Source organism: Carcharhinus amblyrhynchos, chromosome 18 (assembly GCF_965287045.1).
Source record: "Carcharhinus amblyrhynchos chromosome 18, sCarAmb.v2.hapA, whole genome shotgun sequence".
NCBI classification, from domain to species: Eukaryota; Metazoa; Chordata; class Chondrichthyes; order Carcharhiniformes; family Carcharhinidae; genus Carcharhinus; species Carcharhinus amblyrhynchos.
This window is the reverse complement of record NC_137341.1, coordinates 43,188,525-43,296,797: the sequence shown is the minus strand read 5'-3', so window position 1 is coordinate 43,296,797 and position 108,273 is coordinate 43,188,525. Positions and strand designations below refer to the sequence as shown.

General features: G+C 44.1%; 1 protein-coding gene across 2 annotated transcripts; it reads right to left on the bottom strand.

Moving 5' to 3' along the window:
* Window positions 1–12,922: 12,922 nt before the first annotated feature.
* Window positions 12,923–108,071, bottom strand: gtf3c1 (general transcription factor IIIC subunit 1). Of its 2 annotated transcripts, XM_080206913.1 has the most exons (37): window positions 107,849–108,071; window positions 99,609–99,818; window positions 98,058–98,234; window positions 97,827–97,970; window positions 93,821–93,917; window positions 92,162–92,285; window positions 88,330–88,479; window positions 84,181–84,296; window positions 80,952–81,375; window positions 78,303–78,511; window positions 76,704–76,843; window positions 74,408–74,561; window positions 74,086–74,189; window positions 72,426–72,610; window positions 70,874–71,227; window positions 68,469–68,614; window positions 67,064–67,161; window positions 64,898–64,994; window positions 61,795–61,972; window positions 56,377–56,524; window positions 55,638–55,773; window positions 52,591–52,669; window positions 51,551–51,733; window positions 50,323–50,483; window positions 49,149–49,291; window positions 45,018–45,099; window positions 42,734–42,846; window positions 41,055–41,117; window positions 39,194–39,287; window positions 36,024–36,196; window positions 32,962–33,246; window positions 31,159–31,406; window positions 29,275–29,561; window positions 26,437–27,325; window positions 21,093–21,153; window positions 18,286–18,478; window positions 12,923–13,478 (listed from the first exon to the last, which is right to left on the bottom strand). In XM_080206913.1, exons 1-37 carry the CDS (start codon window positions 108,067–108,069, stop codon window positions 13,269–13,271), a joined length of 6,876 nt encoding a protein of 2,291 aa, XP_080063039.1. In that variant the 5' UTR covers window positions 108,070–108,071; the 3' UTR covers window positions 12,923–13,268. The 2 variants fall into 2 exon arrangements, with proteins under 2 accessions (XP_080063039.1, XP_080063040.1); XM_080206914.1 differs by lacking the exon at window positions 98,058–98,234.
* Between the last annotated feature and the right edge of the window lie 202 nt (window positions 108,072–108,273).

The following is a 108,273-nucleotide window of genomic DNA, read 5'->3' as shown; positions in this document are numbered from 1 at the left end:
TTTGACTTTAACCTAGGTGTTGTGAGACTTCTTACTGTGCTCACCCCAGTCCAATGCCGGCATCTCCACATCATGGCTACCATTGACACCGCAAACTGCCGGCTCAGAGATAGAGAGAATCTCCAAGAGGATTGTGCATACAGACATCAAGTTTCTACAAAGATGCAAGAAAGCAGACAAGATACCAAAATGACTACAGATCACGAACCCACTGAGGTCAACCTATAACACAGACTATGGTGAGAGGCTTTGCTATCATACCTCTCTCATGCTCCTCAACTATCTCATACACCATCTATACAGCAAATGCCGCAATCTAGAGTCCATGCTCTCAACTTGCGTTCAGGACACAGGCCAGCTGAGAAATACTGCCAAGTAGATGAGACAATGGAACTATGCCACCTACATACATACCAAGGACAGGAAACTTGAGAAACTTGGCATCACCACCAGCAGCAACCAAGCCACAGCAGAAAACAGTACCTTTGCAGGGAAGTTCCATTGTCAACTTGAAAAACTACACACTTCAACCAGACAAAATCGAAGTTCTCAGTTGAGGGCTCAATTTCTGACCCACCACCAAAGCAGACCCCATCAGTCTCACAGCAGACACAGAGAAATTCAGTCAGGAGAATGAGGCTGCGGGAGTTCTTCCACAAAGCCCAAGAGGCCAACAGCAAACCCAAGGAGACAGCCAATGAACCGGAACAGAGGGATCCGCAGTACATCAACCAAAGGAAGGCAGACCTCCAGAAGGCTGCTGCCCTTGACTCGACATGTATGTCCAAGCCTTCAGGAGGTGTGTCAATGCCAGATTCATCAGCCGCATCACAAGACAGCCCCAAACATCACCCAAGCACAACGCAACGCCATCCGCACTCTGAAGACCAACCACAAGATTGTCGTCAAACCAGCAAAGGAGGGGCCACTGTCATACTGAACAGAGCGGATTACTACAAAGAAGTGTACTGACAACTGAACAACAGGGAATACTACAGACAGTTACTCATAGATCTGACCAAAGAACACACCCGTCAACTCAACACTCTGATCAAGACCTTTGACCCAGACCTTCAGAGCACCCTCCATGCTCTCATGCCACGTAACCCTCTACAGCCTCCCGAAGATACACAAGGCCAACACATCCGGCCGTCCCATTGTATCAGGCAATGGGACCCTGTGTGAGAACCTCTCAACCTACATCGAGGGGATCCTGTAACTCATTGTACAAGGAACCCCCAGCTTCTGTCATGACACTACCGACTTCTTACAGAAACTCAACACACATGGAGCACTTGAACCAGGAGCATTCCTCATCACAATCAATGTCTCGGCACTCTACACCAGTGTCCCCCATGGTGATGGCATTGCTGCAACTGCCTCAGTACTCAATGCCGACAAATGCCAATCTCCAGATGCAATTTTACAACTCATCTGCTTCATCCTGGACTACAAGTGCTTCACTTTCAACAAGTTTTTCATCCAGAGACATGGAACAGCCATGGGGTCCAAATTTGCACTTCAATATGCCAACACCTTCATGCACAGGTTCAAACAAGACATCTTCATCACACAGGACCTTCAACCAATGCTATACACTAGATACATCGATGACATTTTCTTCCTTTGGACTTACAGCAGTCACTGAAACAGCTATATGGTGACATCAACAAGTTCCATTCCACCATCAGACTCATCATGGACTACTCCAGAATCGCTTGCATTCTTGGACACACTGATCTCCATTAAGGACGGTCACCTCAGCACTTCACTGTACCGCAAGCCCACGGATAGCCTCACGATGCTCCGATTCTCCAGCTTCCACCCTAAACACAGGATTCTGTGTTCTATGGGCTGTTCCCTGGGACACACACCAAAACAAACATCAACTGGGGCTGGAAGATCATCAACTCAGTGAAAAATGCTCCTTGGTCTGCCTGAAACTTGCTGGTCTAAAGAGCTGTCCTCAATCTAGTGTTGTAGACATTCCAAGGTCCAGGATTAGGTGCTGAGGGATGGACTAAAGCCCAGGGCAGCTGCCACAGAGACACAATGGAGAAAGGTCTCAGTTGAAGGCCTTTCAGACTTAATAAACCAGGGGCTGTGAAATATGTAAGCCACCTCAGGCTGTACATTGAACATGGAATGTATATTGTGAATATCTGGACTATGGAAATTGTAGCGAGGCTCCTCAGAGTGGAATTTGCTTCATAGAAATCATAGAAACCCTACACTACAGAAAGAGGCCATTCGGCCCATCAAGTCTGCGTCGACCACAATCCCACCCAGGTATTACCCTCATAGCCCTGCATATTTACTCACTAATCCCTCTAACCTACGCATCTCAGGACACTAAGGGCAATTTTAGCATAGCCAATCAACCTAACCCGCACATCTTTGGACTGTGGGAAGAAACCAGAGCAGCCAGAGGAAACCCTCGCAGACACAGGGAGAATGTGCTAACTCCACCAGTGACCCAAGCCGGGAATCGAACCCAGGTCCCTGGAGCTGTGAAGCAGCAGTGCTAACCACTGTGCTACCCATGAGCCGTTCATGCAGACAAGTTGAAGTTTATTGCACTCTCTGCAATTTTTAAATTGAAATGCTTTGCCGTCAGGCTGTGTGTCTGACATGCAATGTGTATTTAAATATTAAGAGTATTACAATTGTACGGAAGACTGGATAGAGGCAAGTCAAATCTCATTGCACTTCCTATAATTTTCAAGTTGAGATGGGTTGTCATATACTTTTACAAATTTTATCAATAAAATATATTTTTTGGGGGAAAAAAAACTTCAATTCCGTGGTTTGATTTGGGCAGCACAGTGGCACAATGGTTAGCACTGCTGCCTCATGGCACCAGGGACCCGGGTTCAATTCTGGCTTCAGGTGACTCCAACGCCAGCACATCCACATCACATCCACTTCAGGTGACTATGCAGGGTTTGCACATTCTCCCCATGTCTGCGTGGGTTTCCTCCGGCTGCTCTGGTTTCCTCCTACAGTCCAAAGATGCGCGGGTTAGGTAGATTGGCCATGCTAAATTGCCCCAAGGTGTGTTGGGTAGTGAGATTAGCAGGGTAAATATGTAGGTTATGGGGATAGGGGCTGGGTGGGATTGTGGTTGGTGCGGCTCAATGGGCTGAATGGCCTCTTTCTGCACTGTAGGATTCTATGATTCTATTTAACCGAATCATGAGTCTGCACAAAAAATATGGGCACAATTTCACCTCAGTCAGATGGGCATAGCACAATTTTGAAGCTGATTGTACCCTCCATTGAAACGATGCACTTCTGATACCTTACAGTTCAGCAACTAAATGGACTCCTGATACCTTACAGTCTCAACTAGAAGGTGATGTTGCCACATTCCTGATGGCCATACGGTGCTCTCCCCTTTGAAGGGGCAGGCTGATTGGTGATGACTTTAACTTGAGGGTCACCACATCAGGTTGAGAAAGCAGGTACCTTCCTGAATAACCTCAGCCGGTACAGGAATTGAACCCACACTGCTGAATCACAAACAAGCCATCTAGCTAAGTGAGCTAAACACCTCAACTAAACTGGTGACTGCACCAGTTTAAACAGCCCCAAGTACCAGTGCAACTGACTCTCAGCTGTTCATATTGTTACTAGTAAGGGTGATGTGTGTGGGTGTTAAACGTATCAAAAATCTTGAGCGAAGTATCTGTTAGCTTCCAGACTTGGTGTGTGTGCCATTGTCTACTGAGTGAGGGTAGATGATGCAACATCATTGATGTAGGAAGGAAATGCATTACTGTAGCATCTTCTGCAACCCAAGGACAACCCCAAAGTGCCTCCCAACCAACCAAGTATTTTTGAAATGTAGGCTGAGTTTGCAATTAGGAAACACAGCAACCGATTGGTGCACAGCAAGATCCCATAGCCAGCAATGAGATGAATGATCCAGATAAACCAGTAAGATTCGTGAATGGACAAATATTGGCCAGGAACACTTCAGAGGATTTGCCTGCTTCCTGTTGACATGGTCCCCGCAGGTATTGTATGCCCAGCTGAGGGAGAGACAGCTCAACTTTTCATTCAGAAGACAACATAGGGCAGCACTCTCTCAGAACTGCATTGGATTGTCAGTCCAGATTATTTTTGGCCAAAATCTCTGGACTTGAATCCACTTAAATGGGCAGCACATTGGCATAGTGGTTAGGTCTGCGGCCTCACAACTCCAGGGACCTGGGTTCAATTCCCGACTTGGGTCACTGTCTGTGTGGAGTTTGCACATTCTCGTGTCTGCATGGGTTTCTTCTGGATAATCCGGTTTCCTCCCATGTCCAAAAGATGTGCTGGTTAGGTGCACTGGCCATGCTAAACGCTCCTTCAGCGTACCTGAACAGGTGCCAGCCTGTGACGACTAGGAGATTTTCACAGTAACTTCATTGCAGTGTTAATGTAAGCCTACTTGTGATTAATAAACAAACTTTACTTTCAAGACCCTCTGGCTCCAGGACATGTGAATACTATTGTTATGATCCAGGCCAGAAATTCCAAGGTGTTTTACAAAACCAGCCTGGATCATAAGTTTTACATTTGATTTTGGCATCAGGCCAAGCATAAGATGTTTCACTCCAGATACGATTCAAGTGACCCACTAGGAAGCTTTTATCAAAGTTTTTTTTGAAGAACACAGTTAAACTACAAAAAGAAAAAAATCAGCACAACTTGCACCAAATACAAGAGAATAACCATTATATTATATGAACCTCAACACCTAAGTACACTGTTCCAAATCAAACAATACCCACATACACCCTATTCTAGGCTTGGCACAGAAAGCAAGTATGCTCACGTGATGCTGGATTTTGCAGCTTTGTAACACCTGCTGTGAATTAATCCTTTGGAAGTTGGAATACAGCTGAGGCTTCCCAATCCTGGAACTTTTAACAGATCTTGAGAGAGACAGACAGACATACTGTTTGCCTCTAGCATCTAGTTAGCAACCCACAGCAGAATTTTCAACTCCAGGGGACAGAGAAAGAAAAAAATTGCTTTCAGGCTGCAGTCCAAACTGACAAAAATGACCTTGGATTCTTCCTGTGAAGGAAAAGCCTGTCCACGCAGGTGTCGCCTGGCCTGTCAATCATTTACGAATCAAACCCGAGGCAGCAATTCCAAAAGATCATTAAACTCAAGGGCACTGCATTAGGCCAAATTAAAAATAAGCTTCAATTATCCTGCTTCAGCAACAATATGTATTGGGGTGGCACGGTGGCACAGTGGTTAGTGCCTCACAATGCCAGGGATCCATGTTCTATTCCAGGCCTCGGGTCACTGCCTGTGCGGAGTCTGCACATTCTCCCCGTGTCTGTTTGGGTTTCCTCCGGGTGATCCACAGTCCAAAGATGTGTGGGTTGGGGCCATGGTAAATTGACCCTAGTTTCGGGGGATTAACAGGGTAAATATATGGGGTTGCAGGGTGGGATTGTTGTTGGTGCAGGTTCGATGGGCCAAATAGCCTTCTTCTGTAGGGATTTTATGATCATTTGACCTGTCAATCACTCGCAGTCAAATCCCAGGCAGCAATCCCAAATGACCATAAAATCCCAGGACACTGCATTAGGCCAAATTAAAAATAAACTTCAATTATCCTGCTTCAGTAACAATAAAAGATATCGGTTATGGGCAGCATGACATCAAAAACAAAAAAATCCCAGGCCTGCTTGAAAAAAACCCTACAGAGAATAAGACTAAAATAAATTTCTAAAAGGCACAGTATCGTCACACTACCCATTGAGATACAGAATGTCCTCAAACACAAAGCATGGTGAGGTTAGATATTTTTAGTGGTGACCTGAATAACAACTGATGGGAAATATTTGTGCAGTAAGTTAATGCAATTCCAAACACATTTCAAGATGCTGAACTGCGGTCTATGCTTATAAATATTTTCCTGACTGGATAATATTTGGCTGGTGTTCCGTATGTTTGTTGTTGCAGCAAAGTCAATGTTGATGCTACATTCTGGAGAGTGTTCAAAGCTGTAACTGTGGAGTTAATCCCCATACTCATTACAGAGCAGCATCTCCCACTCAAACCCTTTGTTCTGCAGTGGGATACAACCGATCTGTATCCGTCCCACTGAGAATTTGTGCTGCATTCTATATTTCAAACATTTATTCAGCATTAAGATAGGGTGACAGGCGAGTGCCATCACTAAAGAAAGGTCTGGAAACTTGGCCACACAATGTCTGTGTCTCAGGCACTGCACAGGTCCAGGGGACCATCCAGACCAGGAATGTAACACCCAGTCTATTGGGATTTTTAAATTGAGGATTAGACCTCAAACATTTGATTAGACATCGAAGGGTTCAGACATCAATGGGATTAAGCGTAAGAGTGACATTGAGGGTGAGTGAGGGAGTGAGAGTGAGGGGATTGTGGGAGTGAGAGTGAAAGGAGTGATGGGAGTGAGAGTGAGGGAGTGAGAGTGAGGGGAGAGCGAGGGGAGTGAAAGGAGTGAGAGTGAGGGGAGTGTGAGGGAGAGTGAGAGGAGTGAAAGTGAAGGGAGTGAGGGGGGGAGGGAGAGTGAGAGTGAAAATGGGGGGAGTGAGGATATTGGGACTATGACGGATAGCACAAGAAGCCAGAGTTCTCAGGGTTTGAATTGACATTTCCAACAGGAGGGTTCATTGCACTCTGCCTCCAGCCAGGCAGCCTCTAGTGAACTTCCCTCAGCGGAGTCGCTGTTAACGACCAGTGCAATTTCTCCCCCTGCCACTCTCCGGAGAGGATATCCCCTTTTATCAGGAGCCTCATACATGAGATTGGTAACTGTCAGCAGCCCCTTTCAGGGATCAGCACTCTGGCGGTGTTAAGCCAGGAGCAGGATTAGAGAATGAGGGGGGGCGGGGGGGACCCTGCTCCCTTACAGTCAGTCATTCCAAAATGACATTTCATGTCCCAAATAAAGTTCCATCCTTTAATTAATGCGAGAAGACTCTACAGTAAATTCAACAAACAGAGATACAACTCCGCGACAAAGAGGCATCAGTGTGTCACTAAGGAAAGAAATTGGTCGGATGTGAAATTGACGCAGGACAAGGAGGCAATGCTCAGATCCCCAGAGCTTTCCTGCATTCTCCCTCTGCAGATCAGACGGGTTACCTGGTGAAACTTTCGAACTATTTTTTGTTTTAATTCTTTTGTTTGAACCCAAAAGGTTTAAACTGGGGGGCGGAGGGGAATCAAGGGCGTGGCTGGGACTCCTGATTTAACTAGGCGGTGCTTAGTGTTGGGATTGGGAAAACCACATTAATGAGGCAAACGACGGAAATATGGGAGGAATTTCATCGACAGCTCGCATGGTGGTGGGGGGGGAAGATGCTACTTACTGCTCTGCGTCTCAGTCCTCGCCTTGCCCAGTGCTGAATGCAAACTCCAGAGGGAAGGTCTGACCCTGGGCGTTGTGTGATTCCGTGCAGCTTTCACCAGAGGATGAATCCACCACCAATGATGACGGACTCCTGGGTGCCCAGTCTCTTAGCGCTGTCACTTGGTGAGTGAGGCACTGCCAATTCAACTCCGAGCCCCACTGCCAATGTGTACAGTGCTGGCCAGAGAACGTTCTCGAAGCATGCTCAGTTTATCAGAAAATGAACTGCAGCTTTCTCCAAAAAAAATCAGCAACAAACATATCAAGCAGGGAAACATTTTGGTTTATTTCTTAGTGTCACAAGTAGGCTTACATTAATACTGCAATGAAGTTACTGTGATTTTGATTTTTTATTTTGATTTATTGTCACATGTATTTGTATACAGTGAAAAGTATTGTTTCTTGCTATACAAAGCATACCATTCATACAGAAAAGAAAGGAGAGGGTGCAGAATGTCGTGTTACAGTCATAGCTAGGAAGTAGAGAAAGATCAACTTAATGTGAAGGAGGTCCATTCGAAAGTCGGACGGCAGCAGGGAAGAAACTGTTTTTGAGTTGGTTGGTACGTGATCTCAGATTTGTATGTTTTTCCTGACGGAAGATGAAAGAAAGAAGGTCCAGGCTACGTGGGGTCCTTAATTTTGCCGGCTGCTTTGCTGAGGCAGCGGGAAGTGTAGACAGAGTCAATGGATTGGAGGCTGGTTTGAGTGACGGATTGGGCTTCATTCACAACCCTTGGCAGTTTCTTGCAGTCTTGGGCAGAGCAGGAGCCTTACCAAGCTGTGATACAACTCCGCGACAAAGAGGCATCAGTGTGTCACTAAGGAAAGAAATTGGTCGGATGTGAAATTGACGCAGGACAAGGAGGCAATGCTCAGAATGCTTTCTATATGCATACGTAAAAGTTGGTGAGGGTCGTAATGGTCATGCCAAAGTCTTCTGACAAAGTAGAGGTGTTGGTGGGCTTTCTTAATTATAGTGTCGGCACGGAGGGGACCAGGACATCTTACTGGTGATCTGGATATCTGACAGCTTGAAGCTTTCAACCATTTTTGCTTCATCCCTGTTGTTGCAGACAGAGGCATGTTCTCCTCTGTTTCCTTAAATCGATGACAATCTCCTTTGTTTTGTTGACATTGAGGGAGAGATTATTGTTGCTGCACCAGTTCATCAGATTCTCCATCTCATTCCTGTACTGCATTTCGTCATTGTTTGAGCTCCAACCCACTACAGTGCTGTCATCAGCAAACTTGAAAATCAAGTTGAAGGAGAATTCGGCCACACAGTCATAGATGTATAAGGAGTATAGTAAGGTGCTGCGGACATAGCCTTGTGGGGAAGTGGCGTTGAGGACAATTGTTGAGGTGGTGTTGTTGCCAGTCATAACTGAAAATCCCCTAGTCGCCACATTCCAGCATCTGTTTGGGGACACTGAGAATTTAGCATGGCCAATGCACTTAAACCAGCATGTCTTTCATTCTGAGGGGGAAAACCTGGAGCATCCAGAGGAAACCCATGCAGAGATGGGGAAAACATGCAGACTCCACACAGACGGTGGCTCAAACCAGGAATCAAGCCTGGGTCTCTGGTGCTGTGAGGTAGCAGTGCTAACCACTTTGCCACCCAGTGTATCTGCAGATGAAGCACATTTTCACTTTCAAGCTTAATCTTGCAGAAATTCAGTATAGATACGATTATGAGTTTGAAATCTGGCCCTGCAGTTGCTTGGATTACCTTTGCTTTTTGGGGGGAAAAAAACACTTGTACATCAAGAGAAACAGAGATTTTAGGAAGTCCATTCAGCCTGTTGAACTTGCCCTGCCATTCATGGCTGTTCCTCTCGCGCCCATACCCCTTGACACCTTTAAAGTCCAGAAATCATCACCAATTTGCCCCCCAAACTTAAATAAAACCAATTACCTAGGTATAAGTCTTTTGTTTGCAATTGGAGTGTGCCAATCTTAATGGCTGGAATTCTCCGGCCATTCACATCGGTCCTGCCGACAGCTCACCCCTGCCTGTGGGTTTCCCGCTGGCTTGGGGGTGACGTCAATGGGAATTCCCATTGACAGTGGTGAGACCAGAGAATCCCACCACTGGCAATGTGCCATCTCCTGCTGGCAGGAGGCTGGGAAGCCAGGAAAACTCACTCAACATGTAATTGAATGGTAATATGGTCACTATTTCCCAGTGGATCTTTTATTCTGACATTACCAATTAACCCAGCTTCATTACCCAATACTAGATTTAATACTGCTTTATCCTTCATGGGTTCCGCAACATCCTCTCTAAAAAATACTCTACAAACTCATTCTCTAAACTACTCTTGCCAATTTTATTGCCCCAGTCTATATGAAGATTAAAGCCCTCTACAATGATTACATTGCCTTTGTTAAAAGCTCCAATTATTTTTTTGTCTCTTGTACTGCTGAATGGTAAAACTACCTTAAAGGACCTATAAGATACTGTTGCCATTGTTTTCTGATTCTTGCTATTTCTCATTTCCACCCATACTGATTCTATTTCATAATTTTCCAAGGTGAGATCCTTTTTCACCAATGTCCTCATGTCATCCTTTACTATTAGGACTGTCCCTCCTACTTTGCTATTCTGAAATATTCCATTCTAAATTATCTATTTCCTAAACTTGGTCATCATCTAACCACGTCTCTGCAATGATGATTAAATCTAAATCATTTACCTCTATTTGTGCCAGTAATTCATCTATCTTATTGCAGATGCCTTGTGCATTCAGATAAAGAACGCTTAATTTCATTTTTTAATGTCTGTTGTCTACAGTGACCTTATTTGTTGTTGTACCTTTTCTGTTAAACATTCTACCTTCCTGTCTCACTCTGATTGTCTTCACCCATATCATTATAGTGCTCAAGTACCTTGTCCTTTCTCTTTGGATTTCAATTCTCCCTTCACCTGAACCTCACCCATGTCCCCACACATCTCCGTTAATTTAAAGCCTTGCCCACCATCCTATTGTGAGATATCAGTAATTCTTGAATGACATTCTGCTTCTAATTACTTTCTGGACATCATCTCAGGGGAAATTTAAAATAAAAGAAATATTCTTGAACTACATGTTATAACGGCAAAATACTGCGGATGCTGGAATCTGAAACAAAACCAGAAAACTCGGGAAAATTTCAGCAGGTCTGACAGCATCCGTGGAAAGAGAATTGACTCTATTCTCTCGCCACAGATGCTGTCAGACCTGTTGAGATTTTCCAGCATTTTCTGCTCGAGTTATGTAACCTTCGGCAGCTTGTTTCAAATGTTTTTTTTAAGCTATAAAAACTGTAAGATGCATGTGTATAAGAAAGACTTAACATATGGCATCAAGCATGGTATAAAACATATTAGGCAATGGTGACCTATTTCTCTGTGATAGTTGATTGCTCCAGTGGCTTCATCACCAGGTCATTCACGATGGTGCCCATGGTGCCCTCCCTGCCTCTGTCAATCTGGGCGATGGCAGTCCAGACAGTAGGGGCCGGGGACCTGTTTCTTTCCTGGTCCTCCATGACCATCTGCAACCCAGGCAGTAGTTCATACCACATGGTCATTGGCAAAACATGTCTTTTAGCTCTCACTTAATGGTCACTGTTAAAGCAGTTAAAAGAACCATCACGTCATTAAAACAGATTTCATGCAACAACATTTAAAATCTGCTTGCAACTCAAAATGTTACTCTGATTAGCATAATAATCACAATTGTTAGTGGCACATGCTTCTTAAGGAGTTCATGGTTCTGGGAACATCTTTTGACTTGTTTCTTTGCTCTGCAGGAACTTTTTAAGAAAATGTCCCTCGCCACTGCACAAGAAGAATAGGAATTTGCTACCCGGCCGTCACAAGAATAATTAATATTTTGCAGCATAATAGTCATCACAGGAAAAAAATGTTTCTCAATAAAAATCCTAATTTTACACATTCAATCAGCACAAGGGAAGTCGTTAGAAATGATGAACGAAGATACAATCGAAGGACAATTCATTAATATTTTCCTCCTTTTTGCATGAGTGTACGGGGAGGGGGAAGAAATGTCAGTGATTGCAGATGGAAGGTATACTGTGCTGAGCTCGGAGCCAAGCTACCCTAAACAAAACCTCGTGCAGTGTTTCAGGCCAGTTTATGCAATTGGCAAGTACTTATACTAAACCAAAAAATGGTGCACTGGATCCCACACTGACTACCAAGGCATCATCGTTATTCCAGAATGCACCTTCATTTGTCAGTACAGTATGTGCTCAGCTGAATGTACTTGGATGGCTAAACCTACTCAAGGCAACCAGGGTAGCTGTCAAACGACCAACTCCTACATCTGGAATCCCCCTTCACCCATCATGGGCTCGTGGCCAACAATGGCCCACTAACGTTTCAAAGAATAAAGAACAAAAAGTTACAGCACCGGAACAGGCACTTCGGCCCTCCAAGCCTGCACCGATCATGCTGTCTGATTTAACTAAAATCCCCTACTCTTCTGGGGACCATATCCCTTTATTCCCATCCTATTTGTGTACTTGTCAAGACGCCCTTTAAAAGTCACGACCATATCCGCTTCCATTACCTCCCCCAGCAACGAGTTCCAGGCACCCACTACTCTCTCTGTAAAATATCTGCCTCGTACATCTCCTTTAAACCTTGTCCCTCGCACCTTAAACCTACGCCCCTTAGTAGCTGACTCTTCCACCCTGGGGAAAAAGTTTCTGACTATCCACTCTGTCCATGCCTCTCAATCTTGTAGACTACTATCAGGTCTCCCCTCAACCTCTGTTGCTCCAGTGCAGATACATGGATTTGGGCCTGTGTCTGTGGGAGTTTGCGCATTCTCCCTGTGGTTGCGTGGGTTTCCTCCGGGCGCTCCGGTTTCCTCCCACACCCCAAAGATGTGCTCTTAGGCTAATCGGTTTCCACCAAATTGACACTATTTCTTCCCTGAATCTGACTGAGTAGGGTCCCATTCGTAGACATGCAGGGTAGAATAGGTGTAGGGTGATGCGGCGGCGCGGGCTCGTTGGGCCGAAGGGCCTGTTTCCCGTGCTGGGTTGTTCTTTGTTCTTTGTTTAACAAACCAAGCCTCTCAGTTTCAGTTTAATGCACCTTTATTTTCAGATCCCACCATGGCTCTGCACTCCTCTGCCAACTCCTCCAGCCCCACCTATAACACTGAGTACCCTGCCCACTTGGAATGTCTGTCATCCTTCACTCTACCAGGGAAGCTGTACCTTCAGGTATCCAAACCCTACAGCTCTGGAATCCCCTCTTCATCTCTTTCCTTAAAATCGACTTCTACGACCAAAGTTTTGCTCACCTGTTTTAATACCTCAGATAAAAGGTCATCAGTTTGAAATGTTGAACTCTATTTCTCTCCCCTTATAATCTGATAAAGACTTCCAACAGTTTTACTGTCCTCATGTCTTGCTGAACTTGGTGTTAACACTTGGCTCACTTTGGCATATTTTGTTATGTCAAAAGAGCTTTATAATGATGCATGTTGTAGCTCCAGTGATTCTGTCAAAAGCAGCAACTGTTGATTGTAAATACAATCACTAGCTATTTTGCTACAGGGCTGTAATAGCAAGAAACAAGCCATGAATTTTGTGAGGAGCTAAAGTGAATTAATATACCAGACTATCAGAATTTGAGGGTGAGAGACAATTTGAAAAGCATAATCTGTAAGTTTTAGTGGAAAGATTTATTTCTTCACTCCCAGATGCAATCCAGTGCCATTATAAATAGTTCCAGATGGCCACGTAAATTTCTGACATTGTCCACAGGAGAGGTCAGCGCCTGTGGAAAACATCTTTCACGAAAACAATGAAACATAATCCTTGAAGTGTGGTGTTATTGGATCCATTTGTTCCAGTTCGGCTCATACGGAAAGACTTTGCCCAGCCTCAAAACACAGTCTATGGTGGGTTCATAGAAAACAGTAAAACTCTCAGACAATTTGCCACCCTTTACCTCGGACGCGCTGGTGGCAGCGGAGAACAAGGACACGGGCTTGGCTCTGGTTAAGTAACGCTTTCGGATGCAACCGATGGATTCCAGAGCCTGCCAAATGAGAGGAGAGATTCAAAATGAGAAAATCCAACCCGGTGTAAAAATTCAACTTGAATCTCCTGTCAGTAACAGGAAGTAGAAGTATTACAATATGAAACTGAGCAGTGTTGGAAACAGATGAAAACTGTAATCTCACAACATGCTACAAAAACCAGTGGAAATCCAAAACAGATCCTACAATATTCTGTCCATGTGGAGTTTACACATTCTTCCTGTTTCTGAGTAGGTTTCCTCCAGGTGCTCTGGTTCTTCCCATAGTTCGAAAGACATGCCGGTTAGGTGGACTGGCCATGCTAAATTGCTCCTTGGTGTCAAGGGACCAGCTAGAGTAAATGCATGGGGTTAAAGGGATAGAGCCTCTGTGAGATTGTGGTGGATGCAAACTCATGGGCCGAATGGCCTGCTTCTGCACCGTAGGGATTCTATGATTCTCTGTATCAGTGTTCTGGGCTAGGACCTTTGTTGGCTCCAATTAATCAAATAACTAACTGGAACAGATAAGGCACTCAAACAGAAATTGATATACCTTGAAGCAAACCATTTTTTGATTAACACAAAGTGCATTAATTCTTGCTCCTAACTTAAACTTACGTAGTCTGGGGTAATCACATCAATTTTCAGTACAATTAGGCAGCTGTCGTATATACACGGACTCTGTGCTTCTATTAGACCCCCATTTATAAAGTTCTTCTATAAAGTTTATTTATTAGTGTCACAAGTAGGTTTACATTAACACTAAAATGAAGTTACTCTGAAAATCTCCTAGTTGCCACACTCCGACACCTGCTTGGGTACACCGAGTGAGAATTTAGCATGGCCGATATACCTAACCAGCACGTCTTTTAGACTGTGGGAGGAAACCCATACAGACACGGAGAGAATGTGTGAACTCTGCACAGTGACCCAAGCTGAGAATGAGACCTGGGCCCCAGTGGGATAGTGAGTGAACTGTAAACATTAGTGCTGACCATTGTGCCTTGCAGAACTTTAAAAGGAAGTGTAAAACGGCAAGGAGCACAAAGCAGCAAAGAAATGATGATGATATGAAATATCGTCAGAGACTGTCATTTTACCAACTGCTGACTCTGAAAAGGATAATCTGGAAGTAGAAACTTGAGAAGGAAAGTTCTCAGATTTTTCTTCTGCAGTCCTCTATAGCTGCACACTCAATACCACAGGACTGGCTTATGTCTGAAATGCTTCACTCAGGGATGACCACCATAAAAATAATTGGCAGAAAGAGTTATAGGATAATAAATCTATTTTTACACAACCCCTACCCTGCAGAAGTGCAGCTTTTAAGGTCAATGATAGATGGGTTTACCTCCAGACACCAACTCGATCAACTGATTTGTTTCTGAACATTAAATAAACTGATACGTTGAAGATTATTTCCTCGTCTAAACGTTTCTGATTTTAGCCCACCTTTCACATTAATCCAGTTGATTCTGTCAGACAGACATAAAAATCACTAGACAATATTTCCATAACCCAGGCTGTCACCCTCAGTACCCTGGCCAATGTTTGTCTCTCATTCAACATCACAGAAATAGATTGGCCACATCTCCCAATGTCTGGATGGTCAGTGTAGTAGCAAGCCCCTTTAAATAGAATCATAGAATCCCTGCAGTGTATTTACCCTGCCAATCCCTGACACTAGGGTCAATTTAGCATGGTCAAACAACCTAACCCCGCACATCTTGCGAGTGTGGGAAGAAACCGGAGCACCCAGAGGAAACCCACGCAGACATAGGGAGAATGTGCAAACTCCACATGCACAGTCACCCAAGGCCAGAATTGAACCCAGGTCTCTGGCGCTGTGAGGCAGTAGTGCTAACCACTGTACTGCCCTCAAGGGGCAAGGTCTTAGAAGGTCATGTGACTTGATTGACCAATCAGGCTGGAGTATGTGAATTCCAGGGCAGATTCAATCCAGGAGCTGGAGTGGAAGGGAGCATATACTTGACTCTGTATAGTCTGTCACTCCCAACTGGTGGTCACCATATCCTCAAGGATACTACAGTCAGGAACTGGGTCCACCCTAGAAGACATGCTATGGAACCTCTGGGAAGTCCCAAAGCACTGACTCACCCAGGAAGTGTGAACTCCTGATGGATAATTCCTCTGCTTCCCCTAGACCCTTGAAAAAAATCTCCAACTCTGAGTTACAGTCAGAGACTTTGGTCAATTCCAACTTACTCATCTGGACAGTTACCCAGGGCAAGTTTGACAGAAAGTTGAACTCCTGGGTAACTATGACTCCCTGCCACCTCCCCACCCCCCACCAACTAACATCCCTGACCCCTCATTGAATCCCCTCTCTGACCTGATATGATCTCACCACCCCATTCAACTCAACATCCCCCCAACCCAACCCGTCTAGACCCCACCACTGGACTAACCTCCCCCCTCCCCCCCAACCCCCATGACCAACCTATTACTCACCAGCAGATTCCTCCTGACCTGACTCAAATATGACCACCTGACTCCCTCCTATCTGTGGCTACCCCACAGCCCACCTTACCCATTCATCTGGCCACCCTACTCCCTCAAATTACTTACCCTACCCCTTTGTCCAATCCACTCTATCCTTTACACACTTATCCACACTATCCCTTTACCCACTTACTCACCTCATCCCCTTACCCAACCCACACTACCCTCCCCATCCTATCCCTTTACTCACTTACTGTACTCCCTTAATTTCACTCTGGAGCTTTTCAAAGAAGCTTTGGGAAATTTAAATGCCTAATACAGCTGCAAAGATACTCATTGAGGATTCTCTCCACTGCTCCCTCAGAGGATTCTTGCATTTGCATTAGTTCTACCCTCTTGTTCAATCCATTTTATCCCTTTACACACCTACCCACACTATCCCTTTACACACTTACCCACACTAACCCTTTACACACTTACCATACCACTCTACCCCTTTATCTTTCTCATCCTATCCCTTTACCCAACCTACACTACTCTTTACCCACGCTACCCTCCCCACCATATCCCTTTACTCACTTACTGTACCCCTTAACTTCACTCCGTAGCTTTTCAAAGCTTTGTTACATTTTCACTTAAAGAATACAACAGCCAGTGCTGTAAAAATAAAAGTATGTACATGGAAGATTCGCTCCCACGCTCCCTGTGAGGATTCCTGCATTGATGCTGTTCTGCAGGATTCTGCATTGAAGGATTGCCCTGTGAGACTGTGCTATTGATATATCAAAGTTTCTGTAGTGTGTTTAAAAAGTTGGGTTTTTTTCCCCTCAAAGCAGCTGGCATGTCTGGAGGGAATACAGCAAATGCTGGAAAGCAAGATAATTACTCATAATAAATCTGTAGTGTTTACTTAGAATGAAGCTAATTGCTTTTTGTTTATAACTAGAGAGGACCCCTGGGGTTGTTTTTGATTAAAAAAATGGCAGGGCCATGTGGTCAAGCGTGAGGAGTGAAGCTTATAGCAAAAATGTTTTTTTTTTCCTGTGTTCAGTTGCTGACGGAGTTGTTAAACGTCGAAGCCAACAAGCAGCTCTTTCTCTGAAAAGCCTCTCCCTGCAAAGTTTCTCTGGAACCTTCACAGATGTTACCCAAGTCACAGTAAGTATATCTATGATTGCTAACTATATTTAAAGTGTGTTTAAAGTCTGAAAGAGAAATATTGCTCAATTGGAACTGAAATAGTGATAAGTTAGAGATTATAATTGTTTTCTTTCATTTTAAGTATTGTTCAGCCGGTAAAGGTTAATATAAAATTAAAAAATTGATGGGGTCTAATCTGTCTTCATGATGTAACTCGGCCGGGGGGGGGGGGGAGGCGGGGGGTGTCGGGTCAAGCACCCTAACACCTGACAAATCACAGGAAGCCAACTGTGAATTTCCTTTATCTGATCCTGGTTGGAAATGGACCTTGAACAGAAGGTGCAGGCCATTACCCTGTCATTAGTGCATTGCTGTTCATGGCAGCTTGCTGTGCTAAGCCTTACTTCAAAAATATTGAGTTGGCTCTCCAACACTTTCGGATGCAGTAGTTTCAAGAGGTGCTATATAAATGCAAGTCTTCCTTGCTTTTTTTTGCCACTGATACAGCCAACATGGACCACCCTACAGGAAGGTTATCTTTCAACACTCTATTCATGAAAGCATTAGCTCATTTGGCCACAAGTTGCAGAAGAGTGGAACCTGAGAAACAACTGCTAAACTGAGGCTATAAGTTTAAGTTATTTATTTCTTAGTGTTACAAGTAAGCTTACATTAACATTGCATGAAGTTACTGTGAAAATCCCCTAATCACCACACTGCAGTGCCCGTGTGACAGCACTGAGGGAGAATCTAGCATGGCCAATGCACCTAACCAGCACGTCATTTGGAAACCGGAGCACCCAGAGGAAACCCACACTGACACAGGGAGGACATGCAGACTACACACAGACAGTGAACCAAGCTGGGAATCAAACCTAGATCCCTGGAGCTGTGAGGCAACAGTGCTAACCACTGCGCTGCCGTACAAAGCATGTGGATGTAATAATTACAAGCGCTGAGGAACCTCTGTCATCTGTTGTTATCTCAAGACCCACATGGCCCATAATGGAAATTGGAAGATAATAAAAAGCCCATACCTTGTATGGCAATAAAAATAAATCTAGTACGAGTGTCTAACCTCATTTCACATGTCATGGGGTATAAAGCTAATTTAGGACTGGCAGGAGATCAGCAAACCTGGAATGACGTTCTACCAAATAAATCAAGGAGGTGTTTCCACTGCAATTCAAACTATAATACCCGTGTACCCAAAATAACTTACCTGCAATATTTCCTGAATAATGACAGGCTGTAGCACAGCACGGTAATAAGTTAATAGCTTCTGTTCTGTGATCCCCGGTTTTGTCATGATGTGGTACAACATGGCTTCTACCATTCCTTTACATACTGGTTTGTTCAGACTCCCATCAACAATCCTCCAGGGATGGCAGACAAAACTAATTTGCTCACATTCACTAGGGTTCAACAGGAAAAGAAGTTACTCAATTAAAAAGAAAACTTTGTTATAAGGGAATGTAACATGCAGAATAGTTTCTGCAAAGATTATAGTGCAATATGAATGATCAGCTGGTGGCAAGGTGGTGGCACAGTGGTTATGTCACGGGACAAGTAATTCAGATAGCAGGAGCTGGGGACCCATGTTCAAATTCCACTACGGCACCTGGTGAAATTTGGTTCACATTGATGGAAGGAAATCTGACAACCTTACTTGGTCTGGCCTGCATGTTGACTCCAGATCCGCAGCAATGTAGTTGACCCTTAATGCCTTCTGAAATGGATGGGCAATAAGATTAAAAACAAAACTTGTTTTGCCTTACAAGGTTATGGAAAATATGACACTTTTATGGTTAACACCACATCACTGAGAAAGTAGAAGGCCAAATAGGAACAGAGTAGGCTGTTTGGCTTTTTGAGCCTGCTCTGCCATTCAATGGCATCATGGCTGATCTGTGCTTCACAATGAATGCAAAGGGTGAAAATACCTCCATTTCTCAGCACTGATACTGATACAGGACAAGTCAAGTACAATGTCCCAGACATTTTGACCACACAATCAACTTAGCTGGTGAAATTCCAGAGCGAATGACTGAGCCCACTTCACAAGTGCATTTCAAAGCCCAACATGCCACCTTTGCCATCCATCAGTCTGACATCTGTTGGCTAGGGAAATTTTATTCTCCATCAGTAAGTTATCATTTGCTTGGATTTCCTTGGCAGAGATTGGAGAATCTCATGGTGGGACCACCTCCTGGGAGAGTGGAAGTGATTGGCGGGATGTCACCCGAGGACTGGCTTGAGATTCTGAGTAAGAAGTCTCACAACACCAGGTTAAAGTCCAACAGGTTTATTTGTTACAAGCCACTAGCTTTCAGAGTGCTGCTCCTTCATCAGGTGAGTGGGAGTTCTGATCACAAACAGGGCATATAAGGACACAAACTCAATTTACAAAATAATGGTTGGAATGCATGTCTTTGCAGGTAATCAAGTCTTAAAAGATACATACAAATGTGAGTGGAGAGAGGGTTAAGCACAGGTTAAAAAGATGTGTATTGTCTCCAGCCAGAACAGTTAGTGAGATTTTGCAAGCCTAGACAAATCGTGGGATTACATTTAGTGTGACATGAACCCAAGATCCCGGTTGAGACCACCCTCATGTGTGTGGAACTTGGCTATCAGTCTCTGCTCAGCGACTCTGCACTGTCGTGTGTCATGAAGGCCACCCTAGAGAACGCTTACCCAAGGATCAGAGGCCGAATGCTCGTGACTGCTGAAGTGTTCCCCAACAGGAAGAGAACACTCTTTGCCTGGTGATTGTCGAGCGATTGTTCTCACATGAGATGATGGCATCCATGGCGATGATCTGGCATGTCTTGCAGAGGTTGACGTGGCAGGGTTCTGTGGTGCCGTGATCACTGTTCTCCTGAAGGCTGGGTAGTTTGCTGTGGACAATGGTCTGCTTGAGGTTGTGCAGTTGTTTGAAGGCAAAAAGTGGGGGTGTGGGAATGGCCTCGGTGAGATGGCCTTGGCAAGGACAGTGACCACAACACCACACAACCCTGCCACAGCTACCTCTGCAAGACAGGCTGGATCATCGACACAAATGCCATCATCTCATGTGAGAACACCATCCACCAGGTACACAATACATACTCTTGCAACTCGGCCAACGCTGTCTACCTGATACGCTGCAGGCAAGGATGTCCCGAGGCACTGGGGAGACCACGCAGACACTACGACAATGGAACACTGCTCGACAATCACCAGGCAAGAGTGTTCTCTTCCTGTTGGGAACACTTCAGCTGTCACGGGCATTCGGCCTCTAAGCTTCAGGTAACATTCTCCAAGGCAGCCTTCACGACACATGACAGTGCAGAGTCGCCGAGCAGAGACTGATATCCAAGTTCCACACACGAGGACGGTCTCAACCGGGATCCTGGGTTCATGTCACACTATCTGTAACCCCCATGATTTGCTGAGCTTGCAAAATCTCACTAACTGTCCTGTCTGGAGACAATACACATCTCTTTAACCTGTGCTTAACCCTCTCTCCACTCACAGTGGCTGTACCTTTAAGACTTGATTACCCGTAAAGACTTGCATTCCAATTATTTTTTAAATCGAGTTTGTGTCTTTATATGCTCTGTTTGTGAACTGAAATCCCACTCACCTGATGGAGCAGCGAGCACTCCGAAAGCTAGTGGCTCGTGCTACCAAACTTTAACCTGGTGTTGTGAGACTTCTTACTCTGCATGCCCCAGTCCAATGCCGGCATCTCCACTTCATTGAGATTCTGAGGTATGGAAGCAAGACATGGAAGTCTTTGCTCAATGTGTTAGAAATTCCTTCAATCATTACATTTTCCAAAGTTGACAGCCAAAATTACTTTAGATCAGAACTCTGGCTAAACTCTGCCAACCTTGTGCCAATGGTTTTAGGTCTCATCTAAATACAGCACAAGTCAGTTTCATTTTTCCCCACAAGTGCACAAATTCAGATTCCCAATCAAAGGCTTGCCCCCCAGCCCTTTCAATTAACAGGTAAGTATTGTAATAAATGCCAAGCACCTACCTTTCAGATGGGGCTTGCAATATACTTTCTACATTAACATTTTCCCCAACTGTGTCATCTCCTACGGAGAAAGATTAAAGACAATTTAAATTTGAATGCTATGGGCAAAGATAAAAACCCAAATGCGATTTGACATGAAGAAATGCTAAATGCAATTTTGATTCTCTCCATTCCCCAATCTTCATAGTCACTTGGGAGTACAGGACTTAAGTGTTGCTGCAAAAAGAAAGAGATGGGCTGTTGAAGTTTTTTGTCTTGCGCTTATCAGGACAGAATAGCAAGAATACCAAACCTCTTATATTACATAACAGGGTCCTGTTTTAGTTAGCAAGTGAACTCCGATAGATAGAGCTGCTGCAATGGGGATGCACCGGGGACTGTTAATTGCCAAGCTTTGTTTAAATTCAAACTAGACAAGTTGATCCCCATTGGTCAAGATATGGGGAATGAACCTGGAAACGGCTGTCCCACAAGCTTTTGTTTAGGTGAAACAGGCTCAATGCATGGGTATGTTCTATCTTGATGCAGTGCGAGCCACACTCTGAACCCAACTGATAGTTGGGGTGCAGTCAATGCTTTGCCAGTTGCGAACAGCTGAAGGGATACAGCACTTGATATGATCTGCTAGCCATTGGGACAAATGCCCTACAAAATTGGCATCACGCTGGCACTGAAATTCACATACCATATTACTCATTTGTATGGTAGGCAAAATGCTATTTTGGCTTGATGGTTAGCGAAGAATACCACTCCTGCTGCCACTGCATAGTGGCAGCATGAAACAGCTAGCTTCACATGTTGCTTAAATTGTTGAGGCACTTTACCCTTCCAGGCTAATCAGAGAGAGGCTGGTATAAGGATCAGATGTTTTCTATATTTGAGTCTGCAGTTGCATTAGAGTCTTGGGTTCCATTCTGCATCTCAAACGGAGCAGTCAAACAAGCTCCCTTTTCTCAACGTGCTATTTGAGAAATCTGCCAGGTCTCTACTTCTATCTACATGCTGGGATTCGTACAGCTCCACACACTGCAGGATGGGATTTCTCGGCAAACTTACTAAAAGGGCCCTAACCAGTTGATCACCATGCAAACCTAATGCCACTATCCTGAGGGATGCTGGCTAACCCAATCAGCTACAGCTCGATGTATGTCTTGCAAACTGATGAATGAGCCTAAGGCTGTCACTTCCAGTCCTGAAATGTGCTCAGTCCATCTCAGATTACCTTGGATGGGTAAAATTTGAGCACAGATGAAACTCGCTGCATCATCACAACTGGTATTCTCGACTATAAAAGACACTGGGCCAACCACACAAATGAGTATATGGTACAGGAATTTCAGTGCCAATGTGATGCCAGGTATGTAGGCTGTGCATCCCAATGGCTGGTGAATTATATCAGACATGTCCCTTCAGCTGTTTGCAACAGGTGAAGTACTGATGAACCCAACTAGCCTGTGTTTGCAAAACTTAGAAAATAGGGTGAAATTTTCCACCGGTGGAATTTTCCTCTCCTGTTGAAGTCAATGGACTTTTGAATGGTTCGCCAGATTTTCCAACCTCACCCCCACTGTGTCCAACATCAGATGTGGCTCTGCTATTGGACAACACTTAACAGAATCTCTACAGTGCAGAAATACTCCATTTGGCCCGTCGGCACCAACAACAATCCCATCCAGGCCCGATTCCCACATATTTACCCTGCTAATCCCTCTAATCTACACGCCCCAGGGCGCCAAAGGGCAATTTAGCATGCTCAATCCACCTAACCTGCACATCTTTGAACTGTGGGAGGAAACTGGAGCACCTGGAGGAAACCCATGCAGACATGGAGAGAATGTGCAAACTCCACAGAAACAGTGACCCAAGCTCGGGATTGAATCCGGGTCCCTGGCACTGTAAAGCAACAGTGCTAACCACTGTGCCACCGTGCTAAATGTTTTCACTTGTGCTAATTACACTGACAACCAAATTAAGTTTGTCAAGTTTACAATGTAGATCATTTGTGTTTCATAGACAGTGCTTATTTTCACATACAGGGCCCTGTCCTTTGCAAAGAGAATGGATATGTTAATGCATGCTGCATTTTTCAATTAAAGATTTGGAGTGGGGGAATGGGGTCATTGCCCAGTCAACTGGCACATTGACACCTTTCTTACCCCAAATCCCTTGACACCTTTGCAGCCTAAAAATCCATCTCCTTCTCAAATATATTCAGTGACCTCCACAGCCTTCTGTGGTAGAGAGTTTCACAGACTCACAACCCTCTGTGTAAATAGGCTCCTCCTGATCTCAGTCCTAAAGGGCCTGCGCTATATCCTGAGACTGTGACACATTGTTCTAAAACCACAACCAGTAGGAATAACCTGCGTCCAGTCAGAACTTTATACGTTCCAATGAGATCCCCTCTCATTCTTCTAAATTCCAGTGAATATAGGCCCAATTGACCCAATATCTCCTCATATGACAATCCTGCCATTCCAAGTATCAGTTTGGTGAACTGGACTCCCTCTGTGGCAAGTATATTCTTTCTCAGACAAGGAGACCAAAACTGCACACAATACTCCATGTTGGTCTCATCAAAGCCCTGCACAGCTGCAATAAGACATCCTTGCTGTTGTACTCAAGTCCTCTTGCAATGAAGTCCAACATACCATTTGCCTTCCTAACCGCTTAAAGTACCTGCATACTAGCTTTATAGTAACTGGTGTACAAGGACACCAAGGTCCCTTTGAACATCAACATTTCCCAATCTATCAGCATTTAAATAATACTCTTTCAAGGGACTTCATCAAAAGCTTACTGAAAATCCAAACACACTGCATCACTGGTTCACCCTAATTACATCTTTAAAATACTCTAGTAGGTTTGCCAATAATTTGCCATTCATGAATCCATGTTGAATTTGCTAAATCCATTGAAATTTTCTAAGTGTCCTAGCATTTTCCCTACCACTGATGTTATTTGGTCTGTAATTTCCTCCTTCCTTATCTGGCAGTTGATTTTTCCGTGTGCATTCCACATGGCAACACCTCTACCAAATTAAGATTTCACTTGCAATCCAATCAGCACTTCTTCTCATGCAGTATAAATTGTTTCCTTCGAAATTTGGTATTCTTGTTCTACCCTGATAGGTGCAAGACAAAAAGATTCAACAGCATGTTTTTTCCAAACATAACCTTCATAAATTAAATCAGGGCTTGATCTTGATCTTTCCTATCACCAAGAACTAACAAGGAACAAAAAGGAAAAAAAAAATTCAACGATATGTAGTAACGCAGTAGCTTGCTACTTGAGCAAGGAAGGGAAAACAAACAAGAGATCGGTACATTGCCAAACATGCGAAGCAAAAATGGCACTGAGGAAGACTAAGCACGGTGGCACAGTGGTTAGCACTGCTTCCTCATAGTGCCAGGGAGCCAAATTCGATTCCCGACTTGGATGATTGTGTGTGTGTGTGTGTGTGTGTGTGTGTGTGTGGAGTTTGCACATTCTTCCTGTGTCTGTGTGAGTTTCCTTTAAAAGCTGCGGTTTCCCCCCACAGGTTAGGTGGATTGGCCATACTAATTGCACAGGTTATGTGATTAGGGCGGGGGGGAATTGTGCTCTTTTCACTCTTGGGGGGGGTGGGGGGGGAGGCGTCTGTGCAGACTCGATGAGCTGAATGTCCTCTTTGCACTGTAGGAATTCTATGAAGACAGTTACTAGAAACCAATTTACATAGCTCTATGTAGCCAGTTGTAGAGAAAATCTGGCCTTCAGTCTTTGGAATGTGAAAACTAACCAACTAAAATAAACCCAGTGTTGCATAAACTAGTGCAGTTTAAATAAGAGCAGCAGCAGCAGAGTTTGTGACCTTTTTGGTGTTATTTCCTCTGTAAATCCAGCTCCTGCAAAAAACGTGCCAAAGTATTTCAATGAAGGTGCAGTGGATCTGTGATCTCCCATCGCCCGCGTACATGATGGAGCCACAGCCAAGCACAACAGTGGCAGAGCAATTAGACTCCTTCAAACTTGGGGAAAAATGTGGTCAAAGGAGGAGAAAAGAAAAGAATAGGTCACAAATCTTTAGGCTCTGTTTTACCATTCATTTCTAAGGCAGAACCTTGGTGAAAGGGTCAGAACAGGCACCATAGGAAGCTGCACTTCACCAAGATGTGATCATCGGAGCTTAGGGACTGGCTTAAGCCATTCAGCCAGTCCAGCCTGTTCTGCCATTCAATGTAATCATGGCTGATCAGATACATCAATAGCTTTTACAACTGCTATTCCCATAACACTTCGGCAGTTCAAGCTCGCTCCCAGCTCCCATGGACCAGTTGTAGTCGCTTGCTCTGTTTCACTGAAGCTCAGATTGTAATGGAAGCTTGATGTGGATTACACCTGCTCTCCTCCCACATTAAGTTTAAGTTTATTTATTTGTGTCACCAGTAGGCTTACATTAACACTGCAACGAAACTGCTATGAAAATCCCCTAGTCGCCACACTCCGGTACCTGTTCGGGTACACTGAGGAAGAATTTAGTATGGCCAATGCACCTAACCAGCACATCTTTTGGACTGAGGGAGGCAACTGGAGCAAACTCACGCAGACACGGGGAGAATGTGAGAACTCCACACCCAAGGCTGGAATCGAACCCGGGTCCCTGGCCCTGAGAAGCAGCCGTGCTAACCACTGTGCTACCGTGTCTGCTCCGAAACATTAATTCTCTCCACGAATGTTGCCAGACCAGCTGTTTCTCCAGCACTTTCAATTGGTTAACTATTGCAACTCAGTTTAGCAGTACAGTATTTTCTGTGCTGTGTTCGAGGATCTAGAGGAAGAAGAATTTTCCTCAGTTTTATAGTGCTGCCTTGCATTGCATTCGATTTTTTTGTAACCTTTCAACCTTTTTATAATCAATGGAATATCCTCCAGTGATCAGAACTTTAAAGTACATGAAAATATCAGTGTCGACTGGCTTGGATCATCTCAGAGCTAAGGGTGGCACAGTGGTTAGCACTGCTGCATCACAGCACCAGGGACCTAGGTTCCACAGTCGGATTCGACGTGCGGATTAGGTTAATTGGCCATGCTAAATTGCGCATGCCAAATTGTCACTTAGTGTCAGGGAGATTAGGGAGATAAATATGAGGGGTTACAGGGGTAGAGCCCAGGTGGGACTGTTGTCGGTGCAGATGTGATGGACCAAATGGCCTCCTTCTGCACTATAGATTCTGAGTCCAGCATGACTCTTCTTCAGAGCGTTACAAAAGCTGGATTAGTTTTAAGTAACAAATTGTTATGTTTCCCTGCACCTTGCTGAAGTACAGGTTATGTATTGTAAAGCTTTACAGACATGGATTACCTTCTTCCTGAAGTTTGGGCTTGTCCTCACTCTTGTCGACTTGAAAAGGTTTGTCTTGCTGTAAATGTTCCGTGGGAACCACCACACAATTATCTTCCTGAAGCAGAACTTGCCCATCTGCAGGAGGAGGGGCTTCATTCCTCTGCTCATTCACTGCAGGCGTGTGGTGGGAAAACTTCAAACGTCCTTCTCCATCATTTTCCACGGACTGTTCCTCTGGTTGGCTGAACGCTGACGAGATGCTCGGAGCTTTAACGTCACGCGAGGAGCCGAATCCCTCACAGCCTCCACCGTTATTTCCACCTTCATCCTGACTGCGCTCAACAGGCGCCTTTCTTGATCCTATGTGCAGGTCCAGAGGTTCGATGCATTGATATCCTGTGAGATGGCAAGGGAAGCCAGCCTTTGTTTCATCCATTGCGCTACCTGGAGTCTCTCCCCTGACTGAGGAATGGCAGCTCAACTCAGCAGGCTCATCCTCTTGACGAGGAATTTTAGCAGGAAGCTTATGGTCAACAATTTCACCTCCAGTTTCCTCAATGGTCCTTTTCCTACTTCCAGTCAGTGTCTGTATATTACTTAAGTGAACAGCATCACTCTGTACAGTAATGGACTCCAATCCATGCTGCTTAATTTCTTTCCCTGTGCTAAGATGAGGTTGTGTATTGTCCCGATTTCCATCAATGCCCTCTGTACTTTCCTCAATGTCTTTTGCACTAGATTCTGTCCTTTCTTTGGAGCCCACATCAGTCGGACTCTCAGGCTCAGTTTGGTTGATGCTTTTCCGTACACGGAACGGATGAAGCAGCCACGGATAAGCGTGTGTTACAGCAACCAGCCGTGCAATCGAGCCACCAACTTCTATCATCTGGTCCAGCGCGGTCAAATCCTGCAAGATGGGAGAAAATATTGAATGATTCCGGGGATGAAGTATGAGGAGAGATGAAACAGTTTGGGACTGAAAAATCAAATGGAGACCAAATGTTCTTATGGGGCAATCTAGAACAAGAGGTCACAGGTATAAATTGAGAGGTGGTAATTTAAAACTGAGATGAGGAGGAACCATTCGCAGAGAGTGGTGGAACTCACTACCCCATAGCGCGGTGGAGTCTGAATTATTGAGTGGTTTCAAGAGGGAGATAGATATATTTCCAATTAAAAAAAGGGAAAGATTGATATGGGGCATTCTAGGATGAGAGGTCATAGTGTTAGGTTAAGGGGTAGCAAATCCAAAACAGAGTTGAGGAGAATCTCCTTCTCCCAAAGGGCTGTGAATCTGTGGAATTCACTACCTCAACGAGTGGTGGATGCTGGGACAGTAAGTAAATTTAAGGGGGAGTTAGACAGATTTTTAATTGGTAATGGGTTGAAGAGTTATGGAGAGAAGGCAGGAAAATGGGGATGAGGAGCATATCAGTCACGATCGAATAGTGGAGCATACTCGATGGGCTGAATGGCCTAACTCTGCTCCTATTTCTTAGGAACTTTTGTTCAGGTTATCAGGGTTCAATTCCAGCCTCGGATGATTGTGTGGAATTTGCACATTCTCCCCGTGTCTGCGTAAGTTTCCTCCGGTTTCCTCCCACACTCGAACGGTGTGCAGGCTAGGTGGATTGGCCATACTAATCTGTTACAGAGTTGGCACAGATGGGCCAAATGGCCTCCTTCCATGCTGTAGAGTTGCCATGATTCCATAATTCAACATCATGATAGCATGACTGACTCTTAAATTGCTGGCACAAGAAACCAATCAGTTGAAACCACTACGGAAATGATCCAATACCATCTTCTCAGGGAAACAGGGATGGACAATGCCAGCCTTGCCAGTAAAACCCACATGCCACAAATACATTCTTTCCAAATGTCGGCTATTAGGAAGGCCTGTGTTTATTAACACTTTGGTAGAAGTGATAATATATTTAATTTCTGTCCTAGAGACAGGTTCATTATATTAAAAAAGATTTGCATTTATATAGCATTTTTCATGACCACTGGACCTCCAAAAGCACTTCACAGCCAATGAGAATCTTTTGTAGTGCAGGCATTACATATTTAAACAATATCGAAACACGGTAACTAATTTGCGCATGGTAAACTCCCACAGCCACCAGATAATTTCTCTTTGTGAAACTAGATGAGAGGAAAAGAGGTCCTGTGCTTAGCCCAGCATCTCCACATCATGGAAAAGTGTTAGCCAGAGCACAAAAGATAATGTCCCTGCTGTCCTTCGCAATGCCATGGATATCACCTGTGTGGGGGGACGGGGACATTGATTTAACGCCCCATCCAAAAACAGCGCCTCTGAGAGAGCAGCACTCCCTCAACACTGCACCCGGGTGCCAGCCTTGATTGTTCAGCACAAGTCCCAAAGTGGGACCTCAGTCACAGAGGCAAGCGTCCGACTGACTTAGCCATGGGTGACACTAAGAAAAGCACACATTGGTCATTAGGCCAAATTGCTCGACAGCAAATATGACTATTAATTAATGTAAAAAGGAAGCACAAATAGGTTTAAAAATGCAGCTATTATCTGAACCTACATATTTGCACTGGGCTTGTCAGTAGGCAAGCTTAAAAGTTATAAATACATAAACTAAAATTGATTTCAACTTAGAAATATTTAGTTACCTCGCAATTGGATAAACACCCTTAAAAAATTTTATTTATTAGTATCACAAATAGACTTATGTTAACACTGCAATGAAGTTACTGTGAAAATCTCCTAGTTGCCACACACCGGCACCTGTTCGGGTACACTGAGGGAGAATTTAGCATGCCAAATGGCCAATGCACCTAACCAGCGCATCTTTGCATGAATATTTTGTATTTGAGACAAACCTGCAGATACTGTTTTAAAGTCCTGGTTCTTCCGTTCAGAGCTTCCTCGTACTGATCAAATTTCTTGCCGAGTTTCACTGTCTCCATCCCAAAGCTGGAGCATGCTTCAACTTCGCTGGCGATTTCCTGCACGGCTGCCAGATCCTCAGGACTGTATCCGAACTCCTCCACAAGCTGCTTCTTAATGTTCTCTCCAACGTACACATCAGTGCTGGGCCTCAACACCTTTGTGAATGAACGAGGAAGAGCATCTGGCCCCGAGGCAGTCTGGAACAGAGTAGCTGAACCTATTTTGAGAAAGTCGGGGCGGGGGGGTTAGAAGTAGTTAGGATTTAATGACACTCATCAAAACAATTATCGTAACCCATCAAAAAGAGGCAACTTTTGGGAATACAAGACGACATTAGACTCTGAAGTAAAAACAAGATATGAGAGGAGAGCAAGTGTAATCCACATCAAGCTCCCATTGGAATCTGAGCCTCACCCAGGCAGAGCGAACAGCTACATGGAGATGGGAATGAGCTGCCAAAGGGTTATGGGAAAAGCGGGTGTAAAAGCCATTGATGTGCCTGATCAGCCATGATTACAATGAATGGTAAAACAGGCTTGAGTGGCTGAATGGCCTAAGCCAGTTCCTATGCCCCCATGATCATAGCAGTGTTAATTTAAGCCTACTAGTGACACAAATAAATAAATTATAGTCACCACCGGAGAATTCTCTGCCAAAGATACAGGATGTACAGTATGTCTTCCTGATCGCTCCAACTGACAAATCAGCAGACTGAAAAGCTAACAATCTTCACCAAAAATATGAGGGGGGAGAAAGAACCCAATGGACATAACTAGATTACTTTATTTGGTTGAGTGAATCCATCAAAATGATAAAACTCAAGTCTGTGCAACTCTTATTCAAGAGGCAGCTAGATATAGCACTTGGGGTGAATGGGATCAAAGGTTATGGGGAGAAAGCAGGATTAGGCTATTGAGTTGGACAATCAGCCAGGATCGTGATGAATGGTGGATCAAGCTGGAAGGGCCAAATAGCCTCCTCCTGCTCCTAACTTCTATGTTTCTATGTTATTAAATTTTGATCAGATATCTGAGTCCAAATGTCTCTGTAGCTGAAACAAAACAGGAAATGCTGTAAAATCTGAGTAGGTCTGATGACGGCATCTGTGGAGACTTGCTGAGATTTTCCAGCATTTTCTGCTTTTGTTTCTGATATCAGCCTCAGCAGTATTTTGCTTTTGTCTCTGTCGTCGGACATGCTGCAAACACAGGCTGTTGGTTTGTGCAGGAAGTCTTTGTAAAACTTGGATTCATAAAATCCCTACAGTGCAGGAGGCGGCCATTTGGCCCATTAAGTCTGCACCGGCCACAATCCCATTCAGGCCTTATCTCCATAACCCCCATATATTTACCCTAGCTAGTGCCCCCGACAATAATGGGCAATTTAGCATGGCCAATCCACCTAAACCACACATCTTTGGACTGTGGGAAGAAACCGGAGCAACCGGGGGAAACCCATGCAGACACAGGGAGAATGTGCAGGCTGGGCACAGATGGTGACCCAAGCCGGGAATTGAACCCAGGTCTCTGGCGCTGAGGGGCAGCAGTGCCAATCACTGTGTGCCATCGTGCCACCCTATAACATCAAAAAATGCAATATTTACAACAATGCTATCACCAAAAGCATTCCCTTTTATCTGAATTTGGGCAGAGAGGGTTAGAATTTCATTTGGGAGGGAGTCACATGTATGGAATAAAAAAGTGAAGCCCAATGGCAGAAAACAAGCAGTTAGAAAGGAAATCTAGGATGAGAGAGAGATATATTTTAATTGATAGATCCATGGCTACAATAAAACAAAAAAATTAACAGCTCACCATCATGGGTACTCAAACTTCCATGAAATGGCGTCGAACGGACTTTTAACCGCACTTGACACGAGTTGACGACAATATTATCATTAGGATTGAGGTTACGTGTGCTAACGATGCCCGGTGCGTAATACCCCCTCATTAGCAAGTAATTGGTATGTGAAGCCTGAGGAGCCTTCACTTCAAATTTGGGCTTATTTCCAGTTTCTTCCAGATCGTCATCCTCATAGTCATCTATGCCTTCCTTCCCCAACCTAAAAATGCCAAAACCGAGTTAAATCAATCCACTTCTGACCACAATCAATTCCAGACTCAAATTATTGCACTTGAGGAGGTGCAATATAATAAAACCTGAAGTACAGAGCTACCCAATCATAAATTGGGTGGCAAGGTGGCACAGTGGTTAGCACTGCTGCCTCACAGTGCCAGGGGCCCGGGTTCAATTCTGGCCTTGGGTCATTGCCTGTGAGGAGTTTGCATGCTCTCCCAGTGTCTGCATGGGTTTCCTCCAGGTGCTCTAGTTTCCTCCGCCAGTCCAAAGATGTGTGGGTTAGGTTGATTAGCCATGCTAAATTGTTCCTTTGTGTCATGGGATTAGCAGGGCAAATATGTGGGGTTATGGGGATAGGGTCTGGATGGGATTGTGGTCGGTGTCCGCTGAATGGGCCAAATGGTCTCCTTCTGTACTGCAGGGATTCTATGATTCTAACTATATTTTGCACATATTGCCTGTATTAATATTTGTAGTTCATTGAATCATAGAATGCAGCAGTGCAGAAAGAGGCCATTCAGTCCATCAAGTCTGCACTGACATCAATCCCATCCAAGTCCTATTCCCATGACCCCATGCATTTATTCTGCTAATCTCCTTGACACCAAAGGGCAATTTAGCATGGTCAATCCACCTAACCTACAATATTTGGGATATGGGAGGAAACCGGAGCACATGGAGAAAAGTCACGCAGACACAGGGAGAATGTGCAGACTCCACATAGAGTCACCCAAGGCCGGAATTGAACCTGGGTCTCTAGCGCTGTGAGGCAGCAGTGCTAACCACTGTGCCACCATGAACCCACTGGTTATTTTGCCAATATTTTGCTCACAATGAAGCACAGACTTTATGGCACCTGTAACTATGCATAAGGAAAGTAAACTGTTGAACTCCCTGGACACTTCACAGAACAGATACTAGTGTCATAGTGCTCTTAATTCAATGCTGCTTTCTTCCAATAGTTTGATTTTTATTATTCATTCATGGGACGTGGTCATCACTGGCTGGCCAGCATTTATTGTCCATCTCTAGTTACACGAGGGCAGTTGAGAGTCAACCACATTACTGTGGCTCTGGAGTTAAATTTAGGTCAGACTAGGTAAAGGATGGCAAATTTTCTTCCCTAAAGGACATTAGTGATCCAGTTGTTACGACAATTGACAACAGTTTCATGATCATCAGTAGATTCTTAATTCCAGATATTTTTTATTAAATTCAAATTCCTCCATCCGCTGTGACAGGATTTGAATTTGGATCCCCAGTATATTAGCTGAGTTTCTGCATTAACAATCGAATGATAATACCACTAGGTCATCGCCTCCCCTAACAAGATTCTAAATTCTCTTTCGGAAGGAATTCATATTCTTATCCCTCACTCAGTTAAAAAGTATTTGAGCACGCATTAGAAGTGAGTTTGGACCAGAACATAAAATAACAAGAGGACTTACAAAGGTGTACAAAATTAACACTAGGTGCAGTGGTGGACTGGGGTTGGGAACTCGAGGAGGGCAGCATCTACAATAACCAGATTTCCTTACCTTTTTATCACCTCATTATCTACAAGTGTGCTGTCCACAACCACAATCTGCTCAGGGATTGAGACGTGGAAAGAGAGCAGGCCAAGGATAAACAAGGATACTGTAGCCACGCAGTAACCGCCGTTTCCATCCAAAGGGTAGGTGACCATTTCTGTATCAACAGGCGTCTCTTTATCCTGGAACGAGAAGGTGTTGGGGATGTCTGCCTTTCCTGCACTCTTCAACCTCTGAACAAAATTATACGACTCGGAGCAGATATTGCTGGGGAACCGCCACATGAAATTCCTACAACAAAAACCACCCAGATAACATAAGAACATAAGAACATAAGAAATAGGAGCAGGAGTAGGCCATCCAGCCCTTCGAGCCTGCCCCGCCATTCAATAAGATCATGGCTGATCTGTTGTGGCTCAGTTCCACTTTCCCGCCCTCTCCCCATAACCCTTAATCCCCTCTCTTATCAAGAACCCATCAACCCGCTTCTTAAAAATATTTAGCGAGGCAGCCTCCACCACTTCAACGGGCAGAGAATTCCAGAGATTCACCACCCTTTGAGTGAAGAAGTTCCTCCTCAACTCCGTTCTAAACCGCCTCCCCTTTATCTTGAGGCTGTGCCCCCTAGTCCTACTGTCTTTTTTGAGCGGGAAGAGTCTCTCCACCTCTATCCTATCCATCCCATTCATCATCTTATACGTCTCAATGAGATCTCCCCTCATTCTTCTAAACTCTAACGAGTACAAGCCTAGTTTATTCAGCCTCTCCTCATAGCTCAATCCCCTCAACTCCGGTATCAGCCTAGTAAACCTCCTCTGCACTCCCTCCAGGGCCAAAATATCCTTGCGCAGGTGCGGCGCCCAAAACTGCACACAGTACTCCAGCTGCGGCCTCACCAATGCCCTATACAGCTGCAGCAAGACCTCCCTACTTTTATATTCAATCCCCCTCGCTATGAAGGCCAGCATCCCATTTGCCTTCCTGACCACCTGCTGCACCTGCAAGCTGGGTTTTTGCGACTCATGCACAAGGACCCCGAGGTCCCTCTGCACCGTCGCCTGCTGCAGTTTTTCGCCACGTAAGTAATAGTCCTTCCTACCATTCTTCCTACCAAAGTGGACCACCTCACACTTGCCAACATTAAATTCCATTTGCCATTTCCTGGCCCATTCGCCCAGCCTATCTAGATCCTTCTGCAGACTCTCCACACCCTCCGCACAATTTGCCTTTCCCCCAATCTTGGTGTCATCAGCAAATTTCGACACCCTGCACTCGGTTCCCTCCTCCAGATCATCTATATAAATGGTAAATAGCTGAGGCCCCAGCACCGACCCCTGGGGCACCCCACTAGTCACCAACCGCCAATCCGAATAGCACCCATTGACCCCCACTCTCTGCCTCCTATTTGACAACCAATCCTCTATCCATGCTAACACCCTACCCCCAACTCCATGTCCCCTGACCTTCTGCAATAACCTCTTGTGAGGTACCTTGTCAAACGCCTTCTGAAAATCCAGAAAGACCACATCCACCGGCTCTCCTCTATCCACTGCCCTAGACACATCCTCATAGAACTCCAGTAAATTTGTCAGACACGACTTCCCTTTAATGAAACCGTGTTGCGTCTGCCCTATCAAGCAATTCCCTTCAAGATGCCTCGCAATTTCCTCCTTAATGACGGATTCTAACATTTTACCTACCACAGACGTTAAACTAACCGGCCTATAATTCCCCGCCTTTTGCCTGGCACCCTTCTTAAACAACGGCGTAACATTAGCCGTTTTCCAATCTTCCGGCACTTCCCCGGAATCCAGCGACGTCTGGAAAATAACCACCAAGGCATCCACTATCACCTCCGCCATTTCTTTCAGAACCCTCGGATGCATTCCATCCGGTCCTGGGGACTTGTCCACAATCAGCCCCTCCAGTCTGTTGAGCACCACCTCTCTAGTAACAGTAATGTCATTAAGACCCTCCATTCCTACCACCTTTCCATCGCTAACACCTGGCAAATTATTCACGTCCTCCTCCGTGAAGACAGAAACAAAAAAGTTATTCAAGACCTTCGCCATATCCCCATCCCCTACCACTAGCTCCCCTTTCTCATCCTCTAAAGGACCAACGTTCACCCTAGCCAGCCTCTTCCTTTTTATATATTTATAAAAACTCTTGCTATCCTTTTTTATATTAAGTGCTAGCCCAGCCTCATAGCTTCTCCTACCCTCCTTTATCAACTTCTTTGTCAATCTTTGTTGACATTTAAACCTTTCCCAATCCTCTTCTCGCCCACTACTCTTAGCTACTCTAAATTCCTCCGCTTTTAATTTAACACTTTCCTTCACCTCCTTCATTATCCACGGCTTATTACCTCTCTTCCTACTGTCCTTTTTAACCATCGGAATAAATGCTGAAGAGCTCTCTGAACTCAAAATGAAAGCATCAACTGCACAGTGAGGGTTGCTTTACCACAATCACATTGATTTCTCTTTTTCAGAAGCTGTGCTGCACAACTTTGACTCAGTACGAAGTTTCACAACACCAGGTAACATCCAGCAGGTTTATTTGGAATCACAAGCTTTCAGAGCACTGCTCCTTCGTCAGGTGAGAGAAGTGATTCCACTCATCTGATAAAGAAGCAGCGCTCCAAAAGCTCATGATTCCAAATAAACTTGTTGGATTTAACCTGGTGTTGTGAAACTTCTTACTGTGCCCATCCTAATTCAACGCCAGCATTGCCTCATCACAACTTTGACCCACACAGTGGTTCAATACTTAAAGCTGTAATCCCTTTGAGGAGTTGCAATTTGAAGTAACTATCTGGACAAACAGAATCCTATTGTACTTAAAAATTTTTAATTGGATATTATTCCAAAAAATTAAATGGGTGCTAAAAAAACGTTGGTTCCTAATTCATTACAATGAAGTAACTCGCCACATATTAAATGTGCTCAGTCAGTTGCTGCACAGTTTGCAAAATCCACAACTCACATTAAGAACAGCTCATAAAAATTAAAATTGGCAAATGGTTGGAGTTTGGCAACTTCATTTTCAGAAGTTACGCTACATACCTGTAGTACGCCTGTGATAGTTGGTAAGACATTGGTGCGAAGGGCAAGGCTCGGCTCTTCTTGGGGCCCAAAGCTTTACTGACCCTGCGACGGTTTACCAAGCTTCGTTGTTGAAACTCGAGGAATACTTTCACCAGCACTTCATCCTTGTACTGTTTGTACAGATGAAAAGTCTAGGAAAATAACAGGCGTCAAAATGAGGGTGACACAATCTACACTAAATGCATACAACATCCTGATGTAACACAAGTTAAAAAAGTTTAGAATAAAATCAATCTTAACATACAATAGCAAGGAATATGGCTCTTTTTGCCAGCCCTTGGCATTGTAATCTATTGTTTGTTTCTTCTGAAAAGCATTTTACCAGTGGTACATCCTTCAGTCTTTTAAAAGCAAAATGCTACGGATGCTGGAAATCTGAAATAAAAGCAGAAAAGTGCTGGATAAGCTCAGCAAATCAGGCAGCATCTGTGGAGAGAAAAACAGTGTTAATGCTTCAAGTCCATATGTCCCTTCTACAGAACCGAAGAGAGGTAGGAATGTCATGAATTATCTATTTGGAGAAAATGGGGCAAAATAGAAGGGCAGGGATAGGTCAGAGCTAAGAAGAGACTGATAAAGGAGTCATGGACATAAGACAAAGAGGAGGGTTAATGGTGCCATTAAGGACAGAAAAGTGCTAATAGTGGCGTAAGGTACGATAGCAGAATGTGCTAATGGGAGCAAAACCGAATGAAGGACGGGTGACTATGTGGGGGAGTGATGGAGTTGTGTTGTGCAAGCCAAAAGAACTGAAAAATCATAAATAAAAAGGGACTGGGGGTGGGGGGGTTCAAGACAAAGGGAAAGTTCGCAGTCTTCAGTCTTTTAAGTTAGTGCTGCTGAGCTAGCAAGGCAGCAGAGGGGAGAAAAAAAACAGGATCCTTGCATATCAGCAAAACTTTTATCTTTCCAATGGAGGGACAATTTCTTTGTTCATTCACAGGATGTGGACATCTCTGGCAATGCCACCCTTAACTATCCACAGGATTGTTGGGCAGTGATTCGCCTCCTTGAATATAACTGAGGGCTTGTTGGTCTATTTTAGAGGACAGTTCAAAATCAAACATATTGCTGTGGGTCTGGAGTCAGAGAGACCAGAACAGGTAAGGACAGCAGATTTCCTTCCTTAAATGGCACTGGTATATCAGATGGATTTTTACGACAATCCAGCAGTTTATGAGTCACATTACGGATGCTAGCTTTTCATTTCAAATTAATTTAATTCGTTAAAGTTAAATTCCCACGTTGTTGTGGTGGGATCTGCACTCATGTCTCTAGAATAATCGTCCAGGCCACCAGATTACTAGTCCATTTCCATAATCATTGTGCTATTGCACCTGATAGATGGCAGTAAGGACAGAAAAGGTACTATACTTTGGAGCACTGAACATCAGCCTGGTTACTGTACTATTAGGGCACATGACTTAACCTATGATTTATACAGCCAGTTACGATGACTAACTTTGGTTGTGCAAATCTATGCAGTGGCTGCACTGGGTACTATACAAATCAGCAATATGACAAGGGAACTCAATCCAGTCCTTACAAGGACGTCACACTCAGACTGCCATTCCCAAGTTAACCCAGCAGTGCTGAGACTCACTTCATGAGACTAGTTAACACCACAGAATCTGAGACTTGACTCTGCCATTCTGACGAAGGGTCATCCAGACTTGAAGCTTTGGCTCTATTCTCTTTCCACAGATGCTGCCAGACCTGCTGAGATTTTCCAGCATTTTTCTGTTTTTGTTTGCTAAGACTTGAATGATCCAATGGCTAACACCTTAGGCAGCTAACCTATTGGAAGGCAGTTACATTTTTAACCAATGCATTATTCAGCATATTGCAGAGAGAGTGATAGATAGGCGGACAGAGTAGCTTGGTAGTGAGGCCTGCCATATCTTACTGAGCTGTGACTCAGTTGATAGCAGCCCCATCTGAGTCACAAGATTCCTGGTTCAAATCCCACCGCAGGGCTCAAGCACAAAAACAAACACTAACACTTTGATACAATACTAACAGAGAGCTGCATTTTCAGATGAGATGTTAAACCAAGGTGCAATCTGCCATTGCAGGTGGCCGCAAAAAATCCCACTTTCCTTTGTTGAAAATTAGGGGAGTCAACTGTGGCATCCTGGCTAATATTATCTTTCAATCAAAATCAGCCAAACAGATTTACCCCGGCCATGATCACACCTGCTGTTTGCGGGAAGTTCAGTGCAGAATTTGGTTGCTGTGTTTCCTACATTACAACAGTGACTGATCTTCAAAAGCACATTATCGATGAGAAAACATGTTAGAACATAAGAATTAGGAGTAGGAATAGGCCATATGGCACCTTAAACCTGCTCCACTATTTAATAAGATCATGGCTGATCTTTTCATGGACTCACTTACCCGCCCGCTCACCATAACCCTTAATCCTTTACTGTTCAAAAATGTATCTATCTTTGCCTTAAAAACATTCAACGAGGTAACCTCAACTGCTTCACTGGGCAGGGAATTCCACAGATTCACAACCCGTTTGGTGAAGAACTTCCTCCTTAATTCAGTGCTAAATATGCTGCCCCTTATTTTGAGGCTATGCCCCCTAGTTCTGGTTTCACGTATCAGTGGAAATAACCTCCCTGCTTCTATCTGGTCTATTCCCTTCATAATTTTATATGTTTCAATAAGATCCCCCCTCATTCTTCCAATGAGTTTAGCCGCAATCTACTCAGTCTTTCCTCATAATCCAACTCCAGAATCAATCCACTAAATTTCCTCTGCATCCTCTCCAGTGCCAGTATATCCTTTCTCAAGGAAGGAGACCAAAACTGTACACAATATTCCAGGTGTGACCTCACCAGCACCTCATACAGCTGCAACGTAACCTCGCTGTTTTTAAACTCCATCCCTCTAACAATGAAGGACAAAATTCCATTTGCCTTCTTAATTACCTGCTGCACCTACTTTGAGTCAATCCCTTGTCACTTAATGTATCATATAAATGCAAATCTTTCTTTACTTAAAAGATGATATAAACTATAGCCCATCAAAAGTTGGATTCCAAATTAAAGAATCAATACGTTTATTAAAAAAGTCACATGAATTTGAGATGAGATTCACCACCTCAACTATTAAAATACCTGAAATGACTGGCATGACTTCATCTGTGTGTCGGAGAGAGCCAAAGTGCTCTGAATGAAATTCTGCAGGACCAAGTAATGAATATCATCGACGCTATAATAGAAGAAAAAGTAAGCTTCCTTTAAATCCATGATAGTTTGACATCATTCATTCATGTCACAAAGCAACTCCATTTATACTCCAATTCACTTTCAATGTAGTCCACAGTCTCCACTGCTCCCAGCGCAGTCTCCTCTCTCTAAATTGGGGAGACTAAACGCAGACTGGGTCTGCTTTGCAGAACAGCTTTGCTCTAACCGCAAGTATGATCTGGTCATTTGCTATTTCAACTCAGCACCTTGTTCTCGTGACACATGTCCATCCTCAACACTGCTGCAATGCTCCAGTGAAACCCAACACAAACTGGAAGAATATTATCTCATCTTCCAATTAGCTCTTCTGGGCTCCATATTGAGCTCAACAACTTTGGACTGTGAACTTTCCCCCTCATCTTGACACACCCCTCTGCTTTGGTCTTTGTTTTTGGTTTCTTGGCTTGCCCCATAAAATCCCGCTCCTCCCCCAAACAGTCACCTGTCCCTTGTTGTTCAGTTTTGCTTCCAATGAGCACTGACCTCTTTTCTCTTATTAACACATTTGGCTATCTTATTATACCACTATTTGCATTCTTTAGGCCTTACTGGCACTATTAACACCCCCTTTGTCTTATGGCCATGACACCAAAGTCAACCTCTTTAGGTCCAACCTATCCCTAACCTTCCATTCTGCCCACCCCCCTCTCTCCAACCATACAATTCGTGACATTTCTAGCTCTCTTCAGTTCTGTGGAAGGGTCATAAGGAGTCAAAACGTTAAATCTATTTCTCTCCCCACAGATGCTGCCAGAGCTGCTGAGTTTTTCCAGCATTTTGCCAGGGTGGAAAAGTCAATTACTAGGGGGCATGGGTTTAAGGTGCGAGGGGCAAGGTTTAAAGCAGATGTACGAGGCAAGTTTTATTAACACAGAGTGTGGCGGACACCTGGAACTCGCTGCAGGGGATATAGTGGAAACACTTAACGATGATGAGTTTTAAGGGGCGCCTGGACAAATACACGAATAGGATGGGAATAGAGGGATATGATCCACGGAAGGGTAAGGGGTTTTAGTTCAGTCAGGCAGCATGGTCAGTGCAGGCCTGGAGAGCCGACAGGCCTGTTCCTGTACTGTGATTTTCTTTGTTCATTTTATTATTTCAGATTTCTAGCATCCGCATTATTTTGCTTTCATTTGTATTATTTGGTTTGTCGACAGAAGGCTGCAGCCAATTCGCTCCCACCAACTAGACTCCTTCTACATGGTTCAAGCTCCCTTATTTTTGCCAACTTAAACTTTCAAAAATAATTTGTCTGTTTTATTGTGTGAATCCTTGACAACACTGCCCCACTACATTGTGCAGAGCAGCACTTCCCCCTTACAGTCCCCAGGGCTCCCTTATTACTATAAACGATAGATTTTGATTCGATATAGCTGCAAAACGAGAGAAAATTAATTGACAGACAATGCAGGGGAATTGGAAATTGGGGGAGTTGTAAAATGAACCGCCAACCCAAAGTGAAAATTTACTCTAACGTGTTTTAGCTGGAGGAGGGTAGGGACGTCTGACTAAAGAGTACCTTCCCAGATTGTATTCTTCCTCTGTAATGACTTGTAGCATTTCAGATGTTCATTACTTCTGTACAAGACCTAAATCTCTATTAGACAATAAACCACCAGAAACAGAAACTGCCTTTTATACCTATGCAGGAAGCTTTTGCTTCTTACAGTGAACTTCAGCATCTAGACCTGATCTTTGAAACTATGTATTTAATTGAACAAATTACCTTTTAATGTTATCCTGCTTCTGATTTTCAGTGCCTTCTTCCCCAACTACCAAAATCTTGAATCTAGGCAAAGAACAGAAGATAAAAACAGGAACAGTATGCATTAGAAGGATGGGAAACAGCAGCCCTTCTAGTTATCGCACCTTGAGGTTTAGAAATTCTCTTTCTTCCATCTCTTTTTGTTGCAAAGATGATAGAAAAACATTTACTCCAAAGCTCTACATTAGTATAACTGCGGGAAACACCATGGGTGCGATTTTCCCCCAAAAAACCAAAGTGCTCTTCGGGTGGGAAAATGGGAGGCTTTCCCGCACGTTTATTGAGCGAGCTAAGTTAAATGAATTTCTGGCACGCTGTGCGGAATAGAAGCCGTCAGGGCGTTCAGGGTGGGTGGGGTGCCTAATTCAGCCCAAGAGGCCAGCATCAGACTGCTGAGGGGGCCAATGTGCGTGCGCTGATCTCCCAATATACTGGGAGACCAGTTGACATGCACCACCCCCCCAGGTCACCAGCCCCGACTACTGTCCTCCCCCATACCAATGGCCCACCACCCCAACACACCCCCATCTCCCCAACCAAACATCATCAGCCCTGACTAGGCTGGCATTGCCCAAAGGCATTGCTCAATCTCCCAGAGGGCCTTGATGGCCTCCAATCCCACCTGCAAGGCCATCACACCTTATGCGATTGTCACTGCTGTGTAACACCACCAGCGGGGTCAGAAACATTAGTGAGCCCAGACGATTGCACCCTGGGCTCACTAATTAGATACAAATCATTATTTGCACATTGTAATGCCTCGCGCTGTGCCCCCACCCCCTTCTACATCATGAGGCTGATGACATTGAAAAAAATGGCCCAGGAAGATTGCAACCGGCTGGATATGATTCCTGTTTTTTGCCTCACGCTAACATTTTCCAGGTCAGAATGCTACTCAAGCAGCGCAGTGGTCTGGGAAAACTGCACGCCACATATCTGCTCAGTTTGTCTTGCAGATGGATACAGCTGATACCAGGAAGTCTTTATGGGGTGATAAATGGAAGGAATCACATGCCACCAAAGTACAGGTTAAACTTGTAGCTTGTAGATACCAGTTTGCGCAATTTGTCACACACTGCATTCAGCCCCCAGAACTTAGTGCCTATAAAATAGCCATGGGATCCTTTCAAATGGAAGACACTGCTTTTATATGGTTCGCATATATTTAGTTTGAGAACTTATTTTCCCCGTGTCAAATATTTTGATAAACATTGCGATCTTAAACATACTACATCGAATGAGTAAGAAGTCTCACAACATTAGGTTAAAGCTCAACAGGTTTATTTGGAATCACGAGCTTTCGGAGTGTGGCTCCTTCATCAAGTGAGTGATGAAGAAGCTGTTCCTTCTTCAAGACTCATTTGATTCCAAATAAACCTGTTGGACTTTAACCTGGTGTTGTGAGACTTCTTAGTGTGCCCACCCCAGTCCAACGCTGGCATCTCTACATCATACGTAGAATGAGACTTCCACATAAAGTTAAAAATCACAACAATTGTGTACAAACTCTCAACTTTACAAATGTGTGTTCACAACATGTCTGGCAGCACAACACAAGCAGAGACTACTGCAGCATCATTGTTATTTGAATATACCGGGCACGTATTGTTTCAAATAAAAACCTGCATTCAGCACTTTACCTGGCAAATAATTCCTGCAGTGTGTCTGGAATCTCAATATTTCCAGATCCAATTGCAGAGGTGAACTTCTGCCTCAGTCTTCCCACAAATTCTTTAAACTCCTCGGCGCAAACCTGCGCAATAAAGCAGTTGTTTCAACACAAGTGTACTTGACCGAAAGGGAATAGTGCTTTCCACAAATAACAATCGAAGAAATCAATAAACAGACCCCTCCAGCCATGGTCACGGATAGTCCAGCAAGAGACTAGCAGTCATTTAAAGGAATCTTTCAACATTACTTAGGCAGACCTCAGCTCAGGTTGGTTACTCTGGAGTGGGGATTTTCATCCCGAAAACTCAGTCTCTAAACCTATTTTTGCCAACTTTTCAGGTAGTGTGGAATCAGAATAATCAAATCTGACCAAGTTGTTTAATTGCCTCTCAGCAGCTGGGACCCAGTTCAATTCCTGGGTTGGTCACTGTCTACGCTGAGTCTGCATGTTCCCCCGGGTGTTCCGGTTTCCTTTCACCGTCCAAAGATGTGAGGTTCGGTGCACTGGCCAAGCTAAGGGGCACAGTGGTTAGCACCGCTGCCTTACAGCGCCAGGAATCCAGGTTCAATTCCCAGCTTGCGTCACTGTCGGTGTGGAGTTTACACATTCTGCCTGTGTCTGCGGGAGTGTTGGTTAGGCATATTGGACATGCTGGTTAGGCTTATTAGACGTGCTAAATTTTCCCTCAGTGTACCTGAACAGGCGCCGAATATGGCGACTAGGGGATCTTCACAGTAAATTTAATTGCAGTGTTAATGTAAGCCTATTTATGACACTAATAAATAAACCAAATCTACTGTGATTAGATCAAAAGTATCTTAAGTTTAAAACTTATTTATTAGCATCACAAGTAGGCTTACATTAACACTGCAATGAAGTTACTGTGAAAATCTCAGTTGCACACTCGGGCGCCTGTTTGGGCACAATGAGGGGGAATTTAGCAGAGCCAGTGCACCTAACCAGCACGTCTTTCAGACTGTGGGAGGAAACTGGAGCACCCAGAGGAAACCCAGGCAGATATGGGGAGAATGTGCAGACACCGCGCAGATAGTGACACAAGCTGGGAATCAAACGTGGATCCCTGGCGCTGTGAGGCAGCAATGCTAACCACTGTGCCACCATGCCGCCCTGAAAAGGTGCGCCACTATGACCACTTAACAACAGGGAGAGATTTTAAGGATGTAAAGTATAAAGTGATTTGGTCAGAAGAAAGAGGAGAAGCAATATAAAACAAAGGATACGTTTCTAAAGGGGTTGCAGGAATAGGGAGAATTGAGAATATATTTTGCACAAATTGCTGAAAGTGAGAGGACAGGTTGAGAAAGTGATTAGAAAGGTGTGCTGGGCTTCATAAAGGGGCACAGACTATAAAAAAAACGAAGTTGTGATGAACCTTTATAAAAACACTGGTTCGGCCAATTCTGGGCACTGTATTTTAGGAAGGATGTGAAGGCTTTACAGAAGTTGAAGAAAAGATGAATAAAAATGCTTCCAGATCTGAGGGACTCCAGTTACATGTGTTGATTGGGCTGTACCCCTTTAATCATCAAGGTCGAGAGGAGGTTTGTTAGAGGTATTTGTAACTATGGGGGATCTAGACAGAGAACATGAAGAGAAATTGTTCCCGCTGGCAGAGGGGTCAAGCAACAGGGGACACAGACTTAAGGCAACTGGCAAAAGAGCCACAGGCAAAATGAAGAAAAACCTTTTTACACAGTGAGTAGACAGTTAACAGAATGGCTGGTTCATGATGCAGAGCGATGCCAACAGCGCAGGTTCAATTCCCATACTGGCTTATCCATGAAGGCCCTGCCTTCTCAACCTTGTGTGGTGATGCTCAGGTTAAATCACCACCAGTCAGGTATCTCTCTCAAAGAAAAAGGGGGAAGAACAGCCGAGGCAACTTTCACTCATTTCACATCGGATTTGGAATGCAGCGCCCACGAGTGTGGTGGAGGCAGATTCAAATGTGGCTTCCAAAAGGGAAGAGAAAAACAAGGCTATGTGGAAAGGACTAGCTAAACTGCTGCCGCAGAGTTCCAACGGACATGTTGCGCCAAGTGGCCTCCGTCCATGCTGTAAACATTCTATGATTCTATCATTTAAACCGGGCTTGGTTGCCAGTTCCAAATCATTTTGGATGCTGTCCTCTTGGATTGATCGTTTATCATGTAATTACCATCGTTCTGGATGTTTATTCATTTATTTCCTTGACATTATCCACTGGTAGAGGGAACAATGCCATTGTTTACCTTGCTGTCCTGATAGTTGTTCTTTTTATTCATAATTTCATTGATTAAGGCATGATCTTCATAGACTTCAGCGAGGCAAATTCTGCCAACATGAAAAAAGTAGGATCTTAAAAGCTGCACGAAAATATCAGTAGGTGCCAGATACATTTGGAGAAGCCGTTACTCAGCTGTTATAGGCTGTATTGTTAATAGCCAACACCGGAGAAACCAGCCATTTCACCCAACTGGCTTACAACAGCTTTAATGACCCACGTGACTCTCATCCCACCCCTCCTATCAGCATGCCTTTCTGTACCTTTCTTCCCCAACTACCCATCTAGTCTTTCCTTAAGTGCATCACATTCAACATTTCACATAACTGTTGTAATCCCATCTGTTACCATCACAGCTGAATGCGAAGTAGAAAGAAAATCAAAAAAAATCAAGTCCACTTTTTGCGTTAGAGTATTTCTCCGCTTTTCTATTCTTAGCCTTCCAGTGTCTGACATCTCTTTCCATCTCCCCCCATTCTCTTCCCCCTGCCTCCCAAGAGGAAGCCGGACTAGTGTCTGCCCAAAGCAATGACACTGGGAGCTGTATCTGTAAAAAGTCTGACAACATTTCACAGATACTGTCAGTATGCCTCATCCACTACATAGCGCCATCCCAAGGCTGTGATTAAGGGAGTCCCAAGACATGGAGATGTACAGCTCAAAACTTGCATTGAACCACATGGTGATGCATCAGACTGGGTCTCCTCTGCTAAGGAACATCACAAATCTGTCAGCAAAAATACATCTTTACTCTATTTCCCATACTATCCTTAGACCTAAATGAGGATCAGTTTTGTATTGTACGCATCTGTCCACTTTGCAATTGTATTAAAACTGCCCAATCTCACTAACTATAGGTCCTTTACACTCCATCTCTGCCTTATCCTTATAACCTTGTATATTCCCCGTTTTCAGATAGCAATTCGATTCCCTTTTGAATCTTAACCGAACATGCCTCCACCACCCTCACTGGAAGTTCGTTCCAGACTCTAACTACCATCTGGGTGAAAAAAAATGCTTCTCACGTCACTTTTGTCCATTGTTTTAAATCTGAGCCCACAAGTTCTGATGCTGTCTTAGGTGGGAACACTTTCTCACTATTTACCCTGTCATACTCCTTAGGATCTTGAATACCTCTATCAAGTCTCCTCTTAGGCCTTCTTTGCTTTAAGGAAAACAGTCCCAATTTTTTCAATCTGTCTTCAAAGTTATATTTGTTTATTCCTGGAGTTATGCTTGTGAATAGGGACAGCATAGAGGCACAGTGGTTAGTACTACAGCCTCACAGCTCCAGGAACTAGGGTTCGATTAAAGGCTTGGGTCACTGACTGTGTGGCGTTTGCACGTTCTCCCCATGTCTGCGTGGGTTTCCTCTGGGTGCTCTGGTTTCTTCCCACAGTCCAAAGATGTGTGGGTTAGGTGGATTGGCTATGCAAAATTGCCCCTTGGTGTCAGGGGCATTGACTAGGGTAAATGTACGGGGTTATGGGAATAAGGCCTGGGTGAGATTGTGGTCGATCCAGACTTGATGGGCCGAATGGACTCCTTCTGCACTGTAGGATTCTATGATCTATGATTTTCCTCTGTAATCTCTTCAATTCCTTTAAATCATTCCTCAAGTATGGTGCCTGGAATTCGTACTCCGGATGAGATCCGAGTAGCATCTTAAACAAGTTCAACATGATCTCCTTACTCTTGTACTCAATGTCCCTATTAATAAAGCCTACGATGCTTTATTAACTGCTTTCAGTAAGTAACTGCAGATGGCGAGGCTTAAGTACATACACAGTGAGGCCCATCTAGTCTTGCAACTCCTTTAAAGTTTCTCCCTTTTTATATCCTCCTTATTCTTCCAGCCAGAATGAATCACCTCGCACTTCCTTGCTTTGAATGTCACCTGCCACTTGTCTGCTCACTCCACCAATGTACCTATGTACGTCTGAAGTTCAAAACGATTCTCATCACAGTTGACATTGTTTCCAATCTTCATATCATCTGCAAATTTTGAAATTATGTCCTGAATGCCACAGACTAGGTCATTAACATATAACAGAAAGAACAAATATCCCAACACTGACCCCAAAGGAATGCACTACAAACCTTTCCCCAACCTGAAAAGCAGCATTTATCACTACTCTGTTTTCTGTCAGCCAATTTCTTATCCAAGTGCCTACTTTCCCTTTCATTCCACTTGCTAAAGTTTTGGTCACAAGTCTGTTGTGTGGGTCTCAAAAGCCTTTTGAAAATCCATATACAGTACATCAACAGCACTGCCCTTATCAACCTTCTCTGTTACTGCCTCAAAAAACATCAGCAAGTTAGGTTGACACGATTTTTCTTTCCTCAATTATCCAGCGCTTGTCTAAGTGACTATTGATTTTGTCCCTCTCAATATAGTTTCTAGAAGTTTCCAGACTCCTGAAGCCAAACTGATTTGTCTGTAGTTACCAGCTTTATCCACGTAGCCCATTTGGAACATTCCCCATTCTCCAGTGTTCTGGCGTCACCCCTGTGTCTAAGAAGAACTATCTTAGAAAGAGACTATCACTAGTGCCTCAAACATTTCCACTCTCATTTCCCTCAGTATCCACAGATGCATCTCATCAAGTCCTGGGACTATATCTATTTTAAATGAAGACGGCACCTCGAACACCACCTCCCGCTCAATTGTAAATTCTTCTAACATATCAATTAACTTCTTTCTTACCTTCGTCCTTTGTAAAGACAGGTACAACGTGTTCGTTTAATACCTTTATTATTCCTTCGGCTGCCATGTACAAGTATCTTCTTTTAAAATCACTAATCAGCCCTACTCTTTCTTTTACCATTCTTTTATTTTTGTAATTGCTTATAAGCTTTAAGATTCCCTTAATGTTAGCTGTCAAGCCACACACTAGCGTGACTCAGTGTAAAGTCTTTGCTGCAGATCACACAATTATCTGTTTAGACATCATACATAAGAACATAAGAGCATAAGAAATAGGAGCAGGAGTAGGCCATATAGCCCTTCGAGCCTGCCCCGCCATTCAATAAGATCATGGCTGATCTGTCGTGGCTCAGTTCCACATTCCCGCCCTCTCCCCATAACCCTTAATCCCCTCTCTTATCAAAAACCCATCAACCCGCGTCTTAAAAATATTTAGCGAGGTAGCCTCCACCACTTCAACGGGCAGAGAATTCCAGAGATTCACCACCCTTTGAGTGAAGAAGTTCCTCCTCAACTCCGTTCTAAACCGCACCCCCCCCCCCCCCCCCCCCTTTATCTTGAGGCTGTGCCCCCTAGTCCTACTATCCTTTCTGAGCGGGAAGAGTCTCTCCACCTCTATCCTATCCATCCCATTCATCGTCTTATACCAGACTAGATAAGTGTGGATATAGATTTGTAATTGCGAGGGAAATTCCCTTTCCCCTCTAAAGTGCCCCTTAGATTGATCCTGAAAAGAATCAACAAGTTTTCAGCATCTAAAAAAGACTTAAATATAATGGGCGGCATGGTGGCACATTGGTCAGCACTGCTGCCTCACAGTGCTAGGGACCTGCATTCAATTCCAGCCTTGGGTAATCGTGCGGAGTTTGTACATTCTCCTCTGTGCCTGGGTGGGTTTCCTCTGGGTACTCCAGTTTCCTCCCACAGTCCGAAGATGTGCAAGTTAGGTTGATTGCTCATGCTAAATCGCCTCTTAGTGTCAAGGGGATTAGCAGGGTAAATACATGGGGTTACAGGGATATGGTCTAGGTGGGACTGTTGTCGGTGCAGACTTGATGGGCTAAATGGCCTCCTTTTCCACTGTAGGGATTCTATGATAATTTGGCACAGTTCTTTGCTATGTAGTATTCAGTTAGCATAGTTGGCTGAACAGCTGGCTCGTGATGCAGAGTGATGTCAACAGCATGGGTTCAATTTCTGTACCGGCTGAGGTTATTCATGAATAACTTCTCCAACTTGCCCCTCACTTGAGATGTGGTGATCCTTACGTTAAATTACCACCAGTCGGCCCTCTCCCTAATGGTCATCTGGGACTATGGTGACTTTATCTTAGTGTTCTAACACTTATTCTGATTGTTACCTGTCACTATTCTTCAGGAGTAGCAATCTCACCTATAGTTAAGCATCGTCTGTGGATTCTTGAGGATGTAACGGGATCGACGTCCTACAGCAAGCGACGTTTTATCCAAAGCCACTTCGAGATAATTGTGCATGACATCTCTCACTGTTTGCCAAGGAACAAAGGGTCCCTTCACCTAAATGCAACAAGACATTTGGTTTTCAAAAAATTGTGTACATTTGTGTTTAACCCAGTTTTACCTGAATCAGTTGCCTTGCTTTGTCACAGCCTGACTGAAAATGACACTCTCCTCCTACCTTCACAGGAGACTTCATTCAAGTGATTGCTACAGAACTCCTCCACATCTTGCCTGATAACACTCCCAAGAGTGTTAAAAGGCAGCATGGTGGCACAGTGGTTAGTACTGCTGCCTCAGTGCCAGGGACCCAGGTTCGTTTCCTGACTTTGCACTGTCTGTGCAAATTCTGCACATTCTCCATATCTGTGTGGGTTTCTTCCGGGAGTTCTGGCTTCCTCCCACAGTCCGAAAGACATGCTGGTTAGGTGCACTGGCCATGTTAAGTTCTCTCTCAGTGCATCCGAATAGGCGCCAGAGTGTGGCGACTAGGGGATTTTCACAGTAACTTATTCACAGTGTTAATGCAAGTCTACTTGCGACACTAATCTATTAGACTGGCATTTAAGGTCTGTAGACATTGTTATGGATACCAGCAGAGGTTGGCACCTGTATCTGGCATTCCCAACCTACAACAGAGGAGTTCCTGCATGGTCAACCATGTAGGTTAAAGGTATCTTTGACTACATCTTCAGTAATAGAATAGAATAGCACATTATTTTGAAGTCTTCTGCATGAAATTGTTGACAGCTGCTCATGTGAAAATGTTAACAGCAGAATTTGAATACAGGAGTAAATGGTAATTAAGATAAATATAGGGGAGTGTCTGATTGAAATGGCCTGAGGGGCTGAATGGCCTTTTACAATTCCTCTAGTATTTTCGACAGCAATGAGGACAATTCTTGGCATTACACATGCTCTAAGCCAAATTCATCATTATGACACTACCCGTGCAGGGAACCCAAAATACAAGCAAGGGATAATATATATTTACGAGAAAAGGTGAAATTATGAATATCTGAAACAATTCCTATGTCTTATGGTTATCTTATGCGACACATTTTTCAAAACTGACACATTTAGTTGCTTACTTTTTTGTTAAGAACATGGCTGGCGACTCGACAAAGCATAAGCAGACTGTCTTCTTGCGCAGTCCAGGTTACACGGAGTTTGGTCATACGGCGCAGTGCACTCCTATCAGCGTCATCTTGGAAGCGAAATCTCTTTGTCTTTTCTGGTTGTGGTAAATCCTCTGCAAACATCAGTGAATAATTATATGTGCGTGGACAATATTCACAAAAGCAGAAGAAGGGCACTGAAGCCAGAGAACCCCTTGTTCACTTTTTAAAATTTTACGCATTTGTGTAGCATAAGAAAGCGAATGGAATGTTGGCAATTACATCTAAAGGAATAGAATATAAAGGCAAGGAAATATTGCTGCAACTATAAAAGACATTGGTGAGGCCGCACCTGGAGTATTGTGCACAGTTTTCGTCCCTGCATTTGAGGGAAGATGTAGCGGTTTTGGAGGCAGTTCAGAGGAGGTTCACTAGATTAATTCTAGAAATTTGGGGCTTTTCGTATGAAGAGGGATTGAACTGTTTAGGCCTATACTGCCTGGAATTTAGAAGAATGAGGGGAGATCAAATTGAAGTATATAAGATAATAAAAGGTGTGGATAAAGTAGACGTGCTGCGGATGCTTCCGCTGGTGGGGCATTCTAGAAAGAGAGGTCATAGTCTTAGGATAAGAGGCAGCAAATTTAAAACAGAGTTGAGGAGAAACTACTTCTCCCAAAGGGTTGTGAATCTGTGGAATTCACTACCCCAAAGTGCGGTGGATGCTGGGACAGTGAGTAAATTTAGGGAGGAAGTTAGACAGATTTTTAATTTTAATGGGTTGAAAGGTTATGCAAAGAAGACAGGAAAATGGGGAAGAGGAGCATATCAGCCATGATCGAATGGCAGAACAGACTCAATGGGCTGAATGGCCTAATTTTGCTGCTGTATTTTATGAACTTCTATGAACTTTCTCCACGCACTGTGTTTTAGTTAGCACTTTCTGATAAACCTGGCAGTATGAATATAGAGTACAATAAAACATTATGGCTTTTAAAGAGACAAACCTTGGGAGACGATACACTGGCCCAACAGCAATGAAAAATCTACTTGATGGGATAAAATGCATATGCTTCGAATTACCATAAGCCAGCCCAAACTGCTAATAAGGAAACTACCAAAACTATAGGACAGCCATGCAGATGAAATAACTGCCCTTCCATTTTTAAAAGCATAAGTCAGCAGCAGTGAAACCTCTCACCTTTCCTTCTCTTTTTCCTTGGTTTCTTCCCACTCTCTGGACGTTTTCTTTTCTGCCCTTTGCCACCGGCGACTCTTTTGTTCCTGTCCACGTTGCATTCTTTTTCAATTTGAATCTCTTCCTTGTGGTCAGCGAGAGACTCGTGCACAGACCTGAGGACCCTCAGAATACTGAACTTATTGCCTAGGTCGCAAAGGGGAAACCGTAAGAAGAGGCAATTAAGAACCGCAGAAGCCTATGCTTCTAAAGTATTGGTTATTAATCTCCATCCTCACTGCCACCTTCCCCCTGGATATCGAACAAGGTCAACATCTCACTTTTCAAAGAATAAACAGGAATAAATTCTATTAGAGTCGATGTGGGAAGAGGAGGTGATTTGAGTCCAGTAGAGACACAATTTACTATGACATTTGTTTGACATGGACAGCTTTGGTCATCAGAATGTCGCAACTCACTGGACATTAAAGCTGAGTATCCAAGAACAGATAACTTGAGTTTCCATCTTTTCAGTGACACTGTGATGCCTTTCCATCATGTCGACATAATACAGAATTTATCATGGCATAAGAGGCCATTCATCCCAGGAAGTCTGTGCTGGATTTCTGCAACCCAGTCAATTACATTCTCCCCTCTCTAACCCCGAAAGTTTATTTGTCTTAAGTTCCCACCCAACTTCCTTTTTAAGTCACTAATAACATCCATGTCCACCACCCTCACATGTACTTGTATGCAGGTTGCATCATTTAAGCATTTCCAAACCACTGCAGATTTGAATTTCCCCATCTTAAAATCACTAAAATTCAGATATAAAGATTTATTTAACCGTTTGGGGCCTTGATACTTGTAAGAATCTATTTCAGTCTTACTTCAACGTTTAATAATGGTTGTGCAGGGTTCTAGACTACCACGTGAGGCCATTAATCCTGGGTAATATGATAATCACACAACAGATTAGAGGAATTTCACACAAAGTTTAAAGTTTATTTATTCGTGTCACAAGTACGGTTAATGAGAAATAACCATAAAGAGAAATATCTCACCTGCAACACCAAGAGGAAGGGAATGTTTGTTGAGGAAGCTCTGTAATCGCACTGAACTGCTCTCAGGGATACTGAGACTCTATAAAGAGGAAAAACTGGGTTGAGAGAGCAGTTTATCTGTTTATATTCACAGCTGGATTTTTGAATTTACACTCTTGCGAACACCAGCATAACAATCACTTACATTTATATAAGACCATAAGATATAGGAGCAGAATTAGGCCATTCAGCCCATCGAGTCTGCTCCGTCATTCAATCATGGCTGATATGATTCTCATCCTCATTCTCCTGCCTTCTCCCTGTAATCCTCAATCCCATTATTGATCAACTATCTATCTCTGTCTTATTTCAATGACCTGGCCCCCACAGCCCTCTCTGACAATGAATTCCACAGATTCACCACCCTCTGGCTGAAGAAATTCCTCCTCAACTTTGTTTTAAAGGAGTGTCCCTTCACTCTGAGGTTGTGCCCTCAAGATCTAGTCTCTTCCATGAGTGGAATCATCCTCTCCATGTTCACTCTAACTACATCAGTACTCTAAGTTTCAATTAGATCCCTGTTCATCCTTCTAAATTCCATCAAGTTTAGACCCAGACTCCTCAACCACTCCTCATAAGACAAACCCTTCATTCTTGTAAACCCCCTCTGGACCTCCTCCAAGGCCAGCACATTCTTCCTTTGGTATGATGCCCAAAATGGCTCACAATATTCCAAACATAGTCTGACCAGAGCCTTATACAGCATCAGCAGCTTAAACATTCACTCCCTCTATCACCAACGCACAGTGGCAGCAGTGTGAACCATCTGCCAGATATACTGCAGCATCTCTCCAAGACTCTTTCAGCAGTCCATGACCTCTACAACCTCAAAGGAAAAAGGGCAACAGAGACATGGAAACAGCATCACCTGATGGTTCACATTGCTGCCACTGTGCGTTGGTGATAGAGGGAGTGAATGTTTAAGCTGATGGATGGGGTGTCAATCAAGCAGGCTGCTTTGCCTTGATAGTGGCAAATGCTGGCCTTGCCAGTGATACCCACATCTTATGCCTCAGTATGTTAATGATTTGACTTGATGTATTATTTTCACATGTATTAACATACAGTGAAAACATCAAGATAGATAAGTCACCAGGACTGGATGCGATGTACCCCAGGTTACTGTGGGAGGTGAGGGAAGAAATTGCAGAGCCTCTGGCGATGATCTTTGCGTCATCGATGGAGACGGGAGAGGTTTCGGAGGATTGCGGACATGGTTCCTATATTCAAGAAAGTGAATAGAGGTAGCCCAGGAAATTATCGACCAGTGAGTCTAACCTCAGTGGTTGGTAAGTTGATGGAAAAGATCCTGAGAGACAGGACTTATGAACATTTACAGAAGTATAGTATGATCAAAACTAGTCAGACGAAGGATAAGAGGGGGCCTGATAGAAGTGTATAAGATGATGAGAGGTGTTGATCAGGTGGACTCTCAGAAGCTTTTCCCCAGGGCTGAAATGGCAACCACAAGAGGACACAGGTTTAAGACGCTGGGAAGTAGATACAGGGGAGATATCAGGGGTAAGTTTTTCACTCAGAGGGTGGTGGGTGGAATCGGCTGCTGGTGGTGGTGGAAGCAAATTCGATAGGGTCTTCAAAGAGGCTTCTGGATGAGTACATGGGACTTAATAGGATTGAAGGTTATAGGTAAGCCTAGTAGGTAGAGATAAGATCGGCGCAACTTGTGGGCCAAAGGGCCTGTTTGCGCTGTAGTTTTTCTATGATTCTATCCCTGCTCTTGCATTCCAGCCCTCTAGAAATGAATGCTAACATTGAATTTGCCTTCCTGTAGCACCTATAAGATGTCCTGGGGGGGGGGGGGGGGGGGCGCTGTATTCATGGGGTGTGGACATCTCTGGGTTGGCCAACACTTATTGCCTGTCCCTAATTGCCCACTGATTCTTCAAATGCTGTGGTGTATGTACACCCAAAGTGCAGTTAGGGAGGGATGCCCAAGATTTTGTTCCAGTGAAGGAATGGTGATATGGTTGCCAGTCAGGATAAGGTGTAGCTTGGAAGGAAACTGGCAGGTGATGCTGTTTCCATGTCTCTGTTGCCCTTTTTCCTTTGAGGTTGTAGAGGTCATGGACTGCTGAAAGAGTCTTGGAGAGATGCTGCAGTACATCTGGCAGATGGTTCACACTGCTGCCACTGTGCATTGGTGATAGAGGGAGTGAATGTTTAAGCTGATGGATGGGGTGTCAATCAAGCAGGCTGCTTTGCCTTGATAGTGGCAAATGCTGGCCTTGCCAGTGATACCCACATCTTATGCCTCAGTATGTTAATGATTTGACTTGATGTATTATTTTCACATGTATTAACATACAGTGAAAAGTATTCTTTCTGTGCACCATACAAATCATACCATTCATAGTGAAGGAAACAAGGAAGTGCAAAATATAGTGTTACAGTCATAGCATTATGAGAGTTTAAAAGAGTTAGAATAAAGCTTTAGAAGCATAGAACGAGAATAAAAGACAGAAGGTATGCTGGGCACAGCTGGCAAGAAGTCGCCTTGCTCCGGCGCCATCTTGAGGCTGTTTCTAAGGGTTCTGCCATTTACAGTATAATTCACACCTAAATTTGATGTTCCAAAATGCATCACCTTGCATCTATCTAGATTAAACTCCATCTGCCATTTTGTGCCCAAGTTTCCAATCTATCTAAATCCTGTTGTATTCTCAGACAATCCCTGGCACCATCAGCAACTCCACCAATCTTCAGGTCATCCGTAAGCTTACTCCTCAGACCACCCACATTTTCCTCCAGATCATTTACACATAATACAGCAACAGAGGTCGCAGTACTGATCCCTGCGAATAATCTGTAGCTACTGACCTCCATTCTGAAAAACACTCTCCCATCGCTACTCTCTGTCTCCTATGACCAGTATCCATCTAGCCAGCCCACCCCAAATCCCATGTGATTTTAAGAATAAAGAATATCCTGTTAAAATAGTTTACATCAACTGCAACATCTCTGCTTCAGTTTACATTTGAAATACTTACTTTTTTCGCATTGTTAATGATATAACTGGTCCAGATCCAGTTTCGCTTCAGGTGCCCGAAGAAACTAGAATCCAGGCCAGCTGCTCCAAGGCCGTCCCCCGGTAACTTCCCATCATCCACTAACGTCCTACTGCCCCTGGAGGAATTGAGGAGAGAAATCATTAAAAGCAACATCAGTTTGTTCCAATCTGAAACTTAACACAGACTCAAACCATCAACAATGTCAGTGAGGTAGCATGGTGGTGCAGTGGTTAGCACTGCTGTCCCACAGAGCTAGGGACCTGGGTTCGATTCCGGCTTGGGTCACTGTGTGTGTGGAGTTTGCACATGCTCTCCGTGCTTGTGTGGGTTTCCTCCAGGTGCTCCGGTTTCCTCCCACAATCCAAAGATGTGCGGGTTAGGTGGATTAACCATGCTAAATTGCCCCTTAGTGTCGGGGGACTAGCTAGGGTAAATGGGGATGGGCCTGGGTGGAATTGTGGTCAGTGCAGACCCGATGGGCCAAATGGCCTCCTTCTGCCTTGTAGGATTCTGAGATTCTATTTTGCAGAATGAATGGTCAGTGGGAGAGTGAGAGATAGTAGACGTGCAAGAAACTAAGTTACATTGTGTAATACATATTTCAGAATACTGCCAAACCGATGGTGAAAACGGGGAACAGCTCGCAAACTGAACAGCATGTGATGCTTTGTTTTAACTTGAATAATTCAAGATGGCATGCATTAGAAGTAAAACGCACGTGGTGTGCTCCAGCAGGGAACATTTGTGCTCCAGGGTGTTCTTGGTAGTTGCTTCCTGCTCCATCGCTGAGTTAAGGGCTGTGTCATCTGTGCCCTCTTGCGCAGCCTGGCCAGCATTTTTGTTTAAGCGAGGAAACCGAATAACTCCTGAAATCAGAAATAAAATTATTGCTTGTAAGAATTCTAAGAAAGAGGAACAGGGGGTTTGGTCCAATAATCACATCCACTTTTCACTGATCAACCCTTGTATACCTTCCAAACAGCCTGTTGAATTCATTACCACAGAAAGCAGTTGATGGTAAAACATTGAATGTATTCAAGAGGCGGCTGGATATAGCACTTGAGATGAATGGGATCATATGGGGAGAAAGCAGGATTAGGCTATTGAGTTGGATGATCAGCCATGATCATGATGAATGGTGGAGCAGGCCCAAAGAAGATAGCCTCCTCCTATCTTCTGTGTTTACCATCAGATCCTTCAAATAATCTATCCCTTTATATGTGGGTGGATGTGTGCGAGCGTGTTATAGCTTACTCAAGGGGTCAAGTTGCTGCAGTAACATGTGTTTTTACATGCATGTTGTAGTTTGGAGCTATGGGTGGTGATGGTGGAGGCCCCAATGTTCTTTCCAACACACGATTGATCAGGAATCTCTCTCAATCTTACCGCCTGCCACTGGGTGTGCATTGGAAAGATTTCAAGATTGATGCTCACCCTCTTTGGCCGTGTTGTGAAGACACCTTCCTTTGCCGTCAAGTCCTCACAGAGCCACTGGCTGACCCACTGTGCCACAGTACTTCCTCAGCTGACCTCTCAAGTGGACCTAATTGCTTTTTGAACCCACTTACACTTGGTGCTTCAAAGGCTTTCCCGGTAACTTATTTCACACTCAAGGTTTTGGGTAACAAATAAAATATTTTCAAGCTACCCAAATCTTTAACAAAATAATGCTGAAAAATTGGAAATAAGAACTTTTGTTTCTCACAATCTGCTGTGTATTTGCAGCTGAATGTTTATACTTCTGATTTTTAAACATGTGTACTAGAACTTCATTGGACCAATTTTGCCATTGTCTTATGATATTGAATAGATCAGTTGGGTTTTCTCAAAGTTCTCCCTTTTCCCAATGGAAGTCTGAACTTTGATTGTGTTTGTACATCGCTTAATTGCTGATACCTGTAACAATCTTTGTTGTTCCCCTCTTTAAAGTGTTGAGAGTCTTTTAGGTGACCAGATCCACAGACGGATGCCAGATAAGGCAATAACAATAATAACACTGTATTCTTCAACACACAACCACTTTTGATTTTTACCATATTCCAGGGATTTGTTCACAATAATCCTTGGAACCCTCTGTTGACCAAAGCTCTTTATTACTGTGCCACTTAACACTCGAGTTTCCTTATTCCTATATTAATTACTTTACGCATACGCAGAGCCCGAACCACCTCAGAAATAACCCCAGCACAAAGTCTGATGTGATTTAGGGGCGGTGCACCACATAGTTCACAGGGTAGATGCTGAGAGGTTGTTCCTCCTTGTGAGGAAGTCTAGGATCAGAGCAGCAATTTTAAGACAGATGAAGAAGAATTTCTTCTCTCCGAGGGATGGAATCCTTTACCAAAGCAGGCTGTAGAGACTGGATTGTTAAGAGTGTTCAAAGCTGAGATGGACAGATTTTTAATCAGTAAAGGAATCAAGGGTTATGGGGGTAAGGCGGGAAAGTGGAGTTAAGGATCATCACATCAAATCAGTCATGATCTCATTGAATGGAGGAGCAGACTTGCTGGGCCAAATGGCCTACTTATGCTCCTACATCTTATGGTCTCGTAGCAGCATATTATCTAATGGACCAGTATAAATGTCCCACTTTATAATGTGTATAACATGGAGACATCATACTGACACTGCATCTTTTATGGTGCCACAGTGGTTAACACCGCTGCCTCACAGCGCCAGGGCCCCGGGATCGATTCTCAGCTTGGGTGACTGTCTGGGTGGAGTCTGCACTTTCTCCCTGGGTCCGTATGGATTTCCTCCCACAGTTCAAAGATGTGTAGGTTAGGTGGATTGGTTATGCTAAATTGTCCCTTAGTTTGAGGGGGACTGGCTAGGGTAAATGCATAGGATTGTGGGGGTAGGACCTGGGTGGGATTGTGATTGGTGCAGACTTGATGGGCTGAATGGCCTCCTCCTGCCACGGGGGGGGAACGTGTAAACCCCACACAGACGGTGACCCAAGCCGGGAATTGAACCTGGATCCCTGCTGCTGTCAGGCAGCAGTGCTAACCACTGTGCCACCCACTTTCCCGCTGCAACCCCCCCCCCCCCCACCCCCCCCACCCCCTGCTCTCTACTGAGTGCTTACTGGTTCAGTCACACAGATGACACTTATTAAATGTATTTAAACAATCCAATATGCTTTGTGCCAAACTCCAAGTAGAATTGAGAGAAACTACTGGCAATTTTCAAATATAAATCTTCCTGAAAGCAAAGTGCTATAGAAATGACAAGGCATTGGAGATCAAACGTACACACCTGGAGCATGCTTTGGAAAAACGTCAATGTGGTTTTATAAACCTAAACTTAACTAACTTGTGGTCTGTAGTTTAGAGCTGACTTACAGGAACAATCATTGTTAACCAGCAAACATACATTAGAAAGCATATTATAACGAAACAATTAAACATATTAAAAAAAATCAGTATGATGGTTTACGATTTTACAGATGCAGAAAGGCAATACAAGTTGAATACAGAAATATACTGGAGTACACTGCGGTGTTACACGTTTGAAATTAAGAGAGAATTTGAACAAATTTTAAACTTTGTTTCTTCTCCTTGTAGTTCAGCAGTGACACCATGTGGCCAAACCATGCATAACACAGTGCTGTAACAAATTTAGACAAAGGACAGTCAAAATCATGATGTGGAGATGCTGGCGTTGAACTGAGGTAAGCACAGTAAGAAGTCTCACAACACCAGGTTAAAAATCTGCCTATCTCAGCTTTGAACATTCTTCACAATCCAGCTTCTACAGCCTGCTACAGTAAAGAGTTCCACCGATTCACTACCCTCCACGAGAAGAAATTCCTCCTCATCTCTGTTGTAAATTGGCAAGACGTGCCGGATCATCGAAGTGGATGCCATCATCTCATGTGGAACACCATCCACCAGGTACATGGCATGTACTCTCACATCCCGGCCAACGTTGTCTACCTGATACGCTGCAGGAAAGGATGCCCCAAAGCATGGTACTGGAGGAGATCATGCAGAAGCCACGACAATGGATGAATGAACACCGCTCGACAATCACCAGGCAAGAATGTTCTCTTCCTGTTGAGGAACACTTCAGCAGTCACGGACATCCGGCCTCTGATCTTTGGGTAAGCGTTCTCCAAGGCAGCCTTCAGGACACATGACAGCGCAGAATTGCTGAGCAGAGACTGATAGCCAAGTTCCGCACACATGAGGACGGCCTCAACAGGGATCTTGGGTTCATGTCACACTATCTGTAACCTCCACAACTTGCCTGAACTTGCAAAATCTCACTAACTGTCCTGGCTGGAGACAATACACATCTCTTTAACCTGTGCTTAACCCTCTCTTCACTCACATTAGCTGCATCTTTAAGACTTGATTATCTATAAAGACTCACATTCCAACCATTATCTTGTAAACTGAGTTTGTGTCTTTATATGCCCTGCTTGTGAACATAACTCCCACTTACCTGAAGCAGGGGCAGTGCTCCGAAAGCTTGTGGCTTGTGCTACCAAATAAACAGTCAAAATCAGCCAGCACATAACCAAATCCAGCTGATTATAGAATCCCTACAGTGCAGAGGATAGCCATTCAGCCCACTGAGCCTGCACCGACTCAGAGTACCTTAACCAAGCTGCTTCCCCTGCCCTTTCCTCGTAACCCCACACATTTACTATGGCTGATCCATCAGACTTACACATCTTAGACCATAAGGTATAGGAGCAGAATTAGGCCATGTGACCCATCTTGGAACCCTAAGGGACAATTTAACATGGCCAATCCACCTAACCTGCACATCTTTGTAGGGTGGGAAGAAACCGGAGCACCCAGAAGAAACCCATACAGACATGGGGAGGACATGCAAACTCAACACAGACAGTCACCCGAGGGCAGAATTGAGCCCGAGTCCTCCCTGGCGCTGTGAGGCAGTGGTGCGAATCACAGTGTTTTCAGATCTGCCCTTGGTGCTCCTTCTGACCGAGAACATTATTCCTCCCTACTGCTGACTGAGAATGAAAGAAACATATTCATCAGCCTAGTTTCTTAAAATTTACAATCAGGGAGTTATTAAGGGGGGGTATAGTGGTTAGCACTGCTGCCTCACAGCTCTAGGGACCTACCTAGGTTCAATTCCCGGCTTGGGTCATTGTCTGTGTGGAATCTGCACATTCTCCCCGTGTCTGCCTGAGTTTCTTCCAGTGTTCTAGTTTCTTTCCACATCTAAAGATGTGCAGGGTAGGTGCATTGGTCAAGGTAAATTGCCTCTTAGTGTCCCAGGATGAGTAAGTTAGAGGGATTAGCAGGGTCAATGTGTGGGTTGTGGGGATAGGGCCTGGGGTGGGATTGTTGTGGGTGCAGGCTGGAAGGACCAAATGGCCTCCTTCTGCACTGTAGGGTTTCTATGATATTCTATGATGATATTCTATAAGTGATCAAATGTTGTTCACTCTTTTTTATTACAGGTACAGTTGAAGTAACATTCTCATCAGCTGTAGCATAGGAGTCAGGGAAAAGACCCCAGCCACCGAACTATGGTGTACTGAACAAGCAAATTCACTGGTTGATAGTTCTTGGTTGGGCTGATACAGAGCAGGGATACATATCTTTAGAAATGTGGTTTAAAGAGTATCCAATAACTTGGTGGACATTTCAAGGGCAAAAATTACTTTCAGCATGGCTACAGTCAAACTTGGATTAAACAGATCTACAATCTCTTTAACTTGCAACAAATTTGAGAGGAAAGAAAGGCACAGTGGTTAGCACCGCTGCCTCGCAGTGCCAGGGACCCAGATTTAATGCGAGGCTCGGGTCATTGTCTGTGTGGAGTTTACATGTTCTCCTTGTGTCTGCGTGGGTTTCCTTCAAGTGTTCTGGTTTCCTCCCACCGTCCAAGGATGTGCAGGTTAGGTGGATTGGCCGTGCTAAATTAACCCTTAGAGTCCAAAGGTGTGTAGGTTGATGGGATTAGCCATGGCAAAATGTGAGAGATTTCAGGAATAGGGCAGGGGAGGTGGGCCTGGGTCAGATGCTCTTTCCGAGGGTTGGCGCGGACTCGATGGGCTGAATGACCTCTTCTGCACTTGTAGGGATTTTATGATTCTAGGAAAGAGAGTAGGGACTACTGATAAGAATGGATGGTCTGGAACTGCACTTACCTAGTGGTGTATTCAAGCAGACACACATAAGATCGAACCAGAAGCTTTCTACATCCTGCAAGCTGTTTAGAGCATAGCAGCGGTTATCAAATGGCCGGCTGCTTCTGGCCAGATTGTAGTGCGGATCACAGCTAGTAGTGTCAACGATCATGGCATTCTTTTTGATATAAACAAAAATCTAGAGGGAAAGAAAACAATCAGAGGTCAGCTTCCAGTTTCAGATTTTTCATATTATGCCAAATAATCATAGAATGAATGATAGAAACCTTACAGAAGGAGACTCAGCCCATTGAGTCTGTACCAACAACAATCCCACCCCAGGCCCTATCCCCGTGACCCAGTGCATTAACCCTGACATTAGAGGGCAATTTAGCATGGCCAATCCACCTGATCCGCACATCTTTGGACGGTGGGAGGAAATCGGAGTGCTCAGGAGGAAACCCAAGCAGACACGGGGAGAACATGCAAACTCCACACAGACAGTAACCCAAGCCCGGAATCGAACCCAGGTCCCTGGTGCTGTGAGGCAGCAGTGCTAACCACTGTACCACCCTAGTAGTCCCACAAAGTGGAATGATTTAAGCAGCTCAGCAATGCAGCCACATCAGTGTGGCAAGAGACCTGGACACTGACAGAGATGGGAAGACGACAAGACAGGATGGATTTCACTACCTCATCCTGTTTAAAAAGCTACCATGGGCAGGTGCTTTGTGAAAGGCTGGTTGTCTCTTTACCCAAGTGTGAAAATTACCAGTATGTGAAAAGGAAGAAAATCTATTACGCCTGAGTGCATGTCATATATTAAATTAATAGCCAAGCCTGTGGAAAAACAAAGTAATTACAAAATTGAAGAGTTTTGAAGTTAAACTATAAATAAACATACAAAATCTTATTTAAAATTAAAATAATTATGTTAGGCAAACAAAAACTACAAGGCAATACAGGCAAACACACCTGAGTATGCTTTCCCTAAGTTTAATTACAACTGCAGCATAAGTTTGTAGAAGGATTATGTTATATATTAAATGGAATTTAGACACTGAATGATGCAGCATGGAGGCACAGTGGTTAGCATTGCTGCCTCACAGCACCTTGGGTGACTGTGTGGAGTTTGCATATTCTCCCCCTAACTGCATGGGTTTCCTGCGGCTGCTTCCGTTTCCTCCCGCATTCCAAAGATGTGCATACAAGGTGGATTAGCCATGCTAAATTGTCCCTTAGTGTCTCAATATGTGTAGGTTAGCGGGATTAAGGGTTAAATATGTGGGTCCATGGGCGTAGAGCCTGGGTGAGATACTCTGTTGCGGGGTCAGTGCAGGCTCGATAGGCCAAATGGCCTCCTTCTGCACTGTAGGAATTCTACAATAAAAACTGACCCTGAGGACTTGATGGACCTTTTCCCCAGTTTGATAGCTTTCTGTTGTATTAAATGGAATACAAGAATGGTACATGATGCAAAATGATTTTCTACCCTTCCAGACTCTACAAACAGTAAACCTCCATTCAGAGGTGCTATACTGCTTTGCAACAATGTACCATTATCAGATACTAAGGATAGGCAAGATACGACAGGGACTGATTTATGTCTCATTCTTCTCCCCACACGGGAAATAACCTATTGGCTGTTTGGCAGCTCTTCCCTGACTTCCACCAGAACAATGGGAAACCTCTGCACACAGCATTCTGCAACAAAACACAGGCTCAATTGATGATCTATTCTCAGACTGGGATGATACTACCGAGATCAGTGTTGTAACAATACAAAACAGGGTCACTTCATGTACAGAACAGGAAGGGGACCAATTTGTGAAAAGGGAACATTTATCCTGAAGGAAAATGTTCTGCAGGTCAAGGTCTTAATTTTCTCTTAACTGAGTTTCCTTCATCAGAACTGAAAGTGCATCATGCCAATATTGGGCGCCTGTAACTGGAATTTTGTTTCTCCAACTTTCACACACCAAACTCCACATTGGGAGGCGATGGCTTAGTGGTATTATCACTTGGCTATCAATCCAGAAACTCAGCTAATGATCTGGAGACCTGGGTTCGAATCCTGCTGCAGCAGGCGGTAGAATTTGAATTCAATAAATGTATCTGGAATTAAAAATCTACTGATGACTAACAAACCATTGTCAATTGTCAGAAAGACCCATTTAGTTCACTAATGTCCTTTAGGGAAGGAAATCTGCCATCCTTACCTGGTCCAGCCTACATGTCATTTCAGAGCCACAGCAATGTGGTTGGCTCTCAACTGCCCTCCAATGGCAACTGGGATGGGCAATAAATGCTGGCCAGCCAGTGATGCCCAAGTCCCACGAATTAATCAAAAAACATGCACAATTGTGCTTTCCAAGAAACTTAGATTCAAACCATTGGAGAGAAAAAAAAAGTAGCTTGCCAAGACAGGCCCACACAGCATGGGTTACAGTGACGGTGAAAATATTATGAATTCTTGTAAAAACCCACCTAGTTCACTAAAGTCCTTTAGTGAAGGAAATCTGCCCTCCTTACCTTGTCTGGCCAACTTGTGACGTCAGACTCTAGCAATGTGGTACAGGCAGCATGATGGCACAGTGGTTAGTGCTACTGCCTCACAGCACCAGGGACCCAGGTTCCATTCCCGACTTGAGTCGCTGTCTGTGCGGAGTCTGCACATTCTCCCTGTGTCTGCATGGGATTCCTGCAGATGGTCCGGTTTCCTCCCACAGTCCGAAAGATGTACTGGTTAGGTGGACTGACCATTCCAAATTCTCCCTCAGTGTACCCAAACAGGCGCCGGAATGTGGTGACTAGGGGATTTTCCCAGTAACTTCATTGCAGTGTTAATGTAAGTCTACTCATGACACTAGTAAATAAACTAACTGTCCTGTAATACACACTAGCAAGCCATTCAGTTCAAGGGTCAATTAGGGATGGGCAACAAACACTGGCCCAGCCTACTGCAGCCACATTCCATGAAAGAATAAAGAAAACAATTAGTAATTGTCTGAAATGCAGTCACACAACCCATCGATACAGGCACTGGATTTAAAGCAGCACAAGCACAATTCAGAACCAAAAATTCAGACTTTAGAATCGTCAAACTTTCTTTTGGAAAGCCTACCTGATCTTTCTCCTGAAACTTTTCAGTTGGGCCAAACTGCAACAATCCCATATAACAAAGACGCTGCAAACTTTCAAAGATAGAAAAGATGTATCTCCTGTCAACACCAAAAGAAATTCACATGGCTTGCATCAGTGATGATATACTTTGCTGTTCTGTCAGCTGTGACTCATTGGGTAGCACCCTCTCCTCTGGGTTAGAAGTTCAAGCCCCAGTTCAGAGCTCAAGGACAAAAATCAAGGCTGATAATTCCAGAGTAGTACTGAGGAAATGCTGCACTGGCAGAGGTACCATATGCTGGACGAGATATTAAACTGAGGCTACATTTGCCCCCTCAGCGCGTTATAAGAGATCCCATGTCCCTGTTTCGAGGAAGGGCAGGTGAATTATCCCTTAATGAACATGACAAAAAAAAAGATGACCTTGTCCTCAAAAGATGATCTGGGGTGACACTGTGGCACGGTGGTTAGCACTGGAGTCTCTCAGTACTAGGGACCCAGGCTCGATTCCGACGTTGGGTGACAGTCTGTGTGGAATTTGGACATTCTACCCATGTCTATGTGGGTTTCCTCCGAGTGTTCTGGTTTCCACCCACAGGCCATAAATGTACAGGTTAGGTGGATTGGGCATGCCAAATTGCCCCTTAGTGTCCCAGGATCTGTGGGTTAGCAGAGTAAATACTTGGGGTTACAAGGAATGGGCCTGGATTAGATACCCTGTCGGAGAGTCGGTGCAGGCTCGATGGGCTGAATGACCTCCTTTTGCACTGTTGGGATTCTATGATAATCACATTGGGATCTTGCTGTGAGCAAATTGGCTTCCACAATTCCTCCTTTACAACAGTGACAACACTTCAAAAGTATTCCACTGGCTGTAAAGTGACTTGGACCATCAAATGGTTGTGAAGCATGCTACGTAAAGACAAGTCTTTCTTTTGTTTGAGTTTCCAAAGGGCAAAGTGTTAAATTCCCATGAATCTCACAGCATTTCCAAACAGAAACATAATACCACTGTTGTTTACTGGGATGTATCACCTCTGATTAACAAATTATTCTTGCATTGTTATAAAAAGCACTCTATAAAAGATTCACTTGACAAGTGATGTTTTGATGGATCCAACTGCTGCTGAATATTCAAAGGATTAATAACTTATTCGTTATAGCTGAAAAAAAGAGACATGTTGCTGAAACTTTTTGTCTTGCACTCATCAGGTCAAATCCAAGAATGCCAAATTTCAAATGATCACAATATTACAGGAAAAAATGAAAGTGCTGATTAGTTGGCAAGCCAACACTAATTGGCCAAGATACTGCCAAAGAGAAAGCAATGGGGAACTTTAGGCTCCCCAAGTTCCCAGGTAATTCAAAAAAGGAGCAAGAATTGAAAAGATCCCTTTTCCACATAAAAAATGGGTCCCCATTTACTCCTGTTGGGAGCATGTTGCTTCCAGCAAGAGTAAAAGAGCTTTGCTTCGAGTATGACTGATTATCTTAAACAGGTTGGTTAGTCTAGTTATTGGCACACACACGACTGTTCAGCAAGTGCTGCCTAATCGCAGAATCACATCTAACAGTAATGCATTTTGCAAGCTCAGGCTGGTTGAGTATGGTCTGTTATAACCAACCAAAGGAACGTGCTACTTGAAACTTTGAGTTTTGTTGGCCATTTGTAAAACATACAAACTCAAGTAACGGAAAATCCTGAAGTGTGTCCATCTTGGCTAAGTAATCCGCCAGTTATTGAATTTAAATATATATACATATATATAGCAGATTGTACTGCAACAACTAATTATTACTCAAATCAAACTCACCGGGTGGGGAATCTTAAAACCGATAAGCTCATTCAAGGTGACTGATTTGTGAAAAGGGCACATTTGTCTCCCAAGAGGTAATGTTCTGCAAATGTCCAGGTTTTAATGTGCTTTAGAAAGTTTCCTTTATCAGAGTTGAAAGTGTGTGGTGCCAATACTGGGTACCTGTAACAGGAGTTTTGTTCCTCAAACAGGGGGTACAAAATTTCACCAAGAACTTGTGTTCAAGTTCTCTTTTTGTTTTGTAAACAGCACATTCATTAATGAACCAGTATTTATGCTGAAAGAAATAGCTACCCACCCATGCAGCGAGGGACCAGCTTGTTTCTGAAAATACATTTCACAATCCTTACCGCTTATAAAGAAGTTGCTGCCTCATGGGTTGGGGTAAGTCCCTGACTAAAGTGTGCTTTGTGTAATGGTCATTTAAAAACTCATCCAGGTTTTCAACCTGTTAAGAGGAGGCAAAAAGTGTAGTTAGAGCAATTAAAATATAACATTAACACCTTCACGAAAGCATGCATCTATAATCTAACCACAAAATTTCACGTAATTATTGGACATCTCATTTATTATGAAAATACTTTCAGAAAAGTAAAAACTCAGCACCCATAAAGCTTAAATTTAAGGAAATTATTTTCCCTTTAACTCTGAATCATATGGATTGTTTCTCGCTCCACAGACACTTAGGTTTTCCAGAGGGATTTAGGATAACATGGTAGTAAAAAACTAATAAATCAGGGTAGACTACTTTAGAAATGTATATGGTCTAGAAAAAGCACAAAGTGCCAGGAGTTCTAAAGGTACTGTTTTGCATAAAAACACATATAACCATTGTTAGAGATTTTAAACATGTGTTTTTATATATTCTGTATTAAAATGTACATCTTGGCCAACTACATGCTGCCCTAAGGCATAATGAAATAAAAGCTGATTAAGATAAACCACATTCTTTAAGAACAATACAGCTACAAAGCAGTTTTTAATCAGTATAGGTTACAGAAAATACAAGTTTCCCAGATACTAGAACAAATGGAAAAATTCAATTTTTTCTGATAAGAGATTGCTCAGCAGACAGTGGAAAAAGAACTCGAACTCTATGACCTACGTCATTGGGGTTGCTAAAAGACAGTGGGCAGGAGCTTTCAGATTCTATGGACCAATAAATTCTCATGTTGCCAGGTTATAGATAAATAATTCATACTAACACGATTGATTCATCCATTTAGGATGAGAGTAGGTGGGCAAATGATTTCTGAAAAATGTATAATTGAGTACATCTTAAGAACATAATTTAGAGTAATTTGAAGTGCCTCAAACTACTCTCCCTCCCTGCGGACCAGGCCTGGGCAAAATAAAATACATCTTCAACCAAAATTTACTGTCTCCATGAGTTCTTTGTATTTGCCGAGTTTCAAGTACTTCAGTGTTCATGTAAGCATACTTGTGACACTAACAAAATAAACTTTAAACTTTGATTACTCCTCATTTATGTGTATTATCTAACATAAAACTATGAAATGCGTTGGAATCACTATAAAGTTAGTTAGTTCCCTGGTTCATGTAGGATGTCAACCTGTTTCTATTGCATTTATAAAACAGCTCAAACCATATTACATTATAACAAATAGAGATCTTCAAAAAGAGCAAAACGACTTATGACTGTCACCTACTACGGCATACTGTTTCAATTAGGTTGTTAATGGCATTTAGCACACACTATAATAATACGTTCTAGAAATAAACTCATTGTATTACCTTGTGACTGACTTGTACTATCTGGACAAAGATGGAGAGAGGAACACAAAGCAGTATGTCACTAATGAGAGCCCAACCGTGTCCAAACTCTCTGTGAATAGGGACAGGAGGACAGTATCTCTTCCATGTTGCCTCGTCCACATAAACTGTTAAAGACAGTAAAATGGATCAGTCACAGCTGCAAAAAACAGAATACAACGTCCTCTACTAGCTTTTACCATGCTCAAAACAGTGGTCACACTCGCCTAATTTCTTCATATATTTTTAGGACAACAGACTTAAAGCATGGAGCAAGAGAGTGGATCCAAATATTTCTCTCCAGAGAACTATGTGCATTTGAAACCACAAAACAAATAATTGCTTAGAATAATTCAGAATTTATCTCAGTCAAAAAAAATGGATTTACACGGTTGCAGGTATTTTGAAATAGCAGTACAAGGCTAGATAACAATCTAGATAGTGGGGCTGCGGAAAAGAAAAATCGTAATAAGTCTACTGAGGTAGTTTCAGATATCGTAGATGCATTTGGCAGCACGGTGGCACAGTAGTTAGTATGGCTGCCTCACAGGGCCAGGGACCTGGGTTCAATTCTCAGCTTGGGTCACTGTCTGTGCGGAGTCTGCACGTTCTCCCCGTATCTGTGTGGGTTTCCTCCAGGTGCTCCGCTTTTCCTCCCACAGTCTGAAAGACGTGCTGGTTAGGTGCATTGGCCATGCTAAATTCTCCCTCAGTGTACCCGAACAGATGATAGAGTGTAGCGACTGGGGGATTTTCACAGTAACTTCATTAGAGTGTTAGTAATGTAAGCCTATTTGTGACACTAACAAATAAACTAAACTTAATAGTCACTTGCATGTTTAACAGCAATGATTGGGACATTAGACGACTAATGTGCTTGGCATCATGATTTCCATAGAGTTGCAAAGGAAAAGAAGATTAGTGAGAAATTATTGCTGGCACAATTGGAGTTACCTCAAAACTCTGGTTTAAAACAACTAAACCTTTTTTTAATGATATGAGCTCAAATTTGACCTGCTCAGTGACAACACAGGTGTTTATCAATTGTAGATGTCAATGTGCCACGGGAATTATAAAGATTACAAATCTCATCATTGCTTAGTATGTCAATGTCACTCCCAAAGTCCAAATTTCTGGCATTTAAGTTATGAATTCCAAATTGCTGGTACTTAAGTATTAGTTTTATAATTGCAAAATTGTTAATTTGAAGTTTGGTTATTGTTCAAGTTGTTTGTCTATTCAGCGTGCATGGGCAATAGGTGATGCCAATTGCTCTCAAATGCCGTCTCCGTTTTCAACCAGACTGCTCCTCGTTGATCTCTCAGTCAATACGGGTGCTGATGTCGTATGTGCGCACTTGCACACGGTCGGCAAGTTGAACGTTCACCAAGGGCAGAAAATAACCTGAAAATGCTATCAGCAGGGTTCAGATAAATTATCTCTTTTGGCTTACAATAAATTTTGCAATGTATCTGAATATTTACTGCCTTGATGTTGACACCCAGTCAGCATTGAGCTGTTTTCAGTAGTGCATTATCAGACCAAGTCCTCTCTCAAAGGTGGATGGCAGATGTGGATTAATCATGACATGTCAAGCATTATAACTTTAACACCAATATCAAATTAAAGTTTGTGGGTAGTGCATACCATTTGAGCTCCCACCCAACAGAAGTCTACAATAAATACAATCATATAGCACTTTAGCATTAGATTAACTTGATATCATGCCAACGGATACAGCTCTCAGGAAAGGCTCCCAATTTTAATTGGGAGCTCTATCCAGTAACTAAAGTTCCTCTAGTTAAAATGTAATTGCTATTTTGCTTTTTTTAAAAAGCGAGGACTAGGATAGCGCAGATCATCCAGTCCTGTTCTGTCCTGCACCATTTTTTGTTTCAAATTATGCGCTAAGACAACAGCTTGCTCTGTTGAGTATAACATGAGGGCAGCACCGTGGCACAATGGTTAGCACTGCTGCCTCATAACACCAAAGACCCGGGTTCAATTCTCAGCTGGGGTCACTGTCTGTGTGGCATTTGCACCTTCTCCCCATGTCTGCGTGGGTTTCCTCCGGGTGTTCTGGTTTCCTCCCACAGTCTGAAAGACATGCTGGTTCAGTGGATTGGCCGTGCCAAATTGCCCCTTAGTGTCGGGGTACTAGCTGGGGTAAATGCATGGGGTTACGGGGATAGGGCCTGGCTGGGATTGTGGTCGGTGCAGACTGCATATGCCAAATGGCTTCCTTCTGTAGGATTCCATGATTCTATAACACAAAGCTCCAATGTTACAAGAGTTGTTTGAGAAGCATTATTTTAACCTGCTCTTTCTTTCATGTCAATACTGTTAGAATGAGCGTGACTTTGGAGAATAACGAAAGCTCAAATTACCAGTCTCTTTCACATGCAGATGTTCTATATCCCCTTCCCACTGGCAAGCTCCACCAATCTCAACTCTGGTTGATGACCCTACAGGTGTTTCATCAGCGGCTGGTTTGTCCCCACCTATATCAGCGTCACTGGTCTCATTTGATGTAGACGCAACAGCTGCTTCTTTGGGTGCATCTGTGTCCGAAGCCTCTTTTGTACTACTTTCTGCAGCACCAGCTGAAGGCGCAGACGAAGCTGCTTCCTCGGAATTTCTTCGAAGAGGATGTCCATAAACAATGTACCACAGGAACATGTGGACTAGGCGGAGGCGAGGCATTTTGGGAAGGAAGCCAAGGGAACGCCCGAGCCCAGGAACTGAACAAAATGTGAAATTTTAAAAATTACAGGCATAAGTGTAATATATATATATTTGCTTATCTCTATATTCAGGCAAAATCATTAAATTAGTGCAACAGAACAGCTGTCACATCAGGCAGAGAGAAATAAATAGCAACAGAATATGAGAGCAAAGCATTAATAAAATTAGTAGAAAACAATAGCTAGGCCAAAGTTTTAGAATGCTTTGTGCAATTCTGAGCCCCTGTTGTAGACAATGTTGAACCCATAAAGTACAGTGCAGAGAGTTGAAACACTGGAATTCTTCTCACTGGAGTGGAAAAGACTCAGACTTAATGAATTGGGTTAGACCACTTGCATTTGTTGGGAGTCAGCGAACAGGGGCAGGTCATCAATTTCAGACTAGGAGAGAGACTCAGAGAAATTTCTTTGTGCAGACGTTTGTAGGATCATGACTATCTTATGTTCCCAGGAGTGAAAAAAAACTAGAACATGCTGGAGAGAGCAGGATAGTGAGATTAGTTTTGAACTGATTTTGATTTGATTTATTTTGTCACGTGTATTGGGACACAGTGAGAAATATTGTTCCTTGTGCTCTACAGGCATAAGCAAAACATATCGTTCATGGAATATGATGTGAAGATGCCGGTGTTGGACAGGGGTGGGCACAGTAAGAAGTCCCACAACTCCAGGTTAAAGTCCAACAGGTTTATTTGAAATCACGAGCTTTCGGAGCACTGCTCCTTCATCATCAGGCGAGTGGCCATTTACCTGGTTAAGGAGCAGCACTCCAAAAGCTCATGACTCCAAATAAACCTGTTGGGCCTTAACCTGGTGCTGTAAGACTTCTTACTATTCATAGAGTACACTGGGGAGAAGGAAAGCACAGGGCGCAGAAGTGTTGCGGTTACATGCAAGGTCAATAGAAAGATTAGCTTAATATATGATCGGATTGTTAGAAAGTTTAGAAGAGTTAGAGTTCAGTTTTACAAGCACAAGAGAGGAGTAAAAGATCAAATTTGAGGGTATGCTGGGGGCAGCTCGCAAGAAGTTGCCTCAATCTAGCGCCAGGTTTTTGCACACAAAGAGCCAAGTATCTTTTGTGCTATAATCATCCTTTCCTGCAAACAGATTCTAAAACAGGACAACATCCATTCTGCATCTGCTAATTAACAATCACGGCTCACTCCAAATACTTGGAGTGGTTTTTTTTTACCGATAACAGGGCGGTAATTTTTGAGTGGAGTGACGCCCATTTTCTCATCAGTTTTGCTTGTGGAGCCCTTGCTGGTGGTCTCGGCTTTTGTGCTGTGCTCGGACCCGGATGATGCAGGCGCCGAAGCATTCTCTTTTGTCTGTTTCTCCTTCTCTTTCTGAGCGTGGAGCTGCAGCACCTTCATTCTGCAAAATGGAAAGTCCAAGCAACCCATAGATGTCGCTACTTTAAAACAAGTTTAACAAATGCAGCAGACACGAAAATGCAAGGAGATTACAGTGACCTGAATTATTAGGTCAGTCTCATGAATGGAACTTCTCCACTGCGAGAACTGTTTTCTCCATATCCTTGCCCCAATAATTTGAAACACTTTTTTGTTGGAAAATAAATTGAATTATCCAGTACTTTGAATGTTGTTAAAATGACTGACATAGTAGCTACATTTTGAATTAACCATTAATGCGAATTAACAAGTAGACTGCACAACCTCTCAAAGTAAGCAGCTACCCTTGTGATGATAGCTGCACTCATCTCTAATAGATATGTGACACTGGCCAAATTATAGCAATGTCAAACTGCCTCAGGGATTTCTTTGGCCTTTACCAAAGCATGCCTTGAAGATAAAACCGAATGTAACCCCAAACCCTGGTAATCCATCCTCAGGAAGCTCAGACAACTCAGTCACATTAATTACAGGAACATACTGGATAAATTCAACAGGTCCGGGAATCGGAAACAAGGAGGATGATGCCGGTAAAATTCAGCAGGTCTGGAGCTGGACTTTTTAGTGAGTTTTTCCAGCATCCTCTGCTCTAGTTTTGGATTCCAGCATCCGCAGTATTTTGTTTATTTCAATCCTGTTGGTATTGGTTCATTTCTCAGTAACTTGCCCAGTTTGAATTTCATGGCTTGTGAAGACAAAACAATTGGGCGCATGTGCCCTAAGTGGGGAGGCCATTCTCTTCATGAATGTGTCAAAGTAAAGCTAATAATCTCTTTCAGTTATCCTTCAGGGTAGTAGACCTTTAAAGACTAATCACCTGTCTGAATCTTCCAACTAGTCCAGCGACAGTAGCATTGTGCCACCGTCTTCCCCTCTGCATCCTCTCCAGTGCAAATCATATCTTTCTTATAGTGTGATGACCAGAACTGCACTCTGTACTTTAGCTGTGGCCTAATGAGTGTTTTATGCAGCTTCATCATAACCTCCTGCTCTTATATTCTTTGCCTTGGCAAATAGAGGCAAGTGTCCCAAATGCCTTCTTAACCAGTTAACCATCTAAGTCCTTCTGCCTTCAGGGATCTTTGGGCATGCATCCCAAGGTCTGGTTCTCTGTACTTCACAGCATCCATTGCGTATGCCCTTGCTTTTTTTTTTAAAATGGGCCTCATTGGCTGGGCCAGCAATTTTGTCTCTTCCCTACTGGTCTTCAGGACATTTTTTCTACGTTGAAGGGACAATGTAAAGACAAACTCTCATAGGTTAGCCAGGGATCTCTCTAGCTTTCTCAGGAACTTAGCTCCAGGTTAGGCATTGCACAGCTGTCATCTCTTCTAAGGTAGTAAAAATCACAATGACAATTGCTGCTTATAAGGAATGTCCCACCTCCTACTAGGTGCAGGATTTAAGCCAATATGACAGAACCCCTCAGCTACTAACCTGTGAACAGTGTAAGAACTGGAGATCCTAAATCGAACTTGCTCAATGGCACTTTTTACAAGTGGGTCATTGGGAAGCACAGAGGGATGAGCCACAAACTCCACCTAGTTAGAACAGAAACATGCTCAGAAAGCTTACTTTCGTGCACACTGTGAATGAAGGTTCCATTATCAAGGCTACAACAATGTACAAAGATCCGCACTAAAGCCCTTACAAAAGTCATTTAATTTCTTTGCTAAGAACAATATAAGGTGATTTTGCCAAAATTTGACAAATTTAAAATTATGGTGTGCACATGAGAGTAATTAGCTTTAATGTTGACCTTCTTGCTGATGCCATCCTGTATAACGGTGGTACGGAAGAGTCGGAGCAGCCCCTCCTGAGACAACTTTTGGACCATTCTGACTATAGATTTCTTGCAGCACCTGGTGACCACACCATCCTGCTTCTCCTCTTCCATGATCATCTTCTGAAGCCTGGAGAAGAAACAAATATCAGCTTTCTCTAAAAGCAGAGTTCCCTTGGGCTAGCTAACCCGTGTCATTGGATTGCCTGGAAGAAAGCTGGGCTTTATAGTCAAAGATTAAACTCTCAAATATAACTCTCAGCAATTTAGTTAAATCTGTAACAGTGCTTTTTCAGAGGGAGTGCTTCCTCCCCTCCCCGGCCCTCCCCAAACAGTTGCTTGCCGTAACATGTTTCAGTTGCGACAACAAGCAAATCCATCACAGGCTCCTCTACTGCTTCAGGTGCAAGCATTTTACCCTTGCAAGCAAGAACAATACAAAGGCAGGGTGTGTCTTGGAAAGGGAGGAAAGCTGAAGAATTACGGGTATCAGTATAATTGAATCATGCTAATTTACTTATTAAAACAGCTCCTGGCACTTAGTGAGAGAAAGATTAAGGACTCGTTCGCAATATAATTTCTCTCATATCCTAAAAACTAGTGTTTTCTAAAAGAGTAAAGGTTTGTATATCATTTTTAGTTCCACTTATTATTGCAATTTATCTATTGCAGCACCTCCACCATATACCAACCATAAGACACAGCAGCAGAATTAGGCCACTCGGTCCATCGCGTCTGCTCCGCTATTCAATCATGGCTGATACTTTTCTCATCCCCTTTCTCCTGCCTTTTCCCCATAACCCCTGATCCCCTTATTGGTCAAGAACCTATCTATCTCTGTCTTAAAGACACTCAATGACCTGACCTCCACAGCCTTCTGTGGCAGAAAGTTGCACAGATTTGCCACACTCTGGCTGAAGAAATTCCTCCTCTTTTTTAAAAGGATCGTCCTTTAGCCTGAGATTGTGTCCTCAGGTTCTAGTTTTTCCTACTAGCGGAAACACCCTTTCCACATCCACTCTTGTAGTATCCTGAAAGTTTCAATAAGATCCCTCCTCATCCTTCTAAGCTCCAATGAGTACAGATCCAGAGTCCTCAACTGTTCCTCATACGACAAGCTCTTCATTCCAGGGTCATTCTTGTGAATCTGCTCTGGATGCCTTCCCAAAACCAGCACATCCTTCCTTAGATATAGGGCCCAAAACTGCTCACAATACTCCAAATGGGGTCTGACCAGACCCTTACACAGCCTCAGAAATACATCCCTGCTCTTGTATTCTAGCTCTCTCGACATGAATGCTAACATCGCACTCGCCTTCCTAACACAGCCAGAAAGACATTCAGCTTCACTCAATGAAGTTAATGTCTTTGGATGAGGAAGCAATACCTCATCATCCCTACTTGGAGCTAATAAATACTTAGCTAATGCTGGAATCTCTGAATTTAACCAATTTCCCTGACATGGTAATATTTTTGAGAATTGTTTACTTCTATTCGTGGGACACAGGCGTCGCTAGCTGAGCCAGCACTTATTGCCCATCCCTAGTTGCCCTTGACCTGAGTGGCTTTCTAGTCAGAGGGCAGTTGAGAGTCAACCACATTGCTGTGGCTCTGGAGTCACACGTAGACCAGACCAGGTAAGGACGGCAGATTTCCTTCCCTAAAGGAGATTAGTGAACCAGAAAGTTTTTTTCAACGATCGACAATTTTCATGGTCATCAGTAGACTCTTAATTCCGGGTTTTTTTTTTAGTGAATTCAAATTACACCATGTTAGAATGAACTGGTGATAACATTGCATCTGATGTAATGTGACCAATAGTAACAAGCTGTAAGGGTTAGCTGACCCAGTAAACCATGTAACCAATTACAGAACAATATGATGGTCAACTGATCAGCTGACTCAGTATAAATAAGAACCTGTTGGTAATTGAGAGGGAGTTTGGGCCCAGGGCGAGGCCTCAAGTTTGGAGTAATTAATTTCTTTATTAAGCCCTTTCGTTGATTTATAAGTTGGAGTAAGTTTTGTTACATTTTTGTCTACATTTGAACAGTTCTTTCTGGATAAGCATACCATCTGCCATGGTGGGATTTGAACCCAGGTCCCCTGAACATTAGCTAAGTTTCTGGGTTAATAGTCGAGCGCTAATACCACAAGGCCATCACCTCCCAATTGTTCCCCCATTGCCAATGATATTAGTGAAATAGTCGCCTGGCAAGCTTCAATAGATTTGAGACAGAGTCACGTGTCAGACTCATGCACTAAAACTTACGAAAACAAGCTTTCAATTAGTTTCAAATTCCGCACGGCTTCTAGTATCAGGTTCTGTCGTTTTAGCATCCTAAAAGTTTCATGAGGTCTTTTTAAATGGGTATCCTTGCATGGTTTGTTCTTCTTTCCCAGGCCCTTCTCCTATGAAAATAAATGCAAAACATAAACATGAAAGGAGAAGTTACTGTGATCAGCATCAGTATTTAAAAATAAATCCCCGTCACCCCTTTCATTCTTTGGAGGTATGTATGCAACATAATGTGTAATAATTTCAACAGCAAACCTTCTGCCAACATTCATTTTGTTCTTTTTTTATTCATTTGTGGGACATGGGCTTCGCTGGCTAGGCCAGCATTTATTGCCCATCCTTAGCTGCCCTTTGAGAAAGTGGTGGTGAGCTGCTTTCTTAAAACGCTGCAGTCCACGCACCTCAAGGGAGGGAATTCCAAGATTTTGACCTGGCGACTACAAAGAAACGGCGATATATTTCCAAGTCAGGATAGGGAGTGGCTTGGAGGGGAACTGGCAGATGGTGGTATTCCCATGTATCTGCTGCCCTTGTCCTTCTAGATGAAAGTGCCCGTGGGTTTGGAAGGTGCTCTCTAAGGATCTTTGGTGAATTGCTGCAGAGCATCTTATAGTTAGAACACACTGCTGCTACTGAGCGTTGGAGGTGGAGGGAGTGGATGTGGTGCCAATCAAGCGGGCTGCTTTGCTCTGAATAGTTAAAAGCAAAATACTGTGGCTGTTTGAATCTGAAACAAAAACAGAAAACTCTGGAAAATCTCAGCAGGTCTGACAGCATCTGTGGGAAGAGAATAGAGCTAACATTTCAAGTATAAATGAGTCTGCTCTGGCGAAGGGTCATCGGGCCTCGAAATGTTGGCTCTATTCTCTCCCCGCAGATGCTGTCAGGCTTGCTGAGATTTTCCAACATTTTCTGTTTTTGTCCTGGATGGTGTCAAGCTCCTTGAGTGTTGTTGCAGCTGCAGCCACCCAGGCAAGTGGGGGCTATTCCATCACATTCTTGACTTGTGCCTTGTAGATGGTGGACAATCTTTGGGGAGTCATGAGGTGACCCTGCAGTACTCCTAGCCTCTGACCTGCTCTTGTAACCACTGCGTTTATGTGGCAAGTCTAGTTGAGTTTCTGGTCAATGGTAACCCCAAGGATGTTGACAGTGGGATATTCAGTGACGGTGAGAAGACAGAATGTCATGGGGCAGTGATTAGAATGTCTTACATTTTCTCCCAAATTACAACCATTTAATAGAACAATTACATACAAAACAATTTGATTATTACTGCCCTACTGCAGCGTAGAACGCTATTGGACTCCAAAAGAATGGCAATCCAAAGCATCTATTTTAGTTAACACACACTACTGGTTAGAAAATCCACTAATTCTAATACTTCCAACAAAATTATATCATGCAACATTACAGGGACATCAAGTCATGAAATTAATGTTCCAGTCTGTGCTGCATTTGCAATGTGGTCACTTAAATACTGTAACAAGAGGACATAAATTGGCTCCAGCAATTATGCTGAAAAGCAATATCGCACTGGGATCTGAACTACTTTGAAACCAATCTTCATACCTTCACTTTTTCAACTGTAACCTCTTCAATAACAACGTTCTGTTCACTTTGCCCGTCCAATAATTTTTTACAGTCTGGGTTCTGCTGGGAGGAGTTTAATTGAATGTCGATTTGCTGGGATTCTTTGGATGACCCTGTTGTGTGCTTGGCTATATTCTGGGAACGACCTATCCCAACAGTTGTTTTTACTAAACCAGATAATTTTCTACCTGTATAAAACACAAATCATTCCAAAAGGTTACTGGCTTTAGATTTTAATCGCATTGCATGGGGCAGCACAGTGGCACAATAGTTAACCCTGCTGTCTCACAGCTCCCAGGGACCTGGGCACGATTCCCAGCTTGGGCCACTGTCTATGTGCTGTTTGCACGTTCTTCCTGTGTTTGCGTGTGTTTCCTCTAGGCGCTCCGATTTCCTCCCACAGTCCAAAGATGTGTGGGTTAGATGCACTGGCCATGCTAAACTGTCCCTTAAAGTCCCAGGATGCGTAAGTTAGAGGCATTAGTGGGATAAGTATGTGGGGTTACGGGTATAGGGCCTAGGTGGGATTGTTGTCGGTGCCGACTCAATGGGCCAAATGGCCTCCTTCTGTACTGTGAGGTTTCTATGATGCAAACAAACATCCATGTATTTGAGTTCATTCCACACCAATTATCAACAAAGATCTTGAGCAGTTATGAAAATATTGCCCTGATGTGAAATGTGACATTAGATACTTTAAGCATGGTCTTCCACCTGTGAACACAAAAGAATAGTGTTATCCAAACCAGGGAATGCTAGTCATTTAAGTTACATTGCTAGTAAAACCTTCTTCCATTCTAGTATACAATATATGTGGCGGCACAGTGGTTAGCACTGCTGCCTCACAGTGCCAGGGACACAGGTTCAATTCCAGCCTTGGCTGGTTGTCTGTGTGGAGTCTGCACATTCATCCTGCATCTGCGTGGGTTTCCTCTGCATGCTCTGGTTTCCTCCCGCAGTCTAATTATATGCAGGTTAGGTGGATTGGCTAAGCTAAATTGCCCCTTAATGTTCCAAGATGTGTAGATTAGGGGGATTAGGGTAAATATGTGGGGTTATAGGGATACGGCCTGGGTAGGATACACTGCTGCAGAGTCGGCGGCAACCTCAATGGGCCAAATGGCCTCCTACTGCATTGTAGGGATTCTATAATTCTATAGATCATCCTCTGATGCTCAATCCACTGATGTAAAAACAGGTGACAGCAACAGCTTCCAAGGTGACTCAAGGAAAACAACATAAATTAAAGAGTTGCATTGATTAACTGGAAGGAGTTGGGTCAGCTCAATGTCTGCGACACGCTGAACTGCATTCAATCACCAGAGGCAAGAGTATCCTGATTAGTTTGTCCACACACAGAGAATATATTTGGCTGAGCACCAAATTCTCCTTCCTTGCTTGCAGTGGCAGTTGGGCGTGAGCAGCCGGAAAATTCCTGCTGTAGTTTCACAGCACAAAAAGGTTCCAATACTTCAGCAAAATTCTCAATTTCTCATGTACCTATTTAGCTCCACCATTAATAGATGTCAATCAACCAACTTAACATGCAACTGGTGAATCTTGTCCTTACAGATGTAGGTAATGACCTAGTGGTATTATCGCTGGATTATTAATCCAGAAACTCAGCTGATGTTCTGGAGATCCAGGTTCGAATCCCGATGCAGCAGATGGTGGAATTTGAATTCAATAAAAAAATGTGGAAGTAAGCATCTACTAATGACCATGAAACCATTGTCGATTGTTGGAAAAACTGGTTCACTAATGCCCTGTAAGGAAATTTGCCGTCCTTACCTGGTCTGGCCTACACGTGACTTCAGATCCACAACAATGCGGTTGACTCTCAACTGTTCTCGGGCAACTTGGAATGGGCAATAAATGCTGGCCAACCAGCAACATGCATGTCCCAGAAATAAATAATAAAAAAGCTCAATACTCTGAGGGCCAGCATAGGTTGAAAAGCCACAACCAAGTACGAGCAGCAGAGCACAGTTATCCTGGGAGAACAACTCGAATATGATTTCTGAATGAGGACAAGATTGGAAACCAGCATGATGCCTGGCTGGTACTCAAAACGTGTGAAACAGGACAGGATCCTTGTAGCTCTTTGGTATGAATGACTCCCATTTGTTTGAGGTAGCATATGGCATATTCAACACCTTCAATGCAAATCCAAATGCAACTTTTGGTAGCTTTGCGCCAAAACAGGTTCCTTTCAAGCATGAATTGTCTTCGATAAGCCCTCTGCTAAACACTGTGGCATGCTTTTGCCCTCTGCTAAGTTCTTTGCTTGAGCTTGCTGGTGGAGAGGTTCTGATTTTGCATGATCAAGGGGCAGGAAGCTAGCTGCCAATATATCACTTTGCAATGCTGTCTAATTGTCATACTAAAAGATGAAATTCTCAGATATTATCCATGTATTTCAACATGTATTCTAACTGATGTCATCTTGGTGATTCAGAGGGAAGACCATTGCCCCACCCTGTTTGCCTTGAAATACCTGAATACAAGAGCAAAATATCGAGCAACCTGGGAGAGCAATGTCGACAATTATCAGCAATGATCTCGACCAAGCAAAAGACTTTGTTACATAGAGCAATGCGAATAAATGATTCCCTGTAAAGTACTGACCTTTGCCCATCTTTGACTTCTTCAGTTTGAATTTTCTAAATAATGCACTCTTGACTAACTTCTTTCCTTTGTATATTTTCTGCGAAGTAGTGCATTTTCTTTCTCTGTACTCCGAGTGAGAGGATCGACTGCTCTGCGTAGAGATTACTGGTAACTTCACAGGTTCCTTTTGACCGTGAACTGCCTTCGATAAGTCCTCTGCTAAACCCCCCGGCGTGCTTTCGCTCTCTGCCAAGTTCTGCGCCAGACCTTGCTGGCAGGGGGTTTCTGATTTAGCATGATCAAAGGGCAGGAAGCTAATTGTCGCCAATTGCTCACTTCTAGCTTTCTCCTTTTCAAACTGCTTGCTCAGTTCACTCTGCTTCACATACGTCTTAGCCACATACTTAGTTGTGCGCTGTCGACCTTCATCCTCCATGAAGCCCTGTTATAAAGAACACATACTCAGAAATTGGGGAACACATCAGTGGTTTCTGTGTGCTAATGCTTTTAAAACTTTAGATCCTGAAATCTTTGGGGCCAGAAAGGCAATTGCTTCCCAAGGGAGCTAGGAAAAGGTGGTGGGACCTGGTTACGCTGGGGTTCCACCCTATTTGCTGTGGCTCAGTAAATTTGAGTGGGAAGTGATACGTGTGGGGCGGAGGATTTTTCCATGTTTAAGCTTATTTATTTGTTCATGTCACAAGTAGGCTTACATTAACACGGCACTGAAGTTACAATGAAAACCCCCTTGTCACCACACTCTGGCACCTGTTCAGGTACACTGAGGGAGAATTTAGCATGGCCAATGCACCTAACCAGCATGGCTTTCGGACTGTGGGAGGAAACTGGAGCACCCAGAGGAAACCCACGCACACACCGGGAGAACGTGCAAACTCCACAGACAGGTGACCCAAGCCGGGAATCGAACCTGGATCCCTGGCAATGTGAAGAGGCAGTGCAAACCCCTGTGCCGCCCTGCCAAGGGTTGTGGCCAAGGGAAAGGCTTCCTGGGGACTTCCAACCATCATGTCCTTGATGGGTCCGAGTGAAATGCTCACCAATTCCATGGGAGTCTTTAAAAAGGCCCCAAATTTTTCCCAGATTAGGTAATCAGTCCCAGGGGGTATCACATCCCCTCCAGCAGGGATGACAGCTCCGGAGAGAGAGGATGAACTTTAAGGTCAAACGTTTCCTCGGCCCAGGTGGGCTTACGGGCACCTCAGAGCAGCTGTGGATCACTTTCATGGTCTTTTATAAGCCCTACTTTTTCTTAATTATCCTCCTACTCTTAATGTATTGGTAAAACATTCTTGCGTTCTCAGAAAATGCTGGAAAATCTCAGGTCTGACAGCATCTGTGGGGAGAGAACAGAGCCAATGTTTCAAGTCTAGATGACCCTTTGTCAGAACCTGCTGAGATTTTCCAGTATTTTGTTTTTGTTTCTGATTCCAGCATCTGCAGTATTTTGCATTTATCTTTGACTTCACCTTGATTTTGCTTGCCAACATTCTTGCATATCTTCTCTTTGCTTTCCCTAATTTCCTTTTTGATTTCATCCCTGCACTTTGATATTCTTCTCATTTTTCTACAGTGTTGAGTTCTCTGTGCCCATCATAAGCTTTTCTTTTCTGCCTTGGCTTACCCTGTATGCTCCTTGATATTCAGTGACTCTAGATTTTGCTGTTTCACACTTTTCCTTTGTGGACTTTGGCTTACCCTGAACCCCTTGAATATCCTTTTTGAATGCCTCTCACCAACTTTTACAGATGCACCATCAAAAGCATTCTTTCTGGTTGCATCACAGCTTGGTGTGGCTCCTGCTCTGCCCAAGACTGCAAGAAACTGTAAAAGGTCATGAACATAGAGCAGTCCATCACACAAACCAGCCTCCAATCCACTGATTCTGTCGACAATTCCTGCTAACTCGACAAAGCAGCCAGCATAATTAAGGAGCCTACGCACTCCGGACATTCTCTCTTCCACCTTCTTCCGTTGGGGAAAAGAGACAAAATTCTAAGATAACAGACCAACTGACTTAAGAACCGTTTTTCCCCTGCTGCTATCAGACTTCTGAATGGACCTACCTTGCATTAAGTTGATCTTTCTCTACACCCTAGCTATGATTGTAACACTACATTCTGCACTCTCGCATTTTCTTCTCTATGAACAGTATGCTTTGTCTAACGTGCAAGAAATAATATTTTTCACTGTATATTAACGTATGTGATAATAATAAATCAAATCAAAAATGAAATCAAATCAAGTAACTGTTTCCAGTTCACTTTTGCTTAGTAAAATTGGCCTTACCCCAGTTTAGAACTTTAACTCAAGTCCTAGCTTTGTCCTCTTCTATAATCACGTTAAAACTAACTAAGCTAGGATCTCTATTACCAAAATGCCCTCACACTGTCACTACACCTGCCTAGCTTCATTTCCTAGACCTACGTCCAGAACTGTGTCCTTTCTAGTTGGACTTGCTACATAATGGTCAAAGGCCATCCTGAAAGCACATCAAGAATTCTGTTCCCTCCATCTCTTTCCTGTTAGAACTATCCCACTTAATATTGGGAAAGTTAAAGCCCCCACTATTACTGCCCTAATGTTGTTGCACTTCTCAGAGATTTGCCTACATATCCATTCTTCTGTCGCTCTTTGACTATTTGAGGGTCTGTAGCACACTCCAAGTAGCGTGAATGCCTCTTTTTTGTTCCTTAGCTTAAACCCATATGGCCCCAGTTGATGATCCTTACATGTCATCCCTCCTCATGGCTGTTTCTTCGACAAAAATTGCCACCACCTCCATTTTTATTCTTCTCTCTATCTCATCTGAAAGGCCTGCAACTTGAGCAGCCATTCCCTGTCCCCCTTTAAGCCATGTTCATGCAATAGCTACATCATCATATTACCAAGTTTCTATCTGTCCCCCCAGCCCATGAATTTTACTTGCTCTACCCTTTGCATTGACATATATGCCCTTGAGTTAAAGTCGTTTTAATTTTCTAACTTATTGTTTCTTCTGCCTTCCAGACTCCTTCAGTCATCTTCTACCTTCCATTTCTGATTTTGTCCTGTCTGAATTCACCCTCAGGTTCCCATCCCTCTGCCAAACTAGTTTCTGCCCTGCCCTAGAGGGCTTAAACTCTACAGTGCAGGATTCATGTTCTGCAGTTTAGTGTTTCTTTAGTACTCAATGGCGATGCAATGCCTTCACATTAAGAGTGATACAGACCCAAGTGTATTCTTTTACCGTAATAACTTTGTATCGTTCCAGCAGGCGGCACAGCATCCGACCTTCAAGCTTTCCAACATTCAAAGCCAAACGGATTTCGGTCTGTGAAATTCCTCTGGTGCCTCTCTTCTCAACTAGAAATGCCAAGAAGATAGGACGTTACAATCTCTACTGTGCAAAAGGAGGCTATCGCGCCTGCACCAACAACAATGCCACCCTGGCCTTACTTCCGCCACTCCACGTATTTACCCTGCTACTCCCTCTGGCATTAAGGGGAAATCTACCATGGTCAATCCACCTAACTTGCACAAAGATAAACGATTAAAACTTTTTTTTTGGAGATCATACTACCATGGTGTTCTTCAGAAGGCAATGCAATACTGACTCACTATAAAGGATTTCACTGGCTTTGAAGCGCTTTAGGAGATTCTTCAGATTTGAAAGGTGCTGTATAAAAATATAAATTCGTCTCTTTATTTTTCTTTCCCTTGTAAGACGGCTGATGAATTTTCAAATTTGAAAGGTGACCCCCTTTCACCCTACATTCCTTTTGTTGGACTATCCTATATAGTCCAAAGCTAAGTGTGATTGCCCTTTCCTTTATAGGTTCCTCATTGTCTCCTCCTTTTAAGATTCCTCATTGGCGAACCTTACAAATGGATATAGGAATAATGGTAGGAAGGACTATTACTTACGTGGCGAAAAACTGCAGCAGGCGACGGTGCAGAGGGACCTCGGGGTCCTTGTGCATGAGTCGCAAAAACCCAGCTTGCAGGTGCAGCAGGTGGTCAGGAAGGCGAATGGAATGCTGGCCTTCATAGCAAGGGGGATTGAATGTAAAAGTAGGGAGGTCTTGCTGCAGCTGTATAGGGCACTGGTGAGGCCGCAGCTGGAGTACTGTGTGCAGTTTTGGGTGCCGCACCTGCGCAAAGATATTTTGGCCTTGGAGGGAGTGCAGAGGAGGTTTACTAGGCTGATGCCAGAGATGAGGGGGTTGAGCTATGAGGAGAGGCTGAATAAACTAGGCTTGTACTCGTTAGAGTTTAGAAGAATGAGGGGAGATCTCATTGAGACGTATAAGATGATGAATGGGATGGATAGGATAGAGGTGGAGAGACTCTTCCCGCTCAAAAAAGACAGTAGGACTAGAGGGCACAGCCTCAAGACAAAGGGGGGCGGTTTAGAACGGAGTTGAGGAGGAACTTCTTCACTCAAAGGGTGGTGAATCTCTGGAATTCTCTGCCCGTTGAAGTGGTGGAGGCTGCCTCGCTAAATATTTTTAAGACGCGGGTTGATGGGTTTTTGATAAGAGAGGGGATTAAGGGTTATGGGGAGAGGGCGGGAAAGTGGAACTGAGCCACGACAGATCAGCCATGATCTTATTGAATGGCAGGGCAGGCTCGAAGGGCTAGATGGCCTACTCCTGCTCCTACTTCTTATGTTCTTATGATATAGAAAGGTTAGGAGAATGGGCCAAAATGTGGCAGATGGAGTTTAACATGGATCAGTGTAAGGTCATGTATTATGGTCAGAAAAACGGGAGGGTGACTTATTTTCCAAATGGGGAAAGACTTCAGGGTGCTCCGGTGCAGCGGGATCGGGGTGTCTTCGTCCATGAGTAACAGAAAACTAACATGTAAATACAGCAGATAATAAGGCAAATGGAATGTTGGCATTTATAGCTAAAGGAATAAAATATAAAAGTAAAGAAGTATTGTTGCAACTATACAAGGCATTGGTGAGGCCGCACCTGGAGTATTGTGCACATTTTTGGTCCCTTTATTTGAGGAAAGATGTAGTGGAATTGGAGGTAGTTCAGAGAGGATTCACTAGATTGATTCCAGAGATGAGGGGTTTGTTGTACTAAGTGAGATTGAACAGTTTAGACCTATAATCTCTGGAATTTAGAAGAATGAGGGGAAATCAAATGGAGGTATACAAGACGATAAAAGGTACCGGATAAAGTAGACGTGGAACAAATACTTCCTCGAGGGGCATTCTAGGTTGAAAGGTCATAGTCTTAGGATAAGGGGTAGCAAATTTAAAACAGAGTTGAGGAGAAACTACTTCTCCTATAGGGTTGTGAATCTGTGGATTTCACTATCCCAAAGTGCGGTGGATGCTGGGAAAGAATTTCATTCCCTCCCCCTCACCCACCCAAATCAGGATTTTGCTCTCCAGTCATTATTTGCTGGCTCTTATTGGCCAAGATTTTGCCGTGGTTATGTCAGCAGTAACGTCAGTAATGTGCAGAATAACGTGGAGATCTGTGATTTGCTATCAATGATGCTACGCTTCTTCAGAAGGCACTGTATTGAGATCCCCTGAGAGTGCAATCCCCAGCAATCCGCAAACTTGCTAAAACTTCCACTACTGCTGTTCATCTCACTGTAAAATCCTGTGAAAAAGTTACTTTGTGGAATGAACTACGATTGTTTTTTTTAAAAAAGTATTAAGTTCATACTTACAATCAAACATCCTCACTGAAAAGCTAAGTTTGTATTTGTGGAATGCCAAAATTCTCCATTTTCTTTCCTTATGTTAGCTGTTGTCTTAATCAAATTACTTCCCGATCTGAAATCTTAAATTACAAGTACAGAGCTCTTAACATTCTGGTTTGTTCTCTGTGAGGATACTGTAGGGCAATGGGCTGCTTAGCTTGATGACATCGCTGTTGCTGGATGCCTAAAGGTTCTCTTGACATTGCCAGAATGAAACTACTGGTGGCTGAAGGGAAAACAGTGATATGGGGATCACTACATCTTCGCGGGCAACTTTCCATAACGTCAGCAGCAAGCATTGCTTTTGTTTGTCATGGACTACAAAATTTAACCCACTATATTTTTGGCACACAGCTTCATACTTTGGGCTTGTTACACACACACACACTCACTCCTATCAATGGCATCCTAACTCAACCTATTTTAGGTAAAACGTACCTCCTCTTAGAATCGTACAGTGCAAAAGAGGCCCTTCGGCTCATCAAGTCTGCACCGACACATTAGAAAAACCTGAACTCTCACCTAATCCCATCAGCCAGCATTTGGCCCATCGCCCTGAATGTTATGGTATGCTAAATGCTCATTTAAGTACTTCTTAAAGGATGTGAGGCAACCCACCTCCACCTTCCCAGACAGTGCATTCCAGACCGTCACCACTCTCTAATTTTAAAAGTTAATTTTATATTTGTGGAATGAGGCTGGGTAAAAAGGTTTTTCCTCACATACCCCACTAAACCTCCTGCCCCTCACTTTGAACCCATGTTCCCTTGTGACTGACCCTTCAAATAAGGGGAACAGCTGCTCCTTATCCACTCTGTCTACGTCTCTCAATCTTGTACATCTCACCCCTCAGTCCTCTCTGCTCTAAGGAAAACAACCCAAGACTACCCAATCTCTCTTCATAACTTAAATGTTCCATCCCAAGCAGAGGGAATCTCCTCTGCATTCTCTCCAGTGTGTTCACATCCTTCTATAATGTGACTACCAGAACTGCACACATTACTCCAGACGTGGCCTCACCAAAGTTCTATACAACTCAAACATGACCTCCCTGCTTTTATAATCCACGCCTTGATTGATGAAAACAAGTCTCCCCTATGCTTTTTTTCACCACCCTACTAACATGCCTTCAGAAATCTGTGGACAATCACACCAAGGTCCCTTTGTTTCACAGAACTTCCTAGTGTCCCACCATTCACTGCCTACTTCCTTGTTCAATTACTCCTTCCAAAATGCCTCAACTCCCACTTTTCAGGGTTAAATTCCATCCGCCACTTAGCTGCCAATTTGACCATTTCGCCTATTTCTTCTCGTAGCCCACGACACTCAGGCTCACTGATAGCCACCCGGCCAATCTTTGTGCCATCTGTAAACTTATTAATCCCCCCACTCTCCCCCACACAGGTCCCTGTGGCTTCTTGCTCACTAAGGGACTGTTAGGTACAGGTAGAATGAGGCTACTTCAAACAAATGAGAGACTGACAAAACAATTTGAGTATTTTCATTACATTGGTTTGAAATTCTGCTCAGCACATACAAGGAACATGTGTCATCTGCAGGAACACTCATACATTATCAGGCAAAAGTAGTGTATATATGCACCACTTTTCCAAAAAACAAACCCATGGTTTGCAGTAATTTCTTCAAATACACCATTAAAACTTACTGAGTTCATAAGCTTGGGTAAGCATGTCTCGTTCATAAACAACATCCATTCTTTCGACTGTTTTATTATCTTCATCCTCCTCATCTTCCTCATCTACTTTCTTCCCGTATGGCTTTATCAGTTTCAGGCATCGAACAATAATCTGAGTTCCTGCAAACAATAATGGTCAATTAAAACACAAAAATCCATCTGACATGCCCCCACAAGATAACATCACTCAAAGCAGTTATCATTAGACCTTCAAAAGAATAAATTTGATCTGCAATCTGATTTTTGCAGAGACCACCTCATACTTTTTGTACAAAGAGAAGTTGCAAAATCTGATCTGGTAACAAATTAAAGATGATTGTACAAGCTCAAGGGACTGCTGCAAATGTTTTGTCCTTGTCTTTGAAAAAGGTTTCGTTCTGGATAATACAAGAGATCAAACGCAATGATAGCCCCAGTAAAATGAGGTTGGAAGATGAAAATCAAGTGTAGATTGGGAATTCAGCAGGTCATCAACATTAGAAGGCCACAATTAAGAAACACTAAATTCCATTCTTCTCTTGAATAGTGGACTTCCTTTTTGTAATGACTTGAAAAATTCCAACTCAAGGTTCAATTAGAACCATAGAACATTACAGCACAGAAACAGGCCTTTCGGTCCTTCTTATCTGTGCCAACCCATTTTTCTGCCTAGTCCCACTGACCTGCACCTGGACCTGGACCATATCCCTCCACACCCCTCTCATCCATGTATCTGTCTAAGTTTTTCTTAAATATTAAAAGTAAGCCCACTTTTATCATTTCATTTGGCAGCTCATTCCACACTCTCACCACTCTGTGTGAAGAAGCCCCTCCCCCCCCAATATTCCCTTTAAACTTTTCGCCCCTTCACCCTTAACCCATGTCCTCTAGTTTTTTTCTCCCCTACCCTCAGTAGGAAAAGCCTGCTTGCATTCACTCTATCTATACACCTCTATCAAATCTCCCCTCATTCTTCTATGCTCCAGGGAATGAAGTCCTAACCTATTCAACCTTGCTCTGTAACTCAGTTTCTCAAATGCCAGCAATATCCTTGTAAATCTTCACTGCACTCTTTCAACCTTGTTAATATCCTTTCTGTAATTAGGTGACCAAAACTGCACACAATACTATAAATTCAGCCTCACCAATGTCTTATACAACTTCATCATAACATTCCAACTCTTATACTCAATACTTTGATTTATAAAGGCCAATGTACCAAAAGCACTTTTTATAATCCTATCTACCTGTGACACCTCTTTTAGGGAATTAGGTATCTGTATTCCCAGATCCTCTGGTCTACTGTACTCTTCAGTGTTCTATCATTACCCTGTATGTCCTTCCAAAGTGCAATACCTCACACTTGTCTGCATTACACTCCATCTGCCATTTTTCAGCCCATTTTTCTAGCTGGTCCACATCCCTTGCAAGCTTTGAAAACCTTCCTCACTGTCCGCTACACCTCCAATCGTTGTATCATCAGTAAATGTGCTGATCCAATTTACCACATTATCATCCAGATCATTGATATAGATGACAAACAACAATGGACCCAGCACTGATCCCTGTGGCATACCACTAGTCACAGGCCTCCACTCAGAAGCAATCCTCCACTACCACTCTCTGGCTTCTTCCATTGAAAGAGTAAGTCGTCTCACAACACCAGGTTTAAGTCCAACCAGTTTATTTGATAGTAATCCCACAAGCTTTCGGAAATGGTGTTCCTTCGTCAGGTGTACACAAAGGAACACCGTTTCCAAAAGCTTGTGGGATTACTATCAAATAAACTGGTTGGACTTAAACCTGGTGTTGTGAGACAACTTACTGTGTTTACCCCAGTCCAATGCCGGCATCTCTACATCATTCTTCCATTGACCCAATGTCTAATCCAATTGACTACCTCTCCATGTATACCTAACAACCGAACCTCCCCGTCTAACCTCACGCGGCTCCTTGTCGAAGGCCTTACTGAAGTCCATATAGACAACATCCACTGCCTTCCCTTCATCCACTTTCCTGGTAACCACCACGAAAAACTCTAATAGATTGGTTAAACATGACCTACCATGCACAAAGCCATGTTGGCTCTCCCTACTAAGTCCCTGTCCGTCCAAGTATTTGTAGATCCTATCTCTCAGTACTCCTTCCAATAATTTATCTACCACTGACATGAAACTTACTGGCCTATAATTTCCTGGATTACTTTTTGAGCCTTTTTTAAATACCGGAATAACATGAGCAATCCTCCAATCATCCGGCACCTCACCTGTGGATACTGACATTTTAAATATATCTGCCAGGGCCCCTGCAATTTCCACACTAGTCTCCTTCAAGGTCTGAAGGAATACCCTGTCCAGTCCTGGGGCTATATCTACTCTGATTTACCTCAAGACAGCAAGCACCTCCTCCTCTTTAATCTGTATAGGTTCCATGATCTCCCTATTTGTTTGCCTTATTTCCATAGACTCCATGTCCTTGCTTCACATGAAATAATACTAAAAGGACTTTAAAGTTTAAAGTTAAAGGTTTATTTATTGTCACAAGTAGGCTTAGACCACACTGCAATGAAATTAGTGTGAAAATCCCCTAGTCGCCACACTTTGGATACACTGAGGGAGAGTTTAGCATGGCCAATGCACCTGGTATTCTATTACTGATAGAACGATAAAGATATCTTTGACTCTTTGAAGGCACTGTCCAAGATACCTTTAAACCTACATGAAGTTACTGTGAAAATCCCCTAGTCGCCACACTCTGGCACCTGTTTGGGTACATGGAGGGAGAATTTAGCATGGCCTATGCACCTAACCAGCACGTCTTTTGGACTATGGGAGGAAACGGAGCACACAGAGGAAGCCCACGGTGAGAACGTGCAGACTCAGCACAGACAGTGACTCAAGCCGGGTATCGAACCCAGGTCCCTAGCGCTGTGGGGCAGCAGTGCTAACCACTGTGCTGCTGTGGTCCATATGAAGCATTATGCAGCGACTTGCTGAATTACTGTACAAGGTATGGACAAGTATTTCAAAATCAATCCCTTAACCCCAGGGCCAAAACATCAAAGAAAGGCAAACAGGCACAGATTGGAGATTGTAGCCTGAGGAGAGCAGCTGGTGAGAGAAATTTCAACATCCCACCAGGAGATCACTTTCTACATTTTGTGTTTGTCTTTTAATGTTGGAACATGAATGGTAGTCATTTTCATGTAAAATTAAGACTCAGTGTTAAGATTAGAAAGTCATGGAGCACTCCTTAAAATCCAGGTTCATAAACTGGAGCACAAATCCAGTACATCATGGGCAGTTCAGAAGGGAGTTTTCGCATTTCATGCCCTCAGTGCATTCTGAAATCAAAGCAGGGTCCAAGCCTCAAACTGTACAGGCTCTCACATTGAGACGCAGTAAATTCAGATGTGAAAGTCATGGAATTATATAATCCGTACAGAAGCAGACGATTTGGCCCATCAAGTCTGCACCGGCTCTTCAAAATAGTATTCTACCCAAACCATGCTATTTACCACGCTCATCCCCCTAACCTACACACACAGTGGGAGGAAACCGACGCAAACATGGGGAGAACGTGCAGGCTCCACACAGTCACCCCAAGGCTGGAATAAAACATGGGCCCCCTGGCACTGTGATGCAGTAGTGCTAACCACTGTACCACCATTCCAAGGCAGTATAACTACAGCCCAACAATGTTCAGGTTACCCAGCTCTCCGAAGATTTTACTGTCAACCTCTATCTGACTTGTATTTTGGAAAGCACACTGTTAATTAGGGAAGCACACTGCAAAAAAGAAAGATAAATCAAGACTAATTTACCTTTCTTTGTCAAACATGGTCCTCCCTCAGGGTTCAGGTCCTTGAGGGGAACAGTAATCACCTTGGCTATACCACCAGTCACCATATACTGATAAAGTTTTTTGAAAGTTCTTTCACAAAGGCCCTGAGCAAAGAAAAAACAAATGTCTATAAGTGAAGGAAAGGTCTTTCACCTATACAATGACAATATTTAATCCACAACAGAATAATGTGACTGTGACCTTTTTCACTGCTGTGTATTGTAAAATTCTGAACTGGAATCGCATTGCAGTCAAATATTTGGACAAGTTGTATAATTGGCAAAAGATTTACTTTTAAGTTTTTGGTCAGGTACAATTACAGGTACAGACAGGTGAACAGGTTTTCCATATGGAAAAGGTTAATCTTTAGAATGACAAAACCAAGGGCAATTGTACAATAGTTTGGATACCATTCAGGGCTAGGTATCAAACATACTTTAGCCACTTGGTGCCTTATTTTAAGTTCTTCTCCCAAGGAAAAGATAACACTGCAGTTAAATCCCAGAAACCTTCTACGTATCTGATACTTTCGTGAGAAAAAATGCTCTCCAACAAAGCACCATTAATATTTTCACTGCGATGGGGTGATTATCATTGGAACCACAGATTAAGTAAGAATTTCCCGTTTACAATGCAGGGGGAGGCCATTTGGCTCATTGAACCTGCACCGACAACCCCACCCAAGTCCTATCCCCGTAACCCACTTATTTACCCTGCTAGATCTTTGAACTAAGAGACAATTTAGCATGGACAGTCCACCTAACCTTGGATTGTGGGAAGAAACCAGACCACCTGGAGGAGACCCACGCAGGCACAGGGAGAACGTGCAAACTCCACACTAACATGACCTGAGCCAGAATTGAATGCAGGTCCCTGGTGTAGTGAGGCAGCAGTGCTAATCACTGTGGCGCCCCAGAAGGAATGTTCTTAACGCATGGTTTCTCTCCCACAGACTGTGTCAGTGTGCAGTGAAGGTTCAATGTATGGAGATCAAGTCATGGCACTGTTCCTCATCAGCAACCAATGAAAACTGAATCAGGATTGGCATTCAAACCAAAACCAGAAAGGAGGGGATGCAAAGCAGAAAATGCGAGAAATACTCGACAATTCAGGCAGCACCTGTGGAGAGAGAAGTAGAGTGACTGTTGCAAGTCATTGACCTTTCGACCAAACTCATTCAGGATTCTGAAAACAGGTCATTGATCTGAAACATTAACTTGGGTTTCTTGCTGCATAGATGCTGCTGAGTATTTCTAGCAGTTTCTGTTTTTCTTTATTCACAGTAATGACCCCCCTCCCCAATCAGCCCAATCACACCCAGAGTGATGATAGCCATTGGGATCACACTCAAAGAATGCCTGATTGAAGATGATGTACTTTCTCCCCAATATGTTATCTTGTGTTTAGTACAAGTGGCAGCTTCCACAGGCAAGTCATCATGTCTGAGGAACCCTAACACTGATGTTAGCATCATAAACACTCCACTGGGTCCTCCAATATCAACAGAAACTATTAGAATGCAAATTTACCAACCAAAAATGAACTGCGCATAAACAAGATGATAAATGACCAGATCAAATGGCACCATAGTACTTCACCCGATCGGTTTATGCCACGATTGCGCTTTGGAAATACTTACCAGTTCATCTCTAAGATGCAGCATGACTTCCAACTGATTAGGTCTATTCACAAGGATATGGGAGATTTTTTCCATTAAAATGTCATATTTGCTTCTTCTGCATATTACAGATAGAGAGGGGAAGCAGCAAAATAAGTAATCAAGAAATTTGAGAATACTGTAAAGCGTGCATACATAGGAGCCACACAAGTTACATAATACAGGAGGTACACTTAACGCAGCAATGACTTACTATTATCACATGTATTAGTATAGTGAAAAGCATTGTTTTCCGCATGCTCTACAGACATGGCATACTTTCATAGAGAAGAAAAGAACAGAGTCCAGAATGTAGTGTCATAGCTAGGGTGTAGAAAAAGATCCATTTAATGTGAGGTAAGTCCATTCAAAAATCTGATGGTAGCAGGGAAGAAACTGTTCTTGAGTTGGTTGGTACATGATCTCAGACTTTGTATCTTTTTCCCAATGGAAGAAGGTGGAAGAAAGTATGTCCAGGGCATGTAGGGTCCTTAATTATGCTAGCTGCTTTTCCAAAGCAGCGGCAAGTATAGACGGAGTCAATGGATGGCAGGCTGGTTTGCGTGATGGACTGGGCTTCTTTCACAACCCTTTGTAGCTTCTTGTGCTCTTAGACAGAGCAGGAGCCATACCAATGCTTGATACAACCAAAAAGAATGCTTTCTATGATGCACCTGTAAAAGTTGGTGAGAGCTGAAGCAGACATGCCAAATTTCCTTAGTGTCCTGAGAAAGTAGAGATACTGAGAGGCTTTCTTAACTATAATGTCATCATGGAGGCACCAGGACAGGTTGTTAGTGATCTGGACACTTAAAAACGCGAAGCTCTCGACCATTTCTACTTCGAGTGTATTGATGTAGATAGGGACATGTTCTCCACTACACTTCCTGAAGTTGATGGCTATCTCCATTTTGTTGACATTGCGGAAGAGATTACTGCTGTCGCACCAGTTCACCAGATTCTCTATCTCGTGCCTGTGCTCCGTCCATGTAAAAGCAAACTGAACTTAAAAAGCTAGATTTCTGTATCACATTCACAAACACTGTCCAGCTGGCGTGAAGAATTAACATTTCTGTGATCCTCGAGTAATTCAGGCTCATCCCTAAAAATACTCAGAGTGCTTACGATAGCAGCACCTGAAAAGTTAAATAAGTCAAGATTCTGAACTTAGAGCCCAGAGTTACAGGTTTCTTGGAAATATGTCATGAGACAAAAAGAAATAATGGCCTCTTGAGCCTGCTCTGCTATTGAATAAGATCATTGCTGATCCTCAAACCCAATCCATTTTTGGTGCAATGAAGTTAGAACGAGAAATATGTGCCAACAGCACCGTGGATGTGCCTACACCACATGGACCGCAGTGGTTCAAGGCGGCCAGTCACCAACACTTCTCAAGTGCAATTAGAGATGCACAATAAATTCTGGCTTTGCCAGCAATGCCCACATCCCATGATAGAATAAAAACAGTCAGTGGTGAAGGGGCAGCGTTTGTCATTCACTCTGCTAACAGCTGCCCACAAAGTTTTTGAGAGCTTTTTGGGAGAGAGGCGCATGCTAACCTGGCATCTGATCCAATACAATATCCTCTGCAAGGCATCCCTGAGCAGAGAAAAACAGCAAAAGTCTTCAAACAACTGAAGAAAACTCAATAAAGGCAGAATCGAAATTAAGAAGCATAAGTATTTTATAAAGTGCTGGTCAGGCCACACCTGGAGTACTATGTACAGTTTTGGTCTCCTTACTTGAGAAAGGATATACTGGCACTCGAATGGGTGCAGAGGAGATTCACTAGGTTCATTCCAGAATTGAGAGGGTTGGCTTATAAGAGACAGACTAGACTGGGGCTTCACTCATTGAAATTCAGAAGAATCTTATAGAAACTTTTAGATTATGAAGGAAATACATAAGATGGAAGCAGGGAAGTTGTTTCCACTAGCAAGTAAAACAACTAGGGGGCATGGCCTCAAACTAAGAGGGAGCAGATTTAGGACTGAGTTGAGGAAGAACTTCCTCATCCAAAGGATTGTGAAACAGTGGAATTCCCTGCCCAGTGAAGCACTGAGGCAACCTCATTGAACGTTTTTAAGACAAGGATAGATAAATTTTTGAACAGTAAAGAAATTAAGGGTTATGGTGAGCAGTAAGTGGAGCTGAGTCCACGAAACGATTAGCCATGATCTTATTGAATGGCGGAGCAGGTTTGAGGAGCCAAGCGGCCTACTTCTGCTCTAGTTCTTATGTTCTTAAAGCAGGAAGTAAAAAAGCATTTCAAAAAGCACAGGAACAGGCTATTCAATTCGCCTGGCACATGCTGGCGTTTGTTCCACAAGCCTCCACCCAGCCCTCTTCATCCAATCCAATCAGCATCATATTTAATTTCTTTACCCCACATACTTATCTATCTCCCCCTTAAATGCATCAATTCCATTCGCTTCAATCACTATGGTAGCAATTTAAATTACGTACAGAGAGCAAAATAAAGATTGGAAAAGAAAGATGCGAGAGACAGAAAAGGCCTATGTCTTTAAAATCCCCAACATGAATTAACTTTTGAAGGAATAAGACACCACGCTTGTAAAATTAAATTTTCAGGGCTGAAGAGATTGTTTGGCGGTAATTATCACATCATTAAAAAATTTATTTGCTCATGAACGCATCAGCCCTAACCTTTGCTGCCACATTCAGTGGGTCACTAATGGTTAAGTGGCAACTTCATGTTTTTCAATAGCTAGTGTCTCAATGAGGTACTGTCGTAGTGCAACCTGCGAAGGAACAGTTAACTTAAACCTCAACATCCAGATATCTGTATTTAATAGACAAGTGCATGCTCTGGGAAGTGCCTCACCGCTATTATTTATGCAAATTCTGGTGCAATGTGCTTGAAACAATTCATAGCACGTGCACCCTCTCCTCAAGCTTCTCAGTTCACTGAACTGGAAAATACAGGGAGTATAGGCAAGTAAATCTCATTCATGCAACTTTCACTCTGCAATTTAAAGCAGTGCTAATAATGTTCTAGAAATACCGTCAAAAGGAAAAAAAGAGATCAGTATTTGAATGTAGCCCAATCCATCACACAAACCAGTCTCCCGTCCACTGACTCCGTCTACACTTCCTGCTGCCTCAAAAAAGTAGCCAGCATAATCAAGGAGCCCGCGTACCCTGGACATACTCCCTTCCATGTTCTTCCATCGAGAAAAAGATACAGAAGCCTGAAACACGTACCAACTGACTCAAGAACAGCTTCTTCCCTGCTGTCATCAGGCTTTTGAATGGTCCTATCATATATTAAAGTTGATCTTTCTCTTCAGTAACTGCAACATTACATTCTGCAGCCTATCCTTTCCTTCTCCCCTATGTACTCTGCGAACGGGAGGTACTCTATGAACCGTATGTTTTGTCTGTAACAGCTCACACAAACAACACGTTTCATTGTACCCCAATATGTGTGACAATAGTAAGTCAATTTAATTCCATTAATTTAGTGAATCTTGACAGTGACAATAATCAGTGTGATTTGATCCAAGTAGCTTGTCACCCAGGTTGCCTTTAACTAGTTAGACAGAATTAATGCTCTCAATGTCCAGCACTGTACTGCACTGGGGTGAGATAGCACTGCTCAGTTATACAAGCACCTCTGCACTGCCCTGTGCCCGGGCAAGCAGAATGCAATGTTTGCCAGCTCAGCGGATGCTGGTGAGATTTGTGTTTACTGTTAATTAGGAGCCAGTGGCAATGCCAATTCGTTTGCCAAAATTCAAAATTTCTGTTTTAAAAAACAAAGTCTCCTTTGCGAGGATTCTACTAGTGATCTGGGTAACTTGCCCTGATACCTGCGCTGCACATCTTGCACCTTTCACCTAGGTGCTGAACCAACTCAGTGCCGGAAGCAAAATTGTGACCCAACTGCCAATTAAGTTATTGCACGTGATGCCATTGTTCTAAAGCAATTCACCCGGAACGTCATTTTCAAAATGAACTATTTTACCGGTCAACATGGAAGCGTTTGAGAAGGAGTAGAATGGAATACTGCTGGTTGCCATTAGGCTGCCGAATCACGTGGGATTGGAGAGTTATCAGGTTGTTTCGGTCGAGGACTCTTCGGTGATAATGCATTTTGCGGGCATCGACTCTACAAGAAGAAAAGAAAATCGATCTTTAAAGGTTGAAGCAACCGAAGGAAATGGATCCAACTTCTCTGAATGCAATATGTCCTCACTTGAAAGCTCCACTGTGAAGGTCTCTTTGCAGCTCTCCCTGCCACCTTGCTCTACCCAGCCTCTCCAGTATACAATAAGAATAGTCAGGCAGGGCTAACTCTGGGTCACTTTCCCACCCAATCAGAGCTCGATGACGAACCATCTGACTGGCAACCATGACCAACTTCTCTCCCCACCTATAACACAAAGCAGAATAATCGAGTGAACACAAGCCTTTAACAACAAAGCATGAAGCACTGTGATACATGTCCACCATGCAATAAAAGTAGCACGTCATACCCAAATCTTTTAAATTACAGCCACAGACTAACCTACTTCTTCTATTGGTGCTGTCTTTCTGTGTAATATATCACACTTCAGCACTTGAATGAGTGTGTGCTGTGAAGACACTTATGTAAGTACTGCATTCATAGAATCGCAAAAGGCAGCACAGTGGTTTGCACTGCTGCCTCACAGCGCCAGGGGCCCAGGTTCGATTCCTGGCTTGGGTCAGTCTATGTGCAGAGTCTGCACGTTCTCCCCGTGTCTTCTCCGGATGCTCCGGTTTCCTCCCACAGTTCAACGTTGTGCCGGTTAGGTGGATTGGCAATGCTAAATTGCTCCCTTAGTGTCAGGGGACTAGCTAGGGTAAATGCATGGCATGATGGGGATAGGCCCTGGGTGGGATTGTGGTCGGTGCAAACTCAACGGGCCAAATGGCCTACTTGCATACTGTAAGATTCTATCATAGAATCCCCACAGTGCAGAAGGAGCTCATTTGGCTCATCGAGTCTGCACCGACTCTTACCCAGGCCCACTCCCCAGCCCTATCTCCATAACCCCACATATTTCCCATGGCTAAACCACCCAACCTAGACATCTTGGGACACTAACAGACAACTTAGCAGGCCAATCCATCTAAACTGCACATCTTTATGACTGTGGGAGGAATCCAGAGGAAATCCACACAGACAGGAGGAGAATCCACACAGTCACCTGAGGCTGAAGTCGAACTCGGGTTCCTGGTGCTACCAGGCAGCAGTGCTAACCACTGTGCTGCCCCTATGTTGTTTCCCCCTCCAAAGTATCCCCTCAGTCGGGTGGCTCAGGGGATTGTCCTCGCTGGATTCCAATCTTAGTTACAGCCAGAAAATGAATTCTTCTTTCACTTCCACAACGTCACTTGTGGAATCGCCACAGGATTCCTTGGCCTCCTCTTCAATGTCTTTCCTTGGGGTCAGCAAGGGGCCAGTTCCCACACATATGCTGATGCCAGGCGGCTCCATCGCTTCACCAGCTCACCACCCCTGCACTGGACTGTCAATATTTCTAAATTTAAAACACTCATTTTTAAAACCTGGCCAAGCACCCCCCTCCCCAATTTCCTGCAACACCTAAGTCACGAAAGCAATCGGGTTCAGGTGTCAAAAATGTAGTTTTGAAGCCTACCATCATGTTTGTTAGGTTAATCTGTTGGACAACATAGCTGTCATAATGTCATCTCAAGAGCCAAATTTGTGCAAATCCAATGCGTCGAATCCTGCAGATTTAGACAAGTTTTCGTAACTCACCTTTGCACAGCTTCCTCTAAAGTGCAGAGTGGTACATACTGCTGAGTCCTTATTTCTGAAGTTATGTCTTTGCGTTTGTGAAAATATTGACAGGAACCCTGAATCCCATCTTTATTGTCTGAAATGATGTGAACAGGATAGATATCAACTCTCGGTGTAGGATCTCTTCGTGTCTCCTGAATTCCGGTCTCTGGATCAATTTCTTCATATCTTACCAGGAACAAAAACAGAAAAAGATAAAAATGCAGCTGAACGGACAAAGCACTAGTCACAGCAGCTGTACTAACAATTCAGAATGGGCGAATTTTTGTACTTACTAGTCACAAGTAGGCTTACATTAACACTGCAATGAAGTTACTGTGAAAATCCCCTGGTCACCACACCTGTTCAGGTACACTGAGGGAGAACTGATCATGACCAATTCACCTAACCTGCACATCTTTGGACCGTGGGGGGAAACTGGAGGAAACCCATGCAGACACGGGGATTCCTTATTAGCAAATATTATATCTGAAATTCACAATTTTAATTTCACCAAGTTTGAATTACTGGTAACAAATTTAAAGCTGGAAATTAAAGTTAAATATTTTCCTCATTGCTTTATAATCCTAGTTACAAACAAACAGAAGTACTAGGTACTAATATCTGAGATAAACATACAAAATACATACTGCAATTTTTTTCCACATGATCACTTCTTTTGATTTATTGTCACATGTATTGGAATACAGTGAAAATTATTGTTTTTTCGGCATTATACAAACAAAGCATACCAAGAAAGCAAGGAGAGGGTGCAGAATCTAATAATACAGTCATAGTTGGGGTGTACAGAAAGATCAACTTAATATAACCGCGGCAAGGGGGCACAGTGGTTAGCACTGCTACCTGAGCTCCATCTACCTGGGTTCGATTCCTAGCTTGGATCACTGTCTGTATGGAGTTTGCACATTCTCCTTGTGTTACAATCCAAAGATGGGCAGGGTTAGGTGGACTGGCCTTGCTAAATTGTCCCTTAGTGTCAGGGGATGTGTAGGATAAAGGGATAAGCAGGGTAAATGTGTGGGATTGTGCGGTGGGATTTCTGTCAGTGCAGACTCGATGGGCTGAATGTATTGTTTCTATGATTCTGAGATTCGTTACATCCTTTCAAAAGTGTGATGGCAGCAGGGAAGAAGTCTGTTTTACTCTCACTGGTGAACAACTATATTTGGTATTTTCGATATCGCAACTGAAAATAATGTTCATGAACATTATGAACATGTGAAGCAAATTCACCAGTGCGCAAATGTGAATTTGTTCTAGGAAAACTACTCTCTGCTCTGATGTTCAACGCTACTATGCACTGAAGAGTGGAGCACCAAGTGTAAGGAATTAAACACTTCACCATAATAATTGCTTCACAGGTCATTTGAGTTCACAAATGAAACGATGACCCAGAACGTCCTAGAGTAGAGAACTTCCCCAGTCTCCTTCAGTCGTGCTGTGGAGGAGCAAAGTGTTGTGGCTACAAGAGCAGCTGGGAATTCTGCAGTGAGTAACTCACTTCCAGACTCCCTAAAACCTGTCTACCATTTACAAGCCAACAAGTCACAGAATCATAAGAACATAAGAAATAGGAGCAGGAGTAGGCCATCTAGCCCCTCGAGCCTGCCCCGCCATTCAATAAGATCATGGCTGATCTGTCGTGTCTCAGTTCCACATTCCCGCCCTCTCCCCATAGCCCTTAATCCCCTTGCCCATCAAAAACCTATCAACCCGCGTCTTAAATATATTTAGCGAGGCAGCCTCCACCACTTCAACGGGCAGAGAATTCCAGAGATTCACCACCCTTTGAGTGAAGAAGTTCCTCCTCAACTCTGTTCTAAACTGCCCCCCCCACCGCCTTATCTTGAGGCTGTGCCCTCTAGTCCTACTGTCCTTTCTGAGCGGGAAGAGCCTCTCCACCTCTATCCTATCCATCCCATTCATCATCTTATATGTCTCAATGAGATCTCCCCTCATTCTTCTAAACTCTAACGAGTACAAGCCTAGTTTATTCAGCCTCTCCTCATAGTTCAACCCCAGTATCAGCCTAGTAAACCTCCTCTGCACTCCCTCCAAGGCCAAAATATCCTTGCATAAGTGCGGCGACCAAAACTGCACACCAAAGCCCGGTACAGTTGCAGCAAGACTTCCCTACTTTTATATTCAATCCCCCCCGCTATGAAGGCCAGCATCCCATTTGCCTTCCTGACCACCTGCTGCACCTGCAGGCTGGGTTTTTGCGAGTCATGCACAAGGACCCTGAGGTCCCTCTGCACCGTCGCCTGCTGCAGTTTTTCGCCACGTAAGTAATAGTCCTTCCTACCATTATTCCTACCAAAGTGGACAACCTCACACTTGCCAACATTAAATTCCATTTGCCATTTCCTGGCCCATTCACCCAGCCTATCTAGATCCTTCTGCAGACTCTCCACACCCTTTGCACAATTTGCCGTTCCACCAATCTTGCTGTAATCAGCAAATTTCAACACCATTCACTCGGTTCCCTCCTCCAGATCATCTATATAAATGGTAAATAGCTGAGGCCCCAGCACCGACCCCTGGGGCACTCCACTAGTCACCAACCGCCAATCCGAATAGCACCCATTGACCCCCACTCTCTGCCTCCTATTTGACAGCCAATCCCCTATCCACGCTAACACCCTACCCCCAACTCCATGCCCCCTGACCTTCTGTAATAACCTCTTGTGAGGCACCTTATCAAACGCCTTCTGAAAATCAAGAAACACCACATCTACCGGCTCTCCTCTATCCACCGCCCTAGACACATCTTCAAAGAACTCCAATAAATTCGTCAGACACGACTTCCCCTTAACGAAACCGTGCTGCGTCTACTCAATCAAACAACAGAATCCCTAATAGTACAGAAGAAGGCTGTTCAGCCCACCGAGTCTGTACCAACCACAATCCTATCAGGATCCTATTTTCGTAACCCAACACATTTATACAGCTAAGCCCCCTGACCCTAACACACAATTTAGCATAGCCAATCAACCTAACCCACGCATTTTTGGCCTGTGGAAGGAAAACGTAGCACTCGGAGCAAACACAAGCAGATACGGGGAAGTGTTTTTTTACTTCCCCACAGGTGTGGCATTGCTAACTTGGCCAACATTTGTTGCCCACTGTAATTGCCCTCGAGATGAAAGTGGTTCACATCCACCTAAATCAGACAGACAGAGCCCTGGTTTAATATCTCACCTGAAAAGCAGCAGCTCTGGAAGCGCAGCAATCCCTCAGAATTGCACCAGACACTCAGCCCAGTTTGTGTGCTCAAGTGTCTAAGAGTGGTGTTTGAACTTGGAACTCTGCTGACTTGGACTTGGAAAGTCCAACGCCGGCATCTCTACATCATGACTTGGAAACGAGCCAGCGCAGCTACCATGGTGTACCAATGCCTCAATCTGAAAATTCAAATCCCTGTTTTCAATCCTTCAGTGGTCTTATCTCTCTATCATCTTCTCCAGCCTTACAGCCCCCTGTGCTCCTCCACGTCTGGTTGCTTGAGAATTCCTGACTTTCATCTCACCAGCATTATTGGCCCCAAGGTCTGGCATTCCCTCACATGCCTTCTGTGCCTCTCTCTGCTTCTTAAAGCTGCACCGTGGAAGATGATATCTTGCCAATGAGACACTAAACTACATTTTCTTTGACTGATGCAAAAGGTCTGAGCCTACCGATTTCCTCCATCCTGCAGCTGGACCTCTCACATCCCGCAACCATCACACCACATCAACCACTTCACCCAACAACAATTAGAAATCTGAGCCATATAACTACCGTGACTGCAAGAGCAAGTCAGAAGCTGGGAGTTCTGCGGCAAGTGACTCACCTCCTAACTTCCCAAATCTTATAAACCATTTACAAGGCACAAGTCACAAGCTTTTAAAAGTTATTTCACAGGCGTGGGCATTGCTGGCTAGGCCAACATTTATCAACCATCTCTAATTGCTCTGAGGTGTTCTTATGTTATGTTCTTATGACCAGCCACCTTTTTGAATTATTGCAGTCCCTGTAGGTGTAGGTTCACCCCACAGTGCTGTTAGGGAGTTCCTATAGCCCAGCAATATAGTTCCAAGTCAGGGCGCTGAGTGGTCTGCAAGAATACTTGCAGGTGGTAATGTTCCCATGTGTCTGTCGCCCTTGTCCATTGAATTTGTATGTGATTTTGGAAGATGCTGTCAAAGGAGCCTTAGTGAGTTCCTGCAGTGCATCTTGTAAAAAGTACACATTGCTGCCACTGTGTGTTGGTGGTGTTAGTGAGTGAACATTGGTGAATAGGGTATCAATCAAGGGGGTTGCTTTGTCCTGGATGGTGTCGAGCTTTGAGTGTTGTTGGAGCTGCACCACCCATCCAGGCATTAGAGAAAACTCCATTACACCACTGATTTGGAGAGTCAAGCGGTGAGTTACACATCACAGGATTCCTAGCTTCTGACCTGCTGTTGTAGCCATGGTATTTATATGACTAGTCCAGCTCAGTTTCTGGTCAATGGAAACCCGTCCCAAAATGAAGATAGTGGGGGATTTAGGTAAAGTAATTTATTGATGTCAAGGGGAGATGATGAGATTCTCTCTTGTTGGAGATGGTCATTGAGTGGCACGAATGTGACTCATCACTCATCAGCCCAAGCCTGACTGTTGCCCAGATCTTGCTGCATTTGGATACAGACTGCTTCACTATGTGAGGAATCGCAAATGGTGAACATTGTGCAAACACCAACGAACATCTCTTCTGATCAAATAACATTGAGGTCATTGATGAAGCACAGAAGATGGTTGTGCCTCGAACACTATCCTGAGGGACTCCTGCAGTGAGGTCCTGGAGTTTGGATAAATGACCTCCAACAAGCACAATTAACTTCCTTTGTGCTAGGTATGACTCACGGAAGGTTTTTCTCGATTCACATTGACTACAGTTTTGCTAGAATTCTTTGATGCCACACTCGGTCAAATGCTGTCTTGGGCAGTCCCTCTCACCTTACCTCTGGGGTTTTTCCACGTGCCTGAACAAAGACTATAATAAGGTCAAGGACTGAGCGGCCTTGCGGAATCCAAACTAAGCATCCATGAGTTGGTTATTCCGAGTAAGTGCCAATATGTAGCACTGTTAATGATATCTTCCACCAATTTGTTGATGATCAAGAACAGACTGATAGAGCAGAAATTAGTTGGGTTGGTTATGGAGAAGCTACGACATCTTCTCCGGAGCCTTCAACGTGCCATCGATGAAGACGAACATCTCACCAAGGCCATCCCCACTTTTTGCCTTCAAACAACCTCAAACAGACTACTGTACGCAGCAAACCACCCAGCCTTCAGGAGAGCAGTGACCACAATAACACACAACCCTGCCACTGCAACTTCTGCAAGACGTGCCAGGTCATTGACACGGATGCCATCATTTCACGTGAGAACACCATCCAGCAGGTAACAGTATTTACTCTTGCAACTCGGCCAACGTTGTCAACCTCATACACTACAGGAAAAGATGTCCCAAGGCATGATACATTGGCCATGCAGACGTTACAACAACAGATGAATGGACACCGCTCGACAATCACCAGGCAGGAGTGTTCTCTTCCTGTCAGGGAACGCTTCAGCAGTCACGGGCATTCAGCCTCTGATCTTCTGATATGCGTTCTCCATGGTGGCCTTCACGACACACAATGACGCAGAATCTCTGAGCAAAAACTGATAGCCAAGTTCCGCACGCATGAGGACGATCTCAAACAGGGTCATGTCACACTACCTGCAACTCCCATGACTTGCCCGGCTTGCAAAATCTCCCTAACTGTCCTGGCTGGAGACAATTCACACCTCTTTAATCTGTGCTTAACTCTCTCTCCACTCACACTGTCTACTTTAAGACCTGATTACCTGTAAAGACTCGCATTCCAACCATTATCTTGTAAATTGAGTCTGTGTCTATCTCTGTGAGAACACAACTCTTCATTCATTTGAAAAAGGAGCGAGACTCCGAAAGATTGTGCTACCCGACTTTAACTTGGTGTTGTGAGACTTCTTACTGAGCTTACCGCAGTCCAACATCGGCATCGCCACATCATGACTATTTTTTATGTACAGGACATAGCTGAATAGATGCCAGTGTTGTAGCTCTGGAACACATGCCTTCAGTATTAGTGCTGGAATGTTGTCGAAGAATATAATGGAATACTTTCCACTTGCTGGATGAGTGCAGCTCCAATAACACTCAATAAGTAAATGATTTTACGACTAGGTGTGACACTATCCAGGACAAAGAATCCCACTTGATCAGCACCCTATCGTCCAAATTAAACATTCACTCCAGCAGCAGTGTGTACCATTTGCAAGATGCACTGCAGCAACTCACTAAGTCTCCTTCGACAGTTTCCCCAAACCTCTGTCACCTAGAAGGACAATGGCAGCAGATGCGTGGGAACATCAATTTTGATAATTTCCCCTCCATGTCACATACCAGCTTGGAACTATGGGCTGGATCTTATAGCCTTTGGCAGTGCAATGCCAGTGAAATGGGAAGTGCATAGTCTGCTCATTCCCTTGCCCCTAACCTCATGCAGTCTCAGCATGGTGAATCAAGCTTTGGATGGCCTATAAGCAATGTGAGGGGAGAGTTCTTCACCTAATTGGGCAAGTAGGCCAAGAGGTCAACTGGGAGCAAGGTTATCCCATGAACCAGAAGCCAGTCACAGCTATAAGGTTCCCCTGCCCTCTCACTCTAAGCTTTTTGATTGTGACAGCCCAAAATAGGGAATAATTAAAATCTAATAACATCCAAACATTAAACCTCCCAAAGCAGGCTCTGCTGCAACATGCAGCCACAGTCCCATTTGAAGATCTTTTCATCCAGCCTGATGTCATGTTCTCATGCAAACATAGCGCAGAGGAAAGCCATTCGCCTGCTTGAGCATGCTCTGCAATTTAATCAGGTCATGGCTGGACTTCTAGTAATTTCAAATCTGCCGCCTAAAAAGACACACATATGCAAACACCAATGCACAATTATACACACAATTACACCAGACTTTCACAATACAATCATGCACACGTACTCACACACAACTATACACACACACACATGCACACTCATATACACACATTTCCCCACAATCTCGCCCCCTCCCCCCCAACCCTTCCAAGAATCCTGGCTCTTCTCCTGCCACCCCGCTCCCCCCCAATCCCAACCCTGGGACAATGAACCTGGGCGGAGGTGGGTGGGGGCGGGGGTGGTCTCGATGCTGACCCTAGAGGCTGGCACAAGGACAAGTGTGAGGTTGCAATTTGGGACACTCACTGATCATGGAAGACCAGGGGCGGATAGTCAAGGAACAGAGCACGGGGACAGGGTGTGTGGGGTTGGGCTCGGGTTTGGGGCAGGGCGGGGGGATTGGGGGGGGTCGGGTTTGGGGCAGGGCGGGGGGGATTTGGGGGGGGGGGGGGTCGGGTTTGGGGCAGGGCGGGGGGATTTGGGGGGGGTCGGGTTTGGGGCAGGGCGGGGGGATTTGGGGGGGGGTCGGGTTTGGGGCAGGGCGGGGGGGATTGGGTTTGGGGCAGGGCGGGGGGATTGGGGGGGATCGGGTTTGGGGCAGGGCGGGGGGATTTGGGGGGGGGGGTCGGGTTTGGGGCAGGGCGGGGGGATTTGGGGGGGGTCGGGTTTGGGGCAGGGCGGGGTCGGGATTGGGGGGGGTCGGGTTTGGGGCAGGGCGGGGGGATTTGGGGGGGGGGTCGGGTTTGGGGCAGGGCGGGGGGATTTGGGGGGGTCGGGTTTGGGACAGGGCGGGGGGATTTGGGGGGGGGTCGGGTTTGGGGCAGGGCGGGGGGATTGGGGGGGGTCGGGTTTGGGACAGGGCGGGGGGATTGGGGGGGGATCGGGTTTGGGGCAGGGCGGGGGGATTTGGGGGGGGGTCGGGTTTGGGGCAGGGCGGGGGGATTTGGGGGGGGGTCGGGTTTGGGGCAGGGCGGGGTCGGGATTGGGGGGGGTCGGGTTTGGGGCAGGGCGGGTGGATTTGGGGGGGGGGGTCGGGTTTGGGGCAGGGCGGGGGGATTTGGGGGGGTCGGGTTTGGGACAGGGCGGGGGGATTTGGGGGGGGGGTCGGGTTTGGGGCAGGGCGGGGGGATTTGGGGGAGGGGGGTGTCGGGTTTGGGGCAGGGCGGGGGGATTTGGGAGGGGGGGGGGTCGGGTTTGGGACACTCACCTGTCGTGGAAGACCAGGGACGGCCGGTCGTGAGGCAGCTGGAAGAAGCTGATCTCCGGGCAGGCGGCCAGCGCCTCCCACACAAACTGCTTGGTGGGCGCGTCGAGCAGCAGCGGGAATGGGGGGATGCGGCTGTCCAGGCGGAACCAGAGCGTGGAGAAGGTGATGCCGTCCAGCCCTTCCAGGGCCACTTCATCCAGGAGAGAGTCCAGAGCCGCCATGACAGCGGAGCCCAGAGAGACACTGCGCCTGCGCGGGGGGAAGAGAGACACTGCGCCTGCGCGGGGGGAAAGAGAGACACTGCGCCTGCGCGGGGGGAAGAGAGAGACACTGCGCCTGCGCGGGGGGAGGAGGGGCGGGAGCGTGTGGAAACGTGGGGAGCCTGGAAACTGCTTGGAGCCTTCCCAACACATAGAGTCGCACAC

Bases quoted from the DNA above. Each gene is read 5' to 3' on its own strand.
- gtf3c1 (XM_080206913.1), bottom strand. From the start codon at position 108,069: ATGGCGGCTCTGGACTCTCTCCTGGATGAAGTGGCCCTGGAAGGGCTG. The intron at 88,480-92,161 runs GTAAATTAGTCT...TATTGTTTGCAG, and splicing joins ACCATGTTTGACAAAGAAAG to GAACTCAGATTATTGTTCGA. The intron at 78,512-80,951 runs GTCAGTACTTTA...TGTTTTATACAG, and splicing joins GAAGTCAAAGATGGGCAAAG to GTAGAAAATTATCTGGTTTA.